This window comes from Streptopelia decaocto (genome assembly GCF_964273445.1).
Source record: "Streptopelia decaocto genome assembly, chromosome: 2".
In the NCBI taxonomy this organism is placed as follows: Eukaryota; Metazoa; Chordata; class Aves; order Columbiformes; family Columbidae; genus Streptopelia; species Streptopelia decaocto.
In genome coordinates, this window is record NC_138655.1 from 84,914,367 (window position 1) to 85,058,545 (window position 144,179).

The 144,179-nt window shown below is 35.4% G+C and overlaps 1 protein-coding gene across 1 annotated transcript; it reads left to right on the forward strand.

Moving 5' to 3' along the window:
- Nucleotides 1–27,303: 27,303 nt before the first annotated feature.
- On the forward strand, nucleotides 27,304–96,093 carry CDH9 (cadherin 9; the record flags this gene model as incomplete). Its single annotated transcript, XM_082044934.1, has 11 exons — nucleotides 27,304–27,531; nucleotides 50,612–50,906; nucleotides 70,930–71,049; nucleotides 73,389–73,556; nucleotides 77,191–77,378; nucleotides 78,667–78,920; nucleotides 80,233–80,369; nucleotides 81,637–81,758; nucleotides 92,101–92,218; nucleotides 92,310–92,561; nucleotides 95,347–96,093. The coding sequence occupies 11 exons, from the start codon at nucleotides 27,304–27,306 to the stop codon at nucleotides 95,832–95,834; spliced, it is 2,370 nt and encodes a 789-aa protein (XP_081901060.1). The 3' UTR covers nucleotides 95,835–96,093.
- Between the last annotated feature and the right edge of the window lie 48,086 nt (nucleotides 96,094–144,179).

Consider the following 144,179-nt stretch of genomic DNA (forward strand, 5'->3'; position numbering starts at 1 on the left):
AAGCACTACCAAACAACCTCATCAACCTAATATGTATAATCAGAGACAAGTACAGAAAGCAAGGCAGAAAGCATAAAAAATTGAAATGACCACTTGATTTTGAAGTAACCTTCAGAAACCAATTGTCCAAGGGTTGACATTTTGCTTTTTCTCTTAATTTGCAAGAAACCTGCAGTCATATCCTTTCAATTTCACCCTATGAGCTTCAAACAAAGAATGATGCATATGAACTATAAAGAAATCTATATCCTTGCAGTTATACACACAGTGCATACAGTAGTCACTCACTTTCTCACAGATTCAAGTAGTAGGTCAGAAAATATAACGGTATTTTCTTAGGATGATTTCCATCTTCAGTAGACAAAGTTACAACCAATGTATCAGTTTTGCTCTGATTAAAGTCAGTGACAAAACTCATATTTTACTTACAATTAAAGCATGACTATGCTTCATTGCTGAGTGTTACACTAGTTACTCGTAGTAAGGACAAAAATGGTCAAAAAGACAAGTGTAATATTTGCAATAGTTCTGCAAATGGGACTGAAAGCTTTGTGTAATAAATAACATTGGTGGTAATTACAGGAAGTGCGAATAACAGAAATTTAAAAATAATTGTTTCCACATCTGAAATGTTAATTTACAATCAAAAAAGTGAGAATGGACTAATTAAAAATTTAGAATACTGTGATATTTTTTCCTATGATTATTAAGAACTCTGTAGAAGAATTATGTTAGTTTTAAAAAAGGTGTACTGTTATCTCTGTGTCAATTTGACAGGTAAAATATATTGTTCTGTCACTTTTCCTTCACTGTGTAATAATATAAGTTCAAGACAGCATTAAACATGTTTACAGATAAAGTGATTTTGTGTTAGCAAATATATAACGTTTTACAAGGCCACATTACACAATCAAAAGCCTATGAAATGAATAATTTTTGTTTTATTTTCTTGTTAGTTAGATAAACAAGGTTAATTTTAAATGAGGAAATCTAACTGTATCAGTACTACATACTAAACTTGTACCTAAAATAGTTGTCAAGTCTTTACAACTTGATAGAATGGTTTCAATGAAGTTTCTTGTATGTTTATGTGTGTGAACAGAGTAGGGTATTGCATTTCAGAGACTGTCTTGAAGCTGTTATTGTGAAAAATCATGTTGCATAGGTAACCAGTACATCTCACCTAAACACAAAAAGCAATGCAATGTTAAGTGAAAAAGCTCTGCCATATGCTTTGTACAAATCCATGGTAAATGTGTTTTGAGCTTTTGGCATTTTCACACTTGTCTGAAGAATTGACCATGCTGAAAAGGCTGTCTCCCCTGCAGACAGCAGCCCATTTGCAGGGATCTGTGTTGTCCCCTCTCCTAGCTGTTGCTCCACAAGGATGCTGAACTCAGAGGCAGTTACATGGTGTTGGCAAAGATACTCTCATAATTGCATCAGACAATTAAGATGATTTCATTCTCCAACTTATCTACTAAACAAAATGTAATAACCTAAATCTGCTAGTTTAAATGTTAGCACCCATGATGCTGCAGAAAGAACTGTGCAACTTAATTCTGACATTCGCTTATGCCCTGGCATCAGGATACGGTTTCTGAAGCTACACAACATAGGTTTCAAGGAACCTACTGGTGGAAGTGTTGAGAAGCACAGCTAGAAAGTAACAGGGCTGACAATTTTCTCTGAGCTTGAGTTTGTTCAAGAGATAAAACAAGGTAAACTGATGTCTCCTTATGGCTGTCCAAAGCCTGATGATAACAGTGTACATGAAGGAGCACTTCTTCCCTCAGAATTTTCCTTTATTATAGGGTAGCGCACACACACACAGAATTTTGAACCTATTTTCAGAGATAAACAGAAACACAGAACTGTTCCGCTTTTCTTCCTCCTCACCCTTCTTTTCCCAGTTTTGCAAAATGTTCTGGAGAAACAGCAAGACCTTACTGAAAATCAAAACTCAGCAATGACCATTCTTTAAAAATTCTCCTAATTCCTACACAAATCTTATGCTTTTAAGAAGACTGGGCTATATAGACCTGGATATAAGAGAATATAGTTACATAATTTTCTATATTTTTTTCATGTAGTCAGTTCTATTTGACTGCAGAAGGCAACTGGAGGAAAAGCCAAGACAAAAATGCCTCTCCCACTCATATCAGAATGCCTTCTGAATTTCTAAGGCTTGCAGCAGGTGTTACATGCAAATGCTATTTGCAGAAGCACAAATATTTGAACATGAATAGAGATGTCTGAGGGAAAGCTAACTGCATTCTGCATGTGAGTGAGAGAGTTTATGAAAAGTCATTTGTAGGAATAAATCAAAAATTTTGCTGAAAGGGGGTGGGAGGAGAAGGGAGATAAAGAGAAATGAACAAAAAGAGTATTTGTAAAAGCAGTCAAGCATCTTTTTAATAACTTAATCCTTTTCCCTTTTAAACAAATAAGAAATTGATGAATGGCAAAAGGCAAGTTACCATCCTGACTTTCGGTGACTGATCGAGATTAAAAAAAAGTGACATTGAGGTCTACTTGCTAAGCATGACTGAACAGGAGAGACATATCTTGATTAGATCATACTATGTGTTTGCAGTGCAAAATCCTAGCAAAACTAGGCTCTGGTTACTTCAAGGAAAAAGTTGTTACTACCTTCACGGGAAAAGGAGAAATACTGGATATATACTGCAGCTTTAAATAAATATCTACAATGGCTATGTTTTAAAAAGAAATATTTTTTTAATGCATGTATGTAGTGTAAATGTAGAAAAGCTAAGTGAATTATGCTATTTATAATCTTCATTCTGCAATCTTGGAAAGACTGCAAAAGGAGACTCGTGGTATTGTCTTCTTCCCATACACAGAGATGATTGCACAGACTATTGACTCGACTTGGTCTCAGTTGCAGAGTAGCTCAATGTCAGAGCCAGGAGTAGAATGGAGCCTCTGCTCTTCTACTCATCCAATTTTTCTGTATGAAAACACCAATGTTCATAAAAATAAATGTGCCTGAAATGCCTAAATAATAGCATAAACAGCCACAAACATTACTCTGGAAATTTCTCTAACTATAAAATGGAATGCCTCAAGTGATGGCCAATGTATTTCTTTGCCAGCAAAATGCAAAATTGTATATTTAAATTTCACACATTTTAGTAGGAAGAATAATAACAACATCAAGACAACAAGACATTAGATTCAGTTTTCCCTGTCTCATACAAACATGTCTTTCATATTAGAATCTCTTGACATGAAAATGTAAATGTCAGAGAGGTTTATGTAAGTACAAATTTTCTATGCGCTAAATGATATTCAGGTTGTTTCAACCTCACAAACCCTAGGCAAGGAAAATAAGTACCAGTTTCCTGGAAATTCTGCCTGGAAGAACATAGTGTTGGGCTATGCATGTCATTGCTTACAGACTCCCATTTTGAAAAAAATACTGAAAACATTTTCCCACTGTATGTAAGAATGTTGAGAAAGAACTCCTAAATTACTTGTCCAAGTTCAAAACGTGCTCTTCATAAATGGTACCGAAGAGAAGATTCTGTGAAATAGAGAAAATTGCAGATGATGCTTTCATGTTTATGGATGGAAACAGCAGGCCTTTCCATCATTTTAGACAAACTACATGACAATTCTCATAAGGAGATTATCTCGATTCGCACATTTTTAATAGTTTAGTTGAAGGCAATTAATAATGTATATAAGCCTATCTAGCAATATATACAGACATTATTGGATTTATCCATTACTTTCAGAAAACGATGATCAATGACATTGATAATGAGTAGTGCAGAATTTGACATTTATATTTTGACACCTCTTAAAAAGGAATTCAATAATACATCAGGTTGTATAAGAGTGTTCAATAAAATGAATTTTAAAAGCATAATGATATAACAACCTCAGCTGAATATCTTACCGAAATAAATTTTCTGTATTTCCTCTGTATTCCTTTATTTGGTCCTGAGGAGATGACAAAGAGGTAAAATGAAAGAGGTATGACTTGGGGATAAAGGTGAAGTTAATCCCATTACTTTTGTTTAGAAAGAAAAAATAGACATAGTACAAACAGAAAAAAAAATTTAAAATCCAGCAGCTATAGGTTATATATGACTAGAAGATATCAGAAAACTACTCATATCTGAATTTAAGAAATCAAAGGAACCCCAATTCATGAACAGAATTGGTCGTATATATAAATACACATTCATGTATATATGTATATACACATAAACCCAAGCATAATTCAGGAAAACTGTAAGAAGAATGATAAAATATTTCTAACAGAAAAGATTAAAATAGTTTTGCTTAATTTTGCAGTGCTACTTTCTGGCTGAATCTGCATTCTTATTTTGTTTATCATACTTTCATGTGATTTGTGTTATTCTTTATCATAATACTTTATAATAGTGTATTATATCAATTTCAAATTTTGTAGTGGGAAACTATTGTAAACAAGTTCTTTCTACTGATTTTTAAGGCACAGGTGCTGGTTGTGGGAAATCTCATGGAAATAATTCTGCCTGTGTAGTAGCAGGGGAAAAAAAAAAAAAAAGTTATTTCAAAAGGAAATTCTTGCCGTTATTGAAATTATTTGTCAGGAGAGCTGTTTGTGCTTGTGCCACAGTCTCGAACCCTTGTTCAGCATGATTAACATCTTGCAATAAGACTAGCCCCACTGAAGCCAGTGAAATTGCTTTTGTGCATTTCTGTTACCCAGAGTAAAAATGAGTGCTGAATCTGTGTTTTGTAATTATTCTATCTGATAAAAACATATATTTTCCTCAGATTAAAAATAATGTGTATTGTTCCTGAAAATATTTTCTCATTTCCTGCAAGATTTGCAATAATCCTTACATTTACTTTCCAAACACAAAAGGAAATTTTACCTCTAATGAGAATTCAGACTTATTGAAAATGGAAATATATTTTAAAATTAATGTATGCTCTTTTTTCCTTACTGCTATCTGCATCCCATGGGTTACCAGCAATCAAGTCAGATTTTGCTCCTAAAGGTTTTAAATTTGTGTGATACATGGCTTCTTTCCTAAGCAAGACACATTTTTGGACTGCATTTTTATATTTTCTAGGGGTAAGATATTAAGTAGAACTCCTTGTATTCTAAAGAACATTAATTAGTCTCTCCATTTTCCTTCAAGGAGACGAAACTTTTTTATCTATGATATTGAAGATATTGTTATTTGTTTAGTAGTAGTAGTAGTAACACTACCAGTAGCAGAAGTATCAAGGCTGAGAACTTCAAGTAAGAGTTTTGTAATATTTTAGTAGCATTTGTCACATTTTAACAAAATTAATAACTCTGATGCTGCTTGCTCTTCCAGGCATAGTCATACTGAAAAATCCTCACTACTCATGATGGCAGACCATTCCTGTAGCAAACAACAGGACGTTCAAACCAGAAAATCATGGCATGTATTTAATGTACATCTACAATATGTTTACTAAGTATTTGTTTGATTAAATAGTGAACTAAATTGCTATATACACACATAGGAACAAAGTTACCTCTGACTACTGAAAAGATATAGTCAGTAATGACAAGTACTATGTAAATGATGATTTAGAAGTAAGCATAAATCTGAAAATTTCGTAGCAATGGCAGATGAGACTAGGTAGTTCTTGTTTAGTTTGTGTACATATTTGTGTATGTAACACAGTAGTAGCAGCATATATTCACAGACTGAGTGTTAAACAGAACTAAAATGAGTTTTAAGGATTAACCAGAACAGGATTAAAATTCCTGGTCTCATGACATAAAGTCTCAACTTCTATTCAAAAATAATTTCATTACTTTTTAACTGGCAGAAAATGGTATAAACTGAGGATAACTATTAATGTGTTGTTTTCCTGAAAGTGCAGGTAAATTGAAACAGTATCTATGTCTCATTCATGTCACTGGGAACTTTCCTAAGACCTAGACATGGGGGTACCAAGCTCTACAAAGCCAGGGCAGAAACACACATTGGATAACCTGATGTAATTGTTAAAAGACATTGAGAGCCACTAGAAGAAACCCTGTCAACCTGTTAGAAAGAATCACTAGTTCCTCGTTCTCTGGAGAAGGAAGGGAAGGGAAGGGAAGGGAAGGGAAGGGAAGGGAAGGGAAGGGAAGGGAAGGGAAGGGAAGGGAAGGGAAGGGAAGGGAAGGGAAGGGAAGGGAAGGGAAGGGAAGGGAAGGGAAGGGAAGGGAAGGGAAGGGAAGGGAGAAAGGAAGGGAGAAAGGAAGGGAGAAAGGAAGGGAGAAAGGAAGGGAGAAAGGAAGGGAGAAAGGAAGGGAGAAAGGAAGGGAGAAAGGAAGGGAGGGAGGAAGGGAGGGAGGAAGGGAGGGAGGAAGGGAGGGAGGGAGGAAGGGAGGAAGGAAGGGAGGAAGGGAGGAAGGGAGGAAGGAAGGAAGGAAGGAAGGAAGGAAGGAAGGAAGGAAGGAAGGAAGGAAGGAAGGAAGGAAGGAAGGAAGGAAGGAAGGAAGGAAGGAAGGAAGGAAGGAAGGAAGGAAGGAAGGAAGGAAGGAAGGAAGGAAGGAAGGAAGGAAGGAAGGAAGGAAGGAAGGAAGGAAGGGCTTCTTCTCCAGAGCTTCAAGTGTGCATTCACAAAGCTGAAGCAGCAGAAAGATCTGTGTAAATCAGCATAAGATTCTGGATTACTTGATTTGAGCTCTTCTAAACACAGTACTGTGGGCAGCCACGATATAAATGGTGCCAAAATAAATGCTGTAGTTTGTCTACATCCTTTCTGTGCAAATAGCATCAGAATCATTAATTTGTACAGACTGAAATCTGAAATCTGAAAAAAACCCATAGGAACATAAATAGGGGGACATTGCTGTGGAATGGCATATAAATGAGTCACATCAATTTTCTGCTTCCTTCACCTCAAGTTGATTAGCACTAATTAAATTTCATGCTAGTCAGCCTCTGAGTTTAGTAGGCCATTAAAAAAAAAAAAAAAAGACATTTCAGTGCTTCTGTTGAAAACTCACACACGTGTATATGTGCATGCACATATCTTTATCTGTATCTTTATTGATATAATTTTAAAGACTGAGATGAGATAAAGAGATCTAAAGATCTAAAGATATCAGTGTAAATATATATCTATAATTATAACGATATCGATTTAGAGAAATGTGTTTTTATATAGGTTTTTTATATGCACAGCATCAGTGTCATGAAAGCCATGCATGTACTTGCATTGTAAGGTGTCCAGTGGTATATGTTCTAGCCAGTGACAGGTAAGGTAAGATGTGAGGAGAACTTTGCAGGCTATTTCAAGTTGCAGTTCTTTAACAGCAGACTCAGACTAGTAAATATCAGAAGAAAACATGACAAAACAGCTGCTCTGCCTATACCATCAATCCACAATCCAGAATTATTGAATCCTAGAATGAATTGTGTCAGAAGGAACCTTTGAAGATCATCTGGTTCAAATCCCTTTCCATGGGCAGGGATGTCTTTCACTAGATCAGATTTCTCAAAACATGATCCAGCCTGACCTTGAACACATCCAGATATGGGTCATCAACAACTTCTCTGGCCAACTTGTTTCAGTGTCTTAACACCTTCACTGTAGAATATTTCTTCCTTCTGTCAAATCTACACATACTCTCTTTCAGTTTAAAATAATTGGCTTGTGTCCAGTTATTCATCCAGCAGTATCCCCAAGTCCTTCTCCACAGGGCTGCTCTCAATCCCTTCATCCCCCAGTATATATCGATACTGGGGATTGCCCAACCCAGGTGCAGGACCTTGCACTTGGCCTTGTTGAACTTCATGAGATTCACAGGGGCCCACTCCTCAAGCCTGGCAAGGTTCCCCTGGACAGCATCCCTTCCCTCAAGTGTATCAACTGCACCACTTGGTTTGTTGTCATCTGCAAAGTTTCTGAGGGTTTACACAACCACACTATGTCATTAATGAAGACATTAAATATTCATAGTCCTAGTACAGACCCTTGAGGAACACCAGTCATTACTGTTTTACACTTGGATATTGAGCCCTTCACTATAACTTTTTGGACACAGCTATCCAATCAATTCCTTATCCATTCAACAGTCCAATTATCAAACTTGTATGTCTCCAATTTAGTAGCAAGAATGTTGTGGGTGATTGTATCAAAGGCCTTACAGAAGTTCGGGTAGATAACATGTGTGGGTCCTCATGCACTGATGCATTCAGTCCATCCACTAGGTTAGTCAGGGAGGATTTGCCTCTGGTGAAGCCATGTTGGCTGTTTCAAATCACCTCCATGCCTTCCATATGTTTTGACATGTCTTCCAGGAGGATCTGTTCCGTGGTTGTACCAAGCACTGAGTTGAAGCCAGTAGTTCCCAGGGTCCATCAACCAGTAAGCCTCAGTTTATTCTTTCAAGATTTTCAGGAAACAATCTCTGCTTCATTTAATAACTTTGTATTGAGGCAAGCACTTCCTGGAAGAGGAACTGATGGCCAAACCACCTTAATACAACCATACGGCATGACTGATGACTTCCAGTGAGGCATCTGTATTTACTCTCATACTCATACAATTGCTACCTGATTACATGTATTGATAAAATTCCTACCTTCAGCAAATGTAAGCAACTATTTCCAAATGGGATTTTCAGCTTGTCTCACTGTTTCTTGCTTCAAGGGATGAAGATTCAGGAAACCTGGAATCTTCTTGCTACAATGCAGATTTTAGAATATCTTCAGCCTTACTATGTGGTCATCTAAATGATCAGCCAAAACATAGACAAAGCAATACCTCTGATAACTTTAATTTAAATGCCCCTTTAAAAGGCAAAGTTCACTTCTTATTCCTACTTTACATAATTGCTCCTGAAGTTTAGCTTTTTCCTGATGACTGACAGTGATATGAGCACACTCCTTTTGAACAGAACTTTCCATCCCAGTGGTCACTATCAGATATCTGAAGGACAGGAAGGATAAGGAAGATACAGACATGTTCTTTCTCCTTGCCGGGTAGCCTGTGGTAGTTAATTCAAAGGCACACTGAATGAAGTATGAGGTTTCCAGGATTGTCACAGAACATCCAAATTTCTTATCCAATTTATAAAATAGAGAATTGTAGATGTTAGGATTAAATGAAAAGGTAGTCATAGGACAAAGCTGCCACTTCCATTTACAAGCAAATTTTTTCTCAGGTGCAGGTGACAAGCAATAGTACCTATCCCCTTTAAAAGGTGAAGAACTGTTATTTGTCTTGAAATATAACGTCGTTCATCTTTGGAGGCAGCATGTATTGTAATTTTTTTTCCTCAATAAATAGAAGGTTGCCATATGGTATGTTAAACTATTGTGTCTGAGAGCTGATGTATCTTAATAATTAGCCAGCCATATTTATTAATATTAGGAATAGACATTAAAACTTGCAGTTTATCCCACTGAGAATTTAATAAGAAGTATTTGTTAATGTTCATTTGGTTTATTGTCCACAGTTCCATGGAAGTTATGTGTGAGAGATATTCAAACTGAATCGGTGTAAAAAACTTCAATATTTAAATGCAACATATATGTGCTTTACTTATGTGTGTATATATATATTTATGAACATAAATAAGTGTAATTGAAAAGTTAGAGTTGACTTACTACTGAGAGTCAGGTGCATTATGATTTCACAGAGTGTATCGACTGGTGAGCAGGAATACCTCAAGATCCCAGCAGAATCTTAATTTACATGATACCAATTACCGAAATTATTATCTGCTAGAATTAGATAGTATTTCCAACATAATTTCCAATAAGCATAATATTTCCAACATTTAGCTCTTCTCATACTCTGCACCCCTCCCTAGGGTCTGGCCTCACTGCCTTCTTATAGAATCATTCTGGTTGGAAGAGACCCTCCAGATCATTGAGTCCAACCATAACCTAAACCTAACTCTAGCACCAAACCATGTCCCTAAGAACCTCATCTATATGTCTTTTAAACACCTCCATGGATGGTGACTCCACCACTTCCCTGGGTAACCTCTTCCACTGCTTCACAATGCTTTCCATGAAGAATTTTTTTCCTAATATCCAATCTGAACCTTTCTTGGCACAACTTCTGGAGCAACTGGCCTTGCTGTGTCCTTGCTGTGGTTTGAGCTGGAGGACTGTTGAGTTTTGTGGGGTCAGAGAGACTTGCTGATTTCAAGGGAGGACAGTGGAGGGCACAGAGGTTTCTGAGTGGTTCTCATTCTGAGGGAAATGAGGAAAAAGAAGGTGACACCCTATACCATGAGGTGATGTGTCAGTGAAAACGTCCTTTCCCTTTGCTCTGGAAACCAAAACAGTTTAGCAAGTGGACAAAGAGATCTTTCTGCCTTACGCTAGGTCTCACTGACCTCTTGTCCAAAATAATTAATGTCACCATCAGATTTGTCTTAACACTTTATTGATATTCAAACAATTAGAAGGTCTTAACAAATACTAATGTCTGTATTCCATCATTGAGAGACATTCAGAAAAGGCCAGGGACTGAGCTGAAGCGTAGGATCCAACCTAGCCTAAGTATATGCACTCATATCACTGGACAGCCATAGCTTGTCATCCTATTAGGGCAGTTATTGATCAGATCACCTGCAAGTTATATGCTCTTCTATTGTATTTATGTCCACTGATAGTGACTGCCTGGCAAATATAATAGTAATTAACTAATAGAAATATTAGTACTATTTCTGCATTCCCCCAACATGGAAAATATTGCCTATTACTTATGTGAAAGTCAATTTATCATTTGTAAATTAAGGACACTGAAACAAATTCTTATAAAACAACACAACACCACCTAAGTCACTAGGGATACACTGTTGTGTGTGTCTTTTACCCTGTGAGTCTCCAGACTTTTGAGCCTGTTTCTATGAGACCCATACACAAATTTATATGCCCATTACAAGGAGGTTTAGATTTCTTGGAGAGAGTCCCACTTTCTTCATGGGAAAATATTTATAGTGTCTGTAAAACATAGTAATCAAAAGGGAACAACTTACAACAATATTTGTCTACTGTATTTTAAATAGATTTGACATTTATAAATAAGACACATGGTCTTTATCTTCATATACTTCATATACTGCAAATAGTAGAAGCACACAAAGTGAGAGGTTGGGAAAGGACTTGAGAATGAAGAATTTTTATTCATATTTTGTTGTGATTTTGATATCACTAATAAATCTGAAGGACAGGAAAACAGGCAGGAAGGAACACGCAGTGCTGTTTTAAAAATGAGTTCTAACCATTCTGGTTTTAATATGCTATTAACATGTTCGGAAACCTGCATGGATATAAGTCTGTATTTCTTAAGTTCAACCTTTATCTTTGACTTCACCTGAGATAATAATAAACAAATAATTTTACTACCGAATATGAAGTCCTGTTAAAATACTAGTACAAGAGGAGAGTATAAACAGTTATAGTTTACTGTTCATTAAAAATGTACGCTAACTTGAATAACAGGTTTTCTCATTAAGCACAGAATAAAATACTGAAATTAAATCTTGAAGAATACTAGAACCTGAGAAAATTATACAAATACTATTAGTGCATCATACGTAATGTCTTTGTAATGATATGGTTCTATCTCACTATGACTGAAATGGAAGAAGGTCAGTGTTGTAAATACCAAGTAAATTGGTATTCCTGTGGTGCCCCTCAGAAATTACCAATTACCAGTCAGTAATTACAACAAAATATTTCAAAGTGTTCTATGAAAGCAGTTAAATATAAGCTTCAGGTAAACAACAAAAGTGCATGTAGTCCTGATGGAAAGCTATACATTGTTTAGTTGATTATTCCCATAGATATTGCTAACATTAAGATTCAGTCTTTATAAAGGGAGGAAATACTGTCATGGTCATTAATAAGCAGAGCGGAGGACCTGAGAGCTGCAAAGGGAAGGAAAGGGCAAAATTTGCTACTCAGCTGAACATCAGCATGTTCATGAATGTCTGAAGTGCCTGACCCACACCAGAGCCCACAGGCTGGGCAGTAACAGCTGAACTAGAAGGGAAATGGTCAACTATTGTATAATCAGGACTAATGTTAAATTATATTTTTTTTCTTTCAAGCCTCCTTACACAAATTTTCCTACACAGGGATTGGTATGTGTATAGAATCCACATTAATTTGTATGTGTGTGAATATAATGTGAGTAGATACATAATATTACATGACAAAGCAAATTTACATACAATATGTGAAAAAATATACCATTATTTTTTAAAATGTATTATCTTGTTGATGTAAGTAACCAGTATTCAAGCAAATAAGTGGAATAAATCCATGTTCCTTGCAAGATAAATATCAGAGGAAACAGTATTGCAAAACGCCAACAAATATTGATTTCTGATTGATCAGAGAACAAAGTTAGAAGAAAATCCTGATAATGTAAAGAAGTTTCTTTCTGCACAGGCTGGGAAAGAAAGGGAAATTATAGAGTGTTCAGCTGGCAAAATGAGATTGCAATATAATTTCAGTATAGCTTTAAAAGGTATAAATAGAATACTGTGAACATATTACTCCTGAAAGTAAAAAAAAATATTTTATTAAATTAAAAACAGTTATACTTCAGTATTGCATAATTACAACATTACCTAAACACACAGTACAGATTTTAAAATTATACACTGGGCCATGAAATCTTTGATTTAAAAAAAGATCAAAATAAAAATGCATACATTTATAACTCATGTTGAAGAAGTGACTTCATTAAAAGACAGACACTGACTAATGCCACAGAAAGTGAAGAAAAACTACAGAAATACAATAAAAACCTAACTGTAAGACACTGAATTTAGCAGAATCTTTTTACTGACTTACATAATTTGGAAGAAAGTTCTAAAATTTCTTGCAAATAATATAACAGCAAAAAATATGAACACTACTATGACTATCTGAGCAGAGCAAATACAGTTGATGTAGGAAAGAGAAAAGAAAACCCATCCCTAAAAAGATTAATTGCTTATTGAAATGGTGTTCTGTGTAAGTGATGGAAGAAAGAAGAATGAAAACAAAGAGTGCCTTACCACACTTAAGCTTTGAATGCATGCCAAAAAAATAGATATTGAAACAAAGACATCAGAAAATTCTGGAATACATTTGCTTTCAGAAAGAAAAAGCAAAATTATAATTGTATGTGTCGTGGAGAAATCACCAGATGTTGGCAATTCAAACTAGGAAGTTACTACCTAAATTCTTATTAAGACCATATTTTTTAGTGTAGGTACAGGTACAACATGTGTTAAAATCAAACAATAATTCAGTATTAAGTCACTGTATGACAGAGGACTTACATGATCAAAACAATAAATTGAAAGATATGAATATTTTTGACTTGGTAATACTGTATTGAAAGTAAGCCTGAAGGTACATAATAGAACTTCAGTGAATGTAATTGGAGAAAATATGAACATGTTTTCAAATGCCAACAGGGAAAAGAGAAAGTAAAAATATGGCTGGAGTAAGCGGTTTTATTTATAATTACATTCACAGGGCTTACATCTAAATGAGGAAAGATTCATATGCAGTATAGTTTTCAATGCATTGTCTATTATTCTTTCAACATCCGAGCCTGGTGTTAACATTAACAAATTTATTTTCATATTTATTCATCAAGACCAAACAGGAAAGCTAAAGATCAAGAAACAGATTTAATCTCAAGCTCAAAATTTCTTGTATGATGACTTAATGGCAGCTAATAATATTTTATGAAATGAAATTCTGTGCAAAATTATTCACTTTCATGATACTACAAGTGAAAGAGAGGTTCAATCCAGAAGTTAAGATAAAGTATTTCATTTTTTATTACTTAACAAGGCCTTCGATTATGGAAGTGGTTTTATTCCTTAATATTAACTACTAAAACAGACCACGTGACAACAGGAGTGGTGAAGTGGAAAGCTGTTTACGTATGGTGAGATAATATAATAAAAGCTTGTGAAATATTGAAACTAAAACTGGAAAACATACATTTTAGAATATACAATTAAAGAAGTTTTCTGTTACGAGAAATTTGGAAAAATACTTGTGAAGGGAGTAAATTATGAAAGGGGAACAACTTTAAACAAACAATAATAACTTGTTGAACATAAATAGCTCTAACCAATCTTTTTTCAAGTTTTGAATTCAAATATATTTTTGCAGCAAATTATTGGGAGGACAAGTCACAAGCTGTTCCAATAAGGCAAAGAAAATTCAGTAGGTCTCAAAACAAGCAAAAAAATAGCAGCTTTGAAAAAGTTAGATTGATGTTTCTTAAACTGAGTAACTCAAAAGAATAATTCTAATGAACAGCCAATCTTTATCTAACAAATATATGCTATGAAAGGTATGCTTACATTTAACTGGAGTGCTTATCCTCCTTTCCTGAAGTTTTTGTTCTCAAGTGTTTGTATCTCCCTCTTTTCCTTTTTCCTCTCCTCCTTAGTACACTTCCCCTTTCCCTTCCCTACACTTGATTTCCTCTTTTCTTATTTACTCAGCAATTACTTCACAAAAAAAAAAAAAAAAAGAAAAAGAAAAAATATTACGTTTTAGATAATATAGCATTTGTAGGCTATGATGTTTAATTTTACATAGAAATAAGAAAAATACTGGAAACACCTAAAAAAAATCACTTTCCATCCAAGGGGTAACATTTTCACATAAGTTTCATATATAATTTCAAATATATTTGAGCATATCTGCTTTCAACTACAGAATTTCTATTTGGTGTTTCATCTCTAGGGTTTTAACTTGGTCCTTCTTTTCTTATGTACTAAGTAGGTCTATAATACCAACATAAATATTACTTTCTGCCAACTACATTGGTGCCAAATAATGAGATAAGGTCAGAGCCAAATCAGCAAGAGAGGTTTTTTGGGTTGTTTTGTTTTGTTTTGTTTTTTTGTAAAGGAACAGTCAAATCAAACCTATACTTTAGTTTAAAAATATTAGAAAGGGATTAAACAACTATCAGTGTTCCTCTGATGCCAAAAATATCAAAAGTCTTTCCTCACATAGGCTTATTGGGGTGTGCTGGACTCCCCTTATGGTACACTGAACTATCAGGAAGAGGCAAGGAGAATGCTCTAAAGAAATTATGAAAGCAAAGCAAGAGTTATTGATCACTCTGTGCTTTTCTATTCTGCTCCTTCAGATACATCCTAGTCCACTGACCTTTCAGGTATGAAGGCAATATAGTACATGCTTTTGAAAATATGGGTAAAGTCTTTATGAGTACCATGTTCCTGCAAGCAAAGGTTTCATAGAACTGGATGTCTCATCGGTTATTAAGAGTGATATTTTATGTTGATTTTATGTTTACAGAGGCAAAAAATTGAAGCATGTTTAACTAATAAGTCAAGCACTCTTCTTTGATAGTTACATATATTTTTTTCCATTTCATAAGGTGGGAAATGAGTACAGAGAGATTAAACTCTTCACTCAAAATTGGTGAAAAGGCATGTGGTGGAATCAAAAGTAAGAAAATTGACTTTTTTCTTGTGACAGGATATTTTTCTATTGTTTAAGCATATTTGACTTCAGTAGAACCATTTCATTCAGGTCCAATAAGATTATTAGCATGTATTATCTGTTCTGAACCATATTGCTTATTCATATAAAACCAAAAAAAAAAAAATCTCAGAGCAAACATAATTCTTAAATACAATGAAGAAAAAGGAGTAAAAAAATGTATTCAGTTTCACTGTCTCATAATGTGGAAAAATATAGTATAATGTTACGGCTCCCTCTTTTGGATAGCACGTATCGAGTATGCAATAATAAGAAAACATGTCCTTAACAGCAAAAAAATCACACAAGTCTCTCTTTTCCCCCCAGATCCTGCTTAACAGTGATAGACGCAGACAACCAAGATCTTTATAATTTTATTGAAAAATGCAGTTATATTGCAAACCTCTACATTCTTAAAAATAGACGTGCATTTGCCAGCTGGAGCTGTAGCTAGAATATTTTTGTAATGCTTTAAACATTAGTCTATCAAGTACCTACAAAAACTGGAACATAAAATTCTGTCATGGGTTGCTCCTTATTTTAGCAACGTTGTTAAAACAAAATGAAGGAAAACAATAAACAGAAATTGGTGGAAAGCACTTAAGCTAACTTAGGATCTGTAAAAGTGACCAGAAATGAATAAATTTTGTTCTTACAGTATTATTACTTCATTAGAATCTTTGAGTGAAAAATAAAATAGACAGTCATTTGGGTTACTTTTCTAAAATCTTTAGCGTAACTGTGACCCAGCTGAAAGTCCACAGACTTATATACATTGACTTCAGGAAATGTTTGAATATACTCTTGGAAAAATAAAAGACATATAACATTTTTAGAAGGAAAAAAATATATATATTCCTCTAAAATAGAAGTTGTTTTATTAGATGGGAGAGGTAAGGAAAGAGTAAAGCTATTAAAAGGTATCAATCCATACAAAACGGTGAATCCTGATAGAGCCTAAACTTCTATGGTGTAAGTTTTTTTCCTTCTATAAGACTAGTAATCAAACAATGTGGGATTTATAGATATATTTATTTCTGAATTTGGATTTTGTTTTCTCCAGTATTAGAAGCATACCACCATTCTTCTTCGTTAATATTTAGGCATAATTCCACATAACATAGAAGGATCCTTTTTTTCCATGTCTCCATGTATGCTGCTGTGAGACAACTAGAAATAAAATTTTTGGCAAAAAAATCTTCATTAAAAATTCAATTACTTCAGCTGTGTCAGCTAGAAGACAGACTCTATTTCACTCAGAAATCCTTCCTATTGTTTTCTCTTTACCTTTATATAAAATATGGATATTAGGCAGCTATATGTAAATGAATTGTTCTACAGGCTTTGTTTAGAACTTTTTTTTTTTACTAAAAATAGCCATTCATCAACATTAAGATGTTGGGCTATACAATTATGAAATTAGTTGGATTTATACCAACAAACTTAAAATTGTTAAATAATTATTCCCATTTTAATTATACCATTGCAGCATGTTTTCCCTTCATAGCATCCGGAATTGCAATAGGACAATTGTGCTTGACTATGTTGGATCGTTGCGGGGGGTCAAGAGCATCCGCCACAATTATTCACTCCATTTATCAGTAGCTGTTGCTATAAAATATTTATTTTAAAATCAACACTGTACTAACGAGATTTGGATGAAGGTACCTTCTTTTCCATGAAGAACCGTCTGTGGAGAGCTCGTGTAATGACAACTCTTTAGAGTTGGGGAAAAAAAAAGGCAATTTAACATGCTCTATGGACAGTAGTAATTTCAGTGTTTTTACCGTCCCTCACATCAGTTTAGCTGATACTAACTGGCACTCTCCCAGAGAATTCCTGACAGTGTTTGAGGACCAAGCCCAAGGTGATTTCTCATAGATGTTATGGACATGGTAACTCTGGCGGGGGGCAGAGGAGAAAAGAAGAGAGTTTGGCCATATGGATTTGAGCCTTGCCATGCCAATCAATCTCTACCTTACAGTGGTTAATAACTAGAGTAGTTTTCTCTATATATTTTTTTAGTCTATGCAATACAATAAGTGGATACTAAAATGGATGGTGAAATTATAAAATTATGCAAAGCCACACACATGGTAAACCCCAGATTTTATGTTTAAAATAATAAAAGTCTGACTCTTGCCATTGGGGAATAACACCATCATGTAACAGCAGCATCTAACAAGAAGACATTAGCCCAGAGTTCTGCAGCAGTCAAAAAAAACAATGTGATTAAGCTGCTGTCTATATATGCATGAAGCTCCTGCAGCTTAAATATTGCAACAAATTATGATCTCCAATCTCAAAAGACACACCAAAAAAAGGAAGAGATTCAGAGGAGGGCTACAGGTGCAAGCAGAAGTATAGCACAGCTTCTAGACAAGGAATGATTAAGCAGGTAGTTCCAGAAATTTTCATCTCAGAAAAGAGACAACTGAAGAGGCAGTGATTTAAGTCTATATATTCATCAGTGGCAAAGAGAGTGAAGGGTGAATGATTATTTACTGTGGCTTCCAACAACAGTACTATTTCTGTAATGAAGCTGGCAGTGATAATGTTCAAAAGAAGCAAAAAGAATTGGTTCTTTTCACAAGATATTAAAACTATGAGTCTCTCATGGAATGTTGTGGCTCCTAGAAGCTTACATGGTTTCAAAACAAAAGTAGTGAAAGTCATGGCAAAGACTTGGGGATTACTAAGTAGCTGATAAAAGGAGACTTAGAAATTATACAGGAGAAAAATCATTATATGCTTCATCATTATATGCTTCTCCATGCTTATACGCTATCATGGACATCTGCTTGTTTAAGATATTTTCATCTTGGACTATCAGGACGCTAACAGAATAAGCAATACTTTGTTCCACTTATTTAGAATTTGTTCATGTTTTGCATTTTTCTTTCATTAATGAAGTAAAATGAGGTGCAAGTGAAAAGATTTTTTTGTTGTTGTGGGACAGGTGGTGGGTGTTTTTTATTTTCAAGGAGGAGATACAGACCTAGAAATAAGAAAAAATAAAGTAATTGTAATTTATATTTGAGAATTCTGTATTATCCCTGTCAGTGTCAGAATTACGAATTACAGATATTTTGGGGTGTTTATTATGGAAAAAAAGGCTGAAGCCCCAGCTTCATCAGACTACTTTCAGATTAACTGAGATAATAAATAGTAAAAAAATGTGTTAAACCTATGCACTATTTCTGTGTATAAACTCCTACGCTTGTACTAGGTCTGCTCAGCTCTGAAGCTGAGACTTTTCTTGATTTTATGATCCCCTTGGAGAGAGCAGAAGGGCATAAGGGGGGTTGAACTCCGATAAATGGCAGCATTCAGCAGCTGCTCAGTTCCTTGAGTAAGGAAGCACCAACAACAGACTGCAATTACCAGTCCAAATCTGCTAACTACCTTTAATTCGTCAGCAACTGACTTTTTCCAGTCCAGAGGAGTGAATGTATATTCCTTTACAGGCAATAATTAAGTCTGATTTTCACGATCCTTCTCTATAGGAACAAGATTTCTAATGACTCAGACCCACATAGGCAAAAAAAAAAAAAAAAAAAAAAAAAAGGAGGATGGAAGCAATGAATGGTTTTTAAAAATTTGAGAAATACTATCTTGAAGATGATGTTCCAAGAAACTCTGGCTTCCAACAACCTCTTGGGTCGTTATACAAACTGTAGACTTAGAAAGTTTAGCAAACTCTCATCCTGGTACATACTATGCTCAAGAGATATGCAGAGGTAGGAGATACTTGACTGCTTCCTTAGGACCTAGGCGTGTGACCAGAATGGATTGCTGCATAATAAAGCAGCAAGAAAGAGGTAATTAGGGAAAGCACTAGTCCCAGTTATCAAGAGAACTGGTGAGTACATCCTGTCATTAACACTGCTGCCATAGGTGAATCTCATCTGCCACTTAGAGAGACACTGATGAGAATGGATATGTCTGGAAAATAGGGGTCTAAGTCTCCGGATATTGCTTTGTTTTGTATTGGTCAGATAGAGGACTATACTGTTTATGAAAGAACAAACAAACAAACAAACAAAACCAACAACAATGAAACCTCACACACACACAAAAAAGAACAGCCAACGAACCAAAACATCAAAACCAAACACCAAAACCCCAACCAAAAATGTTGTAAATATTGCAGGGTATCAATATCAAAATACAGCTAACCAGTTTATGAGTGACAGAACTTGAGACTGTTTGAAAGTGGAAGCAAAGAGAAGAGTTTTGCTTTGATTACAGCATCTTTCTGCCTGTCTCTGAAGGCTATTCTTTAAAAAACATGAATGTGATGAATGTTTCATTTGTAAATAAGGTGTGTTATAAAAACACATAATAAAGCTTCATTATGTGGTAAGAGAGAAATGTGTTCCCTGTGGAGAAAAATTGATACTAAAGATCAAAATAATATCTTCAAAAGGCCTTGCGTTAAGGGTTTACAAGTGCTGTATTTCCTAGTTCCTCTGAAATTGATGCAAAATCTTGTAAAAAGGTTCATTATTGGAGAAAAAGGGTCTTTTTTTTTTTTTTTTTTTGCTTTTGTAATCCAGTGAGCTGATGCCTCAGGTATAAATATTTTAAAAGTCTCTTTTTAGTTTCATTGAATACAATTTCCAACAAGTGAGAGACCCTTATATAGGATGGATTGGAAGTGCTTCAGGCTTCATTCACTAGCTGACAGAAGGATGGCTGGGGGAGAAAGTGCCCAGAAACAGTTTTATTTGCACCTCAGAAGAGACTTACTCCAGAGAAGGGCAGATGGTATTTTCACCACCCAGGGACAGTTGCTTTAAATCACAGCTGTGTCTCTGCACGATTCTTTGCCCGTGGGTTTTGTCCAAACACAAATCAACACATTCTCTTGCCAGATCCACCCACTTGAGGGACTGGTGTTCCTCACTGTGAGTGCTATAGAGAGGGTGACTCAAGCCATGTTGAGTTGAATTTGGACCAGTGTCTCCAACGTATGTGCTCAAGAGGTTGGCAAAACCCTAAAATAAATTCTACCTCTCACTTGTCACAGCAAGATGAATTTTTCTTATAATGCACCTACAAACCATAAACTTGTTTGCCTAAAGACCTTAATGCAACAGATGTTCCAATATAAATTGCTATTAGTTCACATTCTCTAAAACTTTATTTATATTTATATTCGCGTGAGTCCTTGACGCATGTAGCTAAGGCACTATTGTCCCAGACATAAAGAATTGCCTTCAAGTGTTGCATCACAAAGTTTACAGCTGAGCTTATCTCCATTGTAGATACTGCTGAACAGATCAACAACCCAATGGGCAAAAAGAGGTGTTGAAAATCTGTTCCTAAAGGTTTGCAGCAGGAGCTGCTGAGTGGGCAAGAGTTTCTCTTTTAGTGTGGCCCATGTTGTTGTGCTTGAATGGGATCTGAGTACTTGTACTCAAAGAACGGGTGTTAAGTTATGCAGATCCCTCAAATGCTACTTCAGCTCTCACAGAAATCAATGAAAACACTTTTCTTGATTCCCTGAGGCTTAGCACGGGAGGTCAGTCAAGATGCACATTTGTTGTTTTATTTCTGTCCTTTCAATGTTATGCCCAAACCTATCTTTATCTAAAAGAGGTGAGAGGGAAGCAAAAAATTAGGAGGATGAGAACAAAAGGAACTTGCTTTTTGAAAGTCAGCTATCAATGATACATCCAGTCTGTATTCACATTTGTAAGATGACTGCGCTCAGAGAAAATTTGAGTGCTGGAGTCAGAGGGAGACATGTATGCATACCTGGGCTATCTTTAATTAGTTAGGAAAATAATAAAATTGAACCTGCAGTGGCACAGACCTAGCCTCTAGCTAAGTCTTGTTATTATCGGTTGCAGTGTGCAGATAACAGAACAACCTTTTGTTGCTACAGCGTCATTGTTCTTAATATTCAGGCTAGGTAGATTAAAGCTACATTCAGATATTTTGTTTTCAAAGGAAACACAGTCAAAGTCAATGAGACTGCTTCCATGCATGCAGACTACATTAGATTTATACTTTCTATATCCTGTTAAAATACATATTTTAATTTTACAGATTGTTTGTGTCATCTTGAATATCAGTCGCATCCTTTCTATTTGAAGATTAGCGAGGACAATATGAGACACTGCTGCTGCATTTAACTCTGCTATTTTTAGCTATACGCGAGCACTATGACTTCTTTTTTTTTAGAACAGAATTTTACTTCATTATTAACAAATGAAACAAACTAATGTGAGGTACATTATCAAGTTGCCGAAGGTTAGCCTTTCTTCATGTCATGCTTGTGAGTGACTGTGCTGCACTAATTAAAAACATTGCCATGGCAATTGCTATAGAAACATTTAAATTGGCATCATTGCTAACAAATCCCTGCTATTGATCCCAGCAGGGCTTATTTCACACTACACCTGAAGAATCTAAATGGAATACTTTACATTCAAAAGGACTTTAAAAGATATATTTTTCTAGTTGCTAATGTGCTCAGGAGAATAATGTCTTTCATATAGAGATAATTCTTTTACCTGGAACTGTTGTAGGATTCTGATATTAAGAGTCCTTACTGCAAGGAGAGGCTGTAATGTTTCCAGGCTACCACCACATATCTCTCAACCCCAAAAAAATTTTAAAAGCCCACATTTATTGCCTCCAGCCAAATCCTCTCATTTGCAAAGTGGGGAAAGAATGCAGGTTCTCCCCAGTTTGGGGCACAAAAATGTTTAATGCTTGAATACCTCATCTTAAAAGAAGTTTCCAGTGCAACTACAAAGAACTGTAATTTTCTGTTGTTTGACAAGAACAATATGTTGACCGTTGTACTGAGTAAATGGTGGAAGAAAAGGTAAAGCAGGAGAGACTGCATGTATAATTTTATTCAATTCCTTAGAATAAAAGCAATTGAAATTATTCTCTCTGGTTTCAGATTTAAGAACTTTGTTCCTCTTAGAAGAAATCAAATTAGATGTTTACCATAATGTCCAGTAGAACCAGACTGATCCAGACTAATAACTATCTCTTTACACCTAGTATGTCCAACTACTGTAAAAATCAAAAGTGGGAAATAATGGACAATATGTATGACAATATATATATATTTTCCTTTTTTTTCATCATTCCAAAAGCTGAGTCTTATCCTTCTTGTCACGGAGACAGCCTTTCCTTTCAGTAGTAGCAAAGTCATTCTGTTAGCAAGGAAATCAGTAGAGGGCAGCACTACAGCAGAAAATACCCATTTTAAACAAGCTCAGATTAAGTTTTGCCTTGGATGGGACAAAATATGGGAATCTGGATTCTGCTAAGAGAAAACCTCTCTTAAAAAAATGATGTTTGCACAGAAAAAATTTCTTTCAGCAGGCTGAAAGTGTCTGTCCACAGTGCATTGTGGTACTTAGTACTGTTGCTCTTGCTGTTCCAGATTACAACAGAATCCTTTCTTTTAACATTAAAATACACCTTCTGAGTCTGCCAAACACAACTCCTGTTCCACTTGAGCAGCTGTCTACAAGACAAGATGCATAAGCCAGTGACGACCTTGAAGTGTTTGAGTACAAAGAAAAGAGTAGCATACACATCTTCTGCATTTGACTCAGTCTGGCAAATAAGAGCTTGGACAGAAAAAAATGAGGGCAATGTCAGGAAATTAAAAATGTGTGGTTTTGAAAAAGCAAGAGTAAAATGTTTGAAATTTCATTTTCATTTTAAATTATTGTAAAATTGAAGGTGCAATCACATACCTTCAGATCACTAAATGAAAATATGTTGGTGTCTTCTATCTTTCCCCCGTTTCAAAAAAGTAAAAATAAAGCAGATTAAATCATCTGACAGGTAGATATGTCTAAGCTATTAAATAATTACATTTTGAAGAGAAAAAAAATCTGAACAGTTTGATATTTTTTAAAAATATTTTTTTGATAGCAGTCTTTCAAGGCCTTAAAGTTTTAATGTTTTTAGGATTTTTAGTAGTTTCATAGATTAGTAAATGTTAAACTTCTGCCAAATATGTGTGCAGTTTTCTGGGCTTTTTGTTTGTTTGTCTTATGGCTTGTTTTGATTTAATGCAAAAAAAGTTGATATGTTCCAAGAAATTAGAGAAATAAATGTCATCACCTTAAATATATAAAAATATAAAATTTACCAAAGTAGTTAAGTAGCAACACATCACTCATATACAAAGCAAAAACAATCAAATCCAAAATTTGATCAATATGAATACTTGAACTTGTTATCATTCAGAATATATGTAAGATGAATTCTTTAATGAATCCAAAAAAATTGCTGTAATGCAGCTGTGAAAGATGACATATCAAGCAAGAATATCTCAAGAAGAGATAGGAGACATCAGAGCCATTGGATAAACTCGATAATCTGCCTTTTGAGTACAGTGTTTTCAAAAATAGTTCCTGTTGCTGTTTACTTTCATCCTACAATACCTTAAGCAGGATCTAATTTACAAAGTCTGAAAAGGCCATGCAATCTTCTTCAGATGGTGCAGTGCATTGGAATTAAGGATTTGGGTGATCATGTCTTATGCTCTACATTGATAAATGGTTTTATTCAGTGATAAAAACTACTACAGTCTATATTTTACAGGAAATTTAGACACAGATAAAAGATTGACTGTGTTTTTTTTTTCTTTTGTTACGTATCCAGTAACTTTCAATCACAAGGCAAGATCATCATTTATGCAACATGCTTTCCAGTTAATGTCAAAATTCACTAGTGTTAAATTAGCGACAGGAGAGTTCCCCTTTGCCCCTCTGTATGCAACAGGAACATATCGAGCATTACAAGGGAGAAAACAAGATTTTGAGAAAGAAAATACATCCCATAATGTATGCCAAGATCTATGTACTTGCATGATTTTATGCAAATAGATTTAATTTATTTTTTGGTTTGATTCTTCAATATATGTAAAGAAATAAAAGGAAATAAGAATTTTACTGCATTATATCCATAATCTTGTGCATAAATTTGACACCTACTAAATTGTTTTCTTTTTCCCTTTGAACACTATGTTAGAAAGTGATAAATATTCCAAGCATTCTCCTCTTGCTCAGCTAAAACTCTGTTTGAAGTTGCTAAAATTCTAAGACTTTGATCTTCCTTCAGGATTGCTGGTTGAAATCCTGGGACCATACAGAATATCCTCATTTTAAGGACACAATTCTAACAATTTAATCATTGAAGGTCATTAGAATACAATTCACTGAATGTTTTCAGTTAAAGGGTTTTGGTTCTCAACCGACAAATAATTTTCACAAAAAAGGCATCTTATTTCTAAAAATTTGTATCTTTTATAAAAACAAACAAACAAAAACAACAAACCAAACCAAACCAAACCAAAACAAACCAAAACAAACCCACACTTGTTTCCCCTCCCCTAAAAAAAACCCAAACCAAAACAAAACAAAATGAAAGTATGTGCTGGTAATGTTGTATTGTGGGAGGAGGATGGGTATATTTTTTTATTTCAAAATTTCAGTATTCTGAAATTTCTTCATGTTATGACTTCATGGTACTATCAGGGTTCAGGGACTAGGATTCCAAAGCAAACAATAATTTTCCTGTTGAATTGTTTTCCTATATTTTCTGTAATATACAGTGACAACTCAGCTAATGATATCCTAAAGCAAAAGTAGGCTTGACAGGAAACCCCGGTCATGGAAAAGACTGGGACATCAGGTACCTCAGTTGTGCTGCCGGAAAAAAGAGCACGGATCAAAAAAAAAAAAAAAAAAAAAAAAAAAAATTATTAAGTGTTGTTTACAAACTTCTATGCAAAACATCAGTGCCAGTTTCAGAAACATAATAACAATAATATTCTACACCATGATGTCCCGTCCCAACAGATGGGATGAGGGATGAGTTAACTCTAGCTAGACGCGACACGGTGCCCTGGCTCAACAGATGAGACCAGGTGTGAGTTAACTCTGGGTTAGTTCTTCACGGTTATGTGAAGTGAATGACAGACAACCACTCCCGGGGTCCAATTCAATTGTGAGTTTTACTAAAAGTACTTGTTGGAATATTGGTTACAGCGAATACAGTGACTTGGCAAAAGTATAACAGAACTTATCAACACATTAACAGCGAAAGTCCTACTACAAGCGGTGTATTGGCAACCATAAGTAGCTATAATATGAAATTTAACCGGAAATCAACAGCAGAGCTTAAAGATGGTGTTATCTTTAGATGTTCAAAAGGGAAAGAGAGAAAGAGAGTAATATATATATACGGGAGGAGAGAAAGAAATGTGGGTATAGAAAGGAGAGAAGGAAAGAGCAGAGAGAAAGGAAGAAAGAAAAGAGTGAGGGTTCCAGTCTCTTACCGCCCCACAGTGGGGATGACAGGACTTGTACGATGATGTATGGCCTCAGTGTTCCACGGCGAGGATGCTGGGGTCAGGAGCGTAGTGTCCTCCCATGTCTGGGTCAGAGTGAGGGTCCTCAGGGTGCTGGTATTCTCTTGGTGAGGCCGAGCTGGTATTTCCTTCGGTGAGACTGGACAGGCCCTTAGGTGAGATTGGTATTCCCCCCCAAACAGTGCTGTTTTAGCTGGGCTTTTTATAGTTCCCAGAGTAGAGGAAAGTCTTGGGGGGGGGGGGGGGGGGGCGCGGGGCGGGCGCGGCGGCGGAGGGAAAGTGGTGATTGCGAAAGGGGGACAAGTCTGGACAAGTCCTGGGCCACGTTGAGGGTGGCCACGTTGAGGGTCTCCACCTTGTGTCATGCAGAAATCAGGGGTGAAGTGGAGATCACAAAAGATAAACAAGTTTCGACAAGCTCTGGGCCATGTTAAAAGGGTCTCAACTTTTCCCCTTTGTTTGGCGAGCTGGGCATATCACGAGGTGGGGCTATGTGCCCTCCAGCACATCCTCCATCTCAGGTCGGTCAGCCCGCCTGATCTGTGGCTCGTCAGCTCGTCGTTGATGTGCAGATCGCAGTTCCTCCTGCTCTGAATGTGTCTTCTCCTGGCTGAACTAGTCACAATGTTTTCAGTCATGATCCTTATCAATGCTCAACACATGAAAATTACCTTCATTCTGAAGGGGAAAAAATAAAATACACTCCAAATGCAGAATTCAGTCCCAAATGCAGAATTTTGTTAACCCAAGCAGGATTCTTATGAACTGAAACGTACCTAACAACTTTCTCTTTCTTGAATAAAGAATCTGTTGAAGACATAAATAATAGTTTAAATTTCATCTTATGAGTTCCTTTGTGTAGAAATAGAAGCAGATTCTCTAGACAGTTGGGGGCTAGCAAAAGGGAGGAAAGGGTTTTATTAATCATGAAGTAAAAGAAAATTCAGATTTGCAGACAGTTATGAACAGATCGCAAGAGAGAACAGCATCAGGCTGAGCTGGGAGAGATTAAGTTGGAAGGTTTCTTACTATGTGGGCTGTTTCTTTGTTTCAGAATTCTGCTGGTAGCTAAAGTTTTCAGATGAAGAAGTATTTTTCTCAGATTGTGTTTTAAATGTCTATATACAGTGTGAGAGAGTTAAATAGAAAATGAAGGCGATGTGAAACTCTCTGAGTAATTGTTGCATGTAATTGTCCAAAGAAAATGTTCAAACATACAACTGGTCTTCATTTTTTGGTTATATGTAATTTCCATGGGTTATTGTGATCACCAGGCTACTGGTATTCCTGTTTCCCTAAGCCCATGACATTAGGGAAACAAAATTATTGGAACTGACTCAAATACTTTTCTCCATCCCCTAGGTCCTACTTCCAAGAGGATATAACATTTGAGAAATTTGTTCTGGTGAATTATTACAGGAGTGGAGGCTAGCAGCATCTCTGTAAATGATGAGGACTTACTCCTTGACAGTTTTGCTATGGAGCTGTGTGTTTCATGTGATTCATGTGATGCCATCCCAAAAAAGGACTAACAAGCACTCACACAGTGAAAGGATAACAGGATTGTCGGAGAATAGTGGAAAAACACTGCACCGCACCAAGCGTGGTTGGATGTGGAATCAATTTTTCTTGCTGGAGGAGTATACAGGTCCAGATACTCAGTATGTGGGCAAGGTAAGCCTTGTGTTTCAAGGATTCTTTAGAGGTGGTGCATCTGACACTCTTAGTATTTTCCCTCCTCCACAGTTGTTTTGCTCTTCATAGAGCAATGGTCCCAATTTCTCATTTAAGTCAAACAAAGCATGCCATGGACCATATGAGGCTTACATGATTGTTAAAAGCTGTGGCAGAAATGAAGTAGTTTGGTGAAAAAAATAGCAAACTGTCCAGACTAAAATGTTCCCATTTCTTATTACATGTGCCCATACAAGTTATATCACTGAATCCTTTCCAGTTTTCAACTATTAAACAGAAATATGAGATAAGGGAATAGAAAAGTTATTCCTTCATTCATCTAGCTTGTGACATTTGCCAGTATGCTTAAGTGAAATATAGAACTATTTTTATTAATAGAGGGAGGTGATTAAAAAATTGAGGGACATGATTCTTCCCCTCTACTACACTGTCACAACACCCTGCCTGGAGTTCTGCATTCATCTCTGGGGCACCCAACATAAGAAGGACATGGACCTGTTAGAGTGAGTACAGAGATGGGCCACAAAGATGATCAGAGGGACGGAACACCTCTTCTGTGAAGACAGGCTGAGATAGTTGGGTTTGTTCAGCTGGGAGAAGTGAAGGCGCTGGGGAGACCTTATAGCAGCCTTATAGTATCTGAAGAAGGCCTACAAGAAAGCTGAAGAGTGACTTTTTACAAGGACATGTTGTGACAGACAAGGGTTAACAGCTTTAAGCTGAAAATGGATTGATTTAGATTATATATAAGGAAGAAATTCTGCATTATAAGGGTATTGAGGCACGCGAATAGGCTCCCCAGAGAAGCTGTGGATGTCCCGTCCCTGGAAGTGTTAAGGGCCAGGTTGGATGCAGCTCTGAGCAACCTGGTCTAGTGGAAGTTGTCCCTGCCCCACTGCAGAGGGTTGGAAGCAGATGATCTTTAAGGTCCCTTCCAACCCAAACCATTCTGTGATTCTATTATTCTGTGAATAACAGAGTTAATTTCTATGCACTATTTTAAGTATGGATAAAGTATCCATGGGAAAAAAAAAAAAAAATCTTATTTTCACCATTTCTGCAATAGTCTGAGAGACTCTTTCCACTCTTTAAGACCTGTCTACATCAGCTATAGCTAACCACAGTGTCTCTGAATTCGAGCTGTCTGCAATCCTACATTTTCTGATAATGCACAACTCAAGGATTTCCATATTTTCAGCCCTTTGTGTTGTCTCATCATCCACAGATCTGCCTTGGGGTCTGATATAACTAAACAATCTTGGTAGAGACCTAGAATACACACAGCAACCACCTAGAGTGACTTGCAAACTAAGGAAATATTCATCTTAATGACTTAATATATGTCCATTCTAGCTTCTCTTATTCATCCACAGTTCTGTCACTAGTTTGGATTGTCAGGTAGCTCACTCACTTTCTGGTACCTAACTACCAAATGGATTGAGACATTTTTAATTAAAAGAACCTAAAATGGTTTTGAACATTTGCTAATATCTCTGGTCATAGAAGGCGTGATCATCTGGAAAACAGGGAAATAATCTCTTTTCATTAAGAAAAAAAATTGAAAGAAGTAGCTATGAACTTTATTCAGATCTTGTTTATACCAGCACTACACCCATGGAATTATCTTTTCAGAGAAATTAATTCTGACTTGCTGTTTCCAGAAATAAGATGAGAGCTAATAATCCTATTTCTAAATCTGTTTACTAGTGTGTAAAACAAGAAGGTTTATAATAGGCAAAGGGATCTTCAATAAAGAGTGAACTAAATTAAGAGCTGATTCTAATTTCAGTCCCACTGCTATAGTTGAATGGACTCAAAACCATATATGCCATTCTAAACCTCAAATAAATTAAGCTTGCATCAAAACTGCCATCACCATCTCTGTTTCAAACAAGGAATGTTTACATGTTATATTGCAACAGGTGCAAACATACTCTGCACTTATTCCAGACTAACTAAAAGCCATTGGACCTTATTACCATAAAGCTAAGTCCAGGAAGGAAAATAAGTGACTGGACAACATTTGGATCTGAGATGATTCATTTCTTACAAATCAGATAACAGGTTGAGATTTTCCACATTTCACTGCAAAATTTTGCACCGAGGCCCTGAGGGAGGGGTTAGCATTATTGATTCCCTAAACAGATGGAGGTAAGCCCAAATATTACCCATATTCCAAAGACGTGGAGTTGGACTTAAGTGATAAGCTCCATATGGTTGCATAAACCTTAGAACAGTTTATGAAATGGCAAAATTATCATGGTTCTGGTCTCAGTGGTATAAAACCAAATTAAATCCATTTGAGTTGGTTTGAACTATCCTAGGTACATGTGACAGCACTAAGCAAGAGCTGCTACGGCAAGAAGTCAACTAATAAATGTCTTAAAAAACAAAACAAAACAAAACAACAAAAAAAAAAAAGCCACCAACTTCTTTGAACAATATTATTCTGAGAAAGGCTTAAATCTCAGGTTTAGTATTCTCCTCCTCAAAGTGATGGTAATTAGCAAACTGGTGTGTGAAGAGAGAGCACTTTTATTTCAACCCATGGGGAACAGTTCACAGAAAGTATTCTTATCCAGTTCTTCTTTAATATGGATATGCACATGCAAATGGGTTGCTGGAGTAGAATAATAAATGTACTAAAAATTAAATAAACTGAATTAAGAAACTTTATCAGGAAATAAACTTCTACGGGATCATATTCATAATACTAAAAAAAAAACATTTTTCCCTCCCTAGTTCAATTTTCAAACAATTTTAATTCTGTTAGGTCATTGTTTCTGTTTTGTTAGTGATGCTACTTTGTTGATGCTTTATTTTCTTATGAGTGCATTCTGTTTTTGCCGTGGGGTAGGATCACTCAGTATGACAGAAAGGGATAAATTTATTTACTAGTAAGGATAGGTACATGGGATTGAGAGCTACTCTGTGACATCCACAGTCCTTGCACTTCCATTGCTCAGCCCCCCAGTCCAGTGTAGACCAGCAGCAGGGACCCAGGGGAACTGGACACCTGCTGTCCAAGTCCTGGCTGGCAGCCTCGTCCCTATGAGGGCACTTCTGCCTTGGGCTCAGACCCCACTTGGTGTCAGAGGTCCCTGGAAGGAGGAGTTTCTCCCCAGTTCTGAGGTGTTATCGTATTAAGTAGTGCTTTTTAAAATTAGTTTGTCAGCAGCCAATGGCCTCACTAGTCAAGTCATCTCAGGATGATCTCTTTCCTCATATCTAAGGCCAAACAGTTGTTACTGGGGTTACTCTTGCTCTCTGGTGTCTTTCCCAAATATCTTCCAGGAATAGAAAGTCATCAACAGCTCCATGATCCCTGATTTTTTGTTTTTCTCCTATACATACCAGACTAATTTAAGCAGTTAGACCTGGCAAATGCAATCAAAGTCTTATTTACCTGAGTGAAGCTTGTGAGTAGGCTTCACCCTGTGATAAAAAGTAACTAAAAAAGAGGTCTGGTGTACTTGTAAGTTAGAGGAAAAAACCCAGCTCCACACAAACGTGGTACATGGCTCCCAGACTGCTGACGACGGCAATACAATGTTAATGGACTCTGAGCAACTAGAACAGAGCTTATGTTCCCAATTACAGTTAGATAGCTTTTAGACAAAGGCAGTGGTAGTGATTATAAGTGACATAAAATGTAGACCAGTAATACATCTAATGCATTTAGCAGGAGAAGAAAATACTGTTTGATGAACAAAGGAAGTTAGCATTCAACAACTACAAAAAGGCTTGATGTCTAGAACAACTGTAGCAAGGAAATTATGCAAATAACAGACCTAGATCACCAACCACCCTTCAGGAACAAGGCATATATGCAGAAAAATTGCCTTGTGGGTGCGATGAGAGTCAAGGTTAATCCAAACAATCTACAATATATCCACCACACATCTTTCTTTCCTTCTATCAACTCAGAGGACCTATCTGTCTCATATACTGGTGCATGCATTAAAAATACACATAAACATAAAAATGACCATATTCTTTCAAGATGCCTGTTGTTTAGTGTGTGTTGAATATATCAGTGAGATCAACAGTGTGAGGAATTTTCAGAGGATGTAGTGAGGGGAAATGTAAAAATCATTTTGCTTATTAAGTATTCACACACAAAAAAAAAAGGAAAAAAAAGGTTACAAGAGAACATCCAGTTAAATATAGGAGAGAAGTTTCTTTTTAAAGGAAAAAAAAAACCTGGGATTTTTTTTTTTTTTTAGTATGAAGTTGTTGCGAAACACCTGACTGTACATTTTACTGTGTCATTCCTTGGTTTCTGAAATGTCCTTTTCTTTCACTAGGGAAGATCCATACGTCCAGCTTCTCAGCTGGTACTAACATGTAGCCCTGTGGAGAACCTAAGAAATGGAGTCTAAACCACTGACATTGTATCAGATAAAAAGGCTACCAAATTTACTCACTTTCTGAACAAACAATCCAAAGAGGTAGTAATCTAAAACAACAAAACAAAACAAAAAAACCCACCTGAACATGCAATTTAGGAAGTATTAAAATATTGATGGGAATTATGTTCATGAATTAAAGAAAAAGCTAACAAAATGGACAGAAGACTCTAACCAAGTGGCCCTTTAGGGATAGTTAGTTTTATTTTCCAAAGCTAGTAGCAATTTTATGTGCCTGTTTCTAAACACCTTAGATGATGCCAAATTCAGTTATGCAAAATGCCAAATATCCCACCTCTTTAACTCCATTCCTTATGAAATATCCCTAGGTAGGAAGAAATAGGCCTAATAAAAATTATTAGCCATTTTGGAAAACATAGTCCTTTATGCTTTGCACAAAATACTTAAATGATTTCAAGAGACAAGAGATTTTCCCTCTTTTTAAATCACCCAGTTTCATTTTTTTACATGAAAGCTACTCTCTCCTTGTATCAAATAGGCACTTTACTAATCAAAGAATGTTAATTTTGAATGTCTGAAGTGCCATGCAATATGTGTTAGACCAATCATAAACTGTACAATCAAATACCTGTCATCACCCAGAATTTAAAAACAGTACGCAACCAACCACAAAATATTTTTGTATATGGCCTGCAACCTTTCTTTTTCAATTAAAAGTGGTAATACAAAATCAAATGAAAAAGAACTGACACTGCTCAAAATTAGCTGCTCCATGAATAATCTCCTCTTTAATAAGTTCCATAAAGATAAATGAGCTAGGCTTTTTATGCCATAAGCATAATCTAAATTGCATGCAAACTGAAAAAAAATCTCTGTTCTACCTCCAGTTAACCAGTGAGTTTGATTCATGACATTTGTCTGAGTGTCTTATTAAAAAAGTATGAAGTGAAAAGCAAAATATTCAGGGAGTGTTATTTTCAGGGGGAGTGTTTTGTTTTGGTTTTGGGGGTGGGCTGCAACATATATTCAAATACCATTTATTTCTTGTTGTCTGCACTTAGAAATATTCAGACATCCATAGGTGAGGTTGTCTACTATAGATGACCACCTTATAAGACATCATGTAACAATTCAAGAAGAAGCACTGAATTACCAACATCACCAGGGTTGCTGTTATTCAATAGAAAACTTCACTTAGTTATCCAATCTTCTTCTTTTTTTTTTCTTTTTTTTTTTTTTTTTTTTTTTTTCTTAATGGAATTGGATAGTATATCCTTGCAAATATACACCAAAAATTTGCTAATGCCTGGAAATATTATTTCATGTTACTTTGCTGGCTGCCTTGGGCACATCATAAAAGTTCAGAGTAGGATCTCTCTTAGTATGGGAAGCTGCAAAGAAATCAGAAAATAGGATCAGTGAAGCCTTTACTCCATTAGTCTTATCCCAGTTCATCCATGTCCTTTCAGCCGTGTTACGGAGGCCTTGGCCATTCTCAGCCTCTGCACAGAGGAGTTTGGGAGGAAGAAGATTATGACGCAAATGGTGACCCACTGAGCTGGATTTTGACAGCACTGCAGCACCAAATTTGCAGTAACCTCAGTTTCTCAATCCTGAAGAACAACATTCTCACTGCAAAAATATTTTTTTTTTTAATTAATTATCTAATATTGTTTTCTTTATGTATTGAATTTTATCTTAATCTTGCCTTCAATCAATTTATGCAATTAATCCATAAGGAATTCTTTACAGCATTTGTAATTTTCCCTCCGCAGAGTCAGTTTAAAAACCATCTGTTCTTAGGACAAGAGAACACAGGTGCACTATCCTTTCAGTATTTTCAAGTGTGCCCTCTGCTTTGTTACAGTCACATCCCACTTGTCTCTTTGAAAAGCTGTTGCATTTGCTACAGCACCTAAATGATACTGAAAGCAGTGTGTATGTTTGCCATCTTTTGACTTAACAGTGTGTTTCAAAAAAACAACAGAATGAATCATAAGCAATCATATGTTGCAGACATATTATAATTTAGAAGTATAATGGGGATATTTCATCACATTCCTAACATGTTCCATCTGGCATGCGCTATAACCCAAAGCCATCTTTTAAAACACAGCTTTTGAATAAGATTTAATAATGTATTTTGATTAGAATCTCTGTTCTTAAAATAAAATCAGTATTTTAAGACTAAATAAAAGAAGAAAAATTACTGGGGGTCTCCTGGGTCTACTCCCTTTGTCTTTACTTTTGTCTCTCAGATGCTGAGTTTTTCCTCATCTTTGAACAAATACTGGAGAAAAAATGATAGATCGAAACAGAAAGGAAAAAATGCATAAGCACAGAAAAGATCAAAGAAGTATGAAAACTCTCACCATAAAAAAAAAAAAAACAAAAACCAAAACAACAAAACGAAGAGGAAAACCTATTTGATTCCAAAATTACCTAATTAATAAAAATTATCTCCACTTATATCAAGTTCTCCAGTAAGCACATTTTTCAGCAAACATTTGATCTAGTTTCAAGCAGCTATATCCAAAGGCAGATGAATCCCCAAAAGGAAAATGAAAAGGAAACAGGCATAATAATAATAATAATAATAATAATAATAATAATAATAATAATAATAATAATAATTATTATTATTATTAATATTAATATTAATTATTAATTATTAATTATTAATTATTAATTATTAATATATTATTATTATTATTATTATTATTATTATTATTATTATTATTATTATTATTATTATTATTATTATTATTATTATTAAAAAACTACAACAGGATTCTGGCCCCAGATACATGCATGCCTTAACTACAAATACCAATGAAAATCCATAGTTTTACTTCTTAAAAAATAACTTGTTTTCTGAAGGTTTTCCATGTAAGTTTTACTGAAAAACAGCTGGAAGTAAAATTTATTTTTGTGAAAAAAATAATAAAACCCCAAAGTTTTCAATAAAATATGATTGCTACTTCTAAAAAGATGGCTGAAAGTCTAGGGAAAAACAAACAAACAAACAACAAACAAACACAAAAGAAAAATGCTACATCTTCCAAAACCAATAGGATTGTTTTCTTTCAGAGAAAGGAGCGCTGTTCATTTCAGACAACCTAAATACATTTTTAATTGAATTTTCAAAAATAGTGAAGAGATCTAATCATATTGTGCACAACCCAAGGATAAACAGTTTAAATATGAAATATCTTCAATGTTACATTGAACTGATGGGTCTAAACTAGAACTTTGCAATCAAATTTGGACATAATATTTCACAAAATAAAGAATAATTTCTGAAAACTGCAATGATCAGAGGCTTCAAATACATGAATAACAAGAGTGAGTTGGCATTGTTTGGTTCAGATAGAGCAGTTGTCATGAGATCTGACAGATTCTGTTTCTTCAACTACATAAAAGACTGCCAAAAAAATATCAAGTTCTTGTCATGTTCAGGGCAAGAAGTTGGGTTCATGTTTTTCATAAAGCTGATTTACATTAAACATCAGGAAAAGGGATTTTGTTGGTATCTACAGTCAGTACAGTGAAGTACCAGGTAAAGATCACTGAGAGGGACAGGATTATCTTGATACTGCAGGTCTGCATGGCAAACTGAAAACCCATGTACCAGAAAGTCTGCATTGACCCCACATGGAGGCAGGAGGATGGCATGGAATATCTCTTTAGCTCCCTGTCTGTTCTGTTTTCTAGGATTCTGTGTGTGCTTTTCTAGTCCAAATGCTAAATCAGCTACACTGCTTGTGAAAAACAAAACTAAACCAAGAATAAAACTGAAGAGATAAGAAATTAGGAAATCCTCAAACTATTGACTCTTAACTCTTCTCTTTCCCTTTTCCTTCTCTTTTCCCTTCCCTTTTTCTCTTCTCCATCTCTTCTCTGTCTCTTCTCCCCCAAGAAAGGACATCCAGCATGTAACGATATTCAAGGTTGATTTTTTTTTGGTTGGTTGGTAGGTTGGCTGTTTGTTTTAGTTTTTTTTGTGTGGTTTTTGTTTTTGTTTTGTTTTGGTTTTTTGTTTGAGGTTTTTTGTTGTTGTTGTTGTTGTTGTTTTTCAAAAAGAAAGCTTACAACTACATACCTTTTCTTTTTTTTTCTCTCTCTCTCTCTCCATGTTCCTCCTCTCAGGTGTGGAATAATTATGCTCACCTGATACACAACATAGCAGCAAAGGCTACCATGTGGAGTCTAGTTTATTGTTCACTACAATACTTTCACTTAGTCACAGCTCGCCTTCCCCAGGGATCTCCTGAGTGTGCTCAGAGCACCCATGAGGGCAGTCAGGACAACAGCAATGTGGATCTGTGGCATGCCCAGTGGATTTTACTCAGATTGAGTTCCTGACAAGTTAATAAAAACAAAGGTTCAAAGTAAAAAAAAAAAAAAAAAAATTAAAGACAAAGTGGGCATGTACAATGGAGTTTTCCTCTATTTCCAGTGGTAACTTCCAGTTGCCATTTAAAATACTCTTTTCATTTTAATAAAAAATAGCTTTTCTGACCTTAAAACCTTCTTGGTTTTGGCAAGATCCTTATGCTAAAAGGCCTAAGCAGGTCTGCCTCAAAGATCTGCCTGACTCAGGATCCTGCCACAATAGGTAATTGTTATTCTTAGAACAGCCTGAGCTGCTTATTACCACCTCATGGGCTAGTATTTTTCAGCCTTGAAGCTTTAAGCCTGTGGGAAGAGAAGATTAGACTAGTGGCAATCTGCAGACTTGTCATTGTCTGTTATCAGGCAATCATTTATTGGGGGGAAGGTGAGAAAAATGTATTTCACAAGATACTTTTCATGATGTATATTTCTTACATTGATTACATTATGGGAGCGATTCTGAAAAGGGTGTTTTAAGTATGTTGTGGTTTATTGGTACCTGCCAGCCTGGTGAGTGCAAAGAGTGGAAAACTCATCAGAACAAATCAATATATGACTACTTAGAAGGGGTGATTTGACTGCATCAGAGGGTGGTATTGTGCAACATCTTGTCTGTTGAAGGAAGGTTTATGAATAGTCATCTTGAAGACAAACAGAGAAGCTGTCAACAGGCAACTGTCAAGTACAGCAAGTCTTTTCTTCCTGTGTGTGTCTGATAAATCAAATCCTGTCCATTGCAGAAATCATGACACATTTCAGTCTTCTAGAAACCAAAAAAAGCATGCTTAGCCATTGTAATCCATCAATTTAACACTATGCTGGGTATCAATCAAAAGAGGAACTGGTGATCTCTTATCAGTTGCACAAAAACATAACTATGATCAAATCCTTGCTGTACATATTGCCGTAGCAACACAAACACACAGCTAACTTTGCTCTCACTTATATTAATCTACTGTCAAGAAACTCTGCTGAAATATCTATTTTCTGTTTTTCCATAGCAGAGTGTAATAAAAAGAGGAAACATTCCCATCTCCGTGAACATTTTAGAAGCTGTAAATTCATCCCTGTCTTGCTTCACGTTTTAGGGACAAGCATGCTCGTTTCAGATGGAAGATTTCATACCAATTTTTGTCAAACTGGGAGTGTGAGACAGTGACAGTCAGGCTGATAATATTAAATGAGTTTTAGCCTTAACTGAAGATAAACTGGTTTTAAGTATTATCCATTTGCATAGGGGGAACCTAAGGAGAAATTACATCATTTCCCCTCTTTTAAAATTGTAGAAGTCTAAACAAAATCGCAAAGAGGTCTTTGGAATGGTTAAGTCAGCTACAACAACAAAATTCTAGCCCAAGCCCTGCAATAAAAATAATTGGCGATGCTGGAAATAAAATTATGTTGAATGTTTGCTTTATGTATGCTTAAGTTTATTTTTTTATCTTTAAAATCTAATTGCCAACACTTACCTTAGTGAAGCTTTTCCTCAGAACATGTGTATGTATGAGGTGTCACACACAATACTACAAAAAAAAGTTCAGGAATATAATGAAAACGGCCATGAATCAGCCATTTGATTGAAAGCAGGGCTTGAAAGTGTCAGGCTGAATAAGATATCAGAGCACAGTATGAAAAGGAGATAAAACCAAAACTAATCATTTAGTAGCTACATACCTGGTGAACAGTGCTTGGAGTTAAAATTGAATGAATGAAGGATTACTTTAACTTTTCCTAATACGTAAAAATGATGAGCATGGAAGTATTAAGTTGGAAATTGTTATGCTTCTACTCAAGCATTCATAAAATGCATTTACCTAACTGAAAATTTGTGATTGTTGTCACCACCTGCAGCCAGTTTTGCCCTTTGAACTTTCAGCTGTTGCTGCATATTTCTGATTAAGAACTGAAATTGGTTTAGTCTCTAAATATTGAGAAAAAATCTAGTCCTTATAAAAAAGTTCTGGTTTACAACTTCCATGTAGATAAAGTAGAATTAGCACTACTCTATTACACTTTTAAAAAATATTGCACCTACTGATGCAAGTTTTAAAAATGGTGCTTTTCTAAGAGTTCAGTCTTACAGAGATTGTAGGTAAGCATATTTTTATTTTAAATAAGCATTTGTGATGAATAAACACTGTCAAATACCAGGAGGTAACAGAGCATTAAACATTCAAATATAACTGAGTCAGGCAACTGACTGATAGGACTGAATTAACAAATGAAAAATAAAATAGAGAAAGTATTTTCCTACCTTGTGTCTCTACCACTGTAGCATTTGCATTTAAAATGCTGGGACTAAAGATCATTTAAATCAGTGACTTCAGAAAATGCAAAAAGTTACTGTATGTTTTGTCTAACACAAGTGATTAAAAGAAATAACCATGTATATATATATTTTATTTTAAACCTATAATAATTATATATGAACAAATAGTGTGGATAATAAAATGAATGCAAAGAAGAATTTGGCATGCAAACAAGTATTTCTGTATAAATCGTCACTGAAGTGAGTGGAACCAGTGTTGTTGCAAGAAAGCAAAATAAGTTTTTTTGTTTTTTTTTTTTCCCCCCTTAACTGTCTCTTGAAATTTCACAGAACATAAAAATACATTCATCTCTGTACAGGCTAGTAATTGTGCAGTGGAAAGCGTCACAGTCTGATTACCAACCAATCCATATGAAAGATTTAGAATCACATGCAGAAAGGCATGAAGTGAAGGGCAAAATGTGAATCTATCACAGAAGAAAAACTTCGGTCCTTCAAAAATACTTTTAATGGAAGGAAAAAGGAATGACCCATTCTGATTTCATTCTATGAGAGGTATTGCAATTAATCGTCTTTGAACTTCAGATGTCTAAATCCAGTCTAACTTCCAAGAGTGTAAAAGAAAAAGAAACAACAAAAAACCCCAACAGTTCAAAATATTTTTGTGCTTCTAAAAAACTGTGAGAGTATATACATATATGTGTATACATATTTATATATAAACATTGTTTTCTCTTCAGGAAAAATAAAATATTTCTTTTGACCTCTTTGATGAGGATAAAAGAGAAAAGGATAAAAAAACCTTTTAATGATGATGCTATGATTATTAATAGTGATTTCCACTTCTGTAAATACCATCCAAAGAAATGTATCAAAGTATTTTATATTAAATGAACAGTACCTAGGAAATTACATAATATCTGTTATTCTGAGAAGAAAACTGCAGCAGAATTGCTGAAACATTGATTTGAGGACACAAAGACAGTCAACAGCAACAGTTAGATGCAGAACAGAACAGACACTACACAGGGACAATCCAGCATAATGGCAAGTCTTATCTATTTGAAGAGAAGTTCAAGGCTGAAAAGACAGCACACATCAAGAATTAAAACCAATTTCAAAAACAAGCACTTCTGATACCTCGCTTTGAATGTTAGCAAAATATGAAGCTGTATCTTAAAACCTATCTCCAAATGGTCAACAAAATCATGTTCAACATTTTGCTCCAGAAGTCATAGGATATTTAGTAAAACAATCAGTTTTACTTTATGTGCTGTGTGCTTCTCCAAAGTACAGAACAGCTCTTTAGGAAAAAAAACAACGAAACAAACAAACAAGGGATTTCAGCAAAAGATGCTGACAGTCAGCACTGAATACTCCGGTTTCCAAAAAAACTTTTTTTTTTTTAGTAAAGTTAATACTAAATTAGCATTGAGACATTCAGATTTTTATCTATTTTAATGAGATGCAAGCACTTTGACTATCCATGCTGTCAAACTAACATCAGTTTAATGCATCCTTTACACACTTCCTGCTGGGCTTCTTTTTCATCAATATTTGCTCTGAGAATCAAAGAAAAAAGAATTTTAAAAAATCTCTCTTAAATAATTCCTGCATTGTCTAATGTCTCCATATAATCTCACTTCATCTGATGAGCTTGCAGATTCAGCTATTAAGTTAAACATGCCCTCAATGAAGCAACACTGTTTGCCTGCAGGGTTTTATGCTTGATTTGGGCCTTATGATTTGACTTCTCTAGGAAATACTTCTATTTCACAGAGTTTTCATCTGAAGCCCCAGGCAGCCTTATCCAGGCTTTCCTCTAAGCCACAGTCTTTATGTTTAATCGGACAGGTAAAAACAACCTGTGGTTTATGCGGAACTTGAAGCTTGTCTTAGGTCCCCTCCAGATGGTGTTTCACTTCTCAGTTTCTATTGAGCCAAGAAAATAATTGTTTTGATAATTTTTCCAGCTACAATATTGTCTTTGCCATCATTAGAGTGATGACCTTACAAAGACAGTATTTTGAAACAAGATTTAAAAGAACCATACAAGTAGGTAATGCAAATGTCAATAAATATAAAATCAGTGTCGAACAGGAAATTGAAAAAAAAAAAAAGACCCTAAATATTTATTTCCTAATTACTGGCTTTCAGCATACTCTTGTTGAAACAATAGCTTTCCTACATTATAACAACAGAGATTCAAGGCTTGGTGCTTATTATTCCCCATCCTTATTTCAAACCTTATGTTTTGATACAATTACTTTTGATAATCTGCTTCTCAGATTTTACCAAGAGTTAGTTATCCACCTATGTGTCTTGGAGCAGGCACAAGGCAGGGGAATTACACTCGGACTGAGGAAGGCATGAGATGGGTAATATACAGTCTACTTTCACTAAGTACCCTTGGCTGGTATAACAGTTCACACGTCAAATATAGTCTGCAGAAGAGAGAAATAGTGTCATATTTTAAATTAATTTCAGTCTGTGTGGGTCTGTTTTTTGTGGGGTTTTTTTTTTTTTTTGGTTAACTTTGCCAATAAATAAGCATTAGCAAAGGACCTTAGTGATGCTTTAAGTCGAACAATGATTTTATCTATGTTCTACATTTTCATTTGAAAATTTAGTTCTAGATAAAGATTTAAGGTCCTTAGAGAATCACCATTTCACAATTACGTTCTGAAATGAGTACTGAGGAATGAACAGATTTCTTGTGAGGTGTGTACAGTGCCCACAAAACACTTAGATTCTCAGTTTGCAAAGTAGGATCTTAGGAAAAAAACAGATTTTAAAATTGCGATTTGAAGCTTTATGGTAGAGATCATTGTGAATCAATAAGCACGGAACTCAAAATAACTTTTTTTTAGGTTTGAAATGCTTTCATGTAAAAGTAAATATGTTTTAAAGATAGTAAATAACTTTAAATGTTTTTAGTATTTCTAGAAAAAAACATACAATTAAACAGCTCAGGAAAAATGCACATTTGGGGATCTGCTTCCTTTGAATCAACAGGCCTGCAGTCTGTTTTTTGTTGTTGTTGTTTGGTGCTGCAAACCTGGAAGGCTGTTTACATATTTTAGGCTAAAAAAAGCTCTTTGATCACAGTGCCTCACATCATGATATGCTACTCTGTGAATCTTGCATTATGCTGTATGACTTTCTGAAAAACATTCAGTCTTGATCTGTAGATATTTGTCTACAAGTATACATACATATATGTATATAGACACATAAAATTTGGATTAAAAGTAGTAAAATACTCCCAGTTTTGATGTATGTTTCAGATAATTGTGGATGACCCACAACTGGAAACAGTATAGTATCATTCAGTTCAGTGTAACATCAGTCAATGCAGTACTCATCCAAAGTTACAGCAATGGATAACCAGACAAGTTCAAGGACATCAGATTCATGTAACAAAACAAAATAAAACAAAATCATACCACCATCCTCTCCTCCCCGCCTAACCTCCCCGCCTCCAACATCCCTGTTCTAATCTGACAGTTGTAGATGTTGGGGGTGGAGAGTGTAAAAGAAGAAAAAATTACAGTGGCCAGACTTGCATACTCTCTCAAAACAGTATCTCCTATTGCCACTGAGATGAAGTACTTGGCTAAACAAACCATTACTCTCCCCTATTAGGGTATTTCTTATATGCCAATTAGTCTAAAGCTGGGCCTAGATCAATTAATTCTGTGAAGGGTGAGGGATAACGCATCCAAGACAAACTCAGGTTGCTTCCAAGGCCACAGCTTTTTTTCTTGTTTATCTGTATGCACATCTTTTGGAACTACAGTACATTTTGAGTGTTTCTGAAACATCAAGAGATACCATATATATAGGTGGATTTCACTCACAAGTTTCTGGTGAGAGAAAAATTTACAAGAAAAATAGCCTTTCTTATTGTGGAGTCTTTAAAATGATGATGGATTTACTACCTGTTCCAGGGACTGATTAATGTATTTGATGTTGTGATGTGGTAATTTCTGACCTGTGGATATAACTGATGACTATAATCACTTCCTGTAAACCTGTATCACGTTATGGAACAGCCCAATGACAGGGTATGGCAAACCATAAAAAACGAATTTGGTGCTTTTGATCAGGTTGAAAACCTGCAACCTAGCTGTTCATTTGGAGGACAGAGAGAGAAGAACAAATTCTAGGTGCTCTGAAATCCAGTTATTTGTGCAGAAGTAAGAACACAATCACTTATCCAGATTTGACTACAGCCTAGCATATAGGGCACAGGAGGGAAGGAGGCATTTGAGAAAACAGGTCTGGTTTCCAGGACTCCTCCCTAGCTATGGGGAGATATAAGTGGAGGGAATGAATTTGCCTGTATTGTGTTTGTATCAGCAGAAGTGAAAGACTACGAAGAATTTTGCTGAACCCTTCTTGAATGAAAATCAGATTTACCCTTATCTACTAAGTAAAAATCAACACCTGCAGCTGATGTCAGCAGTGTTTTTCACTCTCTGGAGAATTTGTAACAATAGACAGCTGAACACAAGAACCATATGCTGGAAAAAAGAAGATAAGAAAAGTAAATGTCATTTGCCTTGTTTAATATACAGTCACTTAGGTTACTATCACACAGAGAGTTTGGTTGTTTAATTAAGAAGTTTGTGCTGATTTCACAAATTCAAGTCAGGTAAATACATTACCATTTAGCACATACATAAAACTTTTGATTAAACACACATAAATAGAAAATTAAAGCAATGCGGTTACTGCTACTGCAATCCACACTGAAGAATTGCTGCAGTTATTAGGATATCTTTAGAGTTCTTAATTAGCTAAAATGCTAATGAAGAAGAATATTGACTGGGCTACTGTTGGTGCTGTATCCTATCTTCTGTAAATCTCACAAAGGTCTGAAATCACACAGTGAAGGCACTGATTAACATTATATTTATCACTAGCATTGAACTTATTTTCAGTGAGATTTTAGGGTTGGCTGAGATGCTACAAGCTCTTATTCCAAGTACATTTCTTGTAATTTTTGTATTAATTAGTTTATTTTGGTTTAGGTAATACTCATTCATCTTCCTTCATAAATACTGTCTTATTTTCTATGTCTATATACATAACCCTCTTTACTTGGAGTAAGTTTTGAGTGATAATTACAGTCAAGTTTCTTGAGGTCAAATAGATTTATGCTTTAATACATACTGGGTAGACTAGGACAACTCAATCTTTTTCTGTGCCACATCTTCAGAATGAATAGTGTAGTACAATCACCATATATGAATAGAAATTTGATGCAAATAGGCACAGGGCTTTGTAAAAGTAACACACAGACAAGCTTGTGTTTTCCTATATTTTGTATGTTTCTTTCCTCAGCCCAGAAGCTTCAGCTAGAAACTGTGGTTAAAAGTTGTTTGAGGAATCCTAAAAATAAAGAAACTTTTTTTTTTTTTCCATCTTGTTTCTGAAAGGATCACTTTGGACATACCTGAATAGCTTATGCTTCCTTGTTGCTTCCCATTTCTTACTATACATGCTTACCAATTTCACCTTTAAGGAGACAGAAGCATATTTGAAGGAATCATACTAAAGCTGGCAGTTAATGACACTTTGCTAAGTTGATTGTTTATGCCATGTACAGCCTTTTACTGTTTCCCTATACAGCTTTCAGAGTCAGTAGGTCTGTATATATTACAGCAAAAATTCAATGTTTTCTAGCTGTCAAACTATTAATATAATGCTTCATTATGTTAATTTTATGGAAAAGTTTTCCAATCTGAAGTTATACATCTGTGTTGTGGTTTAGCAAAACTTTAAATAGAAATACATTTGATATAAAAAGAAAATACCAATGTAACTCTTGGTTCAGCTTTCATTTTCACAGGGGAAAAAAAAAAAAAAAGTCTTTTTTAGCTTCCTAGTTTCCCCTACTGACTTGTGATGGCCTCAAACCAAAATAACTAGCATTATTTACACTTTACATTTCTACTGTTATGCCTTCAGAAACTGGAAGTAAAACAAAATAAACCAACCAACCAAACAAACAAACAAAAAACCAAAACCCCAGCAAACAAACCCTTGTTTGTGTTCTGGTAGCAGTTTCACCACAACAATGTGGAAATCAGCGTGGTCTTCATCTCCCACTAAAATAAGCTCATGTACCAGTTAAGTGACACTGAAAAGAATTCATTTGACTACAACATTCTCCGAGATGTCTTCACTTTAAAAGTAAGAATGAACAGTTTTCATACTTTCTAGAAGGCAAGCAAATAGGGTCTGATACAGAGGACTTTGGGATATCAGGATTCTCTGCTGGAAACAATTATGTGGGTGGAGGCAGTGGAGGTAAGAAAACTGTAGTAATAACCCTTTTTCTCTAACATAATACAGAGGCACACTGTAAATTATTTAAGTTGTAAACATTAGTGCAGCACCTACCACAATAGATCTACCCTCTCCTTGATATGCCTTCATCCTTCCTTTCCCCGCATCTTTCTCTAGGCAATCAAATATATGTTTTCACTGTATTTATTCATAACAATCTCACCGATCATAAGTAGCTCATCTTGCTCTTTTCTCCTCTTTTCATCTTCAATAATGGTTGTAGAGAAATAAATTGTAAATAACGTTAAATTGAAATGAAGTCTGGCAATTTCTTGCTTCTAAATGGGGAAAACTCATTCATATCACTATGTAATTCGTTCACTGTGTCCATTAATTGTCCTCTCTCCAGTTGATTATATGTCTGCCTAACTTGCAAAGAGTTACCCTCTGTTACAAAGAGCTGAGAACCAGACCAGATGCACAGTTTACAGCAAAGTTATTAAATTAAAATTGAATTAATGAGAAACAGTCAAGTATTTTTAAACATGGGCCTCTAGGGACCTCTTTCTTAAGGCAACATTTTTTTTTTCTATTTCCTCTATGTTTTCTTTTGCCATCCCATACCAATTCCTGAACTTGGTAATTTATGAGATGTCTTTTCTCTCCAAACAATGCTGATATTTTATCTACTATGTACAATAATCGCAGTTTTGACAGAAGTTACATATAAGCCTTAGACACTTTAAGACTTCATGGTCAAATAAAATACTTCCTGAAACCAGTCAGTTACATGTTATAACCACCATTTCTTGATAAGTATTGAGTGCTACGTAAGTGTAAAGGGTAGACCCAAAAGACCAACGTAATTTAGGGGGAATGGAATTATGCTACAGAACTCTGAGATAGTAGATAACAATTCGCTTTGACAAAACAGGCTAATTTTAGATGCACACTTTTCCTATGTAAATAAATCAAAAAAGATTGAGTGAGCATTTCTAAATATGCCAATATTTGTAAGACATACATTGTTACAGAAATAGATAATTGTCACTTCCATAACCATTACCAATGTCTTTGTCTCTGATGATTCTGAGGAAAAGTTGTGTTAAGAACACATTTAACCAGACACACTATATAGAAATAAATTTGGGCCAAAAAATAGAAATCAAGATACTCAGCAGTGCATCTTCTAAGTTATGTCTTCATTCTGACATGTTTCAGATGACTTGATGTTAGATATTGAATGGAATTGGGATGGTATTTGTTATCGGCGTGGTCACTATATACTGAACAATCTATTATCTGTTTTGGTTTTTGTTTGGTTGGCTGGTTATTCTGTTGTTGTTGTTGTGTGGGTTTTTTGATTATTTTTTTAATTTGCTCACTTTTTATCAAAATATTTCATGGTTATCCTCTAATTGCCAGTTGTTTATAGAAAGTGCAGAATGAACAACTTACAATATGAGAAAGGACACTTTTGACAAGTTCATTTTCCACTCATATAAAGCTTTTGCTTGCTAACATACTCCAGGCCGAATAGAGAAAAAGGAACATGTAGAGTAAAACAAAACAAAATATTTCTACAGAAATTACTTTCTTCTGACAGTAAATGGTGGACCTCCCCAGGCCTGCTGACTCTATAAAATGTAGAGGGAAACATAAGCAGTCAAAGATTACTTTAGATCAGATGTATTAATACTGTTTCTGCAGTTTCAACATCTGAACCTCCCTCATACACACAAACAGTTTACTAATCTAAAAAAAAATAAACCACAAATTATTTTGTATGTAAAACTGTTTACTAAAACTGGAAATAGGATTTAGAAAGTTTGTCTGTTCTTGTTCTTTGGTTTAGTGAATAAAGGATATAATATCTTGTAAACATTAAAACACACCACATTGTTGCATGTGATTTTCTGTAGGCTTGCTGTAGAACAGTTAAAATTTGAAAAGCTGTTATCATATTTTATTTTATAAATTCAAAATATTTAAGCAGTTTATAGAAGATTACCTGTCACAAAGAAACAGTATAGATTGGTCAAAATTAGATTGCAATATATTTTTTACAAATGTATATGTTCTTACACTAATTTTGCATAAATATCTACAATCTTACATGGAATTACTCTGTCTCCTAAATTAAAAGCATGTTTTATAATTATATAATTCTAATATAGTGAGGAATAGTTGGATTGTTCTGTTTTACACAACTAGGATTTCATTTCTATAAGATGCTGGATAATGTTTTGCTTTTTTTAGTTGATAAATATGAAAATGGTCCCATTTTTTTCACGAACTATGATGTTGCAAAATTACTTCACAGATTAATGAAGATTTCTCAAATTTGAAGTGCAAAAAACCCCATACATACAAATTAGAAATAGTTACATGTTGAATATGTGATAGCTTGCAACTGTACTTCAAGTGAACTTAGTAACAGAAAACTGGCAATAGGAAGTGGAACTCTTCATTTCTAGGAAATCACATTCTATTCTCACATCTATCATGCCTGAAAATTCTGTTTATCATTCAGTAGAAACCTCAGAACAGCAGGAAGCTTAAAATACCCTTCCCAATTTGAGCTACCTGATGTTTTTTTGTAGATAGCTTGAACAGACAGATAAAATAAATTAATATACTCTCTAAAGACCTATGTATAGTTGAGGAGCAAGGTAAGGGAATGGCAATGGAAAGATGTGATTTTTTTCCAGAACCTCTTGTTAGTGCAGTAAAGATCACTGCTCCAACTATTTGCTCATCATTGCCCTGTTTCAAGAGTTTATGAACCCTGGATTACCAGCAGCATTGCTCATATGAGGATCAAGATGAGGCTGGCAAGCTAACACTATTTACATTCACAGCCTGTATCTCTGCTACTCATCTGCATCTGTTTTATTTTAGTATATAGGACATCTTTTCAGCAGATGACCAGCTCTCCAAGTCTAGAAAGGAGGAATAAAAAATTTCAAATAACAAAATTTGCAATCTTAGTAAGTAAAGTGCTAGCTTTAAGTCAGTTTATAGTCTCTGAAAGATTCTTTAGGTAGCAGAGTTACCTAGGCATTCAGTAAGTTTTAAAATAGGAACTACACTGTTACCACAGTGTCAAATAGAATTATATTAAAATAACATTCCCAATGTAATTACAAATAAAATATGTATTATGTACTTACTATTTCTGATAAAATTCCATGTATACAATATATTCCTATTTATACTAAGAATTTTGTTATCTGTTTTAAATCAAGGCAAAAAATATAAAAATCTCATTCTAACTCCTTCCCCATTTTTTCTTTTATTTTCCAGTTCAAAATCATGTGAGATTTAGTTTCAGTAATGGCTGCTTGTTTTTAAAGTGGGAAAATTCCAATGTCTCTGGATATAGTCCATTCTTCCCATGCATAGCAGTCCTGACAATTAAAGACTGGGGTTCCTATAATTTAAGTCTCTTTCTTTGCAGTCTGTCAGACAGGCTGATATGGAGATAATACATGTGGGCCAGAGCCTCGCTTAACTCATATAAGTTAAATGAATTTCTGTCAATAACAATGTGCGTTGGAGTATGTACATGCAAAGGAACAAAAGCCCTACAGAGATTGCGGTAAATTATAGCAAAAATACAAAAAAAAAACCCTTTGTAAATACAGGACAGAATGTGCATCTAATCAACTTATAAGTACTTGCATGTCTAATGTAAGCACTTACGTGACTAATGTTAGTACTATAAACAGTTTAACAAATTACTGATTAGCCAGTGCTGACTTATTGTGTAGGAATCGAGAGGTACTTCCTGATACACAGTGTTGAGAAAGGATGATAGCTTTATGGAGGCTCCAGCCTCCCTAAGGCTTTATGTTAAGTGACTTAACTTCTCCTGACCCATGGGATTGATCCTGCACTCAGCTTTCAGACACAATTCTTGCTCTGGCTGCTCCCCCAGCTGGCTGAGGTTGTTAAGGAGGTGCATAACAACACAGGGCATTGTAACAGGTAGTTGGATGTTTTAAAGATTTAAAAAGAAGTTGGCCTGTCTTTATGAGAAAACTAGGTTCAGGTGCTAGTCATAAATCCTGAGATGTGATTCTTCTTTGGCATATTTAAAAAAATATTCTGCCTCAAGAAAAGACGAGCAAACTATACTTATGCCATAAGGTGAGGAGTACCTCAACAAGAATGAATGTGCACTGTTTCTATGTGGTGCGAGTCAAAATCGTCTGACCAAGAGAAATATGCTAGATTTTGTACTTGTCATACAAATATGTCTACTTTTAACTTTTTTTTTTTTTTCTGAAAAGAAGAATCAAATACGAAATCAGATCAAATATGAAAACAGGAATAAAATATTTTTAATGAACTTTGTATATGGATTACATACTTTTCCACATTATATGTCAAGATACCCATACCATATTTATTTTCTCCGTATTGTCTGTAGAGTTGGCAAGTTGACATGGAGTTTTTATTTTTGAGTCCTGTATGCACTAGGTTATAGTGTAAAAAAGTGAAGAAATGTAACAGTATCCACCACAATTGCCCTTCATACAGGTGAAGTAATCAGAAGATGTAGCAACCCAGCTACAAACATGGAGGTAAACACTGGCAGAAATACAGAAAAAATAAAACAAGGGAAGAAGTGGTATAATATAACTTATCTGGCTCTAGCGACTATCTAGAATAACAGCTTTACTGCTACTGAACAATATTTTCTCAGGTAGATGATATGTTATTTTTTTGTACTTGGAGAAACCAAAAAAATGTTTGGATTCTTACTGTCCCCACCTGAAAAACACTCAGGTTACTGATCTATGGCCAGATGTGACTGTAAACATGTATCTAAGGAAAATATGATGCTGATGCACATAAAAAAGGATCTGTGGGTTCCTGTAAATGAAATTAGAAAAACAGACTTCCAAAATGGAGTATTATATGAGAATTTATAGTTTGTGGGTCAACTTCAATAACTTGTTTTGGCTTTGGTTTTAGGAACTTTTTCATAATGCTGCTATATGGCAAACTAATCAGTGCCTGTAAGTTCACAGGGATACAGTTTTGAACTCTTATTAAGAGGTATAGTAGGAAAAAGACTGTTAAATGCCACTCACTGCTTTGAAAATTTACCTCCTAGTGTTCTTGAAAATTATTTCTCCTGAGTGGAGAGGACTAGAAGGAAGGAAGTAATTAAGTGAGGTAAGATGCGCCTAACAGAGAAAAAAAAAAAAAAAAGGCAAGTAGAAACTGAAGTTGCTTAGATCAGAGAATTTATAGCTGATTTGGGGAATTTCAGAAGCTGTAATCTTTAAAACCCCCTTCCTGTACACTGTTACAAGGTGACTGGTTGCCTTATCAGCAGTCAATAAATAGGAAGACAAGTGTTATTTTGCAGATAGAAACTTGGGAGTTTTACACCCCCTGTTATCTTCAAAAAGGAGACTTCTGGTAGTTTCTGGACAGATTATTCAAAGAAATATAATTTTTTGGTTTTATCTGGCCATTTTATATACTATGCCAATATCTTCTACCATCACTTGTGTCCTTATGAGTTTGGAGCTATTTTTTGTGTATGACTGAGTCTCAGATTTGCGATTTTTCCAACAGTGAAACAGAGGATAACCACTACTGACCCCAATTATAGTCAAGATTGTACAGACTTATTCATATATGCTGAATGATTTGGTCTGTAATAACAATACATATATTTATAGAATTCTTCTTTTCTACCTCCCTGAAGCTACACACTGACCAAGATAAAGGAGATGGAAATCTAAAATACATATTAACAGGAGATGGGGCTGGCAGTCTGTTCATTATAGATGAAAATACAGGAGATATTCATGCTGCAAAGAAATTGGACAGAGAAGAAAAATCCCTGTATGTGCTACGTGCCAAGGCTATAGACAGAAAAACTGGAAGACAAGTGGAGCCAGAGTCTGAATTTATCATTAAAATTCATGATATCAATGACAATGAACCAAAATTCACCAAGGACACATACACCGCCAGTATTCCGGAGATGTCTGGAGTTGGTAGGTAAAAACTTATATTTATATAAAATACAAATGGGTTTGAGTTCATTTGGAACTTTTAAGTAATTTATTACTTGAGGCACTTAATTCTAGCTTGTGTGAATATCCATGGAACAATTTACGGTGCCAGTAATGTATCACAGATTATTGATTCCTGCTTTTATTTATTTGTTTCATTTTCATTCACTTCTTAATCTTTTTGCCACATTTCAAGCACTATTTACTTTGTTAAGCCTATCAGAACCATCAAGGAATGTATATATGGTTGTCTTATCAGTTACTACGTAGTTTTGCCACAGCTGAGAATATCACTTGCATAAAGTGTATCCTCTTTGTGTTTGTAAAATCTAATTTACCAAACCTTTCTGCATCTTTAGAGACAGAGAGCCTTAAACATGTAAGTATATAAATCATCATGTATCAAATTTATGCCGAATATGTTTCTGCAAATACATGTTTTTAAATATTATTTTTCCTCTTTGGTATAGATATCAGTAGGTGTGTTTTTTGTTTTTTTTTTTTTTTTTTATATAGACTTGTATGTTTGGTTTTTTTTAAGATATCAACCATATGAACACCGTCTTCAAATAAATAACTCTTTTTGTTTAAAAAATGCATTTCTTCACGGATAAACACAGCTATTCACAACAGCTGTAATGAGAAGTGAAAATGTGGAGTGATAGAAGACAGGTGAAAAACATAGTATCAAAGGAAAATAATTCTCTGAGTTTTGTTTAAATAATATAAATTGATAGATAATATTCACCAGCACATATTCATCAGGAGTTATGATTACCTAAGTGCTCCACTCTTTTACAGTACAGACAGTCTCTCTGATGAGATGAGTAAACAAAAAGTACATAGGCTGTGGGAAACAACTAACATGAATTCTCAGGAGTTATTTACTTATCATGAATTACTGTAATGGTTTGCAAAATCAGTCCTGGATGATGACATTGATAAGAGGGACAATAAAATACCAGTCAACATTTGTGACTAATATGTATCTTTGCGAAATAATTTCCAGAAGCCAATAATTATCTCTGAGAGCAGTAACAGAAGTATAATGGAACAGGACTCTAGTTTATAACTCTCTTTTATAAAAATAAGAAGGGAAGAATTACACTACTATGTGTAATGCAGAGAGACCAAGAATCATTCTTTAAAAGATAGATGAAAAATAGAGAAGCCATTCAGAATTTGCTTTGCTGATAATCTTTGAAGGAAAAATGTTGGCAGTGAACCTGTCATATTTAATTTTAAATATATTTGCAAGGAAGAACCTCTATAGGAATAGATAGCATAAAAGGCATGATGTCCATCTTTATCCTTATCAGTTAGTCCAGCTTGACTCTCCATTAGAGTCAATAGAGAAGCATGAATAAAAGGATCCAGTGCTTTGATACTGCCTGTGAAATTTTAAGTCTATGAGATGTCTATATTTGATGAGGATGACGATAGTATAAGTACTATTACGTACTTTAAGCTGAGAAAGTGTCCATAAAAGACCCCAAAAAAAGATGAGTTTTACTGGGAAAAGAGAATTAGAGGAAAATGATTTAAACAGTAAAAAAAGTCCCATAGCTTCCAATATGAAGGCAAAAAAGGGATCTGAGTTACTCTTTGCTCTGTTTTGTTGACATTTGCATTTGAGAATACAAAAGCTACACTGGAATGACCATTCTTAGAATTTGAATTTGAACAAGTAAAAGTAGTTTTGTAATTTCTTAAATTAGCAGAGTATAAGAACCCAAATACAGATCAGTCCACCCAAGATGCAGAAATTCTATTCTTCTGAAGTCGGTCATAAAAATGCTAATATATTCCTTTATGGAGTTCCTTTATTCTCCAGATAAGGAAGAATACCTTAACTCGAGAAAATTACTTGTATGTGAAAAGATGAAGTTCTTGCCATAAGTAGAATACAACTTACAGGTGAGCAAGTGGTACTCTTGTAAACCCTCCCATAAAGCACACAAGAGAATACATAAAATACAGAATGAAGATACTGTAGTTCTTGAAATATCTAAACAAAAGAAAGTTACATGAATGTAAGCCAGCAAATATACACTGGGCAGCATATACAACAAAATGCAGGGAAAAGAAGAAAAGAGAGTGTTAAACAAATATTAAACTCAAAACTGATACAGTGTGGCAATGGGCTGTGTAAGCAGCTCCTGGTTCCTACTTTCTACAGTGGTTAAGATACCAATTAAAAAATCTCCAATGCACTATGAATGCATCATTTAAGCAGTTGCAATTATTCTTTGTTCAATAGATATGATTTAATGAACAACCACTAGCTTTTCTTTCGTCTGGATATGTAGTCCAAATATTTTATTTTTTTTTTTCCCTGAATATACAGTTTATTGCAGAACATCACGAATTTACAATATTGTCAATTATGCAGGTAGGTTCATTATACCTCAACAGTTAATCTCATGACAAGCAGGTCAAAAATGTACGGGAAAAACCTCAGTTTCTTCCCATCCTTCAATTTATCCCAATTTTGTGTCTTAAAATATTTTTTTGTTAACTATTATATTTATTATGTTTGCCAAGTTCAACAAATATGACAGGAAATATTTATGAAAGCTTAGGAAAATGTCACTAAGACTGAGATGTTGAAGAGGAATCATCACTAGCAGAGTTTCCAGCAGCATGTGTTTCCGTTATTCTCACTGTGTAACTGACTGTTTCTTGGAATAACTAGATCTAAAGAACACAAGGGAAAATGATAAGTCAACACCTCTGACAGAATGTGTGATTTTCAGTACCAATAGGCAAACCTCACTCATGTTTAGCTAGTTTGATAGTAAGAGCAGTGAATACGTAACATGACTCCTCAGCACAACATATCCAAGCCTGAGGGGAAATATGAATACTAATTTGTGCATTAGTTTATGTTGATCCTATGTTGTATTATCTGCACTGAAGCCACTAAGCTATACATAAATTAACCTTGCTATGCATAAATGGGATCCAGTCGTATCTCCAACAGCATTATGGATATACCTAAAATACTGTGTAGAAAAGTTAGTACTTGGAGCAATCAAAACCACTGAAGTGAGCTGTCTGCAGTCCCATTTCAGATAGCTTTTATGGAAACAATCATGCTAAATGCTCACAGTGATATTAACTTAAAAAATTAAATGAGAAAGTGAGTTTAAGAGATTCTAAAACTCAATAATGTGGGATTTCTCGTTAAAATCAGCTACTATACTAAAGATCCGGAGGATAATAACTGCTGTAGCTTTATTTTTAAAGAGTGTTAGAATTGACTGGAAGTGTCCTGTGATTTATGTCACACTAGGCAACTTGGTTCACTAAAAAATAGTTCAAAAAAATGAGAAAAAGGTGCTAAACAGACCCATAAAAGTTAATCAAAACATAATATAAAACGTAAAGGAACCAAAGACGTTCAACATTTTAAATTCATGGAATGCCAAGGCTGTATGATACAATCTTGGTCACAATGAAGAGCAGGGGGATTTGAAGCAAAACATGTTCCATTTTGACTGTATTTTAGAAATACTATATGAGGAAACTTCAGAGAAGCTAAATACATAGTATGTATATTGAGAATAATCTTTTGATTTCCTCTTCATGTGGAAGGAAAAGTACAGCCCTCATCATACTTAAAATCTACTCATTTAATCTTCAAGATTTATGTGAGTAAAAGCTATGAGCCAAGTATTTTTCCAGATAAAATATGATTCTTAAAACAAACAAACGAGCAAAATAAAACCAACCAACCAACCAACCAAATAAACAAACCTAGGAAAAAAAAAAAAAAAAGAGAAAAAAAAAAATAAAAAAAAAAAAACAAACACAAAAAAACAAACCATACCAACCAACCAAGCAAATAAAATATAATCAAAACTAACCCTACGCCTCATTGTGAATACCAATTTTCTCTAGGATATAAATAAAGTTCTTAGGGAATTTTTAAAAAGGGAAGTTAGCAATGAGATGTCATGTGGAGTTCAACTGCTTTTGACTCCTTGGTCAATATTACTACATCCCCCTGTACCTTGCTAATTTTAATGATTAAGTCCTATCATTTTTTCTCATTAAACATTTTTAGTATGTAGCTGATGAGTATTTCACAACGTATTTTTAATCTTTGAATTGATCTTATTAAGAGAAGGCATAATGCCTAATTTAATTTAACACTAATTTATTCATACTTAATTGCTGCTTTCTAAATTTTATGGATCTAACCAAAGGTACCTCCTGGTTCAGAATTTCTACATGATAAGATTTGTATAATATAAAAGCATAGAGGGCCATATTTTAAATGGCTTAATTTAAAATTTATATTTTTTTTCCATTAAAATACTTTTATTGCAAATATAGCCAGAATAGAAGAGTTTTTCTTTAGTTTAACAATTAAGTTTGATAGAAGGACATTATATATGAAATAAAGATATGTCCATTTTCAACTCAGACATACAGGATTACAGGGTGCTTAAACACGTATTTAACAGCTACTCTAAATAAAATATATATACAAAATACATACACACAAAGCAAAAGAGAGAAAAAAAGAGATGAAATCGCAGTAAAACACACAGGGCAATATGCATTGATACTATCATTTTTATTACCGTGCTGTTGTCTGTGAGAGCAGTAGTACATACTGCAGCATCCATTACACAATGATTGTGTTAGAAGTTTCAATATTGTTCACTATTTCTGTAGTGTCTCTTGGGAATCTGTAAGCATAACAACTACTACTGGATTTAAGCAAGACTGTATTCTGATGATTAGTTTTGTTTACATCATGTTTTCAGCATCACATAATCATAACCACTTATTTCTGAAGAACAGTTTGTTATTTTGTGCAGGAAACTCTTACAAGAACAGGTAGGTTTTATGGTAATTAAAAAAAAAAAAGAAGAAAAAAAAAAGAAAAAAAAAGAAACTGAACCAAATACAGTAACCATCACATTTTCTATTTCTGGATTTGCTTATGTGAGTAAGCATTAATCTGCAGATGTGTGTCAAGGATGAAATGGATGCAGTTCTCGTCTTCCATATTTCACCAGGAAATAATTATATTTTCTCCTCTGCATATTTTGCCTGGTTTCAGATGCTTATAAAAGAAGCTATAAATTACTTTCTTGACTTTACCAGAAGCTTACGGAAACTATTTTGCTAACTTGAAAAACTTCAGAATGCTAACAGTTGCTAATAGTTAACATAAACGCTGTGTTAAAATGAATTATTGAGTTACCTTTAAGAGAAAGATATATTTCAAATATTTTATCCACACTTTCATATTTTACATTCTGCAGTTAAAATGTAGCATTAAAATTCATTTAACTGAAACTAAGTACAGTGGCAGAAATCCTGTAGCTAGAATACTTGCTGTATTTCTGTTTGCATTTGCCACCATAACTGAAGAATTTCAAAATTTCTGCAACTGTCAGAATCTGCATAAGGTTCTCTTTTCTAAATGCAGTATCTTATTGTCTTTTAATTTATCTTCTTTATTATTTATTATACAAGTTTTTAGAATGAAAATAAAAAATTCTTTCAAAAAATAAGGACATAAAATGAGAGCTCAATGCCTTTCTTAAAATAAAGCACCAAGGTGAAAAAGGCAAAAACCTCTTTTTGTTAAACAGTTAAAGTAAAAATATAGTATTCTAAGAAATTTGGGGCATTTTGGGGCTTTGTCAGTTTTTCACATGCATTCTGTTACATACATGCATAGCATTTTTATTTACAATAGGCTTGCACTACATTTTTATTAGGAAAATATATAGAATGCTTTATAAATATTTTGTATATGGCATAAGGCAGAATTTTTTCAAAAGAGTATGTGAGAGTGCTGTAAGACTTTGTATTTCCAGTTATAAAAAAAAGAAAATCATTGGAACACTAAAGGAATCTTATTTAGATCATGATTTTTTTTCCTTAAATTATTCCATCATTTGCATAGTTATGTATATAATACCTGTAGCATTTTCGGAGCAAAAAGGAGGTTTACTCTGCAAGGAACATACTTGCTAGATCTCTGATACTATAAACAATTTTTTTAATTTGTACAGCTCCACTGACTTCAAGCTAGGTGTTTTGTAAGTGTTAGGATCTCCACACATGGACTTTATTTCATTATTAATGTACATGATTTCTGTAAAATTTGAATGTCCATGTATAACTACTATTCTTTTCCTGAGATTTGTGCTTAGTAAGATAAACAAAATCTTATATCATGTACATGTTTTGGCTCTTCAAGAAACAGACTTAAACCATCCTCAGAGGAAAATCTATGAGTTTAAAATACTCCCAAATAATTATGTGATTTGAAGAAGCAAAGAACCATACACTCTGATACAAATGAAAAGCAGTAGTTTCCTTTTAAGTTCCAAACAAGTAACATAACTAAGTTTTAGCAATAACATTTTGGCATGATTATCATTGTAAAGCTCAGGTCAAGATCCAAAACAAGGTATGAAATTAAAAGTAAACACTGAATTTATGTATATATTTTTTCTTTTTTTTCTATTTCATCATTTTGTGAATTCTATTTATACGTAAATCATTTCACCCATGAGTGATACTACTTTATTCTTTGTAACTGAAGAAAAGATAAATACTTAAGAAAATAATATAGGCTATCACACAAAAAAATAATATCTATATGTTATCTATAGATACATGAAGGTAAGAAGGAAAGTTAAATAAATCTTGTTCATAAAATTTGGAAATTCCTCATAAGTCATCAGAAACAGCATAGGTCCTTTAAAGTTTATCAGAATGTATTAATGTCACACTTGAAAGAACTGAGAGAAACTGCACATTCAGAAAAATGAGGGACAAAAATCAGCCTTAGCAAGATTCAAACCATGCTTCTGAAGAATTCAAATAATTCACAAATTTGAAATTTTAACATTACAGAAAAGCAGATCTCAAGCTACAGCCAAAAGTAGTAGCTCTCTTTTTCTTCTTTTGGTCTCTCTGCTTCTAGATGTGCTGTCTTATACCTTACTTAGTGTCCCTCTAAACCCAAGAGAAGAAAGTTTGAGTGAAAGAATCAGAAAAATTGATTGTTCAAGGTCAATAGTATTTTTCTGTTTCTTTTGTTCCCTGGGTCAGGTCACATGAGGTTAGATGCCAGAGCTGGTGCTGGGGAGGTGACAAGAGCATGCAAAGTTTAACAGGTAAAAGCAGGAGATACGGTTTAATATAGCAGTAGCTGACCTCAGCTAAAAAAATCATGTGATGTATTAATTTTTCTTTAGCTACAAGATCCTCATATCTTCCAAACAGGATGCCTCACTTACTTTCTCTCTTTTTTTTTTTTTTTTCTTTATTTTTTTCTCTCGGGGGAGGTAGGGGGGAAGTTTAACTTTGTTGCCTTCTCTAAGTTCTCATAAACCTCCACCTGCCGACCGTTCAGGAGATGCTGGTCTAAACTATTTCCCATAGGAAGAAATAAGGTGACAGGAGTTCAAACGGAGCAATTAGTAAGCAGGATGGATGACTTGTGAAGCACTATATGAGGCATTTAGGCTTTGTAAATTAGTTGTTCTAAATTTTGGAAATGAATTCTTAAGGTGACCACAAATTCATTTCATCCCTATATGTCTCAATTTCCCATCAATTAGCACAAGGGTAGAACAGCTCTGCTCCATAGATATGTTGAAACATGTTCAGCTACTGCAGCAACAGACATCACAGCACCCTTGGAGTGACAATCTTTTTTGCCTAGCGGAATTTTCAGGCCTGGGCTGTGTTAAGTGTGGTCCCTTTATATGTCTCTGAAATGATTCAGTGTAATACCCTTTGCCTGGCTGCTTTATTACAACACATGTATTATTTCCCATTATCTGTGTACATTGAAAACAAAACAAAACAAAAAGAAAGAAAGAAACAAACAAACAAAAAAACCCCAGAGGTCTGAAACTTTCTAGATTATAGCCTGAAATTAGCCTTAAAATTACCTGTATCATACACTAAAAATTGTTTGATATATCCATTTTCCTTCCTTTTATTTCAGTAAATTTTCATCTATAACACTATAATCTCTGAACAAAAGCATAATGGGCCTGAATTCTTTACATCAGCACTTTTATTCACACTGCAATGCAGTACAATAGGATACATTCTGCATTGTCAGAGATGTTGTCCTTAAGATAGGATGTTAAACCACAGTCCTTTTAGCTTTTTATCTTTCATGGCTTCACATCTAAAAAGTAAAAATCTCATTGACATTCTGGAAATATTAAGGAACAGCCATGTTGCTTCACCTGGTATATATACCTCTTGATATGAACCTACACCCTTTATACATTCTTTGATATAAACATGTTACAGTTCACAGCCATGTGAAACCTCTTTTCAGAGCCACAGTAAATACTGAGTACCTATGCATGATGCCAGTTTACAGACACCTAATTTATTCACTTATGAGCTCTTGCAGCTACCAGCCACCAAATAATTTTTCATCTTTTAAGACAGTCGAAAGTATAACAGGTGCAGTGAGCCCCTTCTCACATTCATGTGACCATATTGGAGCCTACGGCATTTGAACTGATGGTAGTAAGGACTGAAATAGCCAGTACTAATTAACATTACTAATATTAGGAATACCTGCACATTTATCAGAAGGAAAAGGTCAAATAGGTGCATACATGTGTTGTATCCTTTCTTAAAACTAAAACATGGCAGACATTAAAATAAGCAAGCCAATAGTGGGAAGAGGTAATACGTTAAGGGCAGGTCTTGCTCTTAAAGTGCTAACGTTAATGGTAAGCAACCCAGATATACTTTGATTAAACAGGATAAAAAAAAAAAGTGAAATAATACTTCTTAATATAATTTGTAAATTGCATTTTATGGCTACCTATAACCAACTCTCAAACAGATTTAACTTATATATAATTAATTACAATTCCTGACTTAGATTTGTGTGTCCAGTCTCACCAGACTACTACAGATCCAACATTTGAGAAATTCCATTCACAGAAATCATTTAAATGAATAAAAGGATTTTTTTTTTTTCAGACACCTGAAACAACACAAGTAACTTGATTACATGGTGTTAGCAAAGAATCCTGTGCGTACATGTGTAGCATCCTTTCTTAAAACTAAAACATGGCAGTCAGTTTAAAAGCAAAGTCAGCTTTCTGAATACAGATCTTAGCTCTGGAAGTTATGCAGCTGAGTGTAAAATGCTGGGTTTATTTTTTTAAATCATGCTAAAGCATGCGTCTATTTTGAAAGTAAAGCACAAAGGCAGAGTAATTTGTGGTTTGTTGTTAGTGGTGTTGTTTTTCTACCAGATTTCTCTATAACTTCAAAGTATTTCCAAAATATGTAAACTAGATACAAAGGATCATATTTGGGTGTAAGAGCAAATACATCTTTTCTTAATATAACATAAATTAATGCTATTAAGTGTCACACACAATAGAATGTACATAAATATGCTTTGACATGATTTTCAGTCTTCAAAGGACATAACAGTCTCATCAAACACATCAATTTGTCACAGAAGTCCATTTCATGAGCTATACACTTCCACCCTTAGCTCCCAGTTTTAGTATAGCTACTGAGAAATTAAAGCTTTACATCATGTGAATCTGAATGATTAGGACTACTTCTGTTACAAATTATTTAGCTGCAGCATACCACAGCCTAAGAGCAGCAAACTCAGGAAAGCAACATTACTCCTGCAAAAGAAGTCCACTATTCTTCCTTAAACTGACCATCAAATGGCTCTCTACTGAGGTGGAAGAAGTATGAATGTCTGCTCATAATGGATACAGTATTGTTATATAAGTAAATTTCTTACTTAAAATGTGCCCATACACATATATATGTATATGTGTATGCATATATGTCTATGCTTATATATATTACAGAAATATAATATACTTCTTCCAATTAAATGCTGAAAATAGCTATGGGAATTAATAACAAGGTTTTAGCAACATAGAAGTTGAATTATAGAGATGGTAGTTACCACATATCTGATTTTCTTTGTACAATTAACAATTCAGCTTGAATTTTATTATACATCACCAATTCTCCTTGCCAATCATGTAGTCATTTCAGAAATTTTCTGTGTCATACACAGCCTTCAGAGTCAAGAAAATGAAGGTAAGAAAAGGCTTGTCCTGGACTGTCTTGTCTAACTTTTGTTTATTGGAAAACTACTCTATATTATTCTCACTGATACTCATCTTTTACTTAAGTACATGGAATAAGATAGCTTACAGCATTTCTCATGGCAATCACTGTTTTGTTTTTTTTTACTATCTAGCAAAATGCACATCTGCCAGTTTTCACAATCATGGCAATCCTGATGCTCACATTTACTTTACTTGCTATCTATTTAGAGGACTCAAAAGACTTTCTGGAATAACTTTTTCCTACAACTTCATAAATCTGTGACACAGTGAAACTAAGATCAAACATGATTATGATCTGTGCAAGTATTAGTTTTTTTCTTCATTAAAGTTGTTGATATCCTCATGTTTAAAACACATATTGGTCACACCTAATTGGTAATTTAAGCAAAACAACCTAAGTTACTGTCCACTGATGTATGTACACGTGTCGATATCCTGCACTTAAGCAACAGAGTTGCTGCCAAAACTCCATAAATTCCCATCAAAACTTCATGTCAGAAAGCCAATGCCTTTAGTCTTTTTCAACCAGTTTTCAAATAAATGAGATTTGTCCAAGTGAGATCACCAGTATGTCATTTACTGTGACTGGAATCTTACAATCAATAGCCAATGCACTTGTGACCAATTTGCAAACATGTCATTTGACAGGTTATTGTCAAGACATTTGAACACTTTTCAAGATAAATTAAATGTTTAGAAATAATAACTGAAAAGTCCCTAGAGTAAGCCTACTTAATATTCTAGGAGTGTTGTCTTTATATACATGCACACACATATATGCTTACATTTATATGTACTTACATATACCCATGTAAAATCTAAAAGTGTTTTGCTTTTGTCTAAAAATAGTTCTCTAACTGATGTGATTTTTTAAAAGCCCATGACAAAGATAACTTTGGAATTTGTTTATTTTTTCCCTGTTTTAGACTCAGTTTCTCTTCCCAGTTATAGCTGAATGAGAAAGAGGTTCTAGTTCTCAGTCATAGATAGAAATTTATAGTAAAGAGACCATCCAAAATCTAATAAAAAGATACAAAAGCCAAGCTCAAAAAAAAAAAAAAAAAGCAAATGAAAAATAGGTGCAGAAAGCTAACTTGTTTTTTTCCAAAAAAAATCATAAGCCTATCTGTGTTGCATTGTAAAATACAGAACTGTACAGGCATGTATGTTAGAAATGCAAACGTTAGCCCTAAAAAAGTGGCAGTTATTGAAAATTGATTCTTTTAAGCTCGCCTTTTTGCTCTAAAGGGAAACCTTTGGAGTAGGGTTGTCAAACTTGTTTTCACCGGGGGCCACATCAGCCTCGCTACTCCTACATTTGTACAGTCCTAAAATTACATTCAGCCCTTTGAAGGAAACCATGAGTCTGATGTGGCCCCCAGTGAAAATGAGTTTGACATCCCTGTGTTAGAGATTGAACGGAGGAGTTCATGTAACTTCATTTGAAAAAACACAACGGCAAAGCAGAAAGCTTCTTAAAGCCATGTGACAACAACGAAGGGCCCTGAGATTAGTGAAGAAATAACATTGCTATGTTTATTTCATTATTTTATAAATTAAAAATTATAAACAGAACTACGAGCTTGATTGGAATTTTTGACTAGAAATTGGGATTTTTAATCAATAGTTTACCACGTTGTAGTCTTTGCAAACTACTACTTCTATTAGGATCAATGGGGACAAGTTCTTCCTAGGTTTATCATAAAAACAGCTGAAAACACTCTCTCTCTTTTGGACTATCCTGGCAATTAAGATGTGGCAAAGGACCATGATCACCAGCTCTTGTATTTAATAAGGAAATAAGCCTTCAATGGTTTTTAAGTGGTGGAGTTCCTGTGGCTGACTTACTGTCCTGTGACTGACAGCAGCTGACATTCCATAAAGCTGGCCAATTTCCACATACATAAAAGCATCCTGGTCAGAGAAAGAGTAACCAAAGTAATTAACTGCCATGTTATGTCTTTACTTGGTGCTCCTTCAACGTATTGGTTTCATTAGCAACTAATTTTAATTGGAACAACCTTACAACATGCATAGCAGATCCAGGCCCAGAAAGATTCCACTGTTTCATCATTATTTTGAATACAAATTTTGAGGATAATTTTGTGATTCATTCTTTTCATTTTTTGTTTTAATTTATTTTTGAACATAGACTGCAGTTACCTGCTTTGCCTAAAAGAAGAGTGTTTTCTAATTGTAAATATGTAGAACATGTTGAACAAAATGAAAAAAAAATTTCTAAGCTGCAGTTCATCTATTATGGATGTCAGATCACTTTATACTGTACCTCTTTAGTCACTAGGAAATGCGATGTAAAAGCTAGTCAACATTAAGACTTGAAAGAGTCTGACTACTCTTTTCGCTTTTCACTGCCATTTCATGGCACCGGCATTGCTGTTTCAGAAGTGATTTTCTTTGTGGTCAGAAGAGGAAAAAAAAGGTTCACAAAAGCATAAACACACACAGGGTTGCTCAGCCACAGATACTTCAAACTATCTCTCATTCTTTTTACTGTTTCCCACCTGTTATTGCATCCATAATGCTTTTCAAATTCTCATGCAGGACATCTGATGCACTTCACAGTTACAATTACTACCAAAGGAAAACTAAAGTTACTGTATCAAGATATTGAACAGCAGGAGGGCAAGGGCTAGAGGCTTTGTTCAGTTTCAGCCTTTCTTTTCCAGTTCAATTTCAGATGTTATGTTACAATGGTGTATATATTATATTCACTGACAAAAGCCTCTGCTCCACACAGCATTTCAGGCAGATTAAAGACAGAGTAGTTTAGTCACATTGTATCTTTCTATATGGTGGGACAATCATTACTTTAACACAAATTCTGATAATACAATCAAAAAGGTGACTTCATTTTGTCATACAGAAGGAAGCATTGAGCAAAACCCCAAGACATCAAAACACAACACACACAAGAAATTATGAGAATTGTTTTCCTACTATGTTTACAAAATACAAGGGATTGTTTAGGGAGTAAAGCTCCATAGAAATAGCATCTCATATTTCTGGAATGCGTTATAAGGTCCATCTGTTTTTATGGGTATGGAGTGAAATGGAGAAGAAAAAGTAGTTCTGAGGGAATAAGTAAGGTTGTACTAGGCAGAATAGCTTGGTTTTCTGGCATCTTTCATAAAGTACTTTTAGTCACATTAACAGGGATTACAGTCATGGTTTATGTACACCACAGTACTGCAAAGATTGTGATTCCTAGATGGGAGATCAGTGGGCAGCCAAAACAAAGGTAAAGTACATCAGCTGACTTCTCAATCCATCATTATGTGACACTATAAACACAAAAAATGAGACAGCATGTTTTCAAGTGAAATTGTCACCTCATACCTGTATGTCAGACTATTAAGAAACATGAACTTGATAATGTTATTTATTAAATATTGCATCTTCTGTTTTATGCTACTTTTGCCTCCTCTTTTTTGTTTTTTTTCCTTTTTATATATTTCTTCTCCATATATATATATGGTTGAACTACATTTTAAATTCCTTCTTAATTTTTCAGTGTCATGTTGTTTCTCTGTTGAGGCTGGTTCCTCAGGTTCCTTATTTGTTCTAAGCTGGATTTTTTTTTTTTTTTTTTTTTTTTTTTCCATCATGCTCATGTATTCCTCTTCTAGCTAGGATCATTTATCTATGTACCTGTTGACTCTTGCTCCTTTTCTGCTTTTACTCATTTCCTTTACTCTTACAAATCTTTCATGCTACTGACTTTCTGGTCTTTTCTGCATCAAAGAAAAACAAGTTTAGCAAAATCTCCACTAAATTGTGGTCCTATACAAAAGAGCAAACTTCATCTTGCAGTTTCCTATTCCTGAAGACTTCTAGGTAGAGCTGTCTTTCAGTCAAAACATAAGAGTTATGTCTCAGCCTTATTTAGGTTTGCCCTTTGTGTAGAAAGCAGTCTGAAGTGATGTAATCCAGCTGATGTGGTAATGAGATCCTTGTTGGTCAATTCTACATGTTCCTAAACATTTTAGGCAGGGGTAGTGCCATATGACTGCTCCTAGTTCATATCTCCAGCTGATTGCCTAAGAACAGAGGCCTATCTCAAACTATCTCCAACTACTCTCAAACCCAAAAGTGGTTTAATACCTCTCGATATTTCTGTAGCTCACTTAAAATTTCACTCATGTATTTAGCAGGATCTTCTCCATCTTTGGAGCCATGTTGTCCGAGCAAACATCTGTCCACTTACCTTCTTCAGGCTTTTAACCAAACAGGACTTTGCCTCCAGAGGTTTTCCAGAGCTCTCCCAAATCTTTTTAGCCTGTAAAAGTAATCCACTTCTAAAATCTTCCTTCCATGAATAAAGTTGATGAACAACAGATTGCCATTGTGCTTGACAACAGGAAGAAAGCACAACAGCTTTTCCTTTAGGGAGAAAAAGTACTTCCTGCCTCTCCACTTACCCAGCTGGTCTTCTGTTTCTGAAAATGAAATAGCCTTGAATGGAGCTCTCGCTTAAACAGAGATACACACACACACACACACACACGCTGTCATAGTTAATGCAAGGCAACAATAAACAGTGACAAATACTCTCTATTAATCCCTCCCCCACCCTTTCCTGATAGGAAAGATGATAAGGAGGAATAAGGAAGAGAGATTTCACAAGTTGGGGAAGGTTTAAAGGCTTTACCAGTGCTACTAATAAATAGAAAAAAACATATAAAATACACAAAACCCAATCTTGAATGTCCCAGGTAGTAGCGTTTAGCCCCTCCTGTGGTGTGCAGAGCTGGCGTGGCTCCAGCAGCTGTAAGGCAGGCACACAGAAGTCATGGAAGGGACTTCACAGCAAACCAGAAACTGGTTGCAGAGATTTCACGGTCTCCGACGTAGGATTGCAGGCAGACAGGCAGGGTCCTCTCTAGATGCTGGCCATGATCGAAGAGAGTGAGACCTTCATGATCTCCTTCTTATGTAGGGTGTATGACACTTATGGGATGGAATATTCGATCAGTTTTAGTCACCTGTTCTGTCCACCCCGTCTTGAAAAAATGCCCCTCTCCATTATGGGATATTATGAGAGCTCTTAGTTGTTATAGCAATAAATCTAAATATGAGTTCCTTCAGCATTCCATGGAACATCTTATCAGCTCCGAACACAGTGTCTGAGAAAAAATGTGCAGCTAACTGCAGGAAAGTGCAGTTACTTAGAAGAACTTAACCGAAATGAATAATTCACCAAAAGAGAAACTGGTCTTGTTTTTAACAAAACCAGGACACACGGACACAAAAGTAAAAATGAGAAATTTTCAATAATTGCCAATTTTGAAAGAAGTTGACTTAGGAAAAATTAGAAAGGAAGCTGTCTGCTAACACACAAAACGTCCTGTTTCAGCATTTTCAGATTTTTTTTTTTTTATTTCCAGATTGTGTTTTGAAAACTTTATATTAGAAGGCTAAAGTCCAAATCAAACATCTTATTTTTTTTTTCTTAAAATTGAAAGTTTGAATTGATCTGAAATCCTACTTGTATAAAAAATGAGAATGCATTTTGAAGTTACAGAATTCCCTTTGGAAAAGAAACATCATGGATCTGAATGATATTTAAATCACTCTCTGTCATTTTTTGATCCAGCGTTTATTGTGGAATCTTGAAATATACTGTGCTAACAACATAATCTTCTCATTTTCTTCACCCAGGCTGGAGATTACTGCTCAAAATTAAGATTACAGAAAAAGTTATCAGCAAAAATAACATTCTCAAATGAACACAGATATGTTCATCTGACTGGCAGAAGCTGTTCTAATTCATGTCAGGCAAAGAAGTGAAGTAGGAGCAAGAGTTAAATGCTAAAGACTATTATCTTACATGAAAAGATGAAAAAATGTATGCCTCCCTGACCTAGCAGAAGACCTCTTTCGCACTACAGCAATCCTCTTGCAGGCTATTTATGGCAGCTTAGCAATCCACTCTGGTATCATGCTAGGAAATGTAATTATAACAAAGGGACTCTTTCAAAGACTGCGTAGTAAAAACAAACAAACCAACAAAATTAAAGCATTTTAAACACATTTCAGAAAAGCATTCTCATTTCAAATGTTTTTTCACAATTTTTTTTTTTTTTTTGCCTTCATGATTTCTGGAAATCTGTGTCAATGGGACTCAGTTCTGACACTGAGTTACAGTGTCCTAGATATGGAGTGATGCCCTCTCTAATCCAGTTTTCCTTCATGGATTCTATATTTTTGCATGTACATACCTGCATACATGTGCACATGCAAACACACACATGCAAAGACACTACAGGAAGGAAGGAAGGAAGGAAGGAAGGAAGGAAGGAAGGAAGGAAGGAAGGAAGGAAGGAAGGAAGGAAGGAAGGAAGGAAGGAAGGAAGGAAGGAAGGAAGGAAGGAAGGAAGGAAGGAAGGAAGGAAGGAAGGAAGGAAGGAAGGAAGGAAGGAAGGAAGGAAGGAAAACTCTGAGATTTAGTTCCCATCCTGGAATGGGATAGTCTTGCTGGGTAGGATTGGGTTGAAGTTCACTTTGTTTTGCAGAAAAGTGATGTTATTACTCCTCAGATTGCTATTGTAGTCATTCTTGCATCTTCTCTGTCATCTTTCACAGCAGTTTGCTTGTGTGGTGAGTTTGATCTTGACTGGCTGCCAGAGACCCACCCAGATGCTCACTTCCTCGTCTTCCTCAACACTGCAGGGGGAGAAAATAATATAGAAAAGCTCATGGGCTGAAATAAAGACAGGGAGATAACTTACCAATTACCATCGGGGCAAAAACAGACTTGATTTGGGAAAATTTATTCATTACTCATTAAATATGGAGTTGGATGGTGAGAAACAAAGAAAAAACTAACACCTTCTCCCCCCAACAATTCTTCACTCCTTCATTCCTGTTCATGTTAGCAGCTGTGGAATATCTTAGAAAGCTTCTAATTTCTAACTTAACATCCTGATTCATATTTTAAATCATGCTGACTTCTGCTGACAAATGTTGGGAAAAGGCTGCTTGTGAGGTAATTTAGACTATAAATAAACAAATTAATAAATACATCCACATTCTGTGAGTAGCATTCAGGTGGGGGTGGGGATAAGGCATGGTTGTCTTTAACTAAATTGATCCAAACTGGTTTTGCCTCCTCACTAATTACTTCATGACTAGGGCTGAGTTCCTTTATTTCACTGCCATTACTGTTTAATTTTGGACCCCAAAAGCTAAGAGAAGTTTCTTTCTCAGTAAAAAAAAAAGCTACACAAACATTGCCTGTAACCCACGGGGATTCTCCTTTATGACACAGCAGATTGTTGGCATGGAAAAAAGTGAATTGCATGCTGACCACAAATTTTCTGAGGATATACTTTTGTAAGATGTTTTTCACAATTGTACTATTAGTTTACTAGGAAGCAACAGCTGTTATAGCACTATTTTTTTCGCCATTCTACAGAATTCAAAAAATAAAAGGAAATATTGATGTTTTGCAAAATATAATTAAATCTTATTCTATATAAGATCCATTTGAATTATCTGATAGTGACCTCCAAAGTTTCTGTAGAGTTACAGCTTCTGTACTCTCTTCAGCAACTATAATTATATAGCACTTGAGCCTCAGGAAACAAAGATACATATTTCAATGAGACAAAGACAGAAATTCCCCAAAGACTGCCCCAAACTCTGAAATGTTCTTCTTAAAAAAATAAAACAAAACAAACAAACAACACACAACCAAAAACAACCCCCAAAAAATCTAAAACAACCCCCAAGTCCCCACAATATCTAAACAGGCTTTTTTTTTCTTTTTTTTTCTTTTTTTTTTAATGAAAACACTATGTTAGGAAAAAGAAAGTTCATGTGCATTCAGTTATGACCATACTCAAACTTCTGTGTCACTACCAAGACAATGTCTAGATCAGGAGGCCACAGTAATAAGTTTTCCTGATGAAGAAATTTTGGGCTTTTATGAGGGGAAGGTTGAATGGACATATAAATTTCCCATTATTCTTAACTGCTAGATGCTACAGTGGCACACAGTATAAGCATATGAGTCTACTGATGATTTTTATATTTTTATAGACTAGCAAGTGATATTGACTCTCCTTATCAGTTTTGAGAAGGCATGGGATTTAACTTATTTTCTGAAAGCAGGTACGACTTATGGAACTTTTCCTGAAAAACCTGTCTTTATTTTTTTGTCTAGATGAGAAGTTCTGCTAGACACTATTAGTAAAAAACTGTCCTTAAATATTGACTTATTCAGAATTACCTTTACAGATCAGTGTGGCATACAGATAACCTCTAAATGTTTAACCAGACAAAAAGTAATCTAGATAGCTGATGGCAGAAATCCTCTTTAGAGTTTGATGAATTGTGACAAATCTTTTTTAAAAACTTTGTTCTCCTAGTTTGTTGCAGAGAAAGAATTATCCCTCCCCTCTTGTCATGCTCTTCAGATAACCTGAAATAGTGGTTATTGTTACTATTATATAGGTAAAACTATTACCTGTAAAGCAGTATTATGTACTGTGAGAAAATAGATGCATCTAATAGGACCTGATAATATTGTGGTTTCATAAATCTGTTTTGATTACTCTGGATTTCTATTTTCCCCAGTCCCTCATATACGCTGATGAGCAACAGTAGAAATAATTCACTGTAATTCCATTAGTCACAGGTAAATGAGCATCTGCTAAATGTGTAGTCAAGACAGATACTTTACTGCAAGTTATCTGTGTGAACTTCAAACTAGGGAGGGTGAGGGTAAAGAAAAAAAAGGGAATAGAAATTGGTATCACTTAATTGAAAAGTGCTCACTAGACCTTCTTCTTCTTCAGTAAGTAGAGATACATAAAAAATACCCAGTTGAAAACAGGGTAAAGAGCTTCTTCTCAGTCAACCTTCTGCCCTTGGCAAGGTGTTAAGGACATTTATGCTTCTAGCTATTGGACTGCCTACATTTATCCAAACATTTGTCAGCTCTGGATTGTGTTACCAAAATGTATCCTGACATCTTGAAAATTGCTTGGAAATAAAATCTTGTGAAGAACAGTTTTGTCCTTTTATATATTAATATATTGTAAGAAAATCTTTACAGAAGTTTTCATCTGCTCCTAATCCATAAATTATACCAAATGCATTGGCTCACAGTGGTCTTAATCCCATATAGCCTATACTAGCCTCCCTGTGATCATAGGACATGGATGAAACATTTTTCATGCAAAATAAGTGAATTCTGAAAAAAAATGTGGTTATCATATAATGGCAATTATTTGTCAAATATATGGATAATTTGGATAGAGAGAAAAAACCTCCAGAATTTCTTATTGCAAAACCAAGCTAATTTTTAAAAGCATCCTAAAATTTAGTTAGGATGAGGCAAAATTTTGAATTCAGTCTGACTTCAGATATTTGGAAGTTGTCATGTAAGCAGAAAATTAGTTTGGGGAACTTTGCTTTAGGTTAACTTACCAATAAAGCCAAACTTATGAATCATTGTGATACTTTTTACACAGCAGCTACCTACCTTTTAAGTGAACAGTTTCAACTGAGGACATGTTATTTATCAGAGAACAATCTTCAAAACTGTTTGATTGTTTGATCACCAAAAAACCTTAATGCTGTGTTGGGTTTCAAAGACATGTCAATCCCTATGTGATTACTCATGTTCACCTGAAGAATGAAACTTAAGTGATGACGATTTTTGCTTTAGTTATGAGAAAAATGAAACTTCATTTTACTGTTTGCTTGGCTAGGATAACACTGGATTTGTCCACTGGATGCTGTTCAATATTTTACTGAATTCAATACTGAAACCACTGTCTGTGGTTTACAAGAAGTAGGTGCCTTCTTAAAAACTTAATTGGTTGATTTCTAGTTTGGTACCCATTTAGGTACATCTGTTATTCAAGTGACAGCTACAGATGCTGATGATGCCAACTATGGAAACAGTGCCAAAGTGGTGTACAGCATCCTCCAGGGACAGCCGTATTTCTCAGTGGATCCAGAAACAGGTTAGTAATTCATCAGTCTTACTTTTTGCAATGACAGATACAGGAGGCAGGGATCAAGAAGCTTTTCACTTGCATTTACATATTGGAACAGGCCTGTGGGATCACATAACGTGATATGAATCTCATACCCTTTTTCTAAATGGAAACTGGAGTCACAATAACAGTATGTGTTCTAGTGGGTTTTTTTGTTGCTTTTGGGTTTGTTTTTCTTTTTGTTTTGTTTTCTTTTGTTTTCCTTAAAATAATAGTATTTAAAAGAATTACTGCTTTACTTGGTATAAATTAGATTTCTGGAAGACAACTGCTAACTATAAAAGTCAACAGTTCAGAAAGGGTGTAGAATATTGTAAAGGGTCCAAAGAGTCCTGAAAGTATTAAAGCTTATTTTACAATTAAAAAAAAGAAGTATAACCTCAAAGGTAAATTAATTATTTCTAAAAGTTTGTGATAGAGTCTTGACCATTGACAATTTTTAACTCAAGCTGCTTTTTGAAACTATGTTCTGATTCCAACAGCTCTTAGAATTGAAGCAAGAAGCATTCATATTTTAAGAAGTAAAACATGAATGAAAACCTTTCTCACTGTTCTGCAAGATATCAGATAAGAGACAGACACAAAGAAGGAAAACTTGTGTGAACTTTGGATATCTATAATCCAAAATTTGGGTTCAAAATGAAACAAAAAGCAACACCCTCCCCCATCCAGATACCTTTTCCTAATTCACATAAGACTTTGCATTAGCTCATTCCTGCATGTTATCAACATTGTTCTGGTTTGAGAATCCAGAATTTAAGTGCAATTTTTCCCAGAATTCCCAAAGTTCCTGATCCATTGAGCATGATCAAATGATGGCTAATTTCCTTTTGAAACAATTTATTTTTCAAATACAGCAAGGGCATTATATCAAAAGGTCAATAAGGGTCACATGGCTATATTTTTAAAAGGCAGCATAATGGTTTTGCCTAGGATTAAAGAGTTTGGGGTTTGTCCACCTTTTCCTAGCCTACTCCTTTTTCTCTTTTCTACAATCCCTTACACAAAATATCTTTACCAGGCATGAGCAAGGAAAAAGGACCAGTACCACACGGTCATTAAACTGATGGCAATACATGGTTAGGCAGATAGGCAGTTTGTGGGAGACCTGAGATCTCATCCTTGGTTCTGGGATTGTCTTTCATTTTTATCCAATTTGCTTTTTAATGTTGCATATATTAACAAACCTAGGTATGGTAATCAGAACCTGGTAATCCTGGATCCTGGTAAATGCCATAACCACTAGACTATTGAGGTTCTTTTCTTTGTTTCACTTTCTTTCTAGAAGGAGAAGTTTTCCAGAGTTGCTTTTTCTTTTGTTTAATAGGGGAGGTTCCATACCAAGCTTGTAATGAGATTCTTCTAAGAAAGGAAAGGCAGGGGTGTGAATCCTTCAATAAAAAATGATGTTGCATTTAAATTCTCCCACTTCAAAAAATAAAGCTCTCATCACTTGAGCCTTGCAAAGCCACCACCCTTCTAAATACAAAAAAACCCAAACAAACCAACAAACAGAAAACCTCAAACAAACAAAATAAAAACAAACCCAACCAAAATTCAACATGGAAGAAAACATGAGTGTGTCCACTTTAATGGAAAGGTCTTTTGGACTTGTATCCCAGAAGGACTCAGGTTGCTTCTTTGTTCAGGCCATGGGATTTTCAGTTTTGTCACCTGAGGTCTTTTTTTTTTTTTTTTTTTTTTTTTTTTGTGTGCTGTCCAATAGTCTAAGACATTTAATTTCCATTTATAAAATTCCTGAGATTAGACACCCAAAAAAATTTTCCAACACTAATTTTACAGTCTTGTCCAATTCTTTTATTAGCTATATCCCTAGCTGACTTACAGTGGCCAACACTGGGCATTGAAATCTGTGATCTATTGCAGTGTAAGGTAATGAAACCAGGGCATGTGAGAGCTCAGCCTTGTGCTATAATATCAGAACCTCACCTGGGCTGGAGATTGCATAATGCATTAAAATAATAATTGGAGATGGTAGCTGAAAAATTTAATAAATTCAACAAATACATTTGTATTTTTGTCATTGAAAGAATAATTAAATTGATTTAGCACATCACAAACAACGAATAATATCTCTGTTAACATTTATTTATTTTTTCTTCTTAAAATTACATTAAATCAGCCATAGATTGAAAGGCTTATCACCATATATCTTGTTTTGGTACTTATGGATTAACATCTGCACAGTATATCTTACATGAATCCATTTAAAAACTCTGAGATTAGAGTGAGTGGTGCTTCTTCTCTTTCACCTCTCTGTCTCTCCTTTTTTTCTCTTTTCGAAGGCATAATCAAGACTGCTTTACCAGACATGAGGAGAGAAAACAGGGAACAGTATCAAGTGGTCATCCAGGCAAAAGACATGGGAGGCCAGATGGGAGGACTATCAGGGACTACCACTGTGAACATCACGCTGACTGATGTCAACAACAATCCGCCTCGCTTCCCTCAGAGTACAGATCATCTAATTGTTCTCTTGTTTTCCAGCTAGACTCTTTAAAATCGACTGTTTCAGTGTCAGCATCTGGGATTTTTTTTTTTTTTCTCTCTCTCTTTTTTTTTTTTTTTTTAGTATAAGTACTACCTCACAGCTGTATCTGTTTATGTCGCAGCATTATTAAGGCAAATAGGAATCTCTGCCTCCATATTTTTAACGGCAAAATATTTATTGGGTTGAAAAACTCACTTCCTGTTCTTACTCTGTTTGAAAGAATGTGAGCTATAACAATAACCTAGGTTAACTGCAGGGACTTGAAAGCCTTTAAAGGAATTTAATTACAAAATCTATGGTTTAGTTTTTGGAGACTATTTTAGTTCCATGTGTTCAGATAGGCAAATATGTCAACAAATTTTCTAATGTACCACCTTACACAGGCAGAGTTGGTCAGGTGGTATGCAGTGCTGGAAGTCTAAGCATTTGGTTTAGGAACTTGTAATTTATTTTATGATTTATGTTATGTTATGACTTTGATAAACCAGACCAGTTTGACATAATTAGTTTTTTAAAATATATCTCTGTAGAATAAAAAAATGACAAACAACAGAAAGCTACACAGTACACAAAACTTCACAGCATACTACAGGTCCTTTCATCCAAGGCCATTGCTTTAAATCCAATCCCAAGTTGTTATAATCAGCGTCTGGTAAGTGTTTGATAGGCTGCAGATAGAAGAAATTTACAGCCTCAGTTCAGTGCCTGCTGGAAAAATGTCCACATTATAAAATTTGAATTGCTTGTTGACACTGATTAGGGACCTGATTGGCTCTCTTTACAGATTCACCAAGGACTGAACAAACAGAGCTGATTCAGAAAACTGTCTCAAGAACTTGAAGAAACTTGAAAAGCACTTCAGTACCATGGCAATAAGTACACTCAGAATAATATAAACAGGTCAACCTAGAACAGATTTTAAAAAATATTAGAAAACTCTGACAGTGTGGGAGACAGGATTCTTGAAATTGCATATAACTTTTTTTAATCTGTGTTCATGATAACAGGTTGCTTTTTAAAAAGATAGGGGAGGGGAAGTACTGAAGTATTCATAAAGAAAATGTACTTTGAGTTCACACTCAGAGTTTACTTGCTGAGAATCACCTTCACATGGCAAACTCAAACAGCAATTTTTAACTAACATTTCTGTTTGACTTCAGGAGGGGATACTGCTTGAACATGTATAGCATAATATAGTACTTTGGTGAATAGGAATTCTTGAACATAAATTAGAATACAGTGTAGCACATTACATTGTAAGCTTTTTTTTGCTGAATTATTTGTTTATATTTTTAAAAAATAAAGAATGCAGAATGCATAGAACTGCAAAATAACTTGTGATTTTCAGTCTCCTTAGCCTTTGTTTCTTATGATGCTCTTCTTTCAAGTTTAGCTGAAGCCTGAAGTCTATGGAAGGTCTTCTGGTTATTTCAATAAGCTTTGCGTTTAGTGCTTACTTATAGAGAAATTTTCACAATTGATACCTCATAAAATGTTCTCCATAACTTTCTACTTTGAACATCACTGAAACACATTGGATGGGCTATAGAAGACCTGCTGTGGGATCTACTGAATGATGCAATTTTCATTTTGCTGATGCCCTTTCCCTCTCATTTCCTTTCTCCTCAGCTGGGTGGTTTTCAACATATCCTAGGAAATCAAACATAGAGAAACATCTGAAGGTTTTGATTTCTTCTTAGATAGTTATAAAGAGGGGTAGATCTTGAAAGGATTATCTAGTTCTCAAGTCTGCTCCTTCTAAAAACAATCATCTTCTATTTTCTCTTATGTGAGGCAATAATAAGTGAAAATTTGGCCCAAAGCAGAGGGTTAGTTGCAAATAGAAAGAACAGGAGTTGATGTCAATGTACTGAAGAACTAAAGATTGATTTCTTAAAGGGACAGAAGAAAGGAAAATGTCAGAGTGCACTGTGAATTTCTGGTTGTTCAGATTGCATTAAGAAGGAACAAATTTTCTACTCTTTTTTGTTTGCTTGTTTTCCTGAAAGAAATCCTGGACAGTTAAAAGACAGTCCTAAACTGAATTTAGATGTCACCATAATGAAAATCTTACACTTTTTCAGTTCAGTTGTACTCCAAACCAAATTAGCCATCCTGCATGCTGGAAATGTGTAGCACTCACACAGCACCACAAGAGGAAGGACTGCTTTCAGATGCAAAAGCTTTCAAGGGAGATATTTATTCTGGAAGAAGTCATAAGTAGCATGATTAAATCTGTTCTTACAGCATTTCTGGCTCACCTGCCAAAACCTTGAATTTGAGAAAGCCTTCTAACTTATGGTTAGCTGCCAGGAATCGTAAATTACATGCTATTTTCAGCCTGGTTTAAGGCAGTAACGTACATTTTAATCTATGTGAATTGCAACCAAACAGTCTACTTGCTGAGTTTTCACTTAACAACCTTGAATTTATGATTTATCATCAAGCATTTGCTTCCATCTTGTTATACATCTATATAAACATAAGATATTTGCAATGATACTCTTTTATACTCAATCTGTACAATTGGAGATAGAAATTCAGTCAGCATTCAGACATTTGGTATAGTCCTTGAACTTAAAAGCAATCTTCAGGACCCTCTAAATGTCTTAAAAGGAAGCAAAGGATGTGTAAATATAGGAAACAAGCTAGTTGGAAGAAAGATACTTGACTGTACTCTACTACAAGTCAATGCAATTTATACAGGTTCTTATTGGACCCTTCAAATAAAGATTGTGCATGTTAGGTGCTATTTTTGTCAGGTCCAAACTCTTTAAGATACTTTTCCAAAGCTACTACTTCACACAGTAAATTAATAATACTTTACATGAGATAACAGATGAAAAATACCCATCAGATTCTGCAATGTCACATGTAAAAAGCTGAATATATCAAAATCTGGTTTTACATTTTCTTGATGGCAAATAACAGACACTGAAAGAGCACAAAAAGTACGTGCAGAATAAATAAAAGAAAATCTGAATGTATCTGCATTTCAGTCAACTATAGCAATTAACATGAACATGTACCCAAATGGTCTTTACCATGACTCTAGTATGTATTACCAGTAATGGATGAATTAGTTACTTTAACACAGAATACCCACAAATCTTCAATATCTTTTTAAAGAGTTTTAAAAAACCACAAAACTAATCTCTTTTAGTCACCTTGTAAAGTTCCAACTGGTTTCTACAACTCTTGTACCTTGAGAAAAAAAAAAATAATAAAATCCCCTATTACTTCTAAATATAACTGGGAGCATTTCTAGAAAACTGGGAAAAACAAATATATACACATAGTGTTAAATTATCAAGGTTAGAACCAGTGTTTCATTGTTGAACTTTTCCTTATAGCTGAAGAGGAAAAAAAAAAAAAAAAGACATTAAAAGCACAGTACTTTGAAATTGAAATTTTTGTGACAGTTTGTCAAACAAATCCAAAGCCTGTTTTAAAGTTTAGTATGATGACTAACAGCATTTTTCCTGAAGTGTTTCTAACTTCAAGTTACTTAAAAAATTAAGATGAAATTTCAGATGTTTATTACTCAGAAGAACCAAGCTTCTCAAAATAATAAATTATTGATTTTGCTCTTCCAGGCACCTACCAGTTCAGCTCTCCTGAGTCTGCACCACCTGGGACTCCTGTTGGGAGAATTAAAGCCAATGACCCCGATGTGGGTGAAAATGCAGAGATTGAATATAGCATTTCCAATGGCGATGGATCAGACATGTTTGATATCGTCACTGACAAGGACACACAGGAAGGGATTATAACTGTCAAAAAGGTTTATTTTTTCTCCTTCTCTTTTATATGTAGTTAGCTCTTCAGGTGTTATGGTTATTTTTCTTTTTTTTCCAGGGAAAAGTAGGGTAGATCTCACAAGGGGTCAAGCTGCCAAGGAGTTGTTGAATTAGTTTTGTTATTCTCTTTCTTCAGCAGATATCTGTTATTTTCAGGTCTCGAGGGAAATTTACTGGCATGTCACTTCACATAAAGCAATATTTCAGTGGCTCCTGTTTGTTCAATATATATTCTGTCAGACATGTTGCTTCTGAATTAGGGCTGCGAAAACCTGCAGGAGTTCAGTTCACACAGGGGTTTGTCAACTGAATGCTGCAGTAAGGCTCACGAGAGTTGAAGGCTCACCTGAAGTTTGCTGAACTTATATCTCCAAGGCTAAACAGTCCCTCTGTAATCTGTCCAACAGTCAGGTATCTCCAGTACCTAAAATCTGTCTTGTTTTAAGCCCAACATTAGTGAAGCTTAATTTGTTACATGCTATGTCAATGGAAGTCCAAAGAGCAAAGTTGTGGGCAGAAATGTAATTCAAAATACCACCTCTGACAGATTTATTTGTCATATTTTAGTGTTCAGACTGTTTAACTCTGCAAACTATTTTCAGTTCTATTCTTACTGAATAGATCATTAACAATTAATTGATATACACATAGATATAATATAGATCTATATACATATATTTGGAAACGCGTATTTATGTATGTGTATATGTGTGCACATATGAATGTATATATGGATATGCGTAATTTAAATGTTACATAGACTGGAATTCAGACCTCATAGTTTTTCTTTTCACTCTGGAATATGAAGGCCAGGGACAGGTGTGGGTTGCTCTTGATGGAAAATAGGTAAGGGTAGATGGTAATGCGGGAGGAGTAATGAAAAAGGAAATAGGACAAAGAACATTTAAGAGCTGGGATTATTGTTATTTTTCCAACAAACGAGGTGAGATAAATGCGACCTTAGAAATTCTTACTTGTGCATTGAGTCCAACTTCCCTGTTTCTTTCTCTCTTTCTGTTTTACTATCGATTGACCCCTCCTGGTTTTCCAGGAATCTGACCAAGGGATCATAATTGCCTTGCTGTCATACAATATTCCTTATTTTTCTTATAACTAGAACAAGCCTAATATACTCTGTCTTCTCCAAGATTCATTAAACTTTAGAGCTTTTTTCCCTAAAAATTACTATACTGCTAATTCAGCATTATGAAACTGATTCACATTTCTTGTAAAGTGACACAATATTCTCTATTATTATTATTTGCTCCCCAGCATCTGGATTTTGAAAACAAGTTGTTGTATACCTTAAGAGTGGAAGCAACCAACACTCATCCTGATCCTCGTTTTCTTCAGCTGGGGCCATTCAGAGACACAGCTTTTGTCAAAATATCTGTGGAAGACATAGATGAACCTCCAGTGTTCAGCAGACCCTGGTATTTAATAGAGGTAGATGAAGATGCCAAGGAAGGAAACATTATTGGGCAGGTTGTAGCCCAAGATCCGGATATAACAAAGAATGCAATAAAGTAAGCCATTACAGAATATAAAATGCTTTAAATGCGGGTCAAGTCTCATGCACAAAGTATGATGAGAGTGCAGTACAATAGGAAGTCACTTGAGTAATGAAGCCCATAGGGGTATTGAAAAGTGTCAAGCAGAGAAATAACTATGTGAGTTTGTGAAGTCAAACACAGGTAACAGTGCAGGGCATGCTTCTGAAAGACAGCCTGTAGACACCAGGCAAAAAAGAGAGGTCAACATTTAATTGACATTATGCGATACTTTCACCAAACTGTTCATAAGATTATGCTTTTAAACCATGTCTCCAATGGCAAACTTATGTAAAATACTCAAAATGGTGTATTTCTATCCTCCTGCTGGTTGATAGCAGTCAGCCTTCTATATCTTCAATAACATCAGTGTCTACCATGTTCCATAGCTTAACTATTTAATGGTCACATTATATTAAATAATAAATGATCGTGAATATATCATAACAATTAGAAAGAAGAGTTCAGTGTTGTGAAATTTCTGTAATTGTTACCCATCTGCCAAAGACAACACTGAAATTTGTGTATTTACCATGCAACTGATTAAGAGACCTGATTTCTGCACTACTGAACAAACCTGTTGTGTCCCACAACAGCAAAGTTTGAGGTAGGTGGTATGAGAGGGGAAAGAAAAAAAACCCCATATTTTATGTAACCTAGGTATAAAAACTCAGTTTAACCTGATAGTGACTGGTAAATACTAGACTAATTAAGGAACACCTGTAAAACAAGTTTTTTCCTTGCTGGGAAATAAAAAAAAAAAAAAAAAGTAAGTGTCATAAGTGTCATACAATAAGATTTTAAGAAATTTTGTCTTAAAAAATAACTAATCTAAATATTTTTGTGGTGATTTTGATGGTCCTTGTGACATCTCAAAAATGCCTTGTTTTAAATTGATACTTAACTCTGTCTGTAATGTGTGCCCTTTGATCAATGAGTTATCCAAGAAACAACTAATTTGCAAAAAAATATTATCTTAGAATGTTCACTTTCAGTTGTTGTTCCAGCATTCACTTCATAAGCTAAAATACAAGTTCAAATATCATTCTAACACACTGCCCACATAAATAGTTCGCTCTTCATCCCACTCACTAGTCTTAAAAAAATTGTTTCTCAGTATTTGTAGCATTGCACTTCTCAGACAGTTTCAGGAAAGCCTCAGTGAATTGTAAAGAAAACAGCCTTGATTAACCACAGTTAAAATTAGAAAACTTTTAGAGATGGCTGTGAGCTAAACCAGAGACTATACCAGGAAAGAGTGATGTTCAGTTGCACTGTATCTTGACAGATATTCTGTGGATCGACACACTGACCTTGACAGAATATTCAACATCTATTCAGGAAATGGATCCTTATTCATCTCAAAGCCACTTGACCGGGAAGAAACACCTTGGCACAACATCACTGTCATAGCAACTGAAATCAGTAAGTTTGTGAAAAGATAATTTAGAATTCTCAATCTCAACAAAACTGTGTACAGCATAGATTAGACAAGTTAACTGATTCCCTGAGAATTCTCAGCAAATAATTTGGTGCAGGTGTGATGCACTGGCTTTGGCCTAAGTGAAGTCATTGGGAAAAACCTTGGAAAAAAAGATGTCCATAACAAACAAAAAAAATATTGTCAGAATGACCACAGTAGACAGGGCAATAAATTATGCTTTACCACAACTGCTTTAACTTATCTCAGGAAATTAATTCAATTGAAGCCAAGACTAGAGAAAATTCTTCCCCCTTCATGTCTGAAGCAAAGCCTGGCCCTGTCTTTCACCTGGATTCTTTACTCTTTACTCTTTACTCTTCTATTAGACCCTTTTAGATTTGGACATTTCTTGCCTGCCTTTTCTTTCCAGACAACGGGTAGCAGTTATCAGGGGGAAAGAGAGACACTGACTTTAGGGAACGACTTTTCTTCCTTCTTTCATTCTCTCTCTATATTCCCCAGGAGTCTATGTGCTTAACAGACTGGGAGTCAGGTAATACGGAGAGATGAATTATATCCTTGTATTCAGACAGACTGATATCTCTTCCTCACAAATGCTTTTTCATTTTTTGGTCAAATATGGTCTCTATTTTCAATATGCATACTGCGAGATTCATCTCTAGTGAGAGCTTGACCTTGGAAGACAAGTTTGTGAAGGGCAATTGATAATAACATCTACACAGACACATTTTTTTTTGTTTGGTTTTCACATTTTAGGGAGAAAGGACAACTTTGGGATGTTTTGTTGTTGTTTTTGTTGGTTGGTTGTGGGTTTTATTATTATTTTTTAGTAGTAGTAGTAGTAGTATTGTGTTGTTGATGACTGGCACTGATTAACTGCTCTACTGCTTTGAACAAGTTCTTGACAGTTTGACCTCAGGAAACAGTTTTGCAATGAATCATTTACTTCACTGATGTATGGAATACAAGTCAATGATAAATCACTGGCCTGTTTTTAATGCAAATCAATTAAAGTATACTCCGTATTATTTTAGAATACATATACTATGATAGAACAATTTGTTTCAAAAATTAATAGGGCTTTTATGCCTGTGGAATGTCAGTACAAAATGAAATATAATTGCTTTGAGATAATCAAGATAAATGAACATTTCTAATATCTATTGGAAAAAATGTATTAGATAATTTGAGGTAATTTCATAGACTGTAAGCATTTGCTTTGTAATATAAATTATTTTCTTGTTTCAGATAATCCTAGACAAAGTACCCAGATACCTGTCTTCATCCGGATTTTAGACATAAATGATCATGCACCAGAATTTGCCAAATACTATGAAACGTTTGTTTGTGAAAATGCAAAAGCAGGACAGGTAAACAAATAAATATGTTACTGAATAACCTGTAATGAGACTATCCTGGAATATCATTATGAAAACTTCAGAATATCTTGATTTAACCAACTGCAAACCAATGCATCCTCTTTACTTCCTATCTTCTAAATAAGCTACAAGTTGATTACAGAAAAAAAATTAAGGAGATAAAAGATAGAAGATTTTACCCTAGTATAATAATATGTATATTATACAAGTTGGTTATTCAAGGTGTTTTTCATTCCTAATATCAGAAAATATTTTTCAAAACTAGTTACACATAATGTTGCCAAACTACTTATACTGTTTCATAATTCCATTTCTTTCTGGATTTCTTTCAAAGCCTTAGTTGATGTAGCTAGACCTTCAAGTACACAAAGCAGGAAATTATTTTATTATGCTTCAGTTAAAGAGATGTGAAAAATAAATGTTTATGAAAATAAAATGTAATGCAATTTTTTCCATTATGATTTAGACCTCAATTTGGAATTGAAATGAATTTGGTCAAAGCTCATGTATATCTCTTTCTAAAACTCAGCAATTCTATATTAATATAAGAATTCTGTGATAATCTAAAAAGACAGTAACAAGATTTGTAGAGAAAATAAAGTGACAATTAGGAAGTGAGAAAGGAGGCATACCAAGAGAACCCAGAAACCTTTTACTATTACTGCTGCTGCAACCATCAGTTATTTATGCTAATGCCAGTCAAACTTTCAGTTCTAAATCCTGTGAACGAAGATGTGTGTTTTGCAGATTTTTAATTCTGAAAACATTTACCAAAGATCTGGATTTAGTAGCAAATTTGGTACCTTGAGTTTGTCTTTCAAGCATGGGCCTAAGTCCATGCATGAGCTTTTTACAATCATAGAATCATACAATCATTTTGGTTGGAAGAGACCCTCAAGAACACTGAGTCCAACCAATAAAGTAACTTAGGCACTAAACCATGTCCCTAAGAACCTCAACTATACATCTTTTAAACACCTCCAGGGATTGTGACTCCACCACTTCCCTGGGCAGGCTGTTCCACTGCTTCACAACTCTTTCCATTAAGAAATTTTTCCTAATATCCAATCTAAAACTCCCCTGGTGCAACCTGAGACCATTTCCTTTTGTCTTATCACTTGCTACTTGGGAGAAGAGACTGACAGCCTCCATGCTACAATCTTCTTTCAGATAGTTGCAGAGAGTGAGGTCTCCCTTCAGCCTTCTTTTCTCCAGGCTAAACAGTTCCAGTTTCCTCAGCTGCTCCTCATAAGACTTGTTCTCTAGAACTGTCAACAGCTTCCTTGCCCATGTCTGAACCCTGTCCAGCACTCTCCAGGAATTCCAGGTCTTTTTCTGCCAGTTAGCTTTCCAGCCACTCTTTCCCAAGCCTGTAGCATTGCCTGGGGTTATTATGACCCAAGTGCAAGTCCCAGCACTTGGCTTTGTTGAACCTCATATAATTGGCCTCACCTGTCAATCTAACCAGTCCAGATCCCTCTGTAGAGCCTTCGTACCCTCAGGCAGATCAACACTACCACCCAACTTGGTATTGTCCTCAGACTTACTGTGGGGACACTGAATCCCCTCGTCCAGATCATTGGTAAAGATATTAAACAAAACTGGCCCCAATACTGAGCCCTGGACTCTACTAGACTGATGCATTTTTGAGTGGAAGAAAAAGCTTGAGATCACTATTTTCACTAGAACAAACCTGAGTGGATTCTTGTTCTAGTGGAGGGAGATCAGAATGGAACCCCAAACTCAGCTGAGGTCTGTCCTTGTGTCTCACTAGTTTTTTGCTGACATCATCTAACCAGAAGTGTCTGACTTCATGGAAAGTATGTTGAAAGGATCAAAAAGTAGGATATTTTTTTTGTTCTTAGAAGACAGTGACCATATAACACTGAAAGGCTTTACAGGGCTGGGGAATATGGATAAACATCAAGAATCATGGTCATGGTTTGCCTTAGTCGCTGCCCAGTGTCATATTTAACATAGCCATGGGGGCTCCACTGAAAGTACCATAGATGATACCTGAGATGAGTCTAGAATGTCAAGTCCTGCAGAACTCTATACAGAGCAAGAACATGAAGTTTACCAGTTGTGATTTAAATGATGTTTTATCAATAGTTTCACAGATTAAAAATAATAACAATAATAAAAGAAAAAAAAAAAAAAAAAAGAGTGACCAAAATAGGGAGAAAACCACAGTAAAAAGAGGGTACAAGGATTCCTGGAGTTTGCATTCAACTCAGTTCTACCTTTTGTGTGTGTGTGTGTGTGTGTGTGTGTGTTTTCTTTTTCTTTTTGGTTTTTTTTTTTTTTTTTTAATTATTATTATTATTTTTTTTTACCTAATACTGGAATTAGGTAAGTAAGTTAGAAAGACAGAGGATCTTTTGAGTGAAATTACTTGGGTCTGAGGAGGTATTTGACCATTACTCTAATTATTTTTCAAGAAAGTCTTACTATTTTTTATAGAAGTGACATAAATATAGGAATATGCATATCAAAGGCAATGATGAATTAAATTAAAACAGTGGAAGGAATTATAATATCAGAAAAATGAACAAGGAACACCTTTCAAAACAACTGAAGTTCATGATCAGAACATTATGTCTCAACCAGTGACATAAATTGTCACAGAAGAATTCAGTTCAAACCTTATAGAATGAGCAAAAATTCCCTAAAGTTCTGGTTATTGTAACCTCATAGTTTTGTTTTATCATTTATAACCTGTTTTTCCTGGTTGAATACATTCAAATAATTTTAGCTGTTAGTTTCAAACAGCTAGCAGAGGACTTAAGTTCCCTCTGTGCAACAAAATCTCTTTGCACTAAATGAAACTAAGACAAATTAATCTAAAAATCTCAGTGTAATGACTGATAGCTGAGTCATATACTTTAATTGTATAACACAAAGAAATATTCCAAAGCTTACAAATGAAGATATCATTGAAATTTATCATGTGTAATTTTATCAACCAGCAAACACAGGTTTTGTCATATATTTGAACCAAGTTCAAACCAGACATACTGCTTGTCATTTTCTCTAAACTAATGTCTATTTTGTCTAGCATACTTGCTGAAATATCCATTAATGTGGAAAATTTCATTTACCTTTCTGGTAAATTCTGTGTTTTTCTAACAACAGAGATGACAGATACACATTAGACAGTATGCTGTTAGTCAAAATTGGCTTCCCTCTAACATACCAATATAATTCCAGGAAATATTTCCCTAGCTGGAAAAATCCACAAAAATACTAGAAAGACAGTGTACATCAGATGTAGCTGCAGAAGAATGAGAGATCCAGACCATTCTATTTGTTAACAATCAGGTTCCTCAAGACAGGTATCTGAGTTCCTATCTGGACATTTACATATAGTTGACTTAGTATTTCAGAAAACAAATTACCTTCAGTACATGAGACTACTTTTATTTTGGTGTTTAAAAATACCAATGAACATAGAGATACACACATGAAGATTTTGGCCAAGCACACTAAGTTCCAGATACCCTGTATTACTCATGTTTAGCAGTCGCCCTGTAATACAATAAAGACACAGAATCACGTTATGTTCACGTAGTAATACTTCACCTTATTTTAGAGATCAGCTAAAGCAGCTGTCCTATTAAAAGCATTATTGCTTATTGGCACATCACAGCAGTGTTTCTACATCTGGTGCCCATAGCAGGAGGGCCAGCCTGAGAAGATACATTTAGTTTTGGTTTGGGTGTTTTCTTTCTTTTCTTTTCTTTCTTTCTTTCTTTCTTTCTTTCTTTCTTTCTTTCTTTCTTTCTTTCTTTCTTTCTTTCTTTCTTTCTTTCTTTCTTTCTTTCTTTCTTTCTTTCTTTCTTTCTTTCTTTCTTTCTTTCTTTCTTTCTTTCTTTCTTTCTTTCTTTCTTTCTTTCTTTCTTTCTTTCTTTCTTTCTTTCTTTCTTTCTTTCTTCCTTCCTTCCTTCCTTCCTTCCTTCCTTCCTTCCTTCCTTCCTTCCTTCCTTCCTTCCTTCCCTCCTTCCCTCCTTCCCTCCTTCCCTCCTTCCTTCCCTCCTTCCTTCCCTCCTTCCTTCCCTCCTTCCCCCCTTCCCCCCTTCCCCCCTTCCCTCCTTCCCTCCTTCCCTCCTTCCCTCCTTCCTTCCCTCCTTCCCTCCTTCCCTCCTTCCCTCCTTCCTTCCTTCCCTCCTTCCTTCCTTCCCTCCTTCCTTCCTTCCCTCCTTCCTTCCCTCCTTCCTTCCCTCCTTCCTTCCCTCCTTCCCTCCTTCCCTCCTTCCTTCCTTCCTTCCTTCCTTTTATTTTTTTTTTTTTAATGGGGATCAGCTATTAATCACATCACTCTCTAAATCTCAGTTGCATCAGGAAGCAGTCAGAATGATCAAATATTACTCTATGCCACTCATTCTCAACATCAGCAAATATTAGAGGTTACATTCATTGTGTTTTTCAGATAGCCTTAGGAGAGTCAGAGGATTTGTCACCATGTGAGTCCCATTCCACTCACTAACACACAGACTAAAGGAAGGTTTGATGCAGCCTTGCTCTCACACAATTTAGAAATCCCTAATCCTTTGATGGCATGCTAGAGCCTCAGGGACTGTTGTGGGGAAGGCTCTGATACAAGATCTCTCATGCTCCTGTCACAGAAATTAATTGGGTCTTTTTAGCTGGATTAGAAGATGAGTCCTCTCCATGGAAACCAAGAAGATTTACTTGAAAAGAAGACTGACTTAACTGAACAATTTGCTAGTAACAATTTAGCTAATTTCAACACCCATCAATAATAATATTATGAAAATAACCTAGGTCACTTTTTTTTTTTTGCACTGGTGCTATGTTCTTTGCTGCCATTCAGGGGCTCTCAGTCATCAGAACAAAGAAAGAGTTTGTTTCCACTTTCCGAAAGCTGACAGATTTTTCTTTTCATTAGTCTCCATACCTCCCCTCCCTTTTTCAGATGGAGCAGACAGAGATCACATTTTTTCATGTGGCCATTGCTAATTATCAGTCATGAGTTGTTTATACATTGTAGTTGCCTTCACTAGGTAGACAACTATTGGCTTGACTTAGTGAGAGACCCATGCTAACAGTCTGTCTCTCTTTTGAAGTAAGACTTGAAGTTCAAGGGAGAAATTTCTAACTTCTGACAAGCATTCAGTCCTGCTTTAAAACTGCCAGCACATTCGTGGAACAGAGCCAAGGCTTGAAAACCCAACTGTTTTGCATTACCAGACATGAGGCTTTGTTAAGCAGCAGGCATTTTAGAATATTTTTTAAGACTCAAAGCATCCAGATCAAAGGTGTATTCAAGCTTACACACATGTGATGGAGGCTGCTTTCTGCAGCTAGCACCATACAGGTGTATAGGCTAGAATTGTGTCTGACCATGTACGATCACTCAAGCCACAAAAAGACAAGATGGGCATCTACTGGCAGCTGGATTGATTTTGGAACACTTTTATCTGAGGACACTTGAACTATATTATTACTTCAGTCCTAGAGAAATGTAGCCACTTCAAAATCTTCTACAAAATCTTCATCCCACTCATACTGTGTTGTGTTAGGGATTGGTTCTACAAGATCATACAGGCAGGAAAAGGGGCAAGAGAAATAACAGGAGAAACACAAAATTGCTCTTCCACCATTCCCCCATAGCATTTGCACTCTACTACATTCTGATGACTGTCAAAAATGCAGTCCCTCTCACAACATGTTTTTTCATAGTTTATTGTAGAAAAAAGTGGTGAGATCTTTCCAGATTCTGTGAGAAATATTTGCAGCACAAAACAAAACAAATTTCAAGAATGACAAAGACAGTGCTCCAAGATCAGGGATTTATTCTGTCCTTTCCTATACCACTTCTGAAAAAGAGCGTCAGACTAAAATAAACAGAGAATATGTCCAAAACATTTATTTCTCAAGTGCCTAGTGAAATTTTTTAAGTCTCATCTCAGAAGCAGCTGAGAGTAGATAAATGACATTTTCTCTGTTGTACAATATGTAGGTTTAACTAAGAGCATAATATAATAAGAATGAAAGCCCAAATGATTGTAGTGGATTGAAGACCTTCTCCTCTGCATATCTAAAATCCCAAACAAGAACCAACTGAATTCAGCAGCTATTACTGTATCTCTAATTTAACAATGTCTTTCTCCAGCAGTTCTATTTCTCTGAGACTGGAAGTACAATTTTTTTTTTGCTATATGACAATTACATTGTTTTAAGTCTTCAGAAAGGCACTGTCTACAACAGCAGATCACCTTTAAGTTCCTGTGAAAGTGACGCTATTTTTCACCACCTTATTTACTGTGAATTTTATCAGTTTTTTGAAGGAACTTCTCAAGAATATGTCTGAAGCATTTTGCTGCATTTTTAAAGTGTGTGGCCTGGAGTCAATGTGCAACTGTGGTTTATTCACATGATATGCCAAGCCAGTGCAGGCTGAAAAACCTATCTGAAAAATGGCTAGCTGGTACTGACCTCTATATTGTTAAAGATGCACTACTGGCTTAATGTTTGCTTTAATGATTCTTCTATTCCTTTTAGAGGCAGTCCCAATGCTGAGCACACATCCCAAATCTCCTACATGTGCAGCTCTCCGTGTCCAAAAAATGAAGCCTCAGGAACAGTAAAGGCATGCTCTGAAGTGCACGGGGACCCCTGTTATTGCAGAATGCCCCTATCTAGCTTTTACTCTCTACTATAAAACAGCTTGAAGAAAACTGAAGAGCTGGCTACATCTAGGGATGTACCAGATATACATAAGGAATCTGTTACCAGGCAGTCTATTCATGTCCAATCACATTTTCAGGGATGAGTATGAATAGCTATAAAATAGACTGAACATAAACTAGAGTCACAATTTTGAGTGTGGCCTAAAAAACGCAGTACCCAAGAGAAAATAAAAGAAAAAAAAAATAAAAATAACCACACAAAACAGTATTATAACCAAACAATTTCCTCATTTCAAAATGGTACCAATATGAAATGGGCCCAAATTCTTTAACTGTGGTTTCATCATAGAAGAAATTCTTCAAGATTTTTTTCCAGTGGGAATAATTCCTCATTCAGAACGAACATTGTCAAGCTACTGCAACCACTTTATCCTGAGTGTAAAAGAGGAAACTTTACATCAATGCCTAAGTTTAAATTCTCAGTACCCTTAAAGACAAGTGACCCCTAAAAACTTGAATTTACTGAAGAAGAGCCACTCAAGACTATGAGATTGTTTCTTTGAACACACAGAAGTGCACACGGATGTGCACATGCAACCCTAACAATAATGACAATAATGTTGTATTTTCCAAATTGTGCTCATTCCTACGGTAAACTATGAAAGGAATAAGAAAACAGAAATGCTTTTTATCTTAGCGCTAAGCCTGACATGTTTGAAAAATATTTGAATAAAAGTCATTTTCTTGAAATAACTCTTCCCTCATAAATCTTAGTGTCAGTTCTCTGGACTCCTGATGAAGAGAGATTGTAACTCTATGTTCATAACTGCTTCAAAATGGAAGGATACATTTCCAATGTGAAATTACAAAGTGTACATGAAACAGTACTAATTTTTTTTCATATAACTGTGGTACCTAAAATTAAAAATAGCCACATCTCTTTCATTTCTGCAGTGATTATCATGAACTTTTAAAATTTATTTATTTATTTACAGCTGTATAACTGAAAAAAACCCACAAACCTTAAAGAGATAACATTTCTAATTTCCTTTCACCTATTCATGATTTAGAAAAATTCACCTGCAATCATCCTTTCTCATTGTTCTTTTGTTCTCCCATCTTCCCTGGTGGAAGAACAGCTGGTTCTCAACTTATGCAGCCAATAGTTAGAGCAGGTAATAAGATTTTTTTTAATTATTTTATTTATTTATTTATTTATTTATTTATTAGTCTCACCCTCAACAATAAGTTTTCAATGCAATTAGGTTCCTCTATGCCTGGCACAATTGTTCTCCTCCATGTGATTTGCACATGAAGGGAATCAAATCCAGTTCCTACAAACATCCCACTGATCACATCTCAAAAAGTCTCAAGACACTCAACTGCAATTTCTGGTAGCTATTATATCAGGATATTTTCTCCTTGAGATTTTCAGCAAGCAATTGCACAAATATTGTCACTTATTCTAATTCTCTTTCTGGTACTTTTACACTTTTTCTGTCTTTTCAAACTCTTAAAAAATGCAACAAGAATATTTTCTCATTTCGATTTGTATTTTAGTCTAATCAGAAGGATTTTTTTTGGTTGCACTATTACGATACAAAACAAAAATTCAGCATGCTCCTGGTCTTGCTCTCTATTGACATGCTTAGAGGTGGTAAAGAGAAAAACAATGGGAAACTGGAAAAATATTGGCATAATCAGAGACTCAGTGACATACTGAACAGGCTGCTTTGCCATAAACAGGGATTTGGCTAATCTTGAGAAAGAGATAAAACTGGGAAAAAAAAATATATAATGAGAAATTATCATCAATTTCTTTAAAAGTGAAGAGACCTTAACATGTAGTTATTATTCTGATCACACTTAGAAAAACTGTATAGTCCTGCCTTCAACACAACCACATCCTCTGGTACAAGGCTGATGTTAACAAATGATGTCTTAAGTTCCTCAATATGCCTCAAAAATAGAAGGAAAATGATTTTAAAATAATCATATGGTTATTTTAGAAGGAGCTACTAGAAAGTGAATAAGGCAAACTTAGACTTTCTCTACAGGTGTGTTTGTTTGTTTGTTTGTTTTAATAACAACTTAATATTATTAGCTGTAATAAAAGTATCTTAAAATTAATTAGAAAAAAGGGCCAAATACTCATTGTGCATTACAGCACTATCAGCAGAAGTTTTCTGAATGATACGAAAAGAAAAATGCCTTAGTATTCTTGCTAGCCCTATAATTATGTTTGTCTAACATGGTATTCTATCCCAAGAGGTGGTAAACACCCTCCAAAATTTAACTGTATACTCAAGTCCTACTCAAGCTGAGGTTCAGAGAAAGTACACAAGAAAAAGCTATTCCCTACTTGATTGCTGCAAAGCTTAAAAATCATGTAAGTATTACTTGTCAATTACTGTATTTCTTGAAGAAGTCATGCTGCACTTTCCCTGGAAATAACAGAAAAACAAGCTGTGAAGTAAGTCTTTGATAACAAATGGCTTTGATGTCTGTGGGATTTCAGGACACCCTATACGCAGGAAACACTTGAAAACCTCAAGACAGGCATTGGCTCCCTCATGGCTTTGAAAGAAACAAGTCTAACTGCTGAGCTCTTTCTGCCTTTAAATTTAGGTGCCATAGCAACTCAACTGTACTGAGTTGTAGCATCCTCAGTTGAAGATTTTTCCCATTCTTATGCCACCAAGATTTGTCATCTTGTGATTGACGTCAAACACAATCTTGCAAGCCAAAGTGGAGCATGGGTCATTCTCCAGTGTGATACCCACTAGGGAGTGCAAGTGACATAGCAGTCATTCATATAGCTCACTGAAGTTACTACAACACATGCAACCTTACATGGTATTAACTACTGCAAGTCATTTCACAAGCCACAGATATTCCCAGGTAGCTTTTCCTTCCTAAGTTCTGGAGCTGTTTTCCTTAGCCTTCATCTATCAACCTAGTAGCACACAGTAGAAAAAGAGTCAAATTGCTAACGTATATGTGTGTCTATATATACATGAGTACACATATTTGCACATGTTTCAATGCAACAAGAAAGTCTGTGCAATCCAGAGGTACTGCTGAACCCTCTCTTTTTTTTCATCCACTCTACTCTGACACTAGGCTGATACTGTTATCGCTCCTTCCCAGCTGAGCTTGAGTGGCCTTATTAGGTTAGCTATAAAGCTCCACAGCCAGAAGTTTCAATTTAGGAGGAAGGAAAGCACCTTTTTTATTACCTCAGAAGAACCAAGCATCCTGCCAGTGCGGTACTCCAGTTTATCACTGGGAGCAGATGAGGTGGACCAGGGAATTAGACCCACACAACAACTGGTTTACACACTACTCTATGTCATTGCTACATAAGGCCACGGGAGGTTTATGGCTTACTCAGAGGGCAATTGTTTCTGTATCGTTGCAAGATACTGAGTACAAATCAAAGCACACAGCTGTCTTGCAATGAGGACTGGCCTCTTTTTCATCCTCCATTGTGTGTTTAATCAATAAAAAAATTTGCTTACTGTAACCTCTCTTGAGTTTATGAGGGGAACATTTGGCTTAGGACATAGATTTGTGTCTTCAGGTAGAGATTCATTAGATTTTTACTGGACATGAAAAGCAAAGGCCTTATTTCAAACACAAGATTTCTAAAATAGCATGAAATACTGTTTTCTTTATAGCTGATACAGACTGTGAGTGCAGTTGACAAAGATGATCCTCCTCGAGGACACAAATTTTTCTTTGAGTTGGTGCCAGAATTTGCTGTTCATCCAAACTTCTCCATTGTAGACAACAAAGGTAACTGCTGAACAGTACCATCCCCTCTACACCCCCATACCACATAAAACTTCATCAAGAAACATTTATTTATTCTGCTTTTCTGTTCTAGATAACACAGCAGGAATTATGACTAGAAGAAATGGATACAGCCGTAGTAAGATGAGTACTTATCTCCTGCCAATCATAATATTTGACAATGACTATCCAATCCAGAGCAGCACTGGCACGCTGACCATTCGAGTGTGTGCCTGCGACAGCTGGGGGAACATGCAGTCCTGCAATGCTGAGGCCTTGCTCCTCCCTGCTGGCCTCAGCACGGGGGCATTGCTTGCCATTCTCCTCTGCATCATTATCCTGCTAGGCAAGTATCTGTGGTGAGATGTTTAACTGACTAGGTAAAAGTCTGGTCACTTCTAGAACCCTCATATTCTTCAACCCCCTATTCACATAACCCTGTGAAACAATATTTAATATCTGATGAGTTTGTTTGTTTTTTACCAAATGTTTTCTAAGATGGAAAAGTTGCTGGGAGAGCGGGAGAGGGAGCTACTATGGACTGATTGTCATCATTACTATTCAGAAGAATGTGCAAAAACTAGACTAGTGAATGTTATGTAGATGAAATAAATTTGAAAATCTAGGGTCAGTTTTAGAAACTATAGTAATTGCAATAAAGTTTTCTGTTATAAACATATCTTCATTTAGATCCAGGACTTTAAAATCATCCTCTTGAAGCTGAGTGATAAGTTTCTCACTGATTAAAAGATTATCAATTATACTAGCTATTTAATCACAAATTATTTGCAATTTTTATATTGGAGAAATATTTAGCTCAAAAGCAGAGAAGAAAAATATTCAATTGCTTGCAAGTGGTAGCAAGAGCAGCTGATTAAATAAAGTGTGAGCACAAAAGTTAGGTGGGTGTTTGGAGAGCAGAAGCATTAGACAGATGAGGTGATAAAAAAATAAACTAGAATAAAAACGGCAACTTCACTGTTTCACTTACCAGAGAAATGCCTTCTTAAAAGAGCTATCATCTCTACTTTCCAGTCAAATTGTGGAAAACCTCTTTCCCTTTCCACCTGTCCTAGCAAACACAGCTTGCCAAGTGGGCGGTGACAAGCTTACCGGTGTAAGTTCATATAATTCTAGGGACATCTATTTTTTGACTGGATTCAAGCTACCCCCAGTAAATATTCAGAGAACCACAAAGCTTGTTGAGAGAAGGGCAATACACAGGAACTATATCTGTAGTGTTTGGCATAAGGAAGTGAGGGTACTTGAGCTCTGACAAACTGATTGTTCACACTGCTTAGGTTCAAGCACTGTTGCTGACCTGATTTCAGCACAAGCCAGCTTGGATTTCTTAGGCCATTGACCAGCTGTAGTCTAACCAGCAGAATGTGCAGGGTACCACTTTCAGCAGACAATTATGGTTCAAACTCTGCCAGATCTGGCTCTTTGCCTTGCATAGTTAATAATGTTAACAAGACCTGCACCTTCGAAGTCACCCTTCGTGCTCCAACACAAAGCATGAAATGTGTACCATGAAACACATACCCTTACTTGTTCACTGTGAAAACATCACTCTGATCATCTGCAACGCTTTAGTACAGAAATCCTGAATGAAAACAAAAAATCAAGGTGTGCTTTAGGACCACAGTGATGGCATTTGAGACTCAGAAGAGGCTCAGGTACCAGGGCTGTGCAAAACAAGTATGACTACCTTATGTCTCTTGGTCTCAGGGTCAGAGACCCTGCTCTACTTAGCACTACTGCCATAGCTAAAGCCAAAGTAGTGTAAGTTTGAAGAACACCTAAACGGAATTGTTAGTCTGCAGCTGGTGTTGTTCTTAGTACCTTATTTACTTGTTCAACAAGATGTAGTATGTTACAGTAGTAGGCTAGTGTCATCATGCCCAAAATAGGAGACATATTAAATACCCAGCTGTAAAAGATACTTCTTCATTATTACCTTTTAGTAATCTGCCCGACTTTTTTACATTAAGTTCTTAAACTTATTTAAGTGGGCTGTTACTTGTCTAGCATTAGGAAAACTTGAAAGAATGGCTCTCGTTTGAAAAAAAAACTGCAAACAGAACAGAATAGTCATTATATTCACAGCAATGTGCCATGGCACGTGAAAGATCTTCGTTCCCTCCTCTCTATCCACAGCACGTCCAATGCTCCCTTTTATTCATCAGTACTCAAGTCATTCAGATTAAAAACTTTGCTCCTAAGACTCAACAAAAGTGCTCAGCACTGCTGTAATGTATGGTTTGGCAACCACTGTTATGCCTCATTGACAGATGATCTCACTGGCATTTCCTGTTTACTCTAACTACTGGAGCTAGGGTCAGATTTTTAAGTGCATTTAAGCGTTGAATATTACTAAAATCAATATCATTTAGGCATCAGAATGTATTTACAAATCTTAACTTCAGTCTTTCATCTCCCTCTGTAGAGCTTCATTTTCGTATCAAACCTGACCTCTCCAAAAGGAAGAGTTATTCAAATTACATTTTTTTAAAGTAGGGGGATCATGTTTTTAAAAAGAAACTTCTAACAGCAGAAATTGTATTTTAATTGTTGCAGCCATTAAAACCAAAAATAATTTTGTCAATAATATTGATAGATTAAGATCTTTGGGTTCTTATTTTCAGAAGGACCTGTAGATCCCGTTTTCAAAAACTAATTAGGCATAGGAATACCTAAATCATTAGTTATCAAGAGTGTAAATTACTTTTGCCAAGGAGATTCAACTACATTTGGTGAAATCACCCTTAGTGACTGCCAGGAATGCAGTACTTCACAAAATTAAAATCAAAGTCAAACCCTAGTAGGATGGTATATTTTAACACTTTATCTGCTCTTCAACTTCAGCTTAACTATGTATCTATTTGAAACACCTATTTTTCTAATGATTGCTCCCATAGGTTTAAAAAAAAACCACATGGTTTTGTCTGCTACAAAATCATTAATATTTTTAGTTATTAACTTGTACATGGAGATACTTTTTATTTTTCCCTAATAAAAATCCTATCCGGCCTTAAAAATTTTCCAGGTCAACAGATGATGTAAAATATTTGCTCATTTATTTAATTTCTAATTCTCCATTTCTTCATTAATCTTTTGTGTCTTTTCAGTATTAGTTGTCTTGTTTACGGCTCTCAAGAGACAAAGGAAGAAAGAACCCTTGATCATCTCAAAGGATGATGTTCGGGACAACATTGTGACCTACAATGATGAAGGAGGTGGGGAAGAAGACACACAAGCTTTTGACATTGGCACACTGAGAAATCCAGAAGCAAGGGAGGAAAGTAGGATAAGAAGAGATATTATCCCAGAAACTATATTTCAGATAAGACAGACTGCACCTCTTTGGGAAAACATTGATGTTCAAGATTTTATTCACAGAAGGTTAAAGGAAAATGATTCAGACCCAGCTGCCCCTCCTTATGATTCACTAGCAACATATGCCTATGAAGGAAATGATTCCATAGCAAATTCCCTCAGCTCCCTGGAATCACTTACCACAGAGGGCAACCAAGACTATGATTACCTCAGTGACTGGGGACCTCGGTTTAAGAAACTAGCAGATATGTATGGTGGAGAGGACAGTGATCGAGACTGAGAAAGTAATCTGTGACCTGGTCAGTGTTAGTGGCATTCATGTCTATGTTATTAGATAAAGTGGCCTGCTCTCTCTTACTTGGGAATAAAAAAATATATAAAAAATAGATGTTGTCTTAGTAAGGGTTTGCTTAATCACTAAGTCCAAATGAATGAATATGAATGATTTAGATTTTTAAAAATCTATAATTCACCCTCTTTGCCTAGAAAACTCAGATGAGAGATTTTCATTGACAATGAAAAGACAATAAAAGGCTTTTTGTGCCTTTAATGAGATGGAAACTTAATTTTTTTTAATTGCTTTGCATTACCTTTCCTACTAGCTGGGACAGTATACACCCACATTGCAACATAATCTCAAAAATATACTTTAAAAAAGATTACTATTACTGCCATATTTATTGAGTTTAAGAATGTCTGTGTGTTGATTCATCATATTTTTATATATGTATATTTATATTTTTGTATTTTTATTAAATAAAATAACATTTATAAAAACATTGGTTAATAATGTACTTTGTTAATCATAAGGAAATGTCCAGTCTTTCTGAACAAAGGAAACTGCGTATTGTGCAATACTTAATTTTTGATTGCATCTTCTATTAGATTAGTGGTTGAAATGTACTGTGCAAGAACAATATGGAGAGAGTGTTCTGTAATGGGAATGCAGTGTAGAAAAAAATATTTTGAAAAAGTGATTATAAATAAACGCAGTCTGACTTGCAATGTGTATTACTATATAGCATAATAATATAGTTTCGTTGTGAATCTTGCCCCCACTTACTTTCTTATATGAACAGATGACCAGTGAGAGGATTTAACAGATATATACTCAGGGATTTAAGGAACCATGAAGGTTTGTTCTGGTAGATATGAAAACAATTTTAAAATAAGCCTTTTAAAAAATTGAAATAATTAAGCAAACATTAAATGAAGGTTTTTGTATTCTAATGTTATTTTTGAGTTTTGAGGCAATCAGACAAATCAGACATGTTATTAATAACTTATTTTTAAACCATAGAGAGCCAAGTAATAAAAAACAAGTCCAACTAAGATTTTGTTAAAGATGTTAGTGCTCTCTTCCTTCAAAGAAATACATACATTCGCACAGTTTCTAACGCGTTAATGACAATCTTCAAGTATATATTTGTGTTTAAAAGCTATTTGCTGGATCAGCTTTTATGCAATGCACATTTCTTTTCACAACACAGGATAAGAGGAATTTACCTGGATCACATGTAATCTAACTGAGAATTTTTAGCCTTTAGCCCTGGGCAGCAGCTAAAACAGTAGACAGCTGCTCTCTCTTGATTTTCCTTCTCTAGAGGGAGGGATGGAAGGGAAAAGGAGGAAAGACTCATGGGTTGAAATGAAAACAGATTTAATAAAACAATAATAAAAGAAGGATGAAACAAAGCAATACTTAAGCCACTGGAATGTGTGGTCCCAGCAATGAACATCAGAGGGCACACACTGTGGACACAGTGAGCCCAGTAAAAACACAGAGATCGGAATGGGTGTCAGGAGAAGGAACAAGAGTGGGAGCAGGAACAGGAGCAGAAGTCCTCACAGACAGTGGCCATCAAGAAAAGAGGGCAGTCCCTGGCAACTTCCCACTTCTATATGGAATGAGATGTTCAATGTATGGAATACTTCCATTGCCCAGCTTGGGCAACTGTCCTGGATATTCTCCTCCCTGGTGCTATCTTGGACCTGCAGCTGGACAGCGGGAAAGTCCTTTGTTCCATTGGCAATAGCTAAGATATCAGTAAGTTCTTACATTCTTTTCATACCAAATCCAAAACACTGGAAAGCTACTTGAAAAAAACTTTTACTTTATCCCAGGGTGCTATTTTATTATTCTCAAACTAAATCCAAAACGAAAATCTGTGCTAGCCACCAAGAAGAAAATTGACTAACTGCATGGAAAATTACTTTGATTCAGCCAAACCGGCACAGAATTGCAAGACTTATTCATATTTCTTTAAAATAAAAACAAAAAAAAAAAAAAGGAAAAATATCAAATGTGAAAACAATCGAAGACATCAACAATATAGGATGCACACTATCCATAGCATTTCCATCTTTAACGTCGACTTTAGGGAAAACCAAGTCCAAATAGATGTCCAAAATAATAATGTTTTAAGGTTTTCTCTCGATTACTTAGCTATTTTTCAAAACTTTTCAGAAAGAGATTTAAGATACACATTGCTAATGTAATACGGGCTACTGGGACACTCATCTCTTACCAAAAAGATAATAAGGACACTACAATCTGGACATCCATAAATCTGTAGGTCCAGATGGGATGCACCCGCGGGTGCTGAGGGAGCTGGCTGAGGTCATTGCTAGACCACTCTCCATCATCTTTGCCAAGTCTTGAGAAATGGGAGAGGTGCCTGAGGACTGGAGGAAAGCAAATGTCACTCCAGTCTTCAAAAAGGGTAACTATAGACTGGTCAGCCTCACCTCCATCCCTGGGAAGATGATGGAACAACTTATCCTTGGTGCCATCTCAAGGCATATCAAAGATAAGAGGGTCATTAGGGACAGTCAGCATGGCTTCACCAAGGGGAAGTCGTGCTTGACCAACCTCATAGCCTTTTATGAGGACATAAAGAGGCGGATAAATGATGGCAGAGTGGTGCATGTGGTCTACCTTGACTTCAGTAAAGCATTTGACACAGTCTCCCACAGCATCCTTACAGCTAAACTGAGGGAGTGTGGTCTGGATGATATGTATATGCACATATAATAATAATAATAAAAAAAAATCTATAAGGTTAACTAACAGAAGGCATCACTTCTGTTCATAGATGTCCACCTAAAAGGAAAAAAAGCATAGCAGAGTACAAGATACATTAAACTATGCACAAACCAACCAGAAGACATAAACCAATTCGATTTTATAGATTGTTTTATGTTGTCCTAGTATCCTGCTGTTAGAAGGTATATTTTACACTTTGGTTCAGTTTCAGTTCAAGAATCATAATTCAAACTAGAAAGGATCTGGCCTGAACTCCACTTAAAAATCATTTTCAAATGCAGGATTTTGCATCTTCATTAAAATCTCACAGAAAGGGAAATGCAGAAAAGAGACCTGTGAATATCACTGTTCTTGTGTTCCAGATAAATGTTGACATTATTTCTGCAGGGGAAGTAAGTGCCTCTGTGCAGAATCAGCCCACTGGCTGTCACAGGGCACCATGCAACTGAGGAAATCCAGGAACATTTACTTCTTTCCTTTTACTCCCCACACCCCACCATCACCATTCAGAGCAAAGCACACTGCAATGTCCTTCGCCCACTTCAGCAAAATTCATTATAATACTTTTTAGCAAATTTCAGGTCACCAGTAAAAGCTGAAGAAGTGACAGAGTCTTGTCACAACTTCAGTGTCTTTTTACCTCTTGCAGGTGTGCACTGTTTTAGCAGGAAATACATTTTCATAGCAGTCCTGTGACTTGTTCATTTTACCATGGGATTTGACACAGCTCCTGTCATAACACATATTAAGATACCTTCATCAAGCTTGGAATGAACTCCATAGCTTTAAAAAGCATTTGCTTTTAGAGTCAGTGTGTCAAGCATTCCTCCCATCACTTCTCACAGGGGAATGACAAGCTGTACAAAGTAAGCCTGCACAAACACAGATTTTGATTTTTGGTGGGTGCAAAAAGATAATAATGTTCATTGCTTATAGTTCTGTCCTTCAGCTTACCTTTTGAGTTACTGGTAGATATTTTTACCACATTAGAAAGAGTTTATGATCTGTTAGAGTAGTGCAAGAATGTCTTCAGAGCAGCACAGGATCAAAAAAAACCTTATTTTTAAAATATCGTCCAGGATTCTTACAGTCTTCCTTTCCCTCTAGCAGCAGGAGGCAGAATCACCTTCCCAGATACTGCATCACATAAATATCTATCTGGCACTTACTTCTGGAAGGAGAGGTAAAAGCCAGAGTTTCACAAGTGAAAATGGTGAGAAGGAAATTAGGGCTTGAGAATTGCTCTTGCAGCTGTCAGGAAGCAGGCTGTTGGTTGCTAGGAGCAACGATAATAATACTTACTTATATAACGCTTTTCATCCCTAGTTTTTAAAGCTTTTTATGAAAAGGGTCAATATCATTTTCACCATTTTACAGGTAGGAAACCACTTATTTGTGCACCAGTTTCCCCAAGGACACTCGGCAGGACAGTAGTGGAAACAGGAACAGAAGCCCGCTCTTCTCTTCACAGGCCACGTTGCCTTGAGGACAGCTAACCATTTAGGAGGCATTAATTTACGTACCTTCACTGCTTAAGCTAATCAGAAATTTTACTTTTAGTGACCTTTCACTGCCCTACAAATTTCAGACATCTTAAAGGAAGATGACCTTCTATGGTGCATCATGAGTCAAAGATCCTTTCCAAATTAAGGTTGTCCTTTAGACGTATATGTCTTTCTTAGAGAGGTCCAAGATAGTTGCAAGAGGAGAGACTAAGGTACTTTCTCCCTGGAGGAAAGAGGAAGAAAGAGGCTTTGAATTCCAGGTACAAAGTGAAAAGGAGAGACAAGAAATGTGGAGCAAACCCTAAAAATCACAGTAGTATGCCTAGATTGGGCAAAGTAGTAGCTTTAACTTAAAAGTTATCTTTAATTTAAAGCAGATGACAGTGGGACAGAAGGGGCAGAGAGTGGAAGAATATCAGGTTGTTGTACTCAAAACCAGCTGGTGTCTACTCCTTCAGAATTAATCATTTTTTATTTCTAAGTACTCATTCCATGCCTTTCCATTTAATTTCTCGATGAGACATTATGTTTTCATTGCTGAAAAAATTGCTCTTTTCCCCAGCATTTCAATATTGGTATTTTAATAACAAATTTTCAGGAACAAGCCTGACCAATACTCAGTAGAGATGCATAGAGAAAACAAGATATGAAGATGTTCTTCAGCTCCATCCCCTGTGTAAGCAAAGGGCTTTGTTTCAACTAATGCTCATATTAGGACACAAAATGGACACCAGACATCACAGCACCATCCAACAGGCTCCAGAGTGAGAGCTAAAGGGAATAAACAGCTTTCCCACCTGCTAACATATATTTTGCCACCTGCTACTTACTGACCAAGGAGGAGGCTTGATCTTTTCCAAAGAAATAGCAGTGTGTTTTCTCTGTGCCATGGCTGCATGCCTTCAGCCGTCCTGTGCAATAGTGCCAGGATATTTGTTCTCACTGATGTTCGGCCAACCCTACACTGTTTTACAGCCAGCTTTGGTGCAGCACTACGAGTAAGGGCCAGATTTCACCCACTGAATATTTCTTCCAAATCAGTGACATACTGGTGGATTTCACAATACCAAACTCATTGCAAAATACCATGAAAAATCACACTCTATCATTTTTAGAGGAAACAAACCCCTTGTGTTATTGATCTCTTTTTCGATTTTGTGAAATGCCCTTGAAAATTAAATGAAAATGAATGTTGCTTTATATCATTAATACAGACACGTGTGTGCAAGTGATATTGTCTGATGTAATTTAGACATGCATTTGAGTGATAAAAAGGAAATCTTGATGTTTTAAACCAGATAGTTGCACATAAATTAAAAGTTTGATCGTAACAATCCTATAAAGCATGTTTAAATAACTTTTAAAGGATGGAGATAGTATTTTATATTGTATATATAATTTGCAGAAAGAGTCTTTGTACAGATCTTTAAAAACTCTCACAAAAACTATGGATTTATACTGTCTAATATAAAGTATAGGAAAAAAAAACCCAACATTTCTACCTAGCAAATTTCTACCTTCCTATAAAAAGGATTTATACACTTCTAATAGAGGGAAAGTCTGAGAACAGAAGTAGAATCTTTTATCCAACAATATTAGATGATCTAATAAAACCAGATAAAGTTTTAGGCTTATGAATGCCTTCTCATCAGCACTGACAAAGACTCAAAAAATCTCCAATACCACTCTGCAACATAAGCCTTTCCAGTCCAAATGCCAAATTAATTTTTAAATTGTTTATTAACAGAAGTTGTCATTTATAAACTGCAAATTTTGAGTATTTTGGTAGGGCAGCATTTGCAAGGTAAATGTGCTAACGTGTCCTATAGCCACATTTAATGATATCTGCCAGTTAATGTTTTTTTTCAGTTCACTTTTGTTATATCTGCATAAACACGGCAAATCAATTTATGAGAAAACTTTAATCTAATCTCACTTTTCATCCAGTAAACCAACACGTTGACTAAATTTTCTAAGATAGGACTGTCAACATACCCAGAAAGGCAGAATATGATAATTTCAAAGCCATTAGTTCAAAATTATTATACAAACCAGTTTGCAACAAAATAGAACACAACTTATATGCATAATACATACATATTATAAACAAATTTTATTATGTGATCAAATAACAATTTATCCTATGGCTCTTGTACTATATGCAGTTCTTTAAAGTACTGCAAAAAACTTCTGTGAATCCAGTGGGTCACAGCAGCCAGATATTAGATTGTAAGAAAGTTCCTGCCATGTCACAGTTCTCTTGCTAAAGATAGGAACTCTGAACTGTCAGGTTGCAGTCCTGTTCAAGAGCAAGAATATAATATTTGAGTCTGAAGCTTCATTGTTCCAAAGTCAGTTACATTTCTGATTCAATAAAGGTCTAATCTAAATCCAAGTCTTGCTCCCCAGCAATGCTTGGATGTTGAGTACTGTTACAGACAAACCCTCTCAAGTTTCAACATTGTCATAGAATCAGGCCTGAATGATTTTGTGGCTTCCTTCAGTTCCATTTAGTGACAGTATTGTTCTAAATATCCTGGTGAACCAGAGCACTGTAGAGGTGGGTGAATACACCTATGAAAATGAAAGCTCATTAATAAAGCTTCAGTGGTTTTCAGCTTTGAGAAGAACATGGTAAAGTGATTATCACATTATACTCAAGAGCTCCAAATTTAATTTTCTGTTTCCTCCTGTGAGAGTCAGTCCAAAGATGGAGCAGTATTTGCCTGGACGTCGCCATCAGGAACTGAGAGAACTGAGGCCCCGACAGAAAGAACGCATGGACAGTGACTTGGAGAGAGGCCCAAGGAGAAGCATTGTGTTGCACTGGTTTCTCTGATATGGGGGGGCTGCTGCTTACAATGGCTGCTGTATGGACTTAGTCTGCTGCTTCAACCAAACCAGCCCCTGCCTCCTGAAAGTTATTGTTATGAGGGTCTCTTTGATCCAGGGACAATAGCTGCTGTCTAGAAGATGCATTCTCACCTGCAGCCTCAGTCACACCCGTCCCCCACTTGCTCCCCCAAACAATGGCCAACGAAAAGGAGCATGCCCAGAAGCTTGCCAAGGGTCCTCAGGTCACCCAATGGACCAGAGAAAGACCCCTGAATGCTGGACACGTAAGTGTTGGCAAAAGAAAGCGTGAATCTTTCAAGCCTGCACAGTACAAGCCTGGGTTGCAAAATCAAGGCGGAGACTGGCCTCAAACAATGGGAGCAAGGTGGGGTGAAGAAGCACAAGAGATGACTCCCGAATGGACACCATTGAAGATATTCCCGCCAGAGGATCTCGGACGATGACAGAGGACTGGCAGGGCTCTATGGGACCGGAGACCAGAAGGATGCTTCTGGAAATCAACTGGTGATGAACACAACCTTATTTCTCATCTTTACTTTTACCTGTTTCTTCTCCCTTTTCTTTTTCTTACTCTCTATTGCATGCCACTTTATGGGCAAACTAATAAAGTAACACTGCTTGATTGAATTATAACCCCTTGGCATTTTGGTTGCCTTAATTTTGCACTTCGAGATCAAGGTAAAAGAACCATCATGAGTCCATCACCGAATGAACCGTGACACCTCTGTAGCAAATTATTTTGGATTTGGATGGACTATTTAGCCCTCCATCCCCTAGCATCATATCCTTTCTTTATGGAGTATGATGTCAGTGAATGATGTCAGGATGAACTTGTACAAAGTTCCTTTCATAGACCGTGGACACTGCTTAAAAAAATATAAACCTAGACAGCATAAATCTACATAACACATTAATCATTGAACCTATACAGTGCCTATCAGGAGGTCTTAAAAACACTGTCATGTTCTACCAGGTTCAAGAACAAATTCGTTTTTCACCAAGTTTCTTTTTAGCCGTTGTCCTCTCCTCATCTTTTGGAATTAACCTGAGAGATTCCTCCAGCAGTTCAGCTCTTTCAGGTTGGTTTAGATATTGATTTCTTATCATTTCAGGAATATAAAAGACCTAGTTTATTGCCTAAAAAACAAAAAACAAAACAAAACAAACAAAAAAAAACAAACAAAAAAAACAAACCAAGCAACCAAACACAAAACACAAACACACCAACCAAAACTACAGAAAAAACAAACAAACAATAACAAACAAAAACAACAACAAAACAAACAAAGGCAAAAAAACACAAACAAACAAAAAAACAACCCAAAACACAACACATCACAACCCTAAAGGACATGTATTAGAGGAGAGCTTGGCTCAATACTCATCCTGCCCTGCTTTGGAATACCATCTTAATAGCCACTAATATTTCTATCTTCCATAAAGCTTTTATAATCTCTTTTGAGTTTATTTATGCTTTGAATAGCTTCTATTTAACTATGATCTGAGCTTGCACCTGTTTTAAGCCTACTGCCTGAATTTCTCTAAAACCTGAGATCAACTTTTACAGTTTTTAAAATTAATTTTTAAAGTTATTTTACTAATGTAGAGGTTAAATGGCATTTGGAACTTACACAAGTTTAGACAGATAATTAATGTAATGTTGTTTCAGTTTCCTGAAAAACTAAGCATGCTCATTAGAGGCTATAAAGCATCCTTCTGGTAACTAATTTCTTAAGGATGAAAAATTACTAGAAAATACATATTTTTTTTAGAAAAACTTTCAAACAATAAACAGGCATTTGAAGAAAAGAGCAAGACAAAAGAAGAATGTTTATACATGATTCTTTACTTATTATTGTGGATCACAGATCTCATATTGGGAAACATTGAAATAAATCATTAAAGAGAGATACACAGATATCAGAATGCTAACATGAAAAAGGGCAGATGTGTAAAAGGATGAAAGATAATGGACATTTGGGAGCAAAAATCAAAACAAAACAATTTAAAGAAGATAAAGATCACAGAATAGAGCCAGACTGATCAACGGACAGAAAGTGGACTGTCAGAGATGTGGCCAGTGACCAAGAACAGAAATTGACTAAGCAGAAGTCTGGTTATGAGTCTGCATTTTGCTGTGTATATTTTAGTTTTAGAAGTGTGGAGAATCACAAAAATAGAAACGGTTACATTTGTAAATTGGTTTAGTTGATCATTAGATTGACAGTGATTTTTTTTAAACCTCTTTCTAAACCTCTTTTAAACCTCTAAACCTATAAACCAATCCTATAAATACTTCATTATTTCTACTCAAAATATGAGTGATTCCCAAAACTGACTTTTCTTTTTTAAACTAGCTTGCCCTTATTTTAAGAACTTTGTGTAGTATCTCGAAAATAATATGAAGTACAATTTGTCCTTCTAAGATGAGAACTTACACATATATTGTGATTGATAACAGACAATACAATCTCAACCTAGTAAAGAGCTCAGGAAAAATAGGGATTCCAAATATATTAATTGTCCGTGACTTCAATATCATATTTGCTCAGTCTCCTAGTAGAAATATTGTTTTCATTCTTAGTCATGCCTGAAACACAGCATGGAAGCAAGAAGTCAAGCTGTGTATCTCTTCTGCTCATGCATCACCCACAGTTCTGCAATTAGAACTTATGGAGTGAAAAGTGAAACAACGAAGGAGATTTTGTGGTGTAAAAAATAGTCGAAAGGTAAAGCTTGTTCTGATATTGCATAAATTAGGAAATAATCCAGCCAATGACCTGCTTGTGAACTACAGAATGCTCAAAAATATTAAAATAAATACAACCAAGAACTGGTGTTTAAAACCAAGCAGCTTTCTAAAGTAGAAATGCACCAGTCAAATTTGCGAAGACCAATGGAAAAAAGTCCAAATACTAGGTATGGTCTACAAGAGATTTGTTTTCAAAAACATAGGGAACTCCTTTTAAAATCAGGAATAGGGTTGTACAGGGTTAGTATGAGGAAATTCAACATCCAAGCTCTACTATTGTTAAACTGGAGAATTATGTACCCAGGAAAAATGTAGAAACTTGTTTGCTTGTTACAATTTAAATTAATCAAGAGAAGAAGAAACAATAGTATAGTAGAGGACCATCCTGCTAAGGCATAAGGGATGGAAACAGAATGAATTGGTAATTGCTAACACAATATTACTCTTTTACAGCAGTAACATCTGGAATATTATATAATTGTACATAGATTCTTTTTTTTTATTACATAGATTTGAGATGCAGAACCTGGTCCTGCTGAGCTTCTCCACTGGCATACTTTTGTATACCTGTGAAATACCCCTATCAAATTGTCTTTATAAAGCAAAATTCTATTTTTTTTGAAGAAGAGGCTCGTTTCCTAGCTCTGCTACATAAGTACATGCCCTCTGGGGCATGGTAATGCCAAATTTACAATCCTGCTGTGCCTTTTATGTGCATGTTTTCAAAAAGAAATGTTTATGCTAATACAGCAAAACACTTGAATCAGCTCAGTATGTCATTTATGTGTGCTCTTGCATTAAAAAAAAAAAAAGGTGTTTGATTTGCCTTAATTTCAGCATTACACAGAAGAAATGGCAAGAAAATGTTACATATTTTGATTATATTTGAAAACTATTAAACATGACATTCAATGTATCAGCTGTTAACAGCATACATTTATCATACTGTTTCTCAAGATGTAATCAAGGAAAAACAAGTCACCAATATGTCAGATGTGGAAATTTAAATCTCTGTAGCATATACACATTTTGTATGCTCTTATACATTCATATATAAATATTATCATTCCCATGTGGACCTTTTTTCTTATTCTTTCCTATTTTTTGTATAATACAGGGCTGAAGTACTTTTCATGTACTGCCACAGAATAAAAGAATAAAAAAAAAAAAAAAAAGAGGACGAAGTGTACTTCATTGTTTTCTGTAGGAAAATGCTAGCAGGTGTAAGGTTCTCTGGATGACTTGTGCTATTTCTTTCTCACTTCCTCTGCCACCCAGAAGGCTAGCAAAATTACCGCCCATGGGTAAAACAGCTAACCCTTACAACAAGAAAGTATAAGCTTCTGTATGCAGAGAAAGAGAGCCAGGGCCCACTAGGTGCCCTGAATCACAGTCTGCACCACTGGGAGAAGGATGAAAATAAAGAAAAATCTGAAAGGCACACTGTCGAGGGTTTAGATTGCGGGGTGACAATAAAACCCTGGCAGATATATTGTTAACCTACTCTCCCCCTCACTTCCTCCTTTTGCCCCTCCCTCTCCCCACTTCCCACTCAGGACAGGCGATTGGGAGGGAAAGAAGGACAGAGAGAAGAGATTTGGAAAAAATTAAAGATGTTTTACTAATGCTACTAATAAGAATAGAGAAAGTAATACAAAATATACAAAACCAATCTTGAAAGTCTCAGCAACTGCAGAGCTGGCACCCAAAGTCCTGGATTGGACTCTGCAGCCAACTGGAGCTGGATTCAGTCACTCACTAGGCTTCAGTTCACAGGGATGACTAGCAAGGTCCTCTCCTAATGTCAGCCATAAGGAAAAAGGGGAAAAAGGGACAAGATCCTTGTGATCTCCCACTTTTATATGAAGTATTCACATGAATGGAATGTTACACACAGTTGGTCAGTTTCTTGGTCACCTGTTTCTGGTTGGCCCTCTCGCGAGATGTCCATCCATGCTTATCAGTAAGTTTGCATTCCATTGCTATGTTTACCAAAACATGTATCTGGTTCTCCAGGAAAATGCAGCTAATATGAAGGCTTTACCTGACAGGCAAATTCACTAAAAGAGAAACTTGTTTTTTAACAAAACCAGGACACACACTCAAGAACATGAATTAGTTCTTCACTATGGAGCTTCTTACATTAAAAGCTTGGAGAAATGATGTGCAAGTCATCATCTCAGCCACAAAATGTCTGTGAAGCTGATATTATTTAGAATTTTATTGCTATTGTCTTAATTTGACACCTGAATATTTGAGGCCCAATCCTTAACTTCAAAGCTTATTTCATGGGGATTTTTTTTAAATACTTTTGAGTTTTGATTAAAAAATTGGAGCACATGGAATGCATTGATTTTCATTAAATTTTATTTGACTTAGGAAAAGGTTCAGTGAAACCACAATGCCAAATATATAAAACTAAGGTAAATTATTAAAATCAAGCTTTACCTATTACATAGATGTTTTTAATTATTACAAGTTTTTTCTTATGACATTTTCAAATGTACTTTCTATTAATATTCTCTTACCTAAAGGAATATCAGAATTTCTACTGGAATATAAACATTTCGCTTGATTACTATGCCACATTTGTGCAGCAAGTTGGAAATCTATTCTACAGAGAAGATTACAAAATTGTACTAAATCACACATTCCTTCAAAAGTTTCTTTTAGTAACGAATGGGAAAAAAAATTGCTATAGGTTAATATTTTTAAGTTTTTATTGCCAACTCCCACATATTTTTTTGATATTTTTAAAAGTATGATGTTGTTAATGTTGCCCTGCAGAAAGACAAGCATCATAATTAGTTTAACAGTGATATGTATTTCTAAACTTAAGCTTTAACAGTACAGGATTTTTAATACTAGTTAAATGGTCATGAGGAAGACTCTAAAGCAGTTATCTGCCATAGGTCATCACTGAGTAAGAGTATGCTTTCTACAGACACTTATGTTTAAAGGAAAATAAATATTGAACTGTGCACTGCATGCTTGCAAACTTGCCATTGTCAAACACGTCAATGGAACTGCCATGTGGAAAAACACAAACAAGGTCTCAAAAACCATCTTCAAGTTATATTGAATGCATTTTGGTTATTTCAACAAGTTGCTGTGTTTAAAGCTACTCTCAAGTCAAGTCTGTTACTTTCCTGCAATTCTGTATTATTTCTGTAATTTTTCTCAACACATAATTCTTACCAGAATCCATACTGGAATCTGTGATACTGTATCCCAAAACTGCTTTCCAGTAGAATGAATATTTACATAAGCAGACAACCTCAGAAATACACTGCAGAACTCACTGTGCCTGCTGTAGTCCCCAGCATGGTGGAGAAGGATGAACTTGCACTTGGTAGGGCTGTTCTGCCCGTCTGGAGCAGCTTGTGTGAAAATGAGGATCCGAGTTGAAAAGACTGCTAGATAACACCATGCAACTTAGGCAAACAGAATACACATGGCAAATTTACAGTGTGGTTACATCATACTGAGAAGTTACACCTCTCAAAACACAAACAGTCCTTCAGCAATAGTGGTCATTATGTCTTGCCTAGAAAAATATGTTTTCCTAGATAAAAGATATTATTTTCTATTTACCTTATAAGCTTTATCTCCCACTCGTCCTTTCCACAGACTTCTTCAGATGATTAGCACAGATTCTGTCATCTACAGTCTGGTAGTTGGACTTAATGGTTAGAGAGTGAACCTGACATTGGGAGTAGTTTATGACTGGATTAGAATGAACATTCTGACTGTGCTAATGTGGGTGCCTTTAGGAAAAAAAAGAAAAAAAAAAAGAAAAAAAAAGAAGTCAGTATTGACTCAAACTACACCTTAAAGTGATGGATTGTCTGAAGTCTTCATTGTCAATTTGTTCTTACCTATGACTGACAGGATGTGAATCATCCAAGTGAAAATGCCATGGAGCCAATGTCATTTCACCACTGGAAATGAGTGCAGAATTCTCTTCAGAATTGAATTCAACCTTATGCCCTATCTCTGGGATCCTCAGGTCCGTTCAAGACAAGATTTTAAAGCTAAATAACTAGAGGAAGCTTGGCATGAATGGGATGTATAAATTCTTTGTACTCATGGTCTACAAGACACTATACACTCTAGTTTTCCAGGACGTGGACAGGACAGAGTTTATTTTGACTACAAAATACAGAATGGTTGTCACAACTAAACATTCATGAAATATTTAGATGTAGAGAACTGAACTTTTCACAATACACTATGTATGATAAATTATTTTGCTGCAAATGTATTTAAAAATAAATAGCAGTTTATACTACATTCATGCATTACAGGTTTTATCATCTTTCCATCATCAGATTTTGCATCCCCCCCTGCCACGACCAGGCCAATAATAATATGTTAGAAAACATACTTTTAATTTTTTTTTACATCAGGACTGACAATCCAAAATGAGTGTCTTTTTTTTTTTTCCCCTCATTTCAAAGCATCAACAGTGCCCATGTTTCCAAGGAAAGATGATACTTTGCATTTTTCATTGTTAATCAAACCTTCAATTTCATGTATTAGAATATGCTTAGGCTTGTCATTTAAATTCCATCTAATTAATCAGTTATGCTCACAGAACAGTGAATAATTTAGAAACAATGTCAAATGATATTGAAATGCAAATATACATATGTCAAACATAGGAGTGCTCTGAATCTTCACTAAACCATAGTTAAGATTTTGTTAAAATTCAACCATAGTTAATTGTGCTACATAACTTATTGATTCTTTGAAATAATAATTAATAAAAACTCCTTAAATATAGGCTGATACCAGGTTCTGTTTTCCTGTGAAATCTTTCTTCAGTCATCTCTAGAAAAGAGCAATGTTTTTCTTCATATCCTGTGGACTAACCTCCTCAAATCTTTATTAAATGTAGGTTTAGACTAGCTTTACTATTAGAGAAAATCAAATTTTATTCTCTACTGAAAATGATGACATCTCCCTGTACCCCAGGAAAAAACTGCAGATGTAAGGATGCACTAATAATTTTGTTAGTCCTTATTGGTGCAGCAATTGTTCTCCAGTCTCCATGATGATTTTGTATCACTGCTACGATTTGTTCATTCAACCACTAAAATTACTAACCCTGTGCTATCATAGCAGCTACTGACAGAGATTATTCTAAAGAGCAGTATGACCAATAATTACATCTTGTCATAGCAAATCAATGCACCTAGACAAAAATAGAAGGCACAGTATCTTGGTTTACAACCATCGTTTAAACACAGCTATGCAAAAATATTTGGTTTTCTTTCAACTTGCTTAAAAAATTAAGTAACTGTCTTTTATATAATCACTTTATGTTATCTGCACATTCTTTCATAAAAATGCTAAACGTTTTGTGAAATCCAGTCTTAGTAACAATTCTAATGCCAACAGTTAAATCTGTAACCTTGTATTCCCCTCCTTAAAACATGTAACAAACCATTTCGATTTTATAATTATAAAACAATATTGGGAACCTAATAAATGCAGACAAGGAAAGAGAGGAAGACTCTACATCTGAACAAAGAAAATGGAAGATCATGAGTTTAACCTTGTTGTGTTATAAGCAGAAGGTTTATCAACGCAAAGAATTAGCCCAAATTTGAAAGACAAAAATGGTACAGATTGGTAGGATAACTAGGATTGCTATGGAGATAGTTCAGGAAAATGGGATTATCAACAATGTCAAGTACCAAAATGAGGCTGAGGACTCCTCGTTAGGAGAGAATAAGAGGATGCTAACTACTTCAGGGAGAATGGTTTCTATGGAAGCCACAGAAGAACCCTTACTGAATTTGGACAAATAAAATTCTTCAGAGTAAAAAAACACTTCTAAGAAATGTGATAAGCAACAATAGATTTCATACCCTTGTAAAAACAATCAAGGGTTCAACATTAGAGAGATTCAGGGCACTATAACACACAAAGCACACAAAGCACCATGATGCAAGAGTGAGAGAGGATAATAAAGAGCTTACTTCCACATTATGTTGTTTTCCATATTATATATGATTAATTGACCTTTCTTGTCTTGTTCAGAATCAAGAGTATATGCAAGACATAAAGTGTTTTTTTGTTTTTTTTTTTTTTTTTTTTAAGAAAGTAAGAGAATGAAAAGTAAGAAGGAGAAGCAGGGTGCGAAGTAAAAGGATGCAAGCTCTTTGTATCTTAATGAAAGTTGTAGCAGTGGAGGAAATGTGGGGAAGAAAGCAGTCAGAGGGAGACAGGCTTTTTCATTGCTTTGTCTTTTTCAAAGACTTGTAAAGTAGATTTTGTAGTTCACAGGATTTACTTGTAGCAGATTCTAATAAAAAACCACTCACATTACTTTCTGAAGCCAGTCATTTTCACAGAATGACAGAATCATTTAGGCTGGAAGAGACCCTCAAGATCATTGAGTCCAACTCTAACCTAACTCAGGCACTAAACCATGTCACTAAGAACCTCATATATGAGTATTTTAAATACGGCCAGGGATGGTGACTCCACGACTTCCCTGGGCAGCCTATTCCACTGCTTCACAACCCTTTCTGTGAAGAAATGTTTCCTAATAACCCATCTGAACCTTCCCTGGTACAACATAGGGCCATTTCCTCTTGTCTTATCACTTGTTACTTGGGAGAAGAGACCAATGCTCTCCATGCTACAACCTCCTTTTAGGTACTTGTAGAGAGCAATACAAGAGGTCTCCCCTCAGCCTCCTTCTCTCCAGGCTAAACAGCCCCATATCCCTCAGATGCTCCTTGTAAGACTTGTGCTTGAGACCCCTCACCAGCCTTGTTGCCCTCCTCTGAACTCACTCCAGGACCTCAATGTCTTTCCTGTAGCCCAAAACTGAACACAGTATTCAAGGTGGGGCCTCCCCAGCACTGAATATAAGGGGACAATAATTTCCCCCATCCTGCTGGCCACACTATTCCTGATAGAAGCCAGGATGCTGTTGGCCTTTTAAATGGCCACCTGGGCAGCCTTCTGGTTCATGTTCAGTCAGCTGTCAATCAACACTCTTCGGTCCTTTTCTGACAAGCAGCTTTCTGGCCACTCTTTCCCAAGCCTCTAGTGTTGCATGGGGTTGTTGTGCCTCAAGGACTCAGCACCTACTTCGTTGAACCTCATACCATTGGCCTCAGCTCAATGATTCAGCCTGTGCAGATCCCTCTGAATAGCTTTTCTACTCTCCAGCAGATCAACACACCCAACTTGGTGTTATCTGCAATCTTACTGAGGGTGCACTTGATTCCCTTGATCTAAATCATTGGTAGAGATATTAAACAGAACTGATTACAATACTGAGCCCTGGGGAACACCACTCGTGACTGGCTGCCAACTGGATTTGACTCCATTCACCAAAACTCTTTGAGGTCAGCCATCCAGCCAGTTCTTTACCCAGTGAAGGTATGCTGATTCAGGCCATGAGCAGCCAGCTTCTCCAGGAGAATGCTGTGGGAGATGGTGTCAAAGTCTTAGTGAAGTCAAAGTAAAGTGACAGTAAAAAAAATTAAAGGTCGCAAAAGCCATATATATTAAATACATTAAATATTTATTATCCATTTGTTAAGGATTATATAGAACATAAGGAAAATAATAGCCTCCTGACTGCATAATTACAGTGAATTTACACAATTTTTTTATACAGTTTAATATTTCTTTTTGAAAGGCTGGGAAGGTTTACATTTGATATGTTAAAAATTGCCTTTGGTTTCATGCTCAAGAAAGTTCTTTTGTGCACTAAACAAGGAAGCAGTATATAGGAAATTATGGTTTAGTGGTAAAGCACCATGGGAATTTTCTCACATATTGTGAAGATTTAAATTACTTTTTACTGTTGAAGGCCACAGTCTGTATTTACTGAGATCAATCACAATACAAAATTTTGTTTCATTATCATTAATATTATTGCCAGCTAGAACAGAAAGGAAAAAAAAAAAAAAAAGAGAAACAGTAAAAAGATTAAAGAAAATCTGCTACATTTCTGAAACCATGGATAAAAGACTTGCTATGTTGTTGCTTTCTCTGTTTAGTAACACATTAAAAAGGACCAACGCAGTTCCTGTTTTGAAGTGCAGATGAAATTTTCTGGGCTACTTAGTTAAGTGGCAGCAACTTCACTGATATTTTTATTAAACTATGACTAGCATTGCTGACAGCTGCATGACTAGATAAAGACACTAATGTTACACTTTACTTTTTTAGGTGTATTTAATGAATGAAGGTGTTCTGCTTTAACTAGTTTTGTGTTAAGATGTATTCCACCATTATACTGAACAGAGTGTGTTAAGATTCACACAACTTCAAATCTAAACATTTTTAGAAACTGATCAATATGTGGGAAGCAATTTTGTCATAATCAATATACAGTTTTGATTGTCCATGTGAATATGAAGTTCTCCACATTTTGAATAAAACCATTAATCTGGCAGAAATTTGTTGCTGACATTTAACCAAATTAATGCTTTTGCTAAACAGCAGTCATCAATAACAGGTTTTTGAGAAAGCAGTGCTCTCTTTTTCATTACATACATACTACACAATTAGCAAACACAGTTTTTTTGGGGAGGTCTTTTAGTAAAAGACATTTTAAGGTGATTGTCAAGTTATCCTAAAAAAAAAAGGAAAAAAAATATATAAACATCTGTACTAATCTTATACATTGCATACTGAAAAAGAATAGTAACAGAACTATTTTACTTTAGAGGCAACTGCTGCTGGTGCAAAGACAACAGGCATCGCTGTTGTTCAATTGGAAAAAGTTTATTCTACATTCTTTAATAAACTGTAGGTAAATCTATAATGTGAAAAAGAAAACTGTTCCAGATTAGTCTATAATGTATATAATATTCTGTACTTATATAGTGACAGACAGCTCTGCAAGCTGATAAATACTGTGTAGGCAATAATACACATAATCTCATTAAATAATCACAGCATATAGTCAATAATCTACATATTTACATGGATTTTGCTTTTGGTATCATCATCTACAGTTTATTCATCTTATAATGCATTTCATTAAGGTTTGGACTTTTTTGTTTGGCTGTTTTTTTGTTTGTTTTGTTTGTTTGTTTTTGTGAGGCTTGGATTTTTAAACAATTTCTACATGAATTTATTGCCTCCAACTCTTTAGGTCTGGAACAAAACCCTTTTCCAGATCGCAAATTGTGGAATGTAAAAAAAGAAAATTACTACCTAAATAATTTGGTGTAATCATGAAGAGATTTGACATTCTATGCTCTAGGACTTTCTTCCAAACTCAGCTTTAGCATAATTTCAGTATTCAGTTGTCTTAAGCCTGGGTGAGTATTACTTATGTGGAAGTTTCAATGCCCTACTTCCTTAAGTATTCAATTTAAAGGTAAGTTTCAAAAGCTGCTCACCATTCCTTATATAACCATATAGCTAAGCAAATGCTTTGCAACATCTAAATCTGCTGAGTGCTCTTCAAAAAAATCCTAATTTCTAAAAATAGTTACAGTATTTGTAAGCATTCAGGAAGGATAAAATTTATTCCTTTGCAGCTTAAAGACTCTGAATATTAGTGGATCTCATAACCAGCAACTTAAATAAACACCTTGTTCCTGCGGGTCATAATTATACATTTGCTTTGGTTTTTCATCATTCATATTATGTATTTTATTTCCATATTTACATCTCATTTTCCCTCTTTTTGATGAACAAAAAAGAACAGAGCACTGGAAGAGAGCATGGAAGCTATTAACTATGCATAACCTGCTATCACAACCAATTTATGTCTGGCTCAAAGGGCCCACAGAACTTTTCCCCCATGTTCCATCCCACATCATGGACTGCAAGCTGATTTGCAGATCCTTGCAATGAATCTAAGTCAGGACACTGATCATCATTACTGTAATGTGTTATAAGAAGAGACAAGACATCAAAGGCACAGTCAAAGCCCTACAATCATTCAACAACAATAAAATTGAATTATTTAGTACTGTTCTATTCTGACTGGCTAGTGCTTTCTGATACAGAAAGATAATGAACACACAACAGCAAATTATGTTTAGTCATTTATCTGAGAGTCTTATTGAAGTATAGTTGGTCAAATGAGTACTGTGAATAATATATACGATCATAGATTCATTTCAGTTGGAAGAAAGCTTAAGGATCATCGAGTCCAACCTAACCTAACTTAACTCTAGCACTAAACCATATCCCCAAGAGTCTCATCTAAACATCTTTTAAACACTTCCAAGGATGGTGACTCCACCACTTCCCTGGGCAACCTGTTCCAACATGTGATAACCCTTACCATGGAGAATTTTTTCCTAATATCCAATCTAGAGCTCCCCTGGTGCAACGTGATGCCATTTCCTCTTGTCCTATCATTTGCTATTTGGGAGAAGAGACCAACACCTTCCACTTTACAACCTCCTTTCAGGTGGATGTAGACAGTGATATGGTCTCCCCTCGGCCTCCAGGCTAAACAGCCCCAGCTCCCTCAACTGCTCCTTATAAGACTTCTACTCCAAACCCCTTACCCGCTTCGTCATCCTCCTCTGCACTCTCTCTAGTACTTCAATGTCCTTCTTATGATGAGAGACCCAAAAAACTAGCTGAAAATCTGCTTCTACAGGTAAAAACACAGAGAGAGGTTGATGAATGTGCTTAAAATGTGAACCACTCAAAATTCAGCTGCATATTCAGCTTGCAGTATTTTAGTAGCTCTAGTTAGCAGATTATAATGGTATTATTGACCGCACAAACCCAGACATATTTTTATTTATTCTTGTTTAAGAATAGTAAAAGTGCAATATTAACAGAGATATGCATAAAGATCCTTTTCTTTATCATAGAATCATCATAGAATACTAGGGATTGGAAGGGACCTCGAAAGATCATCTAGTCCAATCCCCCTGCCGGAGCAGGAACACCTAGATGAGGCTACACAGGAACGTGTCCAGGTGGGTTTTGAATGTCTCCAGAGTAGGAGACTCCACAACCTCCCTGGGCAGCCTGTTCCAGTGCTCTGTTACCCCCACTGAGAAGAAGTTTCTTCTCAAGTTTAAGTGGAACCTCTTATGTTCCAGCTTAAACCCATTAGCCCTTGTCCTACCATTGTTTGTCATCAAGAAGAGCCTGGCTCCATCCTCGTGACACTCACCCTTTGTATATTTGTAAACATTAATAAGGTCACCCCTTAGTCTCCTCTTCTCCAAACTAAAGAGACCCAGCTCTATGCAACTGAAATACAAATTGCACTGAAAGATTACAGAATTTGCTAATTAGTCTGGGAGAGAGGCTCATGGAGAGCTAGGAGATGTTACAGAGAAGTATGCCTGCAGAACCTCTATTTTATTCCCTAGTATATATGTATTACAGTACAGTATTTAATTGCTCTTTACATAACCTCTCCCCAGTGGACCCTCTCTACCCTCCCATTTCATGTACATCATATCTTCATAAAGGAAGAGTTACTTCACATTTTCTTATACTGTCATTACTAGATGTTTGTCACATAAGTTATTTACTGGACACTCTGCAGGTAAAGCACTAAACACAGGGTTATCTGTTTTCTCCAGGTAGTTCTATTCACTGTATGGGATAGATCTGACATATCCATCAGATACTTGTATTCAAGAATTATTCTAGAGTAGAAATCAATTCTTTAAGCTACAGTAGGCAAATGACATATTATGCATCTTACACGCTTCTCTATCTACAGCATACTAATTGCAGTCTATCTCAGGTGTAGAAATGACCTTTCCAAGAGGTTTTGCATAAACACTGAAGAATACTGGAAAGAAGATGCATTACTGCAGGACGGTGCTGTAATTTGGTGTAATGTGACCGGTAGTTACTAGATACTCTCTTTTAATCATTCAGGGGCATAAAATCAAGAACCTTGGAAAAGAAGAAAAAAATATCTTAAGCAGATGTTACACATTGACATCTAATTTGTGAGGCATATTGACTACAAAGGTATTAAAGTCTATGATCGTAATGTGCATTCCTAATCCAAGGGGATTTTTTTGTGAATTAGTTGAGACACTATTAAAAAAAAAAAAAAAAAAAGAAAAAAAAAAGATATGGTTCTGAGAGCAGGGAGCGGAATCTGACCTTGCCTTTTTTTTTTCAAGTAAGTGCTCTACAAAAATAGGTTGTTCAACTATGCTCACTTAGAAGTGCTCTCTGAATCTCAGGAAACTTAGTGTTTTGGTTTTGGGGGTTTCATTGCTGTTTGCTTGTCTGTTTGGGTTTTGTTTGTTTTTATTTAGTTCACTGCAGGCAGTTCTCCAAAGCAGAGACATAAGCTGAACTTGCAGCCTTGAAAATTCTCAGTTAGGTTTTATTTACACATATAGACACACACACACATTTAAAAAGCACCATTAGCTACCTTTTGGAGAGAAATTGATCTCTGTTCTGTTCTGCAAGAGCATTTAAGAGGTACCTACCTTCCCAGCAGAGGTGGAGGAAGCTGAGACTTCCCAAATATATATTTCCTGGGTCTGTGCATTCCAGTGCTGTGAAAGGCCTCCACACTGTGTTGATTGGGTTCAGAGTGAGTCAAAGTCTCTACATGTGCACTGCACAGTCAACCAATGCACACACATCAAGCCCCATATCTCTAATGTACATCAAATTCTCTGTGCCTGCACAGATCATAGGCACATAGACCATAAGCAATGTGGGCTTCATTGTTATCTGTCAGAATGCTCCATGTGGCTACCACAATGAGATATATATTTAACAAGAATCACTCGTTTTTATTCTCTCTTCTACCTCTGGAAAAAAGTTCTGAACAGAAACTGGAACATACCCAAAGCAAAATAAAGAAGGTGACAAGGTATCATTTGAGGGCTGGGATAATAATATGAATGTCAGACTCCTAAAAGTTACATTTAACTGGGAGTCATCCAAGTCCTTTACCAGATGTAATCCCAGAGTACTTACCATTAAATTCTAATACCAAGATTTCAAACACTGGAGACACAGGACAGTGGTCACAGCTATTAAAAAGTTCCTTACTCTTTGTAAAGGCTATTAAGTAGAGATCATTGTTATTCAAAACATACTATATCACTTTTCAATTTTTTTCCACAGTGACATACTAACTACCTATTCTTTCTTTTTCTTAGGTCTGGTGTTGGAAAAAAAAAATAAAAAAATCAAAGGTTAGATGACAGTTTAAGATAAAGCAAGAAATTTATTGTTCAGTAAAACACAAAGAAACAAAGACCAATTGCTTGGTTTTCTTTTGCTCTGGTCAGTGGATTTAAAGTCAGAAGGCCAAAAATTTAAAATGTGTAAACACAAGTGGAGACCAACAGTCAAACTGTATTATTAAAATAGAATTTTATTTTGGAATGACTGAGATAATTACCATAAGATTCTGTCTGTAACACTACAGTGCTTTTCTTTCATTTTTATGGGATGACACAGTATCTAAGAAGTATTTAAAATTTCTTAGCATGCTAGTTGGGCAGGAAAAGTGAAGAACACAACTGAAAAGCTTATAGGAATAAAAGTGTTCAATTTGAACTATTTCCTAACTCATTTAGTAGTATTGCCAGGATACATCCTCCACGATATTTTGGTAATGGGTTTGGTCAACATTATTCCATACCTTTAACAAAGTGAACACTTAGGATTTCATTACCTGTTCTTTAAAAACAAAAATCTATGTGATAGCACACACTCCCTCACAAGTTTTCTGAGTCTATTGTGTTTGGCTTTTTTTTTTTTTTTTTTTTTTTTTTTGGGTGGGAGGGTATGGCTGGGGGGTGGAAAAGGACTTTTTAACCGATTAGCATTGCTTGGTGTCACATTAATGGTAGCTAGTGTTACATAACTCTGCAAAATGTCATGCAATTTATTGTCCTAATAGAGTTGAGACAGTCTCCATTATTTTTCACTCTCTGTATGCTGTTAAAGGATATTACTTACAGGAATTTGGCTTGATAAGTGTTTCAGGAGCAAAAGCCAAGGTCTCCTTACCTTTCCTCAGCACTAGACTACCTTTCACTGAACTATAGTTTGTTATTCTGGCTGCTACTGGTGGGAAGGCTGCGAATCTGATGTTCCTCAGAGTGAGCTGGGAGAGAAAATAAAGCCATTCAGGTTGCCTTCTTGCTACAACAAAGATATGAACTTCTAGATTCACCATATGCCAAGAGGAAAAGCTTTGAGCAGCTATTCAATACTTACAAATTATTGTAATGATACTTAATTCCCCCTTGCATGATGTTGTTACTATGGTAACCATTCTGATCTGGTAAAGCCAAAATTGCTTTCAAATTTCTAAATATTGTAATAGTTTCTATTTTAGTAGTGCACTTTGACTCCACAAGTTTCAAAACAAATGAATATTTAAGACACAACACTATGTGGAAAGAGTAAAAATGTAAGTGGTAACTTGGAACAAAGATCTCAAGAGACCTTTGTTGGTAATTAGGACATTCAGCAAGGAAAAACATTTCCATAAGCTGAACACATGTGAGCACATCTAGCATGTCAGCTTCATAATTATGAGTGGTCAAATTAAGGAGCTGAAGCCACAGCTTGACACAGGGAGGATGGTATTTTGCTTCCTTTGTTTTGCCTGTTTGTTTACAAAAAAACCCTCCTTTTTTCTGCCAGAAACCATCATCCTGTATTCTGGTTTTCAGGAATTTGATGAGAAGTGAATTGGCTTGCTTATTCAGAGAAACACTACTGTATTGTTTATTGAACACCCTTACTCTTCTCCTGTAACACCACTGCTTAGAGACTCAAAACTTTGCCATAACTTTTAAAGGCAATACTAAGTATTCCCTCAGCATCCCCTGGCTTGATCTATAACAAGAATTATTCACTTTGAGTAGGAGTCTGTATTCCTTGTAAAAGTAACTTGCTTGATGGCTTCAGTGGGAGTCTTAGTCGCAGAAAGTATTCAAGATAGAGTTTATAAATATGATGTACAGCACTTGTGTGCGGTTCACAGGGCAGACAAATATAGAAAACTACATGCACATACCTACTTTCAGAGGTTATGTAATAGGATTATACTGAGTTTAAATAACTTCAAAGTATTTAATTTGTAAAATACGTTGGGATAATTCTTGGAGAAAAATACTGTAGTTTTATATAAGAAAACACCAGACACAAAGAGACAAGAACTATAAAAGAGAAATAAATGGTTTATCATCATAAGGCAATGTACATGTCTTGGAAAAGTTCAGTAGATCATGGGAGGCCTCATAGACATGTTAAGTATATAAGACACATAAACACCTTTAGAAAGCATAGTTACACATTCCCATGCTCTGATGTTAAAATCTAAAAATATCTCTTAAAGGTAAATTAATTTCAATATATAGGAGTTTCAAACAGATAGGGGAAGCAACAGGATTCTGTTCATTACATGTTTACTTACAATTTCATATAAATTAAAAAAAAAAAAAAAAAAGTTAGCCAAGCATGCTTTTTAACTCACTTGAACTAAATTTGACCTGACATCACCTCTTAAACGAGGGAAGAAAAAAAAAATCAAACAAAAAATTAACGTACACACACACACACACACACACAAACCAAAAAACAACAAAAAACTCCACACACCATTAAAAACCACAACATAATAACATGAGAGAAAAAGGGAGAGAAAGATGTAAGCTTAATGAATAGCTCCTTGAATATCCTGAAAGATGTCCTAATTGCTTATGAGAGAGGGTACTGGAATCTCAAGTTTGAAACTACACTCACCATAGTAAGAATGAAGGAAATCTTTGAACTGTCAAGCGCCACTGTGTAAGCCTCTTACAACATACTTGCATGCAATATTTATTAATGGACCTTTAGAAAAGACCTAAATTCTACATAGAGTTTTAGCCTAAAGGCAACGAGTGTTCTGTTTTTGCTTTTAATGTCACACTATATCATGTGCAAGTTATAAGCACATATCAACATCTTGCATTGTATAATCCCACCATACTTCACTGAAATGTTAAGCTTTCAGCACTCTCGCCCACAATATGATAATTACAGCCATTCAAGAACTATAACTGGCACATTTCTTCTCCACAGAATATCATGGGTTATTCAGACATTTCACACCCCACCTCCTTCTACAGTTTTCTAAGTAGCACTAAGATAGATATAAAAAGTGAAGATGGCAAACAATTTGTGCCAAATAAGACTCTAAAAAGCAGACCTTTATCGTCAGTTCTGTTCACCTGCAACACCAAACGCCAGACATTTGTTCTCTCTCCTCTTTCCTTTCTCCTTCCCCCATTATATGATAATGTAAAATATCCCTCTCTGATCTTTCCAAGTGTATTTCAAGCTCTTTTGAAGACTATGTATACATAGTTTTTATAAATCCTTTTTTTTTTTTTTAATATATACTTTTAAAGGTTTGCTGAAGGATAGAAGGCTTTTAAAATTTAATATTCACATGCCCCATCCTCTCATCTGTATTCAAGAATGCTGTGAAAACCATACTCAGTACCCTTGTTCTTTGTGTTACCCTTCTGGAATTTAATGTCTTCCTACATGAACAGTCATACAAATTTAGTTAGTAAGGAAAATCTTGAATATTTCCTACTAGGGTCTATGCCTCTGTAATGGATTGTCACTGATTTTGGGAAGCAACAAGAAATGAATGTGTTTTTTTTCTATTTTTGTGATAGCAATTACATGGTTATACAAGAATATTTTTTCTCCTTTCTTAAAAAAAAAAAGTATCATTTTTATGAAAGTGTTAATGAGTAGCTAGAATTGAGAGAATTCCTGGAAGTACTAAAAGCTTAGAGAAAATGTTACAAAGAGTAATCGTACTAGTCTTGCTCTTAGTTTAGCTATCCATCTGTGTTAGAATTATATATTCTGTTTTTAGTTACAAAAACCAATATATTCATAGAGATTTATGGAATTATAGAATCATTTAAGTTGTAAAAGAATTTTAGGATCATCAAGTTCAACTAATGCCCCACTATAAAAGACAATCTTAAAATGTAAAAAAAAAAAAAAAAAAAAAAAAAAAAAAGCAAGGCGATATGCAATATGTGCCATATGCAAGGCAAAGGAACTGGTGTTAGGGAACTAGTGAATTGAAGGCTTGTCAGAATACTATAAAAATGCCAAAACTAACACCAGATTGACTACAGACTGACATTCCTTTTTTCCATTATACACTATGTGATATTAGATCTATAGAACAGCCTATTTTGGCTATTAAAAATAATAAATAACCCTAGCCCAAACTAAAGCCATGAGTAGCATGCAAGACTGTGTTAGTATTAATTCTGTAAACTCTCATCATATTTGCTATCAAAGGCAGGAGTGTCCCCTTGTTCTCCTGATTATGTGCTCTGAGACTGCCTATGAATTTACTCCATCTTCACTCCATGCTTAGCAGAAGGTACCAACTGGCCTTTTACCAGCAGCTTCTTCCTACTCTTATCCTACCAGCATCTTCGAGAGACTGTATGCAAATATGGTGCTGCAGGATCACAGCCCAAATAGTCAGCAACCAGGGCAGACATCTTTGCTTTGTCCTGCTGCCTAACTTTGCCAATGCTCTTATTAGTACACAGCTCATGCTGATTTAATGTGTTACAGACCAAGTAAATCAACACTTCGCAGTTCCTGTGAGACTTGTTTCACTTTTTACTATTTATAAGAAATACCCATATTCCTAATTTGTTTGAGAAATTCCTCCATGTTGAACTAGCAAAATTAGAAGAGTCTAGATGCTGTTACCATACAGGAATGCTAGGTAACTAATTTATTTCCATGGGATTTGTCTGAAATGTTTTATACCATAATGATTGCTTTTACTTTGCTCTTATGAATTGCTGTCTGTCTTAGTCAGTTGAGTCCTGATTTTTTTCACCTCTGTACAGAGATTCACAGTGTATCCATTGCTTCATTACCTACAAGCCATACTGACACCAGCAATAAGGAAAGTGGAGGTGGCAGGATTTTCCTTGTCAAGGTTGGCAGCATCAGAATTGCAAGTATGAGCTATGTCTATTAAAAGAGCTCTTTTGTGCTGAGAAGCCAGCCAGCATTTGTCACTACAGTAACACAGAGATAGGAGCTACTGCTTTGTTGCCGAACATTCAAAGGTATCTATTTTCCTTTTGCTAGGTCCAGCAACTCCTGCTAAAAATCAATGAGGCTTAAGCAGAGCCCCAGGATTTCTTTCTAAGAGCAGTACAATTTCTTAACTGACCCACAGAAATGGTTTGTTTTGTGTTGATTTCTCACAGCAATTCTTAATAAAGCATTTGGGTTGACTTTGATCCAAAATGCTGAAATCACAAATTAATTTGTGTTGACTAGTATGCTAAAAAAAATATGGGAAGTAGCTATTTACAGCATTACTTATTGGTTTTCATTTCAATGCTCTCTCTATTAAACAGTATTAAGTTGACTACCGTGTATTCAAAAATGAACAAACAATCAAAAAAAATTCATGATATAGAGCAAGAATAATTTTGTTTTAACCCTGGAAGAATCACCTTGCCTTATTTAGATGAGGAACATTCTTCCTCAATAAAAGGCTCAGGAAGGTATGTAAATGAGACTGAACAATACACCACAAGGACCAATGTAGTATGGGAAGTGAAAAGGAACAAGTAACATAAGAGGTCTTTTCTTACTTGATAATCAGACTCCATATTTTACCTATTATTTACACTATTATTAATCCAGATTTGCTTTTTCCATCTAACGATGGAAATAAAGGGTGACAGAAATGTAAGTTAATGTTTATTAACGTAGAAGAGTTTCTATACTGCTTTAATTTTGTTTATTATTCTCTAGCCTAACTCCTATATTAATTTATATTTCTTTGTGGCCATATGCAATGAGAATTGAGTGTATTTCAGATGGTTTATATCTCTTTACCTCAGAAGAAGTGTAATATAATAAGGGAGCAGAGAAGAGTTCTGTATCAAGGGGGAAAAAAAGGAGGAGAGGAGAGGAGAGGAGAGGAGAGGAGAGGAGAGGAGAGGAGAGGAGAGGAGAGGAGAGGAGAGGAGAGGAGAGGAGAGGAGAGGAGAGGAGAGGAGAGGAGAGGAGAGGAGAGGAGAGGAGAGGAGAGGAGAGGAGAGGAGAGGAGAGGAGAGGAGAGGAGAGGAGAGGAGAGGAGAGGAGAGGAGAGGAGAGGAGAGGAGAGGAGAGGAGAGGAGAGGAGAGGAGAGGAGAGGAGAGGAGAGGAGAGGAGAGGAGAGGAGAGGAGAGGAGAGGAGAGGAGAGGAGAGGAGAGGAGAGGAGAGGAGAGGAGAGGAGAGGAGAGGAGAGGAGAGGAGAGGAGAGGAGAGGAGAGGAGAGGAGAGGAGAGGAGAGGAGAGGAGAGGAGAGGAGAGGGAAAAAGATAAAGAGAAACAAATGAAGATTAATTCTGACCCTACTGTGGGAGAAAATAAGATGACTTTCAGTCAATGATTTGTGGAAAAGAGTGAAACACAGGAAATACTCTCTTATGGCAAGCAAGTTACTTTTTTTCATGTGTATATTCCTTTAAAGACATTAGCATACTTTGAGAATCATGGGGAATACTCTTCTGATCTGTTTGCAAAGTCCATGTAAAAACTTTGCAAAGCTGGCAGAAATTGTTAGTAAGGCTTCAGATGACTCAATTGTTGATTTGAATTCAGGCTTCTTCCAAAGTTATTGAATTAAAAAGAAAAAAAAAAAAAGTATGCTATTATGAGTTTTTTGCCTAAAAATTTAAGGTGTATTTTAGGAATAGTTAGAGACATGATCAATTTATACAAAATTGTTGGTCAGACTGCACAATCAATACAATTTTTTATTTTCACTAAATGACCAGAGAAATTACCAGATATTGGATGGAAGTAGAACTGTGGAAACTAATGCAAAGGTGGCAAAGATAAGGAAAGGATCTAGAATCTATAGCAAAGAAAAATATAAAGATTGGAAATGTTTGACAGAAATGGCAAAAAATAAGCCATTCAACTGATGAAGCTTTTTTACCTATAGGTATCTTCTTCCTTAGCCTTCCTTCCCATTACTTTAGCTTTAATTCTTCATCCCCAGAGACAAGGAACAACATTGCTGCCAGAGACAAACATACCATGGCTTGTGGGAAGCATAGAGTTGTCAGTCAGCATGCCAAAGCAGTTGAGTGTTTGGCAATGACTGATTTCCAAAGTTAATAGCTGCTTTCTACTGCTGCTTGTACTTTCCTCAAAAGGAGAGCTATTAAAAGCAGATTTATGGACAGAGACCTTAAACTGTAAAGTGCAGCTGAAGTCATCAACCTGGCACATGCAGAGCATAAAAAAGTAAAAGTTTAGAGTCTATAATCAGTGCTGTCTGTGTCTTGTATAAGTCCTGAAAGAATTTTTTGAAGGTATTTGGAGAAGGAAAGAAAAACAAAAAAGAACAAAATCCATGAAAAAGTAGTGCAATATGAACAAAATTGCTTTGGGGAGGATGCAGAGTACGTAAGGCTGTATGGCAATTATCTTTACAAATTATTCTTTCTATTCATGTATCTTCCTCAAACTTGTATCACGTGTCTACAGTGGATGTTCATATTCAAATAGTTATAAGGTCGTTATGATACTTCTTCCCAATATATCTCATTTCTATTTGACAGACAGGGAACCTGAGGCACCATGATTTGAATCTGTCTTTCAACATGATATTATTCCCTGACAGAGCAAGGGAGGTGCCTTATCTTGAGCTCTCAGCTTCCTCAGCTCCCTGTCAGTAATAACTAGAATAATTAGCATGTCTCTACACAGCAACCACTTGTAATCAACTCCTGTCTCTTTCCCTCCTGATCCCAAAAGACAACAGTCCCCAATAGGCAAAACCAAAACAAAAAGACAGCCATAAGACTGACTTTCGTATGCCACTCAGCATCATACTCCCTTCTACCATTAGTGCACTTCCTTTTGCAGCCAGTAGATAGATCATAGGTGACATATTTACTAGCCCATGTTATCCAAGAAACAGTTTTCTCAGGAAAACTTGAGCTTCTTCTTGGTGTCTTTTCAGGTACAAGTGTCCCAGTGGGTCTTGCTCTGGCAGAAGAGAGAGCTGCCCTCTATTGGGTGCCTCAGTGGAACCAAAAAAACATCTTACTGAGGCCAAACACAGTGGGAGGATAGACATATCAAGTCCCCTTGTGAAAGAGGCTATGTTAACAAAACTCAGTAAGGAAATGCACAAGCTTTCCTCAAATTACATTTTAAAGTGTGGAACAGTATTGTTCTTCAAACTGTTGAATGCGACTGCTTACTAGAGCTGCTCTAAAAAATGAATTTTTCATGTCTGAGAAAGACTAGAATTAAAGGGCTTTTGTTTTTCTTTTACTTCTATTGAATTATAACTAAGCACTGCTGTTAAATATTTTTGCTATGGAATAGGAATTCCAAAGTGTTTAACTTGGAGCTATCAAAATATATTGATTCAGTGGTGTTGGAACAGGATCATAATAAAGATTAAACTGAATTCATTACTTAAAATAAAGAATTAACATTTCCTCTATTGATGGAAGCATTTCCAGAAAAGTCAGCACATATGCAAGCAATCAAAATTCTGACCATCTCAAAATCTGCATTGTAGTACCTATTGACTGAATCTACATGGAGTTGTATAAGTGACATTGAGGTCAAGGTTTATGTTAAGTTTCATGCTATTTGCCCTCAGAAACACAAGACTAACACTCAGTGGGAAACAATTTACATGCACAAAGGGAAAACACAGAGAACACCCTTAATTTTAAAATGTGTTCTGTTACCTGCCATCTAGGTAGACTTCTAGAATGCATGACCATGTACTTCTATCTGCCTTTCCCAATACCTTCATGTGATCAATATCAAGCTAAAAAAGCAGTCTGACATCCTTCATGTAAAGGTCCAAACATAATTTGTCGTGAGGGTAAGTGGGATTTCAGTCTTCTTGCAAGAGAAATACTGATAGCTGGAGTTGTGTCTTGGAAGTACAGTGGGACTCTCCAGCCCAGACACATGGCAGAAGTAGTCAATTTGTAATCAACACTTGCTTATGTATAATAACAGTATATTTTTTTTAAAAACTACTAACTCAGAGTTAACCACTCTTTCTGGAACAGTGACACTTGGGACAATGAGTATAAGGGCAAAGCGTAGAGAAACATACACTGCATTGCATTGACTTTTCCAAGCAATGTTCCACTTGTAAACAAAACTCGTGCCGTAATGCACCTACAGCTAATGGCTTTACTGTAAAATTTAATGCTAGATTTAATCCTAATTTATAAAATAGATGTTTTCCTGAGATCTTTCATAGACTTCAGACACACAAGAGTTTGCATGAATTGTGTGGCATTTCTGAAGAGAAAGAAGAACACCATGATTCTGCACAGTTGACATAAAAGTTTTGATACAGATTCAGAAGAAAAAAAGAGAACTGAACCTTTCACCCTTAGCCTACAGACAACCACAACGACTGCTGCCATTGACTCTGAGAAAAATATTCAGCCTTCGTCTTAGTTTTAGAAGTGGCTCTTCAAGCACATTATTAAACTTCAAATCAATACTGCACAGCTAGTAATCCTTTGCATGACATAGCTCGAACTAGAGTAAAAAGAGAACAGCTTTAACAAGACTGAAAAGGAACTGCGGTCTTGTTTAACAGCATCCTTTGAACTGAATACTCTTGCAGTTGCTCCTTGGCAATGAACTGTCATCCTTCAGCTTGTTTCACAAGGTCTGAATATGAATCCAGTTCACAGAAAGAGGAATAACAGTTGTGCTGCAGGCTGACACACAGTACCCACCGACAGTCATGGACAATACAACCTGAGGTGCAAGTTCAGAAGGGAAACTAAAGAACCATGAATATGACCTCAAATTATACAAATCATTGGCCACAAACTCAGAGTAATTGTCAATGGTGCATAAATTATAGTTTTGGTTACAGAATGGCTACATATATCTCTCACTGAAAAGGATGAACAGGACCATAAATAAATGCAACAGTTCAGCTGTCTGTGTTTGTCACGGAGGCACCTCAAAAGTCAATTTTAGGCAGACAACAAGTTCCAAAACAGACTTTATTCTAGCCAAAAAATTGTAGTAAATAAACTGACTGGAAACAGGGTTTATACAACAATTTAATACTCCAACAACATAAAATACAGGTTCAGATATCAGTTGAGGAGATTATTAGGGTAGATAAAAATAACGAGGATCCACAATGTGCATGCATACACTCACAAGAAACAAATCTAGAGGTCTCTCGTTCATGGTACACACAAGAAACAATTACTCACCTGGGTTAGACAAGGACTCACACTTGCCTGAGTTAGACTTGGACTCATTCAAGGGTATATCCAGTAAATAACCACTCACCACAGGAGGAGGTGAGGCACTCTCAATGCCGGGAAGTCTCTTTAGACGGTGTCCCAGTCTAAGGGGAGGGCTCCAGTTCACAGATCTGCTGATCCGAGAGGACCACTCAAAGGGGTTCTTCCGTGGGGACCTCATTTTATAGCCTGGCCAGATCTGGCTGTGGGCATTGTAACATAGTCCAGAAGCTTCTCAGCTTCTCTGGGCTGAGAGGCACCTCCTGGGCACCTCCTTTTTTGATGACTCTGTCAATCGACTGAGGGTCCCACCCCTCCTGTCCCCCCAGCTGGGTGGAGGTGAAGTCACCCTGCGCTGGGGTAGGGGGGGAAGTGACTGTCGGTACCTTGGCGCCAACTACCCTTTTGAAGGCTCTGGATTTCAGAAGGATGTGCAACTGCAAATGAAAAGTGTCTTTCGAGAGCTATTAATAACTGTGAGTTATAGGAAGGAAAGTGGAATATGACCAACTGGAAAATAGAAATTTGATTCTGAAAAAAATATCCACAACTTGATTCTCCTCATCTCCCCCCACTTGCAAAACAAATGGGGAAAACAAACAAACAAACAAACAAAAACATTTCGGGGTTGTTTTTAAGTTGTGGGTTTGGGCATTTGTGGGTTTTTTTTTGTTCGTTTGTTTTGCGGAGGGAGGGGCAGAGTTTGGTAGTGAAGGAGGAAATCAGAGAAAATGGAAGACCAAAAAAAAAGAGACAAGGAAGAGAAAGCATTTGATTTCCACCCCAAAAATCCTGAAACACGTTATGGAAGTGGTGAACCAAAATTAAAACTTTGAGTCTGGCAGAACTGGTTTCTTCCACCCTGATGCATGAATTTTCCCCCACTACTACTGGATTATTACAAGAGAACGAGCAAGTCTTTCCACATACTTTCTGAAAATATCTTTCTCATGAATGACATTGCCACAGATGGTGATATTTCTGTTTATGATCATATTTAACTAGAACGCTGACAATGTTAGAGTTAAAAGGCAAATGTTTGGCACAGAGTCAAAAGTTAACTCAGAATTTTCAGGGCATACAAAATGTGCTAAAGTTATTATTATTATTTTTTTTTTTTTAATAAGAAAGCAGTGTCTCATACTATCATAAGACAATAACTTTGATTCACACAACACAATTCATTATTCTACCTTCTACTCTGTCTCACACCACCATCACTACCTCTTTTTTGTTCTACTTCTTTTAAATTCTTGCAATGACTTTTAAATTGCAAGTAAGAAGGACATATCTGCTGCTTCTTTATCACAGGTCTCAAGTGGTGAGAGTGGAGAAGGACTAGGGAGGAAACTCTTCTATGCCTTAGCAAATAGCTTTTCAAATAACATTACTTTCACTTGTAAAAAACTCCTCTCATTCTTCAACACTGAAGTACATTGTGAAATTGTCATCACTGATTTAAAGTATGTTGTATACTTGCTGCATACTTGACAGCAGCTGAGGGCTACATTTGGACCTGATTACAATATCAACAATTCTGATAATTCTACTGTAAATCTCAAAATATTTGGTTTTCTTCCTAAAAACTCAGCTCACTGACACCAAGTGCTTACATTAGTTTCATTTAAAATAAAAATAAGTTTCCAGTCCTTATATTTGTAGAGAAAAAATTCAAAATGTGATTAGTCTGTTATAAAACTTCCAAATAAGTAGGAAAAAAGCTCTTGAAAGCCAATATTGAACATGTTTTCTTTAAATCTACCTTGAGATTTTATCAAAAGCTTGCTTGATTTCAAGTCACTAGATATGTAGACTACTCTTCAAATTTTGTGCAACAGAAATAGCCATTAAAAATGACTAGATATTTTGTCTTACCCATTTTTATCTTTTGTTTTTATCATGACTTTTCCATTTGTCAGATTTGTTTTCTCCCAAGGATGCAGAAGTAAGTAACGTCAAAGATGCTTGTGGTATTTTCACTGAAGTCAGGGTCCAGGAGATGCAAAGAGCCTAACAGATGTAGTGTATTATCATTCATAAGCTATTTAGAATTCAGGGGGGTGGGTGGTGGTAGAAATCAGTTGAACTACAGGCATTGCTACTATTTCAGAGGTTCACATCTTATTTATGACAGTGGAAAATCACCAAGACTGTTGCCGCTTTCTGGTAATGGAACTCTGATATAGCAAAAGATGGAAGAATAGGTGTCATATACTTCAGTAAGAAAAAGTCATTGATTTTTTAACAACATGCAAGATGCACTCTGTGAGACTGTACATACAGTGAGCATTATAGGAAATTGATCCATGTAATATTGAAACTCTGTAGAAAGCAAGGGAAAGTAAAATATCTGAAATATTACAGAATCACACTTTTTCTTTACAGATGCTTATAAAGAAGGATTTAATCAGCAGAGGACTGCCAGGACTTCTAAACACAGAAGGTGTCAGAGATTCATTGCTAGGTCAACTTTCTTGACTCCTTATCTTAATCAAGACAAATGTCTGATGCCATTTTGAATGACAAGCCTCTTGGTAATATCTTTGTTAATGGGGATTTGTTGTGAAAGCAGCATAATGAGTTGAGCAATTCTGAAGTCAGCTGTAAGCACAAAGGCCAGTAATTAGTGCTTCCAACTTCTGACTCTAAGAAATTTACATAGTCATTGAGCTCGCACTAAAGCTTTCATGACTGAATTAAAATTAAACAGTGACAATGAGGTTGTTTTGCGTGTGAGGCAAAAATTATAGTTTCTTATGAAAGCTATTTACTTGTAAAATGAAAAAGACCATAATGCAATTTGTTATAGAATATCACTTTGGATTTTTCATCAGTCATATAAGATTGACTGTTCCCCTCAAGATAAAGGCCTTCCACAGTTACAAACTGCCAGAAAAGTACAGTAAGGCCTTAACATCCCTAGTAAAAACAGTATGTAAATGCTAGTGTACCTATTTCTTGAAAAAATAGGCTTTTCAGATTATGTGAACATCTTTTTGCCATTGTTACAACATCTATTTAGGATTATCATAAGCATGAACTTTAATACACTTCTTGACATCATCTCTATCACAGCACAAGTTTAAACCAAAACATACAGATGTTATTCTGTTATTATATCAAAATAAATGAATAAAATAAAATCACTATGTCACAAAATATGTTCAGCTACTGAAGTATATTGATTCATGCAAAACTTCAGATTAATTATTGTTTTCAGAGGTCTTATATTTAAGTGCTATGCATTAAGAATAAACTGGCCTTGGGATGACAGTGCTGAAAACCCAGCATTTAAACAGGTCTTTACAAAATGCTGGATCATAGAAGCAGTATCAACCTGGTATGAGTAACTGAAGAGCAGAATTGAGAATTTTCTCTGTTTTTCAGTACAGTTGTCAGACAGAATAATCCAAGTATTACAGCCTTTGATAACAGCAAGAGAGGAGGCAATAGCAATCTTAGCAATGGATATCAGAACAAGAGAAGAGGAACTAAACATTTCCATGAAAGGCATGCTTTGCCTTGGCCTTCTCACCCCTATTCTACTATGGTAGAAAAAAATCCAAAAAGTTTCTTCAAAAGGGAATTCTTAATGTTGTTGGGTTGATTATTTTTTTTTTTTTTTTTTCTACATGTGGAAATTGTCAGCAACAAGATAGCTAAGGAGGTTTTCACACAGCTCCAAGTGCAGCTAACTGCTTATGAAATGCCTTAACAGTACTCCCCCAGATGCTTGCAACATCTGCTATTAATGTGCAACACTCAGCTGTATTATGTTATAATCTACAATTATTTGGCTCAGAGTACATCATGTTCATGCTATTCTGTAAAATGTGTTAATTCTTTTTCTGAGGCCACTATGATCCTCAGAGGAGCTGGTTAAGGACACTTCAAAAGTATCAAGACCCACTGAAGAAAGAAGCTTCATTTAGAAATGTATGAAACCTGCTTCACTAATTTAATACTGATTTTCTTGACTGAGCATCAATGGTTCCATCCTGATGAAAACTATTTTTGAATCTCAGCAGTGTTATAGATTGTTAAAGCAATTTTTCATAAACATTCACTAAAGTTGCACAAATATCTCTAAGCATTTTTTTCTGTAGTTTTAATAGCAACAAAAATATATGTCATCTATTTAAAAGGCTCCCTTAGCAAATAAACCAACAAATTCAAGAGAGGTACATATGACTACATTGTAAGGTATATAGTAGAAAATCTAAAAGACCTTTTAAGAAAAACCCTGAAGTAGTAAATTTTATCAAGTAACAGGTCAGGAAGAGATTCAACTTCCTGTAACAAAGTCAAATTGCAACTTCCACAAATTAATTTGACATTTTGAAGCATAGCTTACAGGTTTTTGCTGACTACTGGTGTTTTGATAAAGACAGGATTAAATATTTTCTCACATAATGGGATTCTGAACACAGTTCTCATATACAGATAACATGCATCATATCAACCTGTGTGCTGGTTTGGCTGAAAATGAGTTAATTTTCTTAGTGCAATTAAAAACCTCTCTTTTTCATAGTTAGCACAGTCATTATTTGGACTTAGTTTTAGAACAAAAGATAGCACCACAGCACAGACTTAATGTTGTTAATTGCTCTGGTATGAGAGCCAAGGACACTCTGAGCACTCTGACCGCAGGTGTGAGGTATTGAGGAAGGGGAGCATGGATGGGACAGAGCTTGACTGGTCAATAACAGTATTCCATCCCATCAGTGTCATGCTTCACAGTTAAGGAGAGTCAGGATCTTCCAGTCTGTCTCACATTCTTCTTTGCTTTTTGTCGGAGTAGTTCTATTCAGGACATTTAGTTCAGCCTTTTCCCATTTTGCAGAGGCCTTTAGACCTTTCTGCCTTTTTTCTCTCTTTGGGATCAGCTGTTTGGAACCAGGTGCTGCTTCCTGGGACTGGCTGCTCAATGTGGACAGAGTTTGTGAGGAATTGCCTTGAATATCTTTTACTTTATATTCTATTTCTATTTTGTATATATATAATTACTAATAATGTGTTAATATATAAACTGTGTTTATCTCAGTCCAGGTTTTTCCCTTCCCTTTCAATTTTCTCCCCTATTTATGGTGGGTGAGTGAGTGAGTGACTATCGTGGTTGTATTGCTAGCTCAGGTTAAACCATGGCAACTTGCTGGCATCTCATAAATAAAAAGTGACATTCTATAATAATTTACCTATATTTTACTATTCAAAATACCCTCTAGATGAGAGAATTTCATAGTATGAATCTGATTACATGTTTAATATTTATATTTCAATAACATCTGGAATACCATTTTACTTAAAAAAATCTCAGTATATCAAAAAAGCTAATGGATAGATTCACATGCTAGTAGCATTGACAAGAATCAAGAAACAACACAGAAATACAGAATGTTTCTTTGCCTCAACGCAAACAGTTCAGAAATCAGGTGCAAGAGATAAATGAGGGTTCTCAATATCTGACCCAGAGAAATTTGCTGTTTCCTCTGGCGGTACTCAAGTTTAATGAGTGTATGAAAAGAAAAACAAGCAAACTAAAAAAGGTGCAGCTTTGCACACACAAAACACCACAACTGCTCCTAGTCAAACCATACCAACCCAACCTGTGCACCTACTGTTACCTTGTACTTGCCTTGGCTGTCATCCTCTTTGCTCTGGAGCAGATGGTCAGGCAGGTGATGGGCCATTCCAGCTACGGAGATCGTGCAGGGAATGCTGGAAGTTGGCTGTAACCCTCCTGAGCACATAACAGCACATTTTCTCTGCAAAGAGAGATGAATCAACTCAGTGCAAGCAAAGTAACCACGGGGCAGACAAAACTGGGTGAGCTAGTAGTGAATAAGTGTCTCCTTAGGGGAACGTGGGGTTTGCTCTGTCTCAACATGTAGAAATAATTCAATATGATGGAACAATTACCAAGGAAAAAGATCCTAAAAATTATTTTACTTCATCCTAAGTCAATATCCCATGCACAATGGGAAGATCAGAATTATTCCTGATGCTTCTCATAATTGCGTTGGAACAAAAGATTCAGTGAAAAAATTCTCCCTTCACCATTTAAAATATATGTCCTAATTGTAAAATGTAATATATGTTATTAATTTCAATTGTAACTATGAATATCTGTCATTGTGGAAAAGCAATCTTCCCAAAGATGTTACAGAACACAATTCTGTTCATTCAAAGTCTTCAGCCACTTCACCAACATAGAAAAATTAGTCATTAATTATATCTTATGCTTCTAAGTCCAATATGTTAAGCCTTGATAAACATGATGCATTTAGATTCAGGTCACCTAAATGAATGCAAGAAAACCTACATACTAATCTCAAGACATCCAGAAAAAAAAGCCTTTTTAAAAATCAGTCTTATAGACAGCTAAATTATCAACAAATTCTCTTCCTGGATCACATAATAAAATAAAATTGGACCAATATTCGTGCATGATCCTTATGTTCCTCATTAAAGAGATAATACAGACTGTGGGATATGACCTAGATCACGCTTGAACAAAGGCCTTCACAAAACTGGTACAACACAGAAATAGTCAAGCAAGGTCAGTGTTCTGTTCCATTTCTACATTATTGCTTTTAATGGATAACCATTATTTTTACCACACAAATTGACTGAAGTGTGTAATGGGTTTTGTTTGTTTGTTTGTTTTTCACTTTGTTGCTGTTGTTTGATTTGGTTTGGTTTGGTTTTTTACCCAAATAGAAGTTATTAGGGCCAAACTTTCCCCAAATTATTTCTGTCTGCTCTAGAGACAAATTTTCAGCCTTGTATTGCTGCATTAGGTTTGGCAAAGATAATAAAAACCACAAGCAAAATATTTGCCAATCCTCTTCCTTTACCTTCCACCTTTCCATGCATTAATGCCCTTGAGCCCCTCTTGTATTTCTTTCTCCTTCTTCCAAATGTGAGATAAGACATTTTATTTTTAAATTTAACCATTGCTAAAGCATATTTTCCTGTAACTGCATGACAACCTCTGAACATATACTTTATCTAAGGCAAGGTAGTTATGTGCTTTATGTTACATCATTAATTCTTTACCACATAAGTAAGATGGACTAAGCTTCTTCAGAAGCTAAATATCTCGTAAAGCATGTTATACTATACCTGTCTTGTTATATTAGGAAGATACCAATTGAAGTATGTTATATATTTTTGCAACCAAGAATAACTTTGATATAAAACAAACTATGCTGAATAGGATGGACTCCAATGAAGTATTATAAGTTGGGACTGCTATTTATATAGTCAGTTACTTAAGGAATCACTAAGGTTTAAAATTTATTCTCTAAATATAAAAGGGTTTGTAGTACCACCATAGGGTTAATGGCTCTACTGGCAAGTAATGTTGTGTCATAAAAATGTCTCTGTATGTGTTCCATGGGTCATACAATATTGCTTTTTATTTTATAGCCTGATGTTAATCATTGGTGATCCTCCTTTTTATCTGTGGCTATATGTGCTCAAACACCTGTCTGTGAATATCACTAACTTTTGTAGACAGAGAGAAAAATCATATGCTTTCATCTCAATTATTTTCAAATTAAAAAAACAAAAATAAAAATAAATAATAAAAAAAAGCCAGTGAAAGGGGAGAAATCTATTTGTCTTAGTTTTCCATGTTTCTGAACCCTCATTACTATGATAACTACCTCACAGATTTTTACATGTTTTTCTTCATAGAATCACTCTAAAGTAAAGCAGTGATACTATTTCTATTTTACAGCTGAGGAACTAGGGCACATAAACTCTACACAACTTTACCATACAGCTGGGTCAGGTTAAGAGAGGATTCTTCATAGCTACTGGTAAAGACCTTCCTGGATCTCCAGCAAACTAGTTATCTGCCTTACCAATAGCAAGACAAGCAAGTAGGTGGCATCTTAAAGCAAAGCCAACAGAATGACAAATTAGAAGTGAAACTTCACACATACAAACATTAGCTTAACAACAAAAGCTCTCTGAAGAGGTGTTTTATCCATGTGGCTTCACAACTCTTATGAAAGAGTCCATAAATATATTATGTAAGCCAAAGAACAAGCTTCTAATTTACCACCTTCTTTTCCTTAGTCTTCAATATATAAAGGGAACATATGGGAAAGACTGTAAGTCTGGATTTTTTTTTTTTTTTGTAAAGACATCAGGAAGAGACCAAAGGCAGCCAATTTTGTATGTGGGTATCAATCACAAACACCCACAAATGCGACATGAACTGCTCTGTATACACAGGGTCTTAAATGCCTGCTAAATGACACTGAAAAAAGGCTGTAAAAATTATTTCTGGTAGTATGGAGGAATAAAAAGAATTAGAAAATGGAATTAGTTAAGGGGGACTGCCCTTCATTAATCAATGCTCACAATTGTAGATTATTTGCTTTTAACTTCTGCATTGCAATACTGCATGCAGTCAGCAACTGGTCTTCCAAGTACATGTCATCAGAAGACACATGATATGGCTGTTGCAACACTGTTTGCAAGAATGAGAACAGGACTGAAAAAGCTGGAGGTGGTTCAAAATGAAGCATCTCACTAATCTTGCTATGTAACACAGGAAAATTTCAGCATCCTGTCCATGACTTTTGAATGCTAACCTGGCTCTTCACTGGATGCCAATTAAAATGTAGGCTTTTACTCATAATTTGCAGCCTTGTAACTGCTAAAACTTTCTACGGTAATTCCCCTGTATTAAGATACATACTCAAAGAAAATATATTACTTTGTTTAGCTCTTCTGTAAGTCAATGTGACAGAGAATGAATGTATCTGAAAAGCAAAAAAAAAAAAAAATGTATCTTCTTCACTTGAAAATTCTTTTTGCAAGCATTTCAAGAGTTTTTCAATAAAGAAAACACTTCTGACCAATAAAAATTTAGTAGAAAATCCAAATTTCTTCTGAAATAAGTCTTGATTGAAAATTTCAGTATTTTCCAATTTATTTTACGTTAATGCTTTTGTGTGCTAAAATTTTGAACCTTAAAGATTAAACATGTTTCTAGGTTTTTAAAATGGTATCAGTGATAACTAGTCTAGAAATAGCTGAGAATCTGACATATCTTTCTAGGTGGCATAATTGACTGTAGGTAACATACAGCATACCAAAACACATAAGGGTATCTCCACTCTGATTTTGGGGCACTTTGTTCTAGAAAGGGCTAATGTAAATAGTAGAGCACAGGAGAAGTCCAAAAGTGAGTTGAGGAAAAAAAAAAAAATAGTGAGAAGCACCTGAGCTGCTCAAGAAGAGCCACTTTTCTACCATTTGTTGTTTCATCCAGCTAGACCTGTAGAAGAGCAGCAAAGGCTACAGTTTCTGCCTCATCCTGGTTAACACTGACCTCAAATGGTCCTTGCATGAACATTACTTGAAAAGGTTAGCACATCCGAGGTTAGCCCTTGTACAGAACACCTGAAAATGAAGCAAATTTCTTGTGCTTGCTTTCTTTCTTACTTCCCATGAACCTATAGAGAGCAGAAGCACAATCTAGTGCTCTTTTGCGAATAACCTTAAACGTAAACTTCAAACTTCAATGCTAATCACCTGCTGTGTGTTTCTTCTAAAATACTTATCACCTGAAACCAGTTTCAGTGAATTGAGGTTTAAAGTGTAAGCACACTGAGTGAAAACAGTTTGCTCACAGCTATGTTTATTCCTGTTTAAATGGCTTTTGACTACTTTTGCTTAATACAAAATGAGAGACTGCTTTGCTCTTTGCAACAGCACCCTGAGGACCTGCTCTTTTATTCTTACTGTATTAGTTCAGTTTTTTCTTTGAACCAATTAAAAACCTAACCTTTCCATTTATGCCAAATTAGCAGCAAGATATACCTTATTTTACCCATCTTTGGTATTGTCTTTGTTTCTGATTCTGAAAACATGCTAAACTCCAAAACAGATGCTTAATTATGTGACATCTGTATAATTGTTCCCATGTTGCTATGGGAAACTCAGCTTGTTATTCCTCTGAAATAAGTACAACTCAAGCAATGAGTGTTTCTTATCACAGGGCCTGGCTGAATACTGTTTGTCAAACAATTCAATGAATTATGCCATAATAATAATTTGCGTGAGTTTAGGACTGCTAAATTTCTTATTTTTTAAGTGTGACAACCAATTCAGAATCATACAATAGAAAATTATGACAGTGTGGTGCAAAAGTTTAGATCAGGGAGATCAAAAGTAGGGAAAGACAAAATAGTGCTGAGGGAGTGAGTTAGCTTGCTTTGTAATACAGAAAATATCATTCTGAGGTTAATTTGTATAGTATATTTAATAGTTTTAAGATCACAGAATTGGAATAAAATATTTCTATAAAAGGACAGATTCAAATGTATGATGCTGAAAAAAGAATCTGTGGCTATGCTTTTTTCAAAAAGTTTACAAGACTTATTCCATTCCAAAGGTAATTCAGGGGGAATTGTGCCTAGCTTCTTTACTTTGTCTCTGAAAACATCACCTGTACCTCAGCCACAAAATAAAGAGTTTCATTGACATACAGTCATGAATCTGACCAGTGGGCATTGCTGCGATTTGTGTTCTCGCTCTAGGAGCTCTGAACATCTTCTTATAAAATCATAAAGTCCTGATTACACAATCTTTGGGGTTTTTTTGTTTTGGTTTGTTTTTTTTTTGGTTTTTTGTTTGTTTGTTTGTTTGTTTGTTTTTTTTCATTGGTAAATATTTGCTTCAGTAATCATCAATGGACTTTGATCAACATCCATTGTTATTTTTTACCACTGATTCTATGAAGATGGTTCTTTACCTTTGATTGTAGGAATTGTACCTTGCATTAAGTGCAGCAAGCTATCTCTAGATAAGTTACCCCAGCACTGGCAGTGTAGCAACAATATGTGCTCAACTGACTAAATTATGCCTCAGGATAACAGGAAGATTTTGTCACCTGGATCAGTCACAATTAGATTCCAAATCAAGATACAGGTTCAATCCCTGGGTTTTCCAACGATTTCATTTTGTGAAACTAAGGAAGTAATTTCATTCTTTCTGTTCAACTGCTCTTCATCAGCAATTGAAAGATAATATCCTCCTCTCATCACCTGATTGGTTCTTATTAAAATTATACTACAACTAGAGAAACGGAACACATAAACTGGCTGATACACAACTAAGCTTACAACAGTATTAATGGCATTATTGCTGTTATTAGACTAACCGCATTGGAGGCCTTCACTGTTTGGAAGTGTCATTGAAGAACTTTTTACCAACTTTATATTCATGTTGGAAAAAACCCTAATTATAGCAAGGATGCTGACTTTGTTACTGAAGGAAATCTTTTCACTAAGAGTACTGAAAGTAGCACACACATTTATCATTACCCTGATAGTATCTCAGAGAAAATCAACGTATCTGTAGAGTTTTTGTATGTGTGTGTGTGTTTTTTTCTTTTTGGTTGGTTGGTTTTTTTGTTGTTGGTTTGGGCTTTGGTTTTTGTTGTTGTCGTTGGTTTGGTTTGGTCTTTTTTTAACAGCTGAGATTACCTTTTATGAGAAGCAAATGGTGAACATGCTTCAAATTTTAAAAGCTTTCCAGATATGACAACACTAGCTTATTTACTAGACAACTAACTGATTTGCTGTGGGGGTTTTGAATAGACTTTAAACTAATGTTGAAGTCCAATACAGATAACAAACTTGAGCAGAGGAAAAAGAGGTAGACTAAAGCACAAAAATCTCTGGAGAAATATAAAAGTTCAAGAAGGCTTATACAATCCATATCATAGAAGACAAAACATCCAAGACCCACCAACAGTGAAGAAACAGCTAAGGGACCCTTCTGAAACAAAATTTTGTAGCCATTTGTGTGGGTTGACAACTTTATGAGAGGAGTATTGCATACCCATTATATTGAATAAAGCAATCAAATAAAGCAGTAATAAAATAACATTAAGGAACAAGAACACAGTCTGGTGGTTTGCCCTCCTTCTTGATCAGTAGAGGAAATGACAAGTCTTCCTCATTCTGTCTGTAGGCTGTGCAGAATGTTGTCCCTCACATACCAGACTGTATCAAAAGCAACAATGTTTAAAGTCACATTTTTTCTCTAGATATAGTTGAACCTTAATCCTGGATGTTACATGGCTTGGTTCTGCAGTTTAAAAATTTCCATTGGCATTTACTGATATGAAGTACAAAGAAAAAAATTACTCAGGCTTCACAATTCTTCCTAAGTTTTTACACGTAGTATTCATTTGCATACAGATATTATTTGATCAATTATCAGGAGTTTAGAAATCTTAAAGGCTTCCTTATACCAAACAAACAAACAAAAACAAATCAAAAAACAACAGAACAAAACCAAGGAAAAAAACCCAAACACCACAAATAAGGTGTATAAAGACTGAAACTCTGTCTTAATATCTCAGCATCTAGACAAATTAGAGAGCTAAAAGGATACAAGTGTTTTCAGTCTCAGGATATAGATTTTAAGTGTTCTGGACTAACTTCTAAGCTGAATCACAAGTTTATTACATTATTTTTTAAATTACTACTGTTAGGTGTGCATTGCGGTTTTTATATTTTTGGGAATTTTCATGGTGTGTGGGTTGTTTGTTTTTCTTTTTTTTAATTATTCAGTGGGTACTAAGTGCTTCTTGGATAAATGAATATGCACTCTAAGAATTTTATCCACTTACTGGTTTGATCTTTTCATTGCATTTACATAAATCACACACACAGCTGTGGAGTAAAAGATCATTTATTTTTCTTCTTTACTCACATATGGCTCACAGGTATCTACCTACACCACCTCAACTTGTGTCAGGTTTGGCTTTAAAGAATATAAACAGAACAATATAATTCACTTAAGAAAGAAGCAGAATATGAAAGAAAAAAAAACTAATTGCAAACTAATGAGAAACAAGTTAATCAACCTGAAATGGTTTACGGTAAAAAATAACAAATAAAATAAAAAGCACGGTACCAGTTATCCCAAATAATGGAGACTTATTCTGTTCTCTAGTCAAAGTCAGTGTTAATAATAACAGAAAGCTTTTGCCTGATTTTGATCTTCCTTTTAATTTCTGTTTTGGTTTCAGTCTTTTTCATATAAATGTATGTCTGGTTAATAAGGTTGGGTAATTTTTTTGCATTTAAAGCATCTTTCTGCTTTCAGAAATACAGCTCTTCAAGATATTGTTTTCTAGTAACATTTTTTTTTAAATGTATGTTTGTTTTTTTCATTCACAGTTGGAGTGCATTTTTCTGGCTTGGCTAATGTCTGTTTATCTGTTGCTTTTATGTTCGATCACTGAGATGTCTTTTTTTTTTGTCTTTTTTTTTTTCTTTTTTTTTTTTTTGTGGCTTTCTTTCAACGTAGAATGCTCTCTTCTCAAAAATATGTATACATATTTAGAAACTGAATGCACCTTTATGAGTCAAATCCTCAGAAATACTGTGATAAGTATCCAAATTGCACCTTCCAAAAGTAATGTAATGTTTCTCTATTGAGGTTTGGGATATGGGACATACCATTCCCTTTTCTGAGATGTAGTTGCTCTTTTCATGGAATACTCTAATATTTTCATCAGAGATCAATCTCTACCATTTAATGAATAAGCCATATACTTAACCGGACATCTGAACTGCCTGTTCTGATTTAAAGTGATAGTTAAGTGTTCTATCAAATACACAATTTCAACAAAATAAAGCAATAGCATCCATGTTCCAAAATATCCTAATTTAAGCCTTTGTGGGATTCAGAGAGAGACTGGATTTGAAAAATGGCATCTACAAACCGTGTTACCAAACTGCTAGCTTAACAGGCTAAAGTCAGAAATTAGTCTAGTGCAAACAGTTCTAGACTCTTTATTGTCTTTTCTTTTACTGAAAGTGCCTTAAATAAAATACCCAAGGATTTTTTCATGTTAAATAAAACTTGTTTTGAGTATGAAGTTAATTTATTTATGTATCCATTTCAGTAGGAGCATGCCCTTCCTGCCCAGACTCCTCCATTCAGCTCACGAACTTAGAGAAAACCGATCTCCATCCCATAATGTTAGTTAGAGGCACAAGAAATGAGTGGGTTTGTAGCTGTTCAGAAATTGTCAAAATGAATTAGATTTATAGTTTGCTGCTGCTTTGTCTCTAAACTTCTTTGATTTTGTTCTTTGCAAGCTTATTGCATGTCAAACAACACGGATTAACATGTTACACTCTGTGTTTTGCCTGTTTCTCCTATTCAGTTTCATCACCTTGCTGCCTTCTCATTTCTCATGCAGTTCAATCTACACTGCTGTGGATACAATATATTTTAATGTGAAGTAGTACACACCAATGCTGTGTCAGCTCTAAGATCACAAAAACAAGCATTAGAATATTACTTTATCTTCACAGGTTTCTGACCTTTGGTTTACAACAAAGGCATTCAATAAAAATAGCACAGTCTGCTGAGGAGAGATTCAAGACAAAATGTATACGCAACAGTCTCCATCAAAAATTGAGTACCAAATTGAGACAAAATATTGATTATTTTTTCCTTTTTGAAGAAAAGGATGGGTAGAGAACCAAAAGCTCACCCCATCTGTGTTCTTGTTTTTCCTTCTGTGTGTGTTCCTAGTCAGAACAGAATTGAATGTCCCAGTATTGTTAAATATTCTGAGGGTTCAGGGTTTTAGGGTTGTTTTGTTGTTTGTTTGGTTGGTTTTTTTCTCCTATTCATCACCATTGTAGATGTTAATTCTGTACAATATTTTAGTAAAAATTTTTGTGTTCTCTAGAAAACATAGCTTTTCAATTCTGAATGTGCAAAGTCAAAGAAATCAGTTAAATACCTTTTTTTCTCTTCAAAAGAGATGCTTATTAAACTGGCACTGATAGAATGGTGGCACATCACATGCACACATTTATTCAGTGAAAAGATCTGGCATAGCATTTGGTGAGAAAGTAATTACAATCTACGTTAACACAATATGCATGGTATGTCAGTGATTGAACACTGAGTTATGTTTGATGTCAGTCATTTCTGGATTTTTTTTCCTCTTTACTGCAAAGTGCTGGGGAAAAAAAAAAGTGTATATATATATATATATATTTTTTGTTTGTTAGTTTGTTTGTTTTGTTTTGTTTTGTTTTTTACAGATTGCAGCAGTTTTGTGATTCTTCTTCTCTCCAGATTACCCATTTAAAGGCAGGGGGGAAAAGTATTGTTAAGAGTGG